The sequence below is a fragment of the Sebastes umbrosus genome, chromosome 16 (genome assembly GCF_015220745.1).
Source record: "Sebastes umbrosus isolate fSebUmb1 chromosome 16, fSebUmb1.pri, whole genome shotgun sequence".
NCBI classification, from domain to species: domain Eukaryota; kingdom Metazoa; phylum Chordata; class Actinopteri; order Perciformes; family Sebastidae; genus Sebastes; species Sebastes umbrosus.
The window spans coordinates 15,810,286-15,929,106 of NC_051284.1; the positions used below are offsets into that span (position 1 = coordinate 15,810,286).

At 41.7% G+C, this 118,821-nt stretch overlaps 6 protein-coding genes across 18 annotated transcripts; 3 read left to right on the forward strand and 3 right to left on the reverse strand.

Moving 5' to 3' along the window:
* Positions 1-1,788: 1,788 nt before the first annotated feature.
* Positions 1,789-6,531, reverse strand: LOC119474619 (homeobox protein six1b). The gene is made up of 2 exons (XM_037746740.1): positions 5,664-6,531; positions 1,789-2,478 (listed from the first exon to the last, which is right to left on the reverse strand). Exons 1-2 carry the CDS (start codon positions 6,221-6,223, stop codon positions 2,181-2,183), a joined length of 858 nt encoding a protein of 285 aa, XP_037602668.1. The 5' UTR covers positions 6,224-6,531; the 3' UTR covers positions 1,789-2,180.
* An 8,169-nt stretch (positions 6,532-14,700) lies between these two features.
* six4a (SIX homeobox 4a) lies at positions 14,701-21,045 on the reverse strand. Its single transcript, XM_037746726.1, has 3 exons — positions 20,159-21,045; positions 17,892-18,586; positions 14,701-16,952 (listed from the first exon to the last, which is right to left on the reverse strand). Exons 1-3 carry the CDS (start codon positions 20,881-20,883, stop codon positions 16,360-16,362), a joined length of 2,013 nt encoding a protein of 670 aa, XP_037602654.1. The 5' UTR covers positions 20,884-21,045; the 3' UTR covers positions 14,701-16,359.
* Positions 18,171-62,060, forward strand: mnat1 (MNAT1 component of CDK activating kinase). 10 transcript variants are annotated; one of them, XM_037746738.1, is made up of 12 exons: positions 21,074-21,221; positions 22,498-22,541; positions 22,741-22,810; positions 23,871-23,965; positions 25,410-25,414; positions 32,183-32,335; positions 32,727-32,800; positions 34,886-34,989; positions 35,825-35,965; positions 37,677-37,808; positions 49,252-49,373; positions 61,746-62,060. In XM_037746738.1, the coding sequence occupies exons 4-12, from the start codon at positions 23,900-23,902 to the stop codon at positions 61,864-61,866; spliced, it is 918 nt and encodes a 305-aa protein (XP_037602666.1). In that variant the 5' UTR covers positions 21,074-21,221; positions 22,498-22,541; positions 22,741-22,810; positions 23,871-23,899; the 3' UTR covers positions 61,867-62,060. The 10 variants fall into 10 exon arrangements, with proteins under 10 accessions (XP_037602661.1, XP_037602660.1, XP_037602667.1 ...); XM_037746731.1 differs by lacking the exon at positions 25,410-25,414; XM_037746736.1 differs by lacking the exon at positions 22,498-22,541.
* Positions 62,060-66,035, reverse strand: trmt5 (tRNA methyltransferase 5). 2 transcript variants are annotated; one of them, XM_037746727.1, is made up of 5 exons: positions 65,635-65,737; positions 64,828-65,414; positions 64,036-64,160; positions 63,286-63,925; positions 62,060-62,375 (listed from the first exon to the last, which is right to left on the reverse strand). In XM_037746727.1, exons 1-5 carry the CDS (start codon positions 65,691-65,693, stop codon positions 62,314-62,316), a joined length of 1,473 nt encoding a protein of 490 aa, XP_037602655.1. In that variant the 5' UTR covers positions 65,694-65,737; the 3' UTR covers positions 62,060-62,313. The 2 variants fall into 2 exon arrangements, with proteins under 2 accessions (XP_037602655.1, XP_037602656.1); XM_037746728.1 differs by lacking the exon at positions 65,635-65,737 and adding an exon at positions 65,932-66,035 and having other exon boundaries at positions 62,061-62,375.
* A 49-nt stretch (positions 66,036-66,084) lies between these two features.
* Positions 66,085-80,863, forward strand: slc38a6 (solute carrier family 38 member 6). Its single transcript, XM_037746729.1, has 16 exons — positions 66,085-66,358; positions 69,489-69,613; positions 69,728-69,801; positions 71,082-71,134; positions 71,255-71,294; positions 73,284-73,362; positions 75,284-75,369; positions 75,464-75,522; positions 75,599-75,670; positions 76,112-76,168; positions 77,840-77,919; positions 78,026-78,126; positions 78,241-78,365; positions 79,291-79,435; positions 79,771-79,865; positions 80,003-80,863. The coding sequence occupies exons 1-16, from the start codon at positions 66,278-66,280 to the stop codon at positions 80,084-80,086; spliced, it is 1,356 nt and encodes a 451-aa protein (XP_037602657.1). The 5' UTR covers positions 66,085-66,277; the 3' UTR covers positions 80,087-80,863.
* An 8,794-nt stretch (positions 80,864-89,657) lies between these two features.
* On the forward strand, positions 89,658-117,107 carry prkcha (protein kinase C, eta, a). 3 transcript variants are annotated; one of them, XM_037746790.1, is made up of 15 exons: positions 89,660-89,864; positions 90,002-90,396; positions 96,328-96,391; positions 100,394-100,541; positions 100,636-100,670; positions 100,756-100,838; positions 101,480-101,612; positions 101,705-101,838; positions 101,933-102,064; positions 103,073-103,246; positions 106,078-106,232; positions 111,195-111,333; positions 113,108-113,296; positions 116,276-116,422; positions 116,557-117,107. In XM_037746790.1, the coding sequence occupies exons 2-15, from the start codon at positions 90,046-90,048 to the stop codon at positions 116,704-116,706; spliced, it is 2,034 nt and encodes a 677-aa protein (XP_037602718.1). In that variant the 5' UTR covers positions 89,660-89,864; positions 90,002-90,045; the 3' UTR covers positions 116,707-117,107. The 3 variants fall into 3 exon arrangements, with proteins under 3 accessions (XP_037602722.1, XP_037602718.1, XP_037602721.1); XM_037746793.1 differs by having other exon boundaries at positions 89,660-89,856; XM_037746794.1 differs by having other exon boundaries at positions 89,658-90,396; positions 101,483-101,612.
* Positions 117,108-118,821: the final 1,714 nt, after the last annotated feature.

Here is a 118,821-nt window from a genome sequence, read left to right on the forward strand (position 1 = left end):
TGCTACATTTCTTTTTACTGCAATAAATGTATCTGACACTTTGCAGATAAAAATCAATGCATTGCATTCATGCAACAAACAGGATGCACTATTATATAGACTAAACAATCAAACAGCACATAAAATAGCTAGAATTAGCTTCACATCTGCATCTGTAATAATGATCTAATAGCATAGTAATACAGGACCAAAAGGGGCTTTTCTGTGTAGTATTTTAAAGACATTTTTGCTGCTACTTTTATACTTTTTTAGGTAAAATTCTGAATGCAGGTCTTTTACATGATACTACTTTAAAATGTGGCATTGCTAATTTTACTTAAATAATTGATCTGAATGCTTCTTCCACCACTGACTCTCACATATTAAATGTCAAAAGAAGAAACAAGTGATGATGGAAGGTCTGCTGAGGACATTCAGACAGACACATCACTCAAACACAACCATATGGATCTCTGTATAGGTGATAGATGTGGAGCACAGCCTGGTGTTTTTAGTAGACCTGAGAGGGAGGCCTCTGGGATGCAGAATACCTCAAGGTCCCTCCACTGAAGCCGGGCGTTGCAGCCCCTGCAGCCCTGCAATCTTAGCAATCAGGCAGTAATGCTGGCAGCGACTGTTTCAGATTATGCTCAGGAAATCCTCTGTGCTCTCTGCTCAAAACAATTTAGCCTGACATGAGCCCAAAAGAAGAGTGTAGGGGGGTGGGGGACCAGAGAGCTGTCTTCACCAGATTCCTCCTCTCAGACCACCAGATTCTCATAATCTGGCCAACAAAATAACTTATCTATTTGTATTATTATATCACATTGTTGTTGTTTATTATGGTAATTATTATGATGACCTCTATAAAAGTGTCTACTCTATTTTAGCAATCATATATAATTTGTTTTTTTTAATTTGTTTTGTTTATAGGGCACATTGTTGTTGTTTATTATGGTGATTATTATGATGAGCTCTATAAGAATGTCTACTCTATTTTAGCAATCATATATAATTTGTTTTTGTTTTTTTTAATTTGTTTTATTTATAGGGCAGCTATATAGATGACATCAGGCATGTGAAATTTAAACTTTTCTCATATGGGATGTTTGCCATTTTTTGCGTCAGAATATCCAGAGCTAGTATAAATAAAGGTTGAGTGGTGGCTCTTTCTCATGGCCCGGAACCGACAGAACAAACTCTCGGGGAGAGCAAAGAAAACACGGCAACAAGAAGCCAATGATCCGCAGCACTAGGGCTAAAAATGACGGAAAGGGAGAAGAAAAATTCCTCTTTCTCCTTCCTTCAGCCAAACCTGTATTATTATTATTATTATATATATATGGAGCAGACAACATAATCAAAGCAACCAAAGCTGCTTCATGCTTATATACACAACCAGCCTCCTGACAGACAGCTGCTCATGTTGACTCACATTTGGATAATTAAATTTCCCTTTATGACTCTGTGTTTGAATTTTTTGAATTACCATTATTATTGTTAAAAAAAAAAGAAAAACCCACAAAGAACCCGTAGAGCAGCTTTTAATCTTTACCACATAATTACTCATAATACGTTCCATAGAGATGCATATCTCACCAGTGTAAATCTGATTGCTTGCTTTGCATTTTTTTTTTTTGCATGTAATTTTGCAAAAAAATAAAATAATAATAATAATAATAAAAATAATAACGTCCTTTCCTCCAATTCACGATTAATTAATGGTAAATTGTCAGTGATTATAATTTGTGTTTGAAGGGCCAGAATCTATTTTTTTATTCTAAATACACAAATAACACAGAGACAAAATGTATTACTTTTGTTTTATTGGAAACTACCATGACTCTAATGGAAAACGTTACCTCTTAGTTTCCATCGCAGGACGTTTGCTATAATTCTTTTATCTCAACAAAATATCATAAATTAAGCACATATGGGCAGTCCAGTTAAGTGTTTCGTTGAGTTAAGAGTTTGTGTGTGTTCACAGGAGATGAGAAAAAAGCTCCTGTCATGTGGGGATATACAGGTTAAGAGCATAAAAGGAGTGTTTGTTCTATAACCAAATTTAACAAGTCAGTCTATATTATAAGGTATAGGCTACTATAGTGTTATTTCATACATGTACTCAATCTGATACACTTAATCAGTGTTCTTGGGTTCTTTTGTTGTTTGTAAAATAGAATGGAATTCTGGCATTCTCTTTAAGAGCCCAAATCCACGAGACTGGAGGTTAGAGGTCCCAGTAGTGAGTCCTGCAGTTGGTGCGGGTGTCCGTGCATGCTGTGCACCGGCTGAGGAGGCCCCAGGCCGGACATGGGGTAACTGGAGGCTCCGGGGTGGTTCATGGAGCCCTGCTGGAGCAAAAGCGATGAGTTCTGGTCTGGGCTCTGAGGGGGAGAAAACTCGTCCTCCGAGCTGGACATGAGCGACTTCCCTCCGTCCAGAGGAGACAGCTGGTTCTGTTTGTTGCCGCCTGCGTTGCTGTTTTCACTGTTTTCTCTGGAAAAGAGACAACAAGGAAGAGGAATGAGAGGTAAAATATAATATATTTTGGAGGATTAAAAACCGCATGTTGACAGAGAGGTATATCCTTGATGCAATATATAAATATATATATATAATTAAATCGTATCACAGCCTTGATAGTGCTACATATATCTATATGCTATATCCTTGAGCAATATACACCTCAAGTGCAACTACCTTTGTAAATGACAACAAAGGAGGAATGAGAGGAAAATACAACACATTTTGGAGGATTAAAATCCGCATGTTGACATGATATTTATAGGAGATATATCCTTGATGCAATATACACCTAAAGCAGGTGGTTAAGTCTTATTTTTAATAACTATTTCCACTCATGTTAAGCGTTATTTCCTCTCTTAAATCTTAACGGTTGACCGTTAAAAAGACGTTAGAATTCTTTTTTTAAATGAGCTTTTAGCTAACGGTTTGCTGTGCTCTCTGATAATGTGACTTCCTGTTGGATATAAACCCCATATTCTTATTACCAATGTAATATTAATACTGTTAAATATGACTATCATGTTAGAGAGACTAAACCTTATCACAGCCTTGATAGTGCTACATATATATGCTATATCCTTGAGCAATATACACCTCAAGTGCAACTACCTTTGTAAATGACAACAAAGGAGGAATGAGAGGAAAATACAACACATTTTGGAGGATTAAAATCCGCATGTTGACATGATATTTAGGCAGTGGCGGCTGGTGGAAATGTTTCTTGGTAGGGCTGTGCCACATCCAATCAATTTCAGCAAACATCCCAGTATGATTTAATGCAAAAAAAAGTGAAGGTATCAAAAACACATTACTACTTTGCAGTTAAATAATTAACAATTATTTTATTCCAACAGGAAGAGTAAATAATGCTTTGAAAAACACACCAGTATAAAATGTACTCAGTGGTGGAATGTAACTAAGTACTTAAATACAATTTTGAGGTACTACTACTTTACTAGAATATTTCCATGTTCTGCTACTTTCTACTCAACTACATCTCAGAGGGAAATATTAGACTTTTTACTCCACTGCATTTAAATGGAATGGAATGGAACTACATTTGGAATGGAATGGATGGAACTACATTTGGAATGGAATGGAACTACATTTATCTGACAACTTTAGTTACTTTACAGATTCAGATTATTAATACAAAATATAATCACATTACAATCAAATTACACATTACAATCAAATTACACATATTAATGGGTGCATTCCATATTCAAAACACACAAATATTGACAATTTGTATAATTTGTATTATTATTATTATTATTATTATTATTATTATTAGTAGTAGTAGTAGTAGTAGTAGTAATGTTTTTTTGTGTGTGACTCAGAATGACTGAGATATATCTCAGATATATCCTTGATGCAATATACACCTCAAGTGCAACTTTGTTTACATTTTATTTATTACATCTACTCTACCTATTTTACAAGTGCAATTACCTCTGTTTTACATTACATCTATTTTTATATTTTATAATTCTAGTGTAACACTTCTGTTTATATTTATTTATTACATCTACTTTACCTGTTTTATTTGCTATTGTATTTAATACAATAACAATAAAGCTTTCTATTCTATTCTATTCTATAAAAAAGGGCAGCATAAAAGGCAGCCATAATTATTAATAGATAGATAGATAGATAGATAGATAGATAGTAACTTTATTGATCCCGAGGGAAATTCAAGTTTCCAGCATCACAGTTCCATAGTGCAAAACATGTTAGTAAAAAGGCATAAAAAAAGTTAGTAGTGCAAAGTACAAAAAAATATATACCGGATATAAAAATACAAGGAGATGAAGAAAACTCTTAAAACTGAATATAGTGCAGGGTTACAGCTGTGATACACGAATATTAAAAAAATGAATATAGTGCAGAAGAGACTGTTAAAAATGAGTATAGTGCAGTAACACTAAAAATATACAGTGTAGGCCTGGGCCTTGAAGAAAAACTGATCAGAGGTTCAGTTTTTTTTCTTCCTATTTGTATAAAAACATGTTTCATATCTTTTTTATGTTGGATGATATTTCCCCGATAACTAAAATAGAAAACACCACGTGTTAATTTGACTCTACTGTAACCCAGTTTAACCTTTAACACGTAGCTCAAAACGTCTCCAAAAATGTCACCTTATTGTTGTTGTTGTTGTTTTTTTATTTTTCCAACATGTATGGTGGACATGTATTATCTTCATTGCTGAAGAGGGTGTCTTTTTAAGATTACGTGTAGTTTATGTTATAATTCAGGCTCAAGTCAAACAAGACAGACAGAAAGTCATTTGTCAACAACACGCTTCTGTTTACCACCATCACTGTTATCAGGAGCTGATTCTGGGAACTACTATAGCTGTATCCGAAACGACAAAAAAATCATTTCTAACTTCTACTTGAAATAAAAGTATTTCCATCAGAAATACAAGTTATTTGCCCACTTTGCAACTTTCTTAGTGTGAATATGAAGACTGTGATTCCTGCACTTTTTTTTTTTTTTTTAAACTTCGTCTGTTTAGCCACATTTTGACCATATTTCATTCTGACTTGAACCTTAATTTGCTCCTGAAACATGCATCAAAATGTGAATAAGATTACATGTAGTTTATGTTATAATTCAGGCTCAAGTCAAACGGGACAGAAGAAAGTCATTTGTCAACAACACCTCTTCTATTTACCACCATCACTGGAACTATATAGCTGTATCCAAAATGACAAAAATAATTTCAAACCTCGACTTGAAATAGAAGTATTTCCATCAGAAATACAATTTATTTTCCAACTTTTGCCACTTTCTTAGTGTGAATATGAAGACTGTCATTCCTGCACTTTTTGTTTTTAAACACAATCACTGTTATCAGGATCTGATTTGGGAACTACTATAGCTGTGTCCAAAATGACAAAATTATTTCAAACTTCTTCTTGAAATAAAAGTGTTTCCATCAGAAATACAAGTTATTTTCCCACTTTGCCACTCTCTTAGTGTGAATATAAAGAATGTGATTCCTGCACTTTTGTTTTTAAACTTTGGCTGCACAATTTTCACCATATTTCATTCTAGCTTGACCCTTAATTTGCTCCTGAAACATGCATCAAAAAGTGACTATTTGTGTGTATAAATGACAGGCTGTGTCAGGCAGCTGCACGTACCTCTCCTTGGCCTCCGCAGCTCTGTCCCTCTGCCGTCTGTTTTTGAACCAGTTGCTGACCTGCGTGGTGGTCAGTCCTGTGGCCTCGGCCAGCTCTCTCTTCTCCCTCGGAGACGGATAAGGGTTGTGCGTGTACCACTCTCTCAGCACACCCCTGGACTTCTCCTTAAAGCAGTAGCTGGTCTCCTCTCCGTCCCATATCGTGCGTGGCAGCGGGAATTTCCTCCTCACCCGGTACTTCCCCACGGCTCCGAGCGGCCGGCCGCGCAGCTTCTCCGCCTCCACGTAGTGCGCCTTCAGCCACAGCTGCTGCAGCTTCGGATGGTTGTGCGGAGAGAACTGGTGGCTCTCCAGGATCTTGTAAAGCTCTCTGAAGTTACCCCGGTGGAAAGCCACCACCGCCTTGGCTTTGAGGACGCTCTCGTTCTTGTGGAGGTGATCGCAAGCCGGTAGAGACCACAGGAAGCGGCCGAGCCTCTCCAGGTTTCCTCCCTGCTGCAGCACCTCGCAGACGCACGCAACTTGCTCCTGCGTAAACCCGAATGACGGTAGTATAGACATGATGTCCTCCGCCCAAAAGGTTGGTATCCAAACCTACAGCTGTCCGTTTATTTAGTGTTTTACTTTCTTGCAATCCAGCGCAATACCGTCCGCGCAACACAGGCCCTATAATAAACTATCCTATAATAAACTATCCACTCTCCACTCCAGCTCCTGATGCGCGCAGCAGATTGGGGATGTTGATTGTTGGGACAATTTGTTCCTGTTGGAGATATGTCAGGCTTAAAGGGAGCCTGTGCGTTTCGGTGATTGGCTCTCTCCCTCCTCTCTGCCCTGCACCGTGTACAGCAGAGCAGGACTGAGTTTGCAGCTCCGTTTCCTCCCCAGAGGCAGTGCGTCAGGGGCTGAAATAGGAGCGCTCCTCACCTCCCACCAACCCACCCCCACACAGTCCCTCTCTCCAGCTGCACCACCTAAACACTAATCAATTATTACAGACCTCTTAAGAAGAAGCCTTATTAACATGTTCTGAATGCACATCTTCTGTAATGGTGGAGACCACGTCTCATGCTGGACATGAAACAGACATTGCAGGACTACTATTTGCACTGACACTTCTATTTATCTATTTATTAGGTATTAAGAAAGCCTTATTAACATGTTCTGAATGCACATCTTCTTATCATTAACACTAGTAAGACAGAATAAATTACTTTTGGCCTTCCTCCTGACTGTCAGCTGCCTCCAGTTACAATTCATAATGTAGAAATTAAACAGGTCTCTTCATACAAATACCTGGGAGTTATGATGATAGACTCCACCCTATCATGGATCATTGAATTTACTTGCAGCGCATTTACTTTCTTTGCAGACTCAGATCATTTGGAGCCAGTAGCAAGATTATTATTTTTCTATTTTTCAGTTCAGTGATTCAGAGTGTTCCTGTTGTACTGCAGCACAGCCTGGCTCAGTAGTATATCTGTAAAACTTAAAACTAAACTTTATAGCCAAATCAAAATCTGCGCTAAAAAAGATCATTGTCCAACCTGTGACAGCCTCCTTTCAAGCAGCTCACAACAAGAGTATATGCTCAGACTTGCAAACAGCATCTCTTCTGATCACTTACATGTTTTCAATTGGGAATATCAACTTCTGCCCTCTAAGAGGCGATTCAGAGTCCCTACATTTAACCACATCAGGCTAAAGAATGCTTCTGTCCATCAGTCCATCTTGTTACTAAATAATAATTAATGTGCTGCTAAAGAATCCAGAGGACAGATGGGAATTTTGTAATGGGTTATGTATGAATAATGGTGATGTGTGTTGTTTTTTTGTCTGATGGGTCTTACTTGTCTGTCTGTCTATGGTAACAGTTTGTCTATTGTATGTGTACTTTTTCTCAAACTGAGCTGCCTATGGATGCAAAATGAATTTCGGTACAAACTGACAATAAAGTTGTATCGTATCGTATCATATGGTATTGTATCGTATCGAATGGTGGCGACTATATAGGCTTCCAGATTTCCCCACATGGGGGTCAAACCAACCACAGCATCTCCATATACGTTATCAGTAATCACAGCCAGTGGAGGGTGAACCCACAAAAACACAACGCTTTTTATCTGAAACAGACATCATGAAACAGACATTTCAGGTCTACTATTTGCACTGACACTTCTATTTATCTATTTATTAGGTATTTATACAAGGATAACTACTGGAGAGTCATTGGCTTTTTATATATATATATAGCACTTTTAAAGACCTGATTGCTTTTATACTGCTTTACTCTGTTAATCATCCTGTCATCCACTTTTTATTGTGCTGCACCATCACACTGTGTTATGTTCTATGTTTGTGACTATTTTTGTATGTCTGTGCTTGCACCTTGGTACGTGAGCAACGACATTTCGTTTTAACCATGTACTTTGTATGTGGAAAAAATGACAATAAAGTTGAACTTGAACTATAGAGGCTTCCAGATTTCCCACGTTGGGGGTCAAACCACACACTGCATCTCCATATACGTTATCTCCACTATATATAATATCCTTTAATTCTAATGTAACCTATGATTTTATGGACAAATAGGTTTAAGATAGTTTTCAAAATACACCAAAAAAAATCTCAACATTAGGGAATGTGAGCATATGTTTAGACTACTGATTTTATTTTTATTTTTTTTAATATATATATATATATAAATCAGGTAGAATGACTGCAGGATATCAGGTTTGGTCAGGCCGATGAATGGTGTAAAATCAAAACTTGGATCATATGTTCACTTGTTTGCATGGTTTAGTTGACTATTTATCAGAGACTATATAGGCTTCCAGATTTCCCACGTGGGGTCAAACCACACACTGCATCTCCATATCAGTAATCACAGCCAGTGGAGGGTGAACCCACAAAAACACAACACTTTTTATCTGTAGTTGAAAGTTTATCCACTTTTAAAGTTAAAGCACACCTAAAACAGCTCACATAATCAACCCATTGTTTTCCAGTTAATACATATAAAAAAAAAAAACCCGATATATAATTAAAAATCTTAATTCATTTTTTGGTTATTTTTTTATTTTTTATTTTTTTGGAGGTTTATTTACCATCTCAGCTGATCGTGGGTGACGCCCACCACCTTAATTACATGCAGATTGAACATTTTGTTGTGTCCTGCACCTTTCATAGTCTATTAATTACCAAGGCCGTTTATTTTATGAGGTGATATAATTTAATAAGTTCCTATGATTGTTGGGTGCCATTACGCACTTCTTTTATATGAGAAACCTATATACTACCTGCCAAACGTGTTATGGGACATAGACCACCAGTAGGAAACCAGCCACTTAAGGATGTGTGTGCGTGTGAGTGAGTGTGTGTGTGCGTGCGTGTGTGTGTGTGTGTGTGTGTGTTCCCACTCGTAGGCCTATACATTGGCAAAATATATTCTGCAATGTTGTTGATTATAGTGAAAGCTTTGTTTTTATACAGACAATTTCCTCCCTTTTTGTCTATAGATTTGAACATGAATATTAAATACTTCCTGGATAGATATAACAGACCCCTCACTCATTTAATTTGTTGTTTTTTTGCTTATTTTTCTGCTTATTGTTCCTACATCATCACGTGTTTTTGCAGAGGTCCTTCCAGCCTACATTTATATTTCAAGGATTAGACGGGCACCGCGCTGGCTCCAGTGTTTTCTGTGGGGTGAAACACTAAACCAATCCATTAGTAAATGAGTTCTCTGCCACACTGGTTCTTGGTGGTGCAGTCGTTGGTTTGAGCCGAATAGATCACATTTCTTTATCTGCACCAGAGTCTGAAACTAAACTCCTTTTTCAAAATGTTAAGAAACAAAGATTTGACCTAGAAAATAACATTTAACTTAAAAACAAATTCACACGAAACGTTTTGAGAAGATTTTGTCTTCCACTCTGGAATATCCTTTAATTCTAATAACCTATGATTTTATGGACAAATAAGTTTAAGATAGTTTTCAAAATACACCAAAAAAATCTCAAAATTAGGGAATGTGAGCATATGTGTACTGATTATATATATATATATATATATATATATATATATATATATAAATCAGGACTGCAGGATAATCAGTTTTTTTCAGGCCGATGAATGGTGTAAAATCAAAACTTGGATTATATGTTCACTTGTTTGCATGATTTAGTTGACTATTTATTAGAGACTAGACTGGACCTAAACAGCTATTTTTCCTCCTGAATGGATGACATTGAGGAAATATCAGATTATTTTCTGAATCACACTTGAATTCACTGTTATTTAACCATATCTGCAAGGTTTTGGAGTTAATTTTAATTGTTTTTAGCAATATAATTTTAGCAGTGTCATCAGCCTGCAGAGGAGCAATAGACACAGATCATTTTTATATTAATGAATATAAAAGTAAATTCTGTTACAATTTATATTAGGCTATATAAATGTAAAAAAAACAAAACAAAAAAAAAGCTTAATTTTCATGTGTTAGGGTGACAAGAAAAGAACATAGATTGTGTTTTTAAATAAATGTTCTCATGTCAATTTGTCCTAGAAATGTTTTTAAAAAAAGATGTGTGCAACTTATGTAAAAAAAGAAAAAAGAAAAGAAAAACACTCCTAATACATTTAAATTGCTCCAAAAATCAAAACGGTGCATCAAAATGTCAAAGAAAGTTCCTAGAAAGAGTTTTTATTTGTGTAAAAGTCTTCTGCTGCATGAAGTTTTTTGATGTGATTGGGTCAGGGTTAGGGCAGTGCTGTCTCAACAAGGCCATTCATGCCATATTGCATAAACCTAATTAAATGAGTATACTTTCTAATGCAAATGAAGTGTGTCTTTAGTGGACACACTGGACTCTATAGCAGCAGCAGCAGCAGCAGCAGAGAGCAGCAGCAAGCAGCAGCAGCAGCTTCAGCAGCAGCAGCTCTCGGGCTGTGTGCGTAAAACCTCAGTGCTTCAGTAAATGAGCTGTCTGATGAGCGCCTCTCGGGTTTCTCTAATATCTCTACCACATTGCGCCGCGCCTCCTCCTTTAACCCGAGCAGCCCGGGGGGCGAGATTATTTCAAGATGTTGGACTCTCTCCGCCTCTAACACAAGTAATGCAATACTTAGGTCGGCTATCACTCGTTACTCCTCTCAGAGTGCATGGGACTCACAGGATTCCTTATATTCTCCTTATTTTCTCTCTCCGTTAAACTCCTCTGTTACCTCCAGCATTAACTCAGCCTGGAGGCGTATATAGGGCTGCTAAATATGATGGATATTCCAGGTTTTAGTCATGGCCTTTTCCGGAAAAAACTCAAATGAGTCACAATGTTTTTCACCCCGAGAAAAAAATCAACTTTTGTGCCATTTCTCATTAAACTTATTTAAAGGTCCCATATTATAAAAAAGTGAGATTGTTTTTTTTTTATTATAAAGAAGGCTTCAGTCCTATATAAATACTGTGAAAGTATCGAAACACTCAATCCACAGGGAAATACACACAGCCCTGTATTCAGAAGCTCTGCATTTGAAACAAGCTGTCAGGATTTCTGCCCATTTGTGATGTCACGAATCTACAATATTTAGACCATTTACACAGTTTTAAACATAAATATTCTAAATGTGTCCCAGTTTATTTCCTGGTTGCAGTGTATGTGAATGTCATCAGCTGACAGGAAGTACACATGGACCCAAGCTGTTGCCTAGCAAAGCAATTCTGTTGCAATTCCGTTGCAATTCCGTCAAAATGCTCTAAAACGGAGCGTTTCAGACAGGGGGTAAATACAGACATATTCAGGCCGACAGTACGAGGAAAATAAAGCGTTTTTTTGAACATTACAGTATGTAAACATGTTCTAGTAGAAACACAAAATACAAGTATGAACCTGAAAATGAGCAGGATATGGGATCTTTAATGTGAGAAACATGAGCCCTTTCCTTTGTTGAATTATTCCACTTCATGACAGCTATTTGGAGGTGAAAACGACTTATTATTAATTATTGATAGATGCAGTAGCATATTAGAGAAATTCATTACACCATGCGTTACTGGGAAAACGAATGAAACGGTGACACTCCGGTCCATGTGGGAGAAAACGAGAGAAAGAAAACTCAAAAGCAACCCAGAAAACACTTCATAAAAATGTCATCATCAAAAAGCCCGGGTTTCCTATTGGAGAGTTTATTTTTTTGAGAAGGAAAAGTGAAACGAGCACTGGCTCTCTGAACAGATGGTTTTCACTCCATCTAAATCCAAAGTGCTATTTCAGCTGTATCGACTGGAACAAAGCCGATACTGTTTAAATTAAGTGAAAAATGTCTCATTTGGTCCCCAGGGTTTTTTTTTTTCTTTGCTTTATTTTTTGGGAGGGACATTCAAAGGTGTCCTCTTACTAATTAGAATTTATTTATTTATCTAAAACATCAACATAACCAACAACGAAGTTAATTTATATATGTCAAGCTTTCTCACACACACACTTGGCAATCTATTTATTTATTTTCTTATAATACAATATCACAAAAATACATACTAATTGACTTTACATTTGCACATTTATTGACACATTAATTAAATCTAATCAATAGAATATAATTGGTTTAATCCAAGAGGTCCTAAAATGTGTCTTTAATTAAGAGTTAAAGCGGTTTTATTCTGTGAGGTGAAAGGCAGTGAAAAAAAAAACTCCTCTCAAAACAAAACACAACTGTTGACATGAGTGAGTTAAATGAAATTGGAGCTGCAATTATCAGCTTAACAGAGTTTCCTGTCATGTTGGAAAATTAGACCTGGTACAAGTGCACTGGGGTTAGCCCCCCCATCAAAATCATTAGGCATTTCCTCAGAGGACCACCTCCACAAATATGCAATTACAGGCCTCGGCTTTTACAGTGCTCTGCTCGGTAAACACGCCCAGGGCATGTGGAGGATTTGTTTTAGGGAAATACTTTTTTTTTTTATTTTGCTACAGGGCTGGAGTAAGTAAACAAACCAGAGGGATAGATAAACACATAAACAAACAAAAGGAAGGATTTAAACGCCTTGCTACACCTTGTGTGCCTGCTGGCAGGGAGGGGGCGCCATGACAGTGACTATCATAGATTTAGCTCCTCAGAGGATGCATGTGTTTTAGCAAATGACAAGGTTTTAGAAGGCAGAGCAGCAGGTGATCATGTCAGGCCTCATCTGCTACTGCTCCTGTTACAAAGTGCTGTTTTTTTCTCTTTGGGGAACACTGTGGTGTTGCTGCCTCCCAGCTGCTGCCTTCTGTGTGTCACTTAAAACTTGTCCCTCTGACTTTCTGTTCCTCGCAGGCCATGAACAAACCAGTGAATCATGCTGGTTGCATCTACTGGATGATGAAGTGCTGCATACCTTCCGACCTGCCAAGCAACAACTCAATTATTTTAAGTGGAGGTAAGAGAAAAAGGGTTAAGGACATTTATTCCTACTGGTTCATAAACACCACCTACTTTCCACAAGCTTCGGAAGAGCCGAGAGTGGATTTAGTTTCTGCCAGGACAGGAGGGAGAAGTTCTTCTGGCATGCCTTGGCCCAGTAGTGGTGGGTCTGTAGGAGCAGGCTGGTACCCGCTGACCCCTGCCCTCTCATTAGTGGGACGTGGAGCAGTGGAGTACCGTGCTCCCCAGGTCATGTTACATATGGCTTGCAGTCTGCTGCGCCGCATTAAATGTCAGCTTTGAAACCATCTGAAAGATCAGAGGTCAGTGTTTTTAATAAGGCCAGAGTTCTGGGGGAGTTCCTTCTTTTTTTGTTTTTACTGCAAGTATGTTTTACGTTGCATGTATGAAAATTGTGGATAAAATGATCCACTACTATTGATATACTGATTTCCACACATAAAGGAAGCATTTTAAAATTCAGCAACTAGCTGTCCCCATGAAAAACTACACATCTTCTGTGAATGGGACAATCGTGCTCCTTTCCTCCTTTCCTGTCTAATTTATAGGCACAATACAAAAGGTGGAATTTGGAGTTTTCTGCGGCCCCCTCCCCGTGAGACCCACAGACCATGCTGCGAATGGGATATTGTTCTGGGCTCCAACAAAGCTGTTTTCACCCTCTTCAATATTACAGGAGGAGTTACCTGATACCTAACAATCAGCTAATCCACTGCCCATGGCGACGAGGTCACCTGTGCACAGGTAACTTTATCCCGGTGGCCTGCCTCTCCCTCCCTTTCCCGCTAGTCTCTCCCATTTTTTTCTTCTCTCTCTCTGTGCCTCAACAGTGAGCACAGACAAACAGCCTCTGTTTATTTAGGTCATCAGTTAGATCATATATAACTCCTCCAGCCAGAGAGGACAACTCCTATAATCCACCACAGACACGCTGTGAATCAAATAAAATCCCCCCGCTGTTCGTCCATTTGTCAGACTTTTGTCTCCCATCTTATCTCTCCTTGCTGGTTTGGTCGGGTGCCCACTGAGTGAACAAGCATTGGGTGGAAATGCATGAATTTAAGGAGAATCCCCTCAAGCCATGAGAGGAGTTCAGGCACTCTTCTGGACTCTGTGAGTGACAGCACCTCAGATTCATTCCTCCACATGCTGAAGTAGTGAGTAGTTGGGGTGGGGTGGGGGTGGGTGTTCGGCCTTCGCTCGGGGGAAAAGGCCATTGGATTGGACTGAGCTGCGGGGAGCTGCAGACCCCCCACCCAAAAGGAGCTTTACCTCTGGAAATCTCATTGCTGTTTATTTGAATTACAGGGGCTGAGATGAGAAAAGGAGGGCTAATGAACTCCAGGTTGCCCGGCATGTGCAAACGATCACTGCAGGTTTGCAGAGAGCAGCACCAGGCTCGCTGGATTACTGTGTGCCACTTTCCCCCCCTCCGACCCTCACAGTTTGGCTACATAGGACTCTTAAATGTTGGGAAGACACATGCTTTTTGTCTGGCATGAACTTACAGTACATTCATTATTGTGTGACTAAAATGTTGAAAAAAAAACTTAATTTTAAAGTCATCTCGAAGCTAAATTTGCCAGAAAGAATTAAAAATATCTGTTTTATGTTTTTATAAATATAAACTTTTATTGCAGTATGGAGATTTAGAAAAATACATTCACATAATTTCAGATAACAAACATATAATTCAAACTAAGATTTAAAAAACAAAACAAATGACCATCATTTTTACTATTTGCCCTCGACTCATTTTTGGTATATGACATTAAAGCACTGAGGATACTTTCACTGAAACGTCCATTCAAATTGATGGGATTGTGTCATAAATCCTGACAAAGAAAAGCATTACTAGTCCACTTGTATGAAGACGTGTGATGCACTGAGAGATGTGCATGGGTGAGAGTTGGCTGCTAGGCTGAAATGTGCTATTATGGTCACGTATGACGGCGAGGAATTAGGCTCCTGTTGTAAAAAGCACCGGACACACTCGACAAACGGGCTCCACATTCTCTTGTCTTTCCCTCAACTGACACCCAACAAATGTGCCAGTGACGGCGGCGGGCGGTAAATCTCTGAAGCTGCAATGTCACTGCCTGCACGCCAACGCAAGACTTTCTGAGCTTTCTTTCAGTGTTCTTCACAAAACAAAAGTAAAAAGGCACTAGTGTCCAACACATTATGACGCCATGCAAAAAGAGATCATTACAATCCCTTTATAGAAAAATATCATTCGTGATTACTGACATTTGGAGAGACACATCAAAATGAAACAGGATATAGTAGAGCATCATCACATCTAGTTAACATACTATGAGTTGCAGCGTTATAAACAAGGTATGATGAACAACGTGTGAGCCGACAGCGTTGACCTTTAGGTCATCGTTCATATCTCGGTCTCACAGGTTGACGATGAGGCTTGAAATATGAGTGAAATAGTGTGCATTTGTTGAGGTGTGTCAAACCCTCCAACGTGAAGGCTGTTTGAAACATCATCATGGTAGTGCAAATGCCAAAACAGACCAATGCCATTGTGTATTTTAAGTAGCAGAAAGGCACATTCGTCTTAGTCCAACACTCCTAGTTCATTTGGTATGATTTAAAGCACAGAAACAAGGTTTTGCAGTGACTTGAGAGGCATTCAAAGAGTTTAAGGTGATAACTGAAGGACACTTTTTTCCTAAATCAGCAGCGTTGTGTGTTTAATGACCTATTCTCTGTGTGTGTGCAGTCCTTTTAGTGAGGCTGTCGCTGTTTAACCGACTGAGGCTCTGTCCCTCTTCCCCCCTACCGAATGACCTTTTTGGTTTGACCCATATGACGCATTTAGTTTGGAGGAACATCCTGGTCACATGACTGGAGGCATTCCAGCACCTGCTTCTGCAGATCAAATCCACTCAACAGGAAGTAGCAGGTGTTGTCTATAAAAAATGCACATTTAAACACGGCTCGAACACACACAGCGACTTCTTCTGCTAGCAGTCGCAATGTTTCATCTCATGAACGGGGCTTTTAAAAAGTGTCATAGACTTTTTTTGGTTTATTTTTATGATAAACTGATAATGCCCGCCTACAGACAGGGCTCCCTTCTGACTAGAGTGCATCGTAAAAGTCAAATGAACACAAATAATTTAACATTTAAAGGAAATGAATGGTAAAAAAAACACACACACACACACACACGCTCACACAAAAGTAAAAAGATTCACCATATCACTGCTTGGGCGGACACGAGTGCTTCTGTGGGAGAGGAGAGAGGTTTGAGGTTAAAGGTCAGCCATGTCCTCCTCCATCTGCACTGTCTGTAGTTTGGCTAGCTCCTTCCCCTCCACAGCCTCCATCTCCCCGCACATCGCCCGTACCATCTCGCTCACGCCTCCTGAGCCCGAGCCGTCCGCCTTGTTCTCTGAAAGGTTCATGTAGTTGCTGTTCATGCCGGGCCCTATCAGGTGCGAGGGGGGCCCTCGGAGGTACTCCGCGGGCTGCATGTGGTGGCTGCTGGGGTTCGTTTGGGCCATCAGGGGCGTGCTGACGGTGAGGGTGGTGTAGACCTCTGGCTCGGGGCTGGACGAGCTGATGGCGGAGACCTCGGCGGTCGAGGCGGGACCTTGGCTGGAGGGAACCTCTTCTGAGTTGGGGCCGGTGTAGCTGAGGTGACCGTTGGGGTCCATGTGGAGCCCGTGGTGGTACGAGGCGTAGACGCCTCCCTCCAGAGGCTCCTTCTTGATGGACGGCTGGCCGGCGTTGCTCATGCTGTAGAGGACTGTGCTGTGGTGCAGGGACGACATGGTCAGCTTGTCCTGCTGCTGGAACGAGTCGTTGGAGGAACTCACTGCTACATTGTTCAGAGGCATGGTACCTGTGGTGACACAACAATGGGTCAATACATACAGTACCTCCAGTTTAGCTCCCATTCCCACTGCCGGACCCCCTACTCATTCTTCACAGTTTCATTTACAGCAGGCCTTGGCCCCCCGAAATCGCTGTTGTGTGTCTCACACACTTTGTGCTCTTTAAGCTCGACCCCGCGGCGCCCCAGGGAGCGAGTGCACAAGTCTGCCAGGACTCAACAGCAAGCTGCAGTTTTCTGTTTTTCCTTTATTATTCATCCTGGTGTAGATTCTCTGCTTTATGTCAAAGTAAGTGCTGTAACGGCTGATTCCCTGTTAGTGCGTTTCATGGCCTCTGATTGTCTGAAACATATTTCCCCTCCTCCCTGCTCTGCAGATCAAGAGTGCAATGATGATGAGTGATGGTGACTTCAGAGCTTGTTTTTATTCATCTCTGGGGTTTTCAAAGGACCACCTTCTTCTCTGTGTGTGAGTGTGTGTGAGTGTGTGTGTGGCCCTACTCTGTTGTTTCTGTCAACCTAGGAGATATAAGGATATAACATCTACATTTTGATATGAGAGTAGATTATGTCTGGATTTTGGTTATTCTAATACAGTGATGGATCTTAATTTTGTCTTTTGCTGGTCTTCAATGCTGCACTACATGCCAGCATTACATTATAGTAAAGTGAAACTTCTAATGGATTTACATGACTGCTTAAGAAGGGGAAATTAAAAGTGAAAGCCTCCAAATCCTTAAGCAATATATCCCAATTTTAGACAACATCACCAACGCCTAATCATGATTAAATGAACTGTGAGTTCAATGAGTCATAACCAAATTGTTTTGTCATTGTCAGCCATATCTGCCTCAGTATGTCAAAATATAACTCCCAAAAATAACAAAGTTATTACAACCACCCAAACATGAAGTAAGATGAAAAAATGGTGTAGTTTTCTGAACCCACCTTGTTGTGTGATTGTTGAGGCAGAAGAGAGCTGCAGAGGAGGAAGACCTACGTCGCTGTTGAGTAATGAGCTGCCATCGTTGTCGGAGACTCCACCTGGTAACTGGACCAGACTGTAGCCGCCCAGCTGCAGCGCACCTGACGAGGAGCTAAACGTGAGCACGGAGGAGCCTCCGTTCTGGGAGGCCATGGTAGGAACCCCCTCCAGCTTCACCTCTGCTCCATTCACACAACCCGAGTAGGAGGCGTACTGCAGGGCCGAGTCCTCAGCAGAACTGCCCAGTCCCTTCTCCTGTCCTGTCTGCATGTGCATGTCCATACCAGAGCCCCCCATTAACACCCCTCCAGACGGCCTCAGAGGGTTGAAGGCCAGCGGCTGGATGCCCAGATTGAGCCCATTGAAGAGGATGTTTCCAGGTGAGTGGAGGTAAGACGAGCCGCCGTTGTGAAACACAGTGGAGGAGTTGTTACTGGTCACTAGGTTTCCGTTGTAGAGACCGCCACTGCTGGATCCAGGGGGCAGCTTGATGTCCCCGATCTGCTGGATGACCACCCCACTGTCCATAGGCCCTGTTTGAATGGGAAGGGTCCCATGGGTGATCACCCCATCTGAGGAATTAGAGAGGGGCCGGGGAGACAACTCCTCGTGGCCTTTGCTAGACTCATCCTCTGTGCTGTGGTTTCCATCAGATTCACTGTGAAAAAAATGACAAATGGTGTGTCACAAAACAAAAAAAAAAGAATTCTTTGTGGTAAACCATTGCTATAAAGTGACTTAAAGCCACTTTTTGAATAACAAAATGAAATAAGATTAGATATAAAGTATTTTTCTTCCATTTCTGCACTTTTTTGGCAAAGAGGACACACTCTAAAACACCATTACAACACAAATTCAATAAAGTACAATTGGCATTTATTTCCTTTTCCACCTAACATGCTGCCAGTCACATTTGCTGCTGTATTATTATACAGCTTTGAAGAGCAGGCTGTGTTTGTGAATGTATTGCCCTCTCTTACCTCATGGAGAGCTTCACTGACAACAACCAACCAACGTCAACAACCGTGCAACCATTTGGCGCAATAAATTCTGGTGTGACAAACCGCCAGCACTGGTGGCGTGACAAAACAAATGGCTGAGGGGATTTATATGAATGTCTTTCTCAATTTAAAATGGTGCTGTCATTTAAAAACCTCTTATTTTCTGTTTCCATGAAGTCTTTAAACGATATAGAAGTAGCTGGTACAGCTTATTATGTAATGAACAAGTCTTTTTATAAAGATTGATCTAAGCAGCTGCACCACACACACACGCACACACACACACACACACACACACACACACACACACACACACACACACACACACACACTAAAACGTCTCACCACCACTTCCACAAAAAGATATAAGCAAAAACTAGTTGATACAAATATGAGAAGATCTGTTCAAGGTTATACAATTACTAAAAGTATAGTTTAGAAGCGACTTAAAGGAAATCTATAATGGTTTGTCTGTGTGTGTGTGTGTGTGTGTGTGTGTGTGTTTGTAAGTGAGAGAGAAAGAGAGAGAGGGGTCACCTCCACCAGGTGTGCGTCAGCTTTGTTCACAGAGAGAGAAACATGAAAGAAGCTACATGTCTGTCTGTGTGTGTGGAGGATTATGAAATGAAACGCAGGAGCTGATGGAAGTTCTGAGAGGAAAAAAGTGAAAAATGATTTATGTGCTGGGATGGGGACACGTGCACGCGCTAGTGTGTGTGTGTGTGTGTTCATCTCTGACACACAAACACACACTACAAATAGATAAGAATAAATGAAAGTTAATTGTTTCATCTAAACATATAATCTGGTGTCTGATAGTGAAGTCAGTGGAGTTGGTGGAAGTTAACCATGTTGTTTAGTTGCTTATGGTTTCCATGCCCCTTTAGCACCACCAACACACTTGAAACCGGATCTGAATGGCAACCAGCTTCATATTTCAAAACATTAAAAGCGTGCTCCAAACCCTTTTACGCACACTTTTTTTTTTTTTTTTTAATTGTCTCTTAATTATCAACATATAATGATTCACATTGTCAAGTCTTATACAGTGAGGAGGCCGACGGGAGATTATGAAATAAACTGCCAGGCAGAGTGAATGGTAGTGAACTACTTCCACGAAAAAAAGCTTTTGTTAAAAAAATGGTTTTGTCTTAGTGCGCCTTTTACGCACAGACGCACTCCAAATTCTAATAATGTGTTTTATATGGAGTTTGTCTCTATTTGCTCACCTTTTTGACTGTGCCTCGGACGGATTTCTGTCTCTCTGTCTCCTGTTCTTGAACCAGTTGCTGACCTGGGTCAAGGAGAGTCCCGTAATCTTGGCGAGGTTTCTCTTCTCGGCCGGAGACGGGTACCTATTCTGATTGTACAGATCCTTCAGCGCGTTTCTGGACCTCTCCTTGAAACAATACACAGTCTCCTCTCCGTCCCAGATAGTCCTGGGCAGAGGGTACTTTCTCCGGATCCGGTACTTGTCCACGGCACCCAGAGGTCTCCCCCTCGCCTTCTCCGCCTCGGAGTACCTCGCCTTGTACCACAGATCCTGCAGAAAGGTGTGGTTGGACGCGCTGAAACTGTGGTTCTCCAGAATACTGTACAGCTCCTGGTACCGAGCCTGGTGGTACGCGACGAGGGCTTGCGCTTTCAGGATGCTTTCATTACCTCGGAGCAGGTCGCTCTGTGGCAGGGACCACAGGAACCTGGCCAGCCGGTCCACATTACCTCCCTGCTGCAGAGCCTCGCAGACGCACGCCACTTGCTCCGGAGAGAAAGCCAGAGAGGAAGCGGCGCTCACCAGCAGCTCCGTGTTGCGCACCGCATCCACCGTGTTGTTGCGCTCCATGGACAACTCCACCGCGTCCACAAGCTTCATGCGCTTATCCGCCTCCTTCACATTTTCCCTCTTGATGTCATTTGCTGTTGTTGTGACTTCTCCGGCAGAAGAAGAAGACATTTTTTTTTTCTTTCAAACCTTTTCCCCACTGGTAAAGTCACTCCTCCTCCTCCTCCAGCTCGATCAGGTTACCTCCTCGCCATGCGAATAGCGATCGGATATCTGACAGCAGCTTGTAAGTAGATATCTCTCTCTCTCTCCTCTCTCTCTCCCCCTTTTCTTTCCTTCCAACGTGACTTTTACTCTGCAGGGGACTGGAGCTGGAAGGAGACTCACTGGGGTCTATCTGCAGGAGAGCCACGCTATTGGCCGCCGAGGGGCCTCATAAGAGGAGGAGCTGAGCACGAATGTTTGGTTTCCAGCTGTCAGTCATATAACAGTATATTCACCTGTGCAAGGTGAGTGGCTTTTTGGGATCGTGGGAACGGGATATCCGTGTTGTCTGGAGCTGACTGAAGCATTTTTTAATTCCAATATCATTTTTTCCTGTGCTTTTTGTGTAACTTTTTCATGATTTTATGATATGTTGTGTTTTTATTCCTGTTATTTCTTGATGTTAATGTTAAGCACTTTGGGTACCTTTTGGTTATTGTAAAGGGCTATACAAATACATTTTGATTGATTGAATATCGAGGAAATCCAGTCAATCATTGCCTTAATCTAAACTGTTTTTTTGTGTGCCAATTTTAAATGAACTCACAAAACATTAAATAAACTTTGACACTGAGACTGCACTCCAAAGGGATTTCTTTAAACTGCACTCCTCTTTTTCTTTTTATAACTTTCAGTACAGAACCATAAAATGCTGATTGTGATTGAGATAAGGTTTGAATATTGTTTGTCTGTCACAAGCCACTCACACACACACACTGGGTCATCACATCATATAATGATCCCAACATCAATGTCAGGTCAAATCTCACACATAAACACATAAACATAGAATATTTAGTAAACTAAATGTCTGCACCATAAAAATGCTGATTGTGATTGAGATAAAGTGTGAATATTGTTTGTCTGTCACAAGCCAGTCACACACTGGGTCATCACATCATATAATGATCCCAACAGCAATGTCAGGTCAAATCTCACACATAAACATAGAATATTGAATAAACTAAATTTCTGCATTAATGCAAATTCAGAGCATTTCCTCAATGACATTAAGTATGTCTGCTGTGATATTTATGTCCTACAAAAAGCACAGCTCTAAGTTTTAAACTAAAGCCAAACTATCTGTCTTTCATGAATATCATTTGAAATAACATGATTTTCATATTTTCCAAATTAAGGATTACCTAATAATCCACTGAAGGTCACAATTTAAGTATGTAAATGCATATATTTAGTCTTACATTATATTTATCCTGCTAACTTGAAAGCTGGGAAATTGATCATTTTTTGTCTTTTGCAAATAATAATTGCCAGTCTAATGTAGCACTGGAGTCTAAATTGGTGTCTGATCAATGACTGACATTTATACATAGTCAATAAATCAATATGACACATGGCTATGTCTGGGCTTTTAGTGATTGTGATATAACCTTTGAAAAGACCACCCTGTTAGTTACTATAATATCCCTTTTTCTGTCTTCATCATGCATTGTTTATTTAAGATAATACAACACATGATATATCCACCTAACTTTGAATGAATTATTTCCCCCTAAAAAGAAACTACATGATGTCAGAAGCCCTGGGGAGCAACATCTGGAGAGGTTTTTGGTTTTAATTATGTTCCAGTCCAGGCTTACATTAGATCATGGAATAGCCTATATGGCAGTAATCCATAGGGTACTGCACAGAGGAGACAGACAGTGAAACCTATAATCAAAACAGCCATTTTATGCATTCTCTCTAAATACAACCTTTGAGTGGATAATAAACCACTCAGCTTTTTTTTTTGTTTTACCTCAGACCCCCCTGGGACTCCTCGGGGACCCCTGGGTGTGCCTGCACCACAGTGTGACCACCGCTGCTGTTGGAGGTGATCATTAAATAGGAACTTAAAGGTCCCATATTGTGCTAATTTTCAGGTTCATACTTGTATTTTGTGTTTCTACTAGAACATGATTACATGCTGTAATATTTAAAAAAAACTTTTCCTCATACTGTCTGCCTGAATATATTTGTATTCACCCTCTGTCTGAAACGCTCCATTTTAGTGCATTTCAATGGAATTGCATCGGAATGGCGTTGCTCGGCAACAGTTTGGTCCATGTTTACTTCCTGTCAGCTGATGTATTTACATTCACTGCAACCAGGAAATAAACTGGGACACATTTAGAATGTTTATGTTTAAAACCGTGTAATGGTCTAAATATAGTATATTTGTGACATCACAAATAGACAGAAATCCTAACGGCTTGTTTCAAATGCAGAGTTGAATACAGGCTGTGTGTATTTCCCTGTTGATTGAGTGTTTTGATCCTTTCACATTATTTATATAGGACTAAAGCCGGCTTTATAATAAAAAAACGTGAAAATCTCACTTTATTATAATATGGGACCTTTAAATAAGTAGCAATAACTAATGCCAAAGCATTAAAATACGTTCCTCTGAAATACAGTGTTGTGGCAGAAAAAAAAGTAAATTTAACTTACCACCAGTGTCAAGGACAAAACACAAGGGTAAACATTCACACACTCAAAAAACATACTAGTCACATTTTGGAATATTATATAGAAAATATGTAATATAGCTAAAAAATATATATTTATTATTTTCTGGAATTGTTTTGAAGTTCCCTGTAGGACACCAGAACCAGTGTCGGTCTAATCCCCATTTTATTTTTCTTTAAGCGCAGTCTCAGACTAGGGCTTGGCAATATGGAGAAAAAAAAAGATCCCGAAAAAACTTAAACCTGCTTTATAATATAAAAGACCTGAAAATCTCACATTTTACAATATGGGACCTTTAACTCTTATTAATGGCGTTTCCCGTCGGACCGCATTCTGTGTAGCACAGCCGGGGAAAGTGAAAGGAGAGCTGCTAGCTGTTGACACACTGCTCTCAACCTTTTTATATTTATATTGTGTTGCTAGAGGCAGAAATGGACGACCAGGGCTGTCCACGATGCAAAACCACCAAATACAGGAACCCGTCTCTGAAGCTGATGGTGAACATCTGCGGTCACACGCTGTGAGTACTTAACCACATCTAATGAGCTGAAAGAAGCTAACTTCACCCTGTTATTCACTTCTAACTCTGCATTAAGACACCTACTAACACAATATACACCTAACGCAGGTGGTTAAGTCTTATTTTAATAACTATTTACACTCTTGTTAAGCGTTATATACTCTCTTTATATCCTATTTTTCTTTAAATGAGCTTTTAGCTAACGGTTTGCTGTGCTCTCTGATAATGTGACTTCCTGTTGGATATAAACCCCATATTCTTATTACCAATGTAATATTAATACTGTTAAATATGACTATCATGTTAGAGAGACTACATTTTTTTTTTAACTTTGATATTTATTTTGCATTTTCAGCTCTGGGTTGAACATCATGAGCATCCATACAGAATTCAACAAACAAAACAACACTTAACAAATACAAACATTTAACCTAAACCATTGTCAGGGGCAGTCAAACATGTATATATTCTCCAACAACACATGCATCATGTTTCATGTTCCATGGTCCATGTAAATGATCCATTTTCCCACTTCTTGTCAAAGGTATTGCTTTTAATTTTTAGTTGTTACGTCAGTTTTTTTCCATTGAAAAAATATCACGGACAATCTAAAACCAGTGATCTTTCCTGGAGGTTTCTGCTTTATACTAGTTTCTTGTTATAGCTTTTTGGCAGAATTTTTGCCAGATATCTATCTGCTCCATGCACAACCTCTTCAATGTTCCCTAGGTACATTAAAGCACAATTGTTTGGAATAGCATATCCCAAAATGTAGAAAGACTAAATCTGATCACAGCCTTGATAGTGATAACTACATGACAACTGTCAATTTTGCTAGACATTGCCAATTTATTTATTTATTTTATTTAAAAAGCTTCCCCATTAGCTGATACCAATGGCACCAGATGGTCTTCCTGGGGTCCCAAATCAAGTACATTACATTTATCACATACATATTATATACAACATCATATTTGTGTTACACTAATAACATTCAAATTTTCCAAACATATATAAATTTCACATTCATACACATCTTCCACAACCATTTAGCCTCAAGGCCCATCATCAGGGAAAAGGAACAAAAGAAAAACCATACATGACCAACACTGGACAATGGATCAGCTGCTTAAGTAATGTATTCTTAGATGGTATTTGAATGAGGATTTGTTAGAGGATTTACAGATGTAAAGAGGGCTGCTATTCCAATGATTGATGGCACGATAAATTACTGTCTTTTTTAAGGCATTAGATTTTGGTTGAGGTAACATGATTTGGCTGTCCGAAATCATGGGACAGTCCGAAATCAATTAGCCATGTTCTATTGCTAATAAACATGGCAGCCAGTTAGCTCTTAATAACACTGCATTGGTAAATTTTTTGCACCTGACCTTGCATTGCTTATTTGGTGCTTCAATGATACAGGGCTTTTTCCACTTGACAGGAGCGGTCAGTCCTTTTGAAATATGGCATTTTATGGAAAGTACACAGGATGGCAGAGAGAAGAGTGATTAAAGATGAGGGGGATAAACTTCATACCTAAACATTACCGTCTCAAGGCTGATCCCTAAACGTAAACCATTTTTTTAGACAGGAAGGCAATCCATGCACTCAAGGAAGGAAGTATATTATTGTTTATTTATATATTGTAGTAGTTCAATTATTAAAAAAGCCAACATGTTATGACCACTGTAGGTCTTCGTCAGGGCATTCAACAAACCTATATGGTATCGACAACCAATGGGAGGCAGTCACATGATCACCATACTACTACAAAACATTACAAAATATCATGAAGAAATAACACAGAAACAAGTAATTAATGTACATCATCAATGAAAAATACTCCTAGTTTTTAACATAGGCTGTAAAACAAACATGGGAGCCTATACAGAGAGAAGAGAAAATATATACATTTGACTTATTTACAGAAAGCATGTTACGTCTATATCCTCGTTAAGACCAGGATACTTTAAGGCATCCAATTGTTGGATCTAAAAAGTCTCTCTGGTAAAGTTTTTGTAACAAGCCATAGCCATTTTTTTTTTACATACTTACTAAACCCATGTGGTGGGTCAGTTACAACAGTTCTATTTCTTAATTTTGCATGAAACAGAAACAAAAAAATAGCTAAATGCCCATCAGAAGTTACCAATTTATAATGAAAAATGTAATATGAATTAGATTTAATTTACAATAACATAAAACAATGTAAGCAAGTCTTTGCTTTTGTCAAACTGTAACCAGTCAATATATAGTATTTTATGTTAAAAGTGTCTTGAACAATTAATCACAAGTGGAATCATTTATTTTTGATTGACCAGATTGCTTAATAAACTAGGTTAATTGTTCTAGCACTAGTTTACACTTATTCTATTACAGTTTTAATTGTGCGTTACCCTCATGTCACTATTCAGTAAAAATTGTTTGCTGTGCGTTTTCCAATATTTAACCTTGTCATCTGTTTGAAAACCTGGTCATTTAAATGAAGGGGACATGCTCTCTATGAGCACCATGCAGTGACGGTGGTTGCCTGATGAGAGCATCTTTTCGACCCTGTCTGTTTATTGACCGTACCATCAGGAAGTGGCCGTGCTTTGTCATCAGGTCAGCGAGCTCATAACTCACTGCCTCTGTCTGGATGCAGGGCTACACAAAGAAAATTAAAATGATTCTGCAATGAAGCAATTTGGAGAGAGATGTCCTAGCCCGGGTCACCTTGGATTCGTTCCTCAGAGCGGGTGCAACGGTGAATTAATGCACCGCTTGGAAACTGCTGTACTCTAAAACTCTATCAGTATTTCATCCCTGATTTGTTAGCAGCCGGGTTTCCTCAAGAGTTGATAGATATGGACCGTACTGTAGCGTGGTCAATGTGTTTCAATTTCATAGTTACTGATTTCCCATTTAGGTGTAGTCAACAACTCTATGCAGAAAAAGTGAATAAGAAAGAAAGGGAAATATGAAATTAGAAAGGCACATGTGTACATGCACATATTGTACAGTATACAGTAGTGAAATTCTTGGTTTCTGCATAGTGATGTTTACCCTACACGGCTGCTGGATTCTCACAAGATCGCATAAGAATCACAGGATAACCATCTGGCAGGTCAGGTTACAGTGATGTACATCTGTATACAATTGTTCATGTAGGCAGAAAAATCACATAATAGAATTTGTCCTTTTAAATTCTTAGTGTATTTTATTACCAAAGTTTGACATAACCTTTAACAGCGGGATATGAATGGCCGTCATCCTATCATCCGTCGTACTGAAGCAATTAGTCGAATATTTGAATATTAATCTACAACAATTTTGATAATCTATGAATTGTTCGTCATATACCAAGCAAAATTGCATTCTTTGGATCCAGCCCAAATGTTTTCTAATCACTGAAAAATAGATGGCATTGAGTTTTGGGCTGGTTTGGACGAAACAAAGCAATTTGAAGATGTCACCTCAGCAAAGATTATAGAAGCAAAAAGACAAAACTCTGGTGTTTTTTTGACAACAGATGCTGACGCCATTTTGTACTGAAAACACTTATTATGTGTATAATATTTTTTTCAACACGGGCCATTTCGGTAGAATATGACAATACTTACTTATTTTGTACGTCTCTTTATAGCAGGACGTTTTACTGGCGTCCGGTAGTCGCTTTCAATCCAAAATGACGGAAGCGTAACTTTACTGCTGGGCGCCGATATTGCAATGGAACGAACAGTTGACTTTCACTTCTTGGCAATATACCTTCTTTGACCTTGGGCTCTGTGAAACTGTGATGGGTATTTTCTTCTGTATTTTCTGAATATGGGCTAAATGATTAAATAGATTTTATTGAAAATAATCAGTGCTAAATGTAATCATTAGCTGCAGCCCTAGTTGGACTCTTTGCACTTGTTCATTCATTTAAATAACTGTAAGCCTCACTCATTCTACCTTGGTCTGGTTGAGTGGCCGTTCCAGTCTCTGGACTGACCAGGCGATGCGATGCAGTATTGAGCTTCTCCAACTCTAGCATACATCTAAATTTAAACCCCACCACAGCACATTTTCTATCCCTGTCAGCGGGGGCATTTGATGTGTGTTATTTATTACCTTTGCACAATGACACCGGACCAATGTCCTTTGGCATTTGACACTGGACACAGGCACAAACGGTAGTAGCTTAGGCAAACAGTGGTGATTATTAGAGCCTCTGTAGTGAAGTTGACACAACTCATTAGGTAGAAGCTAGTTTTCTGTACCTGGTAGTTGTATGTGAAAGTGTATGAAAAGTGTATGAAAAGTTTTTCAGGCAAGTTCCAGAAGTAAAAGCTGTGTTCATTTTCTCCATGAATACCTCCAAGACATGGATGGGCATAACATACTTTTGGCTGAGTAATCAGTAAAAACGACTGTGCACTTAAAAAATTGAAGGAATAGATCGACAATTTAGGAAATAAACATATTTGCTTTCTTGCTGATAGCTAGATTAGAAGATCAATACCACCATAGCTACAGCCAGGAGATGGTTAGTTTAGGATAAAGACTGGAAGCAGGGGCATCGGCTATCCTAGCTTTGTGTAAAGGTGAAAAAAAATACCTACAAGCACCTCTAACTCCCTTTAAATTATTGTTTTTCCACTTGAGTTGCTGCACGGATAAAAAATCAAATAAGATATAACGCAGGGTCTGAAATTAGCAACTGCCAAATGTGGTAAATGGTTGGTAGGGGTGGGTAAAATCGGAAGACCGTCCGCCACTTTCATGGACAGGGAAAACGCTAGGGATGGAATCGAGAATCGGTTCCCATCCCAGTAAATTCAGTAAAAATGAGTCTTGGGCAAAGGTAAATTATAATGTTATCATGATGTGTTCAAATGTAATCTTATAAAATGTATTTTATGGCGAGAAACTTGAATAAATCTGTTTTCATTTTTCTGAGTGGCAGATAAAAATATATATATATACCTGTATTTGCCTGCCACAGTGGCAGGCAGTGGAAACAAGTAAATAAATAGATACATAAATAAATGTAAATAAAAGTATATAAATAATGATTATCATATTAATTAGTGAGTTTTCGGGATGCTAGGAGGCAGATTTTTTTTAACCTTTTGACAGAGCCATGCTAGCTGTTAACCCCTGTTTCTAGTCTTTGTGCTAAGCTAAGTGAACCATCTCCTGGCTGTAGCTTTATGTTTAACAGACAGACACAAGAGTGGTATCGATCTTCTCTTCTTAGTCTCGGCAAGAATGCTTATAAGCATATTTCCCAAAATGTTGAACTATTAAGAGAGAAGTCAACTACAAGTTCCATGGGGCATTGCTGTGAAAGACAGCCAATTAGCGAGCTTACAATTTTGTTGGCTTTGAGCTGCTCATAGAGACGTTTTTCAGATCCCTGTTTTTATTTTGAGGAACATTGAAAATAATTATTTTAAAAAAACTGTTCAATTCAAATGTACTGTGGGAAAAATACTTTAGGAACCTGTGTCTGTGCCCACTTTGCTTCTCTATAAAGTACACCAAATCTAAGCTTTATTTTTTCAAAGATCAGACAAGCCTATGCTAGCTTCCTGTGTAAGCAATCATAGTCCTGGGCCTCAGCATTTTTTGACTCTGCTGCTGCAGGTACTGTAGGTCACAGGGCAGGACAGAGCGTCATAGCAGGTTTAAATTTGACACAAAGCCAGCCCTGTCTGGACTCTGAGAAGATCATGAGCTTTGTGGCAGAAACAAGTGAATCCAGCTCCTGTGTGTTTATAGTGCTGTTCTGTTTTTGCTCTTTCTTGCATAAGAAGGGGGCAAAAGATGCAGGCAATGTCACCAAGGGGCGGTGGTGGGGAGGCCTCTTTGCTGAGCCAGGACCCAGTTCACCCTCCCCTTACCACCCCCCTTCTTTGACCTGCTGACAGCTGCAGATGGGAAAGATAGGAGCCTGGAGCTGTGAGCAGGACAGGTGAGAGAGGGAGGAGTCAGGAGTACTCAGTCAGCGACAACAGCCCTGGGACACAGGGACGGCAAGCTGCTGGAGATCTGTCGGCTCACTTAAATGTCTGTTCAGTATGCCAAGCAGTACGGCGTAGCCTTGGCAAGAGATTTCTGGGTCCCCTTTTGATTACAAATTGCGACAGGCACACAATCTGAAAGCTGTCACTAAGAGGAGCCACATTTCAGAAGAAAGATGGCAAATCTCCTCCCTCCCTCTTAGACGTTCACCTCTTTGCTCTAGAGTTACACAGGATTTCCCCTTTGGAGAGTTCTGTTGTGTGGTCCATTTATGGGGCAGGGGGCAAGCTACGCCCCACTCCTCGCCCCGTGTTGATGAATGGGCTCTTTGTGGGCCTGTGGAAACAAGCTGAATCCCTCCATCTACCTCCATATGGCCAGGCCTATACATCTCCTGTAGCCCGGGGCCACAGTGAACATCTGCCTCTTCCAGGGTGCACTTGAGCAGGGGCTCCTCGCTCTCTGAAGCGCCAACTGGACAACGCAGATGTTTCTGTCTGTCGTTCAGCTTTCATTTTTACTTTGTGGCTTCATCTAAGCCAAGCTAAACTGCCATGCTTGTAAGAGAGTCCCCCACAATGCAAGTTATATCTGTTTGTTGTATGGCTGTGAAAGCTTGGTGTTGGCAGGTTGGGCTTGTTTGACCCATATCTGAGACGCTAAATGTAAACAGCCAAACTCCATGGCTCTGCAGTTTCTCCTATAACTGCATTTTTTTTGTGTGGAATCCTGCTGATGAAGCGAAATATCTTGCATGATGACTCTGTTATGAGTGTTCTAATAGGCTCCATCCATCCCCAGAAAGCTTTTCACTAGGCACCAGTGTCTCAAGCCCAGTGCTTGACTTTGGAAAGAAATGACTCAACCATACCGTCAATGACGTACGGTGAAAAAGTCTTTTTCCCATCAACTTTGCTTTTATTATGAAAACTGTCGGTGCTCGAAAGCAGATAGTGACATTTGGAAACCAGATGTTGTCCATTTTTGTGAAGGTGGTCACAAGCAGGAAGGTGAATTCCTGTGGAAATAAAGCTCCGCAGAGACTTAATTAAAAGAGCGTACTGTGCAAACGTTTATCCAGGCCCCTCCACCCCATCAGGGGAGATTTAGGAACATTCCCATTGTCCTCAGTGTCCACTCCTCACTCGAGTGTGAGTGATGGGTAAACGCCTACCTGCATAAAGGTGTGAGTGATGGCTAAGCTCAGGGTTGTGCCCTCAGCTAGATCTGACAGTTGCCATGGAGCCATCATGTCGTCATGGTGCATGAAGTAAACTTTCCTGTTTGAACCTGGGCTTCACCTGAAATTCCCCAACATTTCCTAAGAGACTCTCTTCCTTTTTCTTTTGAATTGGTTGAGGGTGGAGAGGATTTACTCAATAGAATTATATGAGGAACCAAAGGCCGCCTGAAAAACTCATCATGACTGTGCTTGGAAAGTAATCGTATCCATTAAAAATGATTTACTGTAGATACTTTGATCAATAACTGCCTAGATTTCCACAGTATTTAAAAATGTGGCTTAAACTTCTCCATAAGACAGCTTCCTTTCATTCAGGCACTGTGTCAGGAATAATAATGACATTTTTGCTGCCAGAAAAAAAGGGGAGAAAGGTTGGAATTGCATGTGAGAATATTGATGCTTCTTTTAGATGTTAAAGTTACATCTTCTGATAGATGAAAGCCTTAAGCACGCATGACAATTCATCGTAAAATACTTCCATTTACCAATGGAGTAAGGAACACACAAAACACTCTCCATCTGTATTTCTTTGCCCAAAATTACGACGTAGTCCATTCTTATAATGATAGACTACGCTGTGAATTACAGAGCTGGATTTTATCATATTATGCAACGTGGCATGACTGAGGTCTGTTGAAATAACAATAAAGTGTATGTTTTTCCAGTGCAGACAGACACACCACTGATGGGGTGTCAGACTAATTTCCTCTTGTCTGAGAGTAGGAGGCAGCCTAATCGACATTCCAATAATAATCCCGGCCATCTTTGAGCACTCAGAGGAAATATTCATATGCCCCATTATCACCCACTGCGCCTGATGATAACTTGCAGACATGAAAAAAAAAAACACAAATTTGCTTTATTGAGAGGAAAATTGTATTTCAGCAGCCACGTACGCCCACACATACTTACAACTGAGGCCTCCATTCAACTCAGCTTGATGGTGTTTTCTGTCTTGTTGACCCTATCCCCCCCCACAGATGCGAGAACTGTGTGGAGATGCTATTTGTGCGTGGCTCGGGTAACTGCGTGCAGTGCGACACGCCCCTGAGGAAGAGCAACTTCCGCGTGCAGCTCTTCGAAGACCCCACCGTAGATAAGGAGGTGGAGATTCGCAAGAAGGTGCTGAAGATGTGAGTGAGGGGGGGGACCAGGAGGGTGAGGGGTGTGGCCCTGCGTGTTTATGTGTCATCTCATGCCTCCTCCCACTTCTTAAGCCACCTTTGTCTTTCTCATTACACTGTTTGTTTTGTAGACAATGAGTCTCCCCGGGGGGGGGGCGGAGGAGGAGGCTCTTTCCCTGCCAGGTTTTTACTTCGCAGCCCCTCCCTGCCTTCCCTCTTTCCCTTCCCTCTCATCTGTTCTTTAATAGCCCCTTAATTGACATCTAATGTGTGTCTATTAGGCAGTATGCAGACATGGTATTTTAAAATGGTTGATTTAATGGATGCTATTAATGTTGGTGCATATTTCCTTTCACCGGGTTTTACTATTTGTCTCATCAGATCTCTTCTTCCTCTGCAGATACAACAAGAGAGATTTTGACTTCCCCAGCCTGAGAGAATATAACGACTTTCTGGAGAAAGTGGAGGACATAGGTAGGACATAATAATGAAACGGAGAGCAGAAGGGATGCTTATTAGTGTAAAGCTAACACATATTGTCTAGGGGTGTAAGAAAATATCGATACACATGAATATTGCAATATTTTGTTTTGGAATACTGTATCGATTCTCCAAAGCACTGTATCGATTTTTAATCAACCTCTTAAAAATCTGACGGCCCACTGTCGTGCCCGGCCGCTATTTGATTTTTTAGAGGTTGTAGTGGGCTCAGTTTTAAAGATAACTAATGAATCCATCGGTACCAACCATGTCATAGCTTGTCACGAAGGAGGCTAAATAACGCTCCAAAGATATGCTAAATTCTGGGGAAGAAAAACTGTCATGGCCATTTTCAAAGGGGTCCTTTTGACCTTTGACCTCAAGATATGAGTGAAAATGGGTTCTATGGGTACCCACGAGTCTCCTCTTTACTGACTAATCTTTATGATAATCTCATGCAGTTTTTGGTAGTTTTTTTGCATGCGGTAAAAATGTGTTATTTTGCCTATTCTAAAATGGTGTATTCCCGGTGTGTTCTTTATACTGTGACAGTTTTCCTAAAATTGGATTAAAAAAATTGCAATATATCACTTTACTTACAGTATCGCAATATATCTCAATGTATTGAGTCGTTACCCCTGTATCATTATATGTATCTCATTGCCAGATTCTTGCCAATACACAGCCCTAGTCTTGACTAGCAACCTACCATGGATGTATTAAGAGAGCTTGATATGATGCGGTCAGTCAGCCTCACTGCCACTTTGTCCCCGTGGCCAACCCTGCTGCTGCAACGAAACAAACCCTATGCTCCAAAAAGCATTTTCCTGATAGACCACTATTAGAGACGTCTGTAAAACTGTTGACAGGACACATCGAACTGCAAATAAGGCTTGGTGCTAGAATGTGCACCGGTGATATTATGTGTACACACTTTATAGTTGACTACCTCCTCTGTTTTTAGCCCTTTAAGGGGAGACACCCCAAGCAAACACATCATTTTAAATGCATTGGTCAATTTTGATATTTTGGGCTATTTTGCTTACATAACATGTCTTCTTTCAGACTACTGGAAATCTATATGTATCTACATTCTGAAGGTTTTTACATAGGGGTTTGTTCATGGATCATTCATAGCCTGATTTATAGAGCATTTTATTACTAAAAACATGGCAAAGTTTTGTTTTTTTTATGGCTGTTGACAGCCTTTTCTGATTTATGGAGTGATTTAAAAAAAAAAAAAAAAAGATATCCAAAATTTCCTCTGTAAAATTCTTTGACTCTAATATGTCAACAAAATGAAACAAGCATTTTGAACCTGGCTTTAACCAATGTTCAGGAAATTTTGTGCAAATTAGCACATATCTAATAAGATAATGCCTCCATTTCATATTTAAACAAGAAAACTTGTAATACAAAAAAATAATTGTCTTAATGTCAGTAATCATTTGGGGAAGTTTCATGGTGATATCTATTAGTTAAACTTTTTACCCTATTCACCTGTTGTCTCCCATTAAACCCTCAAAATTCTCCTTAAATGTCCTCTCAAGCAGCCTTGAAGTTTGATTTTTTTTCCCACAGTTTGAAGACAGCTTATGAGTATACATTCTGTATTCGCTCACTCCAGTGTGTCAATGAAAATCTACAGTATCTCCCTTAAGTTGAGAGAAATATTGAATTACCAGATGTCATATTTTAAGGCTGCACCATTCCATCAAATGGAAATGTCTTGAACATCATTTTACACACTTTTTCCCCAGTATTTCAGATGGCCATATATCTGGAACTCTTTGGATCTAGACTATAATTGTAAATAATAGTATTGTGGGTTTGAACAGTGCTTGGGAACAGGGGTATTATTTCAAAATGGGTATAACGGCGCATACTTTCAGACAGTCTGTCCTGAAAGAAGTTCATAGTGTTGCACTCAGTTGTTCACACGAAAAATGAGCTGAGAGAGAGGTTCAAACCGTGGCTCCTTTCTCACCTCCACACAGCTGACCAATCACTGTCTGCCATGTTGCATAACATGTACTGTATACTGTCCCCTGAACGCTGGTTTTTGTCTCCTCCATGTAGTGTTTAACCTGACAAACAACATTGATGTGGAGAACACCAAGCTGCGGATGGAGCAGTACCAGAAGGAGAACAGAGATACCATCCAGAGGAATAAGGTTAAACTGGTATGTACCGAGTGTTTTCCCACACATACATAATACCTTCATTAATAATGATAATTAAGTGCTAAAATTAACACTGGAGGGAACTTTTTTTTTTGCTTGCTCCCCGCCTTGGAAAGGTCAGAGTTTAGGGTCAGGCACAATATTGCATCAGCACAGACAGGAAGGCAATCCAGGCACTCCAAAATACTAAAACAAGTGGCAACGAGGAAGGAAATATATTAAAAAGCCTTTATTGTAGCGGTTAAATCATTAAAAAAGCCAACATGTTTCAACCATTGTAGGTCTTCGTCAGGGCTTAAAACAAACCGACAACCAACTGACCGATTGGTATCGACAACCAATGGGAGGCAATCACATGATCAACATAATACTACAAAAATGACAGAATATCATGAAGAAATAACACAGAAACAAGTAATTTATGTACATCATCAATGAAAAATACTCCTAGTTTTTAACGTAGGCTGTAAAACAAACATGGGAGCCTATACAGAGAGAAAAATATATATATACATTTTACAGAAAGCATGTAAAGTCTATATCCTCGTTAAGACCAGGATACTTTAAGGCATCCAATTGATGGATCTAAAAAGTCTCCCTCAGGTAAAGTTTTTGTGACCTGGCTGTCACACCGCCTGCCCAACGGTTTAATATGTTCAATGTCCTTTATGCGCAACAAGGAATCATTGGCACCCTGATACTCACTAAGCCACGGGGTAGTCGCGATTCCTGACTTTGATTTCATATTTACAATATGACCACTAGGGCTGGTGGGAATTCAGCCTTGTTGTCAAAGATGTGATGTGATTTTTTGCAACATCCCCGTTGTCCTCAGACGCGAGAGCAGGAGGAGCTGGAGGAGCTGCTGTTGCTGGAGCAGCAGGGCAATGAGCAGCGGAGATTGGACTTATTACAGGACGAGCAGAGGCAGCTGCAGGCCAAGAGAAAGAACAAGCAGGCTCTGCTGGACGAGCTGGTGAGATACACATATTTTGCATGTACATATGTCCACAGTCTGGTGAAGAGAAGCAGTCACATTATGACAGATGTTCCATATCTGATACACACACCCTCAGCCTGAGGGTTCATGGCTGTGAGATCATTAAGAGATTATTACCAGTCATTGTGCTGCTGGATGCATTGTTCTCATTCTGTGATTCCAAAGCCTTCTGACTCCATTGTGTTGAGCTGCGGGCTTTGGAAGTGATTGTTCCTGTAGAGCGGGCTGCTGAAGGACCATCGCAGATAGCAGGCTAAGCTGTGTGTTTGTTTGTTTAAGGCACAGGGCCTGTTGACTGTAGGCAGATGAGATCAGCTCCTACCCCTACCTCCCTGGGGGAACTGTCCTGAGCTCTGACATCTGTACATCCCTGTGGTCAGAGAGCTTCTCACACATACGCCAACACACACATTTAGCTTCCTTGTTGCCGTTTGCTGAGGCAGAGGTTAACTAATCAATAAAATACATCACTGGGAACTTGTAGCACAGCTCATGATATATTGACCTTATCTAATGCAAACATCAATTTTAAATTATTTTTCCGCAGGCTTATTTTATTTCTTGAATTTATTAACTTTTTACGTCTGGACCACAGAGGGCCAACCCTACAAACACAAAAGTCTGTCACTGAGTGATGAAGTTACACGATTGGTCGGCCGAGTGTTGGAGTTTCCTCATTGGCCGTTGCTCTTTCAAAATGAAAAAGGCGGGGAACAGTCCTTTATGCAAATGAGCTCGTCCAGCGCGTCCGGCTCAAGCTTTCAAACTAGGCGATCCGGTTAAAAAATGAAACGAGATTCAGCAGTGGCGTAGCCTATTTCTCGCTTGAAATGTTTTCAGAAGTTGATTTTGGTGGATTGTTTAGACGGAATAACAGAAAATTTACAAGCATTTTGAAATGGCAAGCAGAAAACCAGGAACCAATCAGGTGCATATGGATTTAATATTATAGACATGACCACTGACTATTTGTGTTACAATTTAGCCACAAATTCACCGACTGACCATACACGCTCCAGCCATATACTCGGTTTTGACCGAGTCTTGTTCCTCAATATCTTTGTGAAATGAAGAGCATATTAACCGTGTGATGTCATCCAAATAAAGAAGGTAAATTCACCTATCCAATGTAACTCGCATAAGTGAGAGTGTGAAATGTTTGCAGTCAGACGTGCTGGAAGCCATTAAATGGCTTTTTGGTTTATTGTTAAATGCTAAAACACCTCTAGACTGTCCTAGCATTGCTGTCCACCCCATCAAAAATGTCCTACCCTTTCAGTGAACAAAGTGTCCAAGCTTGTGTTCTTAGACCTCTGTGCTTGGCAACACTCCACTTGAGAAATTGAAATGTCCGACCTTGCATTTAATGGAGGTGAAGGCGGCACAGTGCACTTGAAATAGCGTCCCCTGCAGTGCCACATTTTTGTTGATATGGCTTGCATCAATAATGTGGCTGATAGCCTGAAAGGACCCCATGCTGATGGGAGGGGGTGGGGGTCTGCTTGTGTTTTCATCTCTTCTCAACATGCAACAGTTATAAAAGGAGAAGGCCTCAACAAATATATAAGTGTCAGCTGATTTTGCTGAGGTGTTCCTGATGAGGGCGCTTTGTTCTGTTACATGTATCACACACACCTACTGTAGATTAACATTCTCATTAAATCACAAATCCCATTTGTTTCTCCAGGAGCAGTCTCAACTCCCTGCCACCATCTTGCTGGCCCAACACAAGGTCCGTGCTGCCAAGCTGGAGACCCAGATAGAGCAGCAGAAACAGGCGGTCAAACCTACCAATCTATTTTCAACTGGAATCCATATGGTGAGTGCAACACTTTAGACTTATTAGCTCTTTAACCCCTGTTCATACATAGAAATTCAAAATGACAGACTCTTACCTGCGCTCAAAACATGCAAGGGGCTGCGGTGATGGGGGCGTGTCGTTTCAGGTACTTGTGAGACAGTGAATTACCTAGTTAGAAGGCTTATCAGATGCCAAAACACTGGACAGTGGTTTATGATAATATGAGGAAGCGTTTTACAATTCTTCAAGTTAACGCAATAGCAAATATTTTATTTTTTACAATCCAGAGGTAAACAGTCAAAATACAGATTTCATGTTACAAAGCAATCTACCAGGAATGTGCAAGAATTGGACCAGGTTTGATTCATTTGCCGGATCCCTCTGCATTGGCACCCCCACTGCAACAACAGAGTGGCTTCATTCAAATAAATGAGGGTCAGTGGGGTGGTGGTGGTGGTGGTGGGGGGGGGGGGGGGGGGGGGGGTAGATAACTCGTTAGTAACGCAAATGAATAAAAAAGTATGGTAACTTTTCACGTTCCTTTTTAAAAACTGTTCTTTTACTTTTTACTGGAGCATTTTTTGAGGGGGCCATCAAGCTGTGTGCGTTGCAGTTATGAAGGAGAGTTTTAACCGGTCCCCCCTTAGGTACAAAGAGACATGCGCTTTGTGACAGATATTAATAAGCTTGGCAAATTCAAAAATTTAGAATATTTGGCAAATACCTTTTTTAATTTAAGGTTTGGTTGTTCTACTAATGTAACTCAAATCCAGTAACAACACATTATGCCATTAGTGGCCGTGTTGGAAAGCAGCCTGCATCGCCCTTTCACAAGCCGGAAGAAATACTTTCACTTTCCATTAATGACGTATTAAAAGCGTATTTAGTCTATGTAGAAAAAAACGTAGGCTACACACAGTATAAACATCTAAGTCAGATGATCACTGGATTGATTCTGATATATTAACAGGATCCTCTCGTTGCACAGAGCATAGCTTTATTTTGATGGAAACTAGCTTTTTTCTCTAATTTGCATTGGTTGCTATTTGTTTTATAGGGATGCCCAGTGGTGAATTAATCAAATAGAATGTCGCTGGTGAAACTGATCTTGGCTTTTACTCAGTAGGCTACCAGTTGTTATTTTTGACGGTTAAAATGACTTGTGAAGATCTCTGGCCTACACACACTAAACAATACAAATCACAAAGTAACTTGTACTTTATAGTTCATTGACCATGTACTTTTATACTTTTACTTGAGTTAGTTGGTAAAATGTTCATTTTTCCTTTTACTTTAATCTTTTATGGGAGTAATTGTACTTTTACCTGAGTAAAGATTTTCAGTACTCTACCCACCACTGATGAGGGGGGTAATGTTAGTCTGAACACAACCGTGCCTGCATTTGTCAGTGGGCTTTGCAGCTTCAGGTGAAAGCAGGGTGAGCACAGTGAAACATGAGAGCTTGAAGAAGCTATACGTACCACAAATAACAAATGGCTACTATATTTACAATGAGCCCATGCAGGTTAAGGTCACGTGGTTGTTGTACCTCTATCCACTGGTGGGTCTGAACAGTTGAGGTCTTGGTGGGATTTTAGCTCGGTGCTAATTTAAACTTCATGTGGAGTGTTTGTTGACAGTAGAGCGGTGATAACAGTCCAGACCTTCAAAGGGAGGATGTTCCTCGGTGTCTGGTGCGTCTTCAGTGTGGGAACGGGGCCCTCACCCCTTCAGTCATGTCATCACATTCCTCTGTGGGCGACCCACAGAGAGAGCATGTGGGCTCACGGCTCCGGACGCTCTGAGCTCGCAGCTTTGTGCTCACCGTGTGTGGAGAGACCTTCCATTTGGCTATCGTTCAGGTTTTCAGTCGTTTATTTTCATTTTACTGTGATGAGATAGGCTGTGTCATCACCCCCACTCCCTCCCCGGCAACCCTCATGGGGCATGGTTGTCTTCCCACAGCTCAGTGATGCGTGGGAGAGATATCTGCTTAGTACTCACCTATAGGCTCAAGCTGGAGGAGCTAGGTTTTGACATACCCAGGTATAACCCTACTCTCTCTTAGTCTTTTACCATCTTTCTTTGCCTATCCTGCCCATTTTAATGTGTTTTCCACTAGCAAAGCTCTTGGTTAAATAATCTGATGCAGTAATAATCAGTGAGACTTTACAAAAACATGAATTAACTCATTAAAACCCAAAGAGACAACTGGCTCATCTACCACCAGTGGAAAAAGCACTGACTTGATCCAAATGGAGGATTTGGTACTCTGACTCTCACCCCCTTGATATACAGCATGAAGTTAAACTTGCTGATGGAGAGAGAAACAGCACGATTGTGTTGCTCTTGGCTCCGTCCGTGGCTGTTTTTCCTCGCTTCTTTCTTCCCATTTCTCTTCATCCTCCCGTCCCTGAGCTCCTGTTGGTGTAGCAGAGCTCTCACCATGCATCTGCTGTGTTGGACCGAGAGGCTTGAGTCAGGGGAACGTGTGGGTTTGGATTTCCCTTCACTTCAGAGTCCATAGGAATGACTTCTGTTTGACTTGGTGGGCTTTCAGCACAGAGCGGTGGATTCCTGCAGATTGCTGGAATTCATTTATCTGCTAGCTTGTGGTCCCTTGTTCCAAGCAAGGTTTCAGTTTTTCTTCAGCAGGAATTAGGAGAGGCAAATGTAAAAACACATTTTTTAAAGCTGAGCCACATTTCCACGATGTGCCTTTTTAACATTTAAGCTAGTTTGTGCTGCTTTCTTCACTGACAGGAATATCAATTAGTGCTGAAACGTTCAGTCATTAACTGATCAGTCATTCGATAGATTAGGTTCAGGTTACTTTATTTTTACCCGTAGGTACATTTGGTTTGCAGTCGACGAGGCATCCATCTTGACACACATTTTACAAACAACACAGACAATAGACGGACACAATAAAAGTCCTCAAGGCTCCAATAATCATTAAATCCTCTAAAATAGAATACATAAATAAGCGTTGCTTCTATAGTATCTGTGCACTGTTGCTATGACATGGCTGCTAAAACGAAGCTGTTTTTATACTAGAGCTGCAACGATCAATCTATTAGTTGTCAACTATTAAATTAATCAGCAACTGTTTTGATAATCGATTAATCAGTTTGAGAAATTTTCTAAGAAAAGAAAAGTCTAAATTCTATGATTCCAGCTTCTTAAATGTGAATCTTTTCTGGTTTCTTTACTCCTCTATGACAGTAAACTGAATATCTTTGAGTTGTGGACAAAACAAGTCATTTGAGAATGTCATCTTGGGCTTTGGGAAACACTGATTGACATTTTTCACATTGACATTTTATAGACCAAACAACTAATCGATAAGTAGAAATAATAAACAGATTAATCGACAATGAAAAGAATTGTTAGTTGCAGCCCTATTTTATACCGCTTTGTTCTACACCTTCGGACTATAAACCTCTGTCCTGAAGGAAGAAGCTGAAATTCAGGCAATCATTTTGATAATCTTTCACTTAAGTTGCGCATTCACTGGTACCAGCCTCTCAATTGTTTGTTTTTTATCATTGTAAACAGATCATCTTTGGATTTTCGACCGTTGTCAAAGAATATATATTGCCAAGATGTGAAAGTCAATCGTTCGTTCCATTGCAACGTCAGCGCCCAACAACAAGCAATGTTTCTGCCATTTTGGACTGAAAGTGACTACCGGATGCCAGTAAAACGTCCGACTAAAAAGTGCCGTAGAAAAGTAAAACTAAATTATTTCTATTCTATCATCATATCCTACTAAAATGGCCTGTGTTGAACAATAAAATATTATAAATATAATAAGCGTTTTTAGCCCAAAATGGCAGCAGCGACTGTACTGTGCTTCTATACTCTTTTCCGTTGTTCAGACAAAACAAACAATCTCACATTGTGTCACAGTGACTCTGGGAAATTGTGATGGACAGTTTTCACTAAACAAATACATTATTTGTTTGAAAAAAAAAGAATATAGAAAGATTAATAGACAATCAAACTAGTCTTTAGTAGAAGCTCCAGTATCAACACATTCTTGTGAGGCACGTACTCAAAGGAGGAACAGATTGTGACAGTGATGAATGGACACAGGGCTGACACATGATCCCTTGTTTTTTTCATCTGGACGTTTTTTTATGATGTGCAAGTTCACCAGTCAAGGAAGCAGAAATTTGTGGTTTACTTCAGCCAGCTGTTTCACCCCGGGCCAAGGTGAGCCGTCACTGGTGGGATGACATATCTGCCTGTCGTTGAGCCGTTATGGAACGTGAGGATGCCGATTCTTCCTCAGCTCCCCCAGACTTTATTTAAAGCGTGATCTAATATTGCATCTAGTTGTGTCATGTTGTTTACTGGGAACACGACGAGGGGACATCTCAGCTATTCTGGCACTACTCCTTGCCTGGGTGATATTCCAGGAGGTGGTGAAAGGGACTCCAACCCTGATCCTGATTATTCTGGTTGCATGTTCACATGTTGGTGAATGGATGCTCGATGAAGTTAGCCGATCCTGAGGGAAAATAGTGTCGGTCCAGGTGTGATGTGAGGTAGGATGGGCCTGGTCTTGCCTCAGGAATGGTCTAGAATCACTCACTAATCCCTCACTTTGTAGGCACTCTATTGAACCGAGACGCACATACATACCCTCGTGCGGGTGCATGCACACATAAAACGCACACTCCCCCCACCCAGTCTGAGTAAACATCCTTTGAAGAATAAAGTGTCTTTTTAAAATAGATGTCCGCTGATATCAAAAGAGACTCTCTGTGTGGGAGGGAGGCAACTATTCACTGTTTAAACAGGTTGCTTGTTGTTGTCTGACACATAAGACCAGCCTCAGCGCCAAGCACGATGACAGGAGTCAGGATGACAAGAGTCATCATCATGTTTGGCACCTGCTCAGAGCAAAACATGGACATGAGTTGAGAGTTATTAGCATATAAATGACATTTGTTTGAAGTATTGTATGAGGAATTGTCTCTTTGATATTTCTTAAGCATGCTGGCTTTGTTTGTTTACAGTGGTGGAAAGTAACTAAGTACATTTAATCAAGTACAATTTTGAGGTGCTTTTACTTTACTTGAGTATTTCAATTTTATGGTACTTTATACTTCTACTCCACTACATTTCAGAGGGAAATGTTGTACTTTTTACTTCACTACATTTATCTGACAGCTTTAGTTGCTAGTTATTTTTGCAGATTAATATTTTACCATGAGATCAGTTTATAAAATATGATACTGTGCTACAGATTAAACTATCCAACAGTACATTAAGTAGTTAAAATGTGCTCCACCTCCACAAGCCGTCACATTGAAATGCTGCTTACGTGTTAAAGCATCAGTAATAATATTCCAATAATGTGATAAATAATAATATAAACACTCTGAAAGGGACAATTCTGCCCAACAAGTACTTTTACTTTAAGTGTATTTTGATGCTAATACTTTTGTACTTTTACTCAAGTAAGATTTTGAATGTAGGACTGTTACTTGTAGTCATTCTACGCTGTAGTATTAGTATGTTTACTTCAGTAAAATATCTGAGTACTTCTTCCACCACTGTTTGTTTGTTTAGGGAAGTTCTTGTGTTTTCTCGTCTAAGCGTGTATGTGTGAGGTTGGGGATTGTCCTCAGCTGCTACAGTGTCCCATTCCTGAAAGCGGTGACCGATGGGGAATCTCTCCACCTTGGGGCAGCTTTCAGCGCCATCTTAGATGAAAGGTCCCAGGTTCCAGCACTGCTGGGCCCCAATCCACTCCTCACAGGCGGCAGAGCAGCTGACATACCTGACGAGGCCGGCATGGGCACCTAATGAAAGCAGAAGGCGCACACACACATAAACAAAGAGCAACTCGCACAACCAGTCAGCCAAATGTGGGTGGAAAGTTTATCCCTAAACATAGATGTGTAGCTGACTGAAATAACCCTGGGTTCTCTCTCTGGCTTTATTCCATTCTACACTTAGGCAGCGGTATTTGACTACCATAGAAAACACAAACACGAGTACACACACTCCCGCACACACGCTCATGGTGTGAGCTTGTTTGCTCAGGCCTGATTTACTTGGTTAAGTTGTCCTCTACAGTGACCTCTGCTCGGTAGACGTACTCGTCAGCGCAGGCCGAGCTCTGCTTTACTTTACTCTGGCAGACTGGCCTAACCTGTTTTACCTGCGAGGTTGTCGTTACATACTCCCCCCCCAACCCTCACCCACTCTTTTACTATCTTCAGTGTTATTTCCATTTCCCTTATTCATGCTCTTGAGACAAATAGTACCAGACAGATATTTTTGTTATATAAATATGGTATTGTTTATAAATGTTGACATATAAAACATTCACAAACCAGTGACTTTATGTGGGAAAGTGCATAACCTCTTGCCCTTTAGCCTTTTCCTTTTTATTGGATTGCTGGCATGTAGGTTGGTAGCTGCAGGGGCTTGGGGAGATGGGGTCAGCTCAGGGGGGTAAAGAGAACCGTCAGCCCTGATTGGCACTAGCACATGTGGGCATTCACACCTCTGCCCCTGCTCCTGCCTTGGCCCTGTTAGGTTGGCCTCAGCAACCCTTGCCCACACGGGCAGGCCTAGCCCAGCCCAGCGGAAAAAGGAGTTGTCAGCTTTAGGGGCTTTGCGCTGGGGCAGCTGCCACTGGACAGGCAGTTATATTTAAACCTGTAAGGCGAGGGGAGTCACTGTGTGGGCAGCAGCTTTTACACTTGCTACTTGCTGCTCTCTGGGCAGCACAAAGCTCTTTATCCATACAGAAGCACTGGCAGTGCCAGGGCAGAAGGTGGAAGTGAGGGCTGAGGATGGGATGGCACTAGTCTGGCCCCTAACTAGGCTTATTAATTTGATCCCCTATACAATGCTAGCCAACGTTTCCCTTCCCATTGTTCTCATTATCACTTTGTGCATTAGCGACGAGCGCCTCGCTGCCTCTGGAGCTCTGCTGGAGCCAGCTGTGGCTCCCCCCAAACACACGGGAACCTCGCAAGTGTATGTGGTTTGTGTAGATGTGGTGGGGAGGTGCTGATGGAGAGGTTAGTCTCTCAGCGACCTTGGTGTGTCCTGCTGAGCTGCAAAGTCAGAGGAGAGATGGGGGGGCCCGGAGAGTGCTGATGATCGTGCAGTGTGTGTGTGTGTGTGTAGCACGTGTTTCTGGTGGCATTCTTAGTGGTGACTCATGATTTGAGCTGTTGACCAGTGAGTTTTTGATCAAGATTGGCATGTTGGACATTGGATCCTTCACCGAGTATCACTTTCTATCTTTAACAAAATTTGAAAGTACAAATGGTAAAAGCATAGAAGTGGTAGTAGAAGTAATACTTCAAAACATTGGGGATCATCGGCAGGCAATAGAATAAACAATGTTGCATGAAAACATACTGTATGTAAGTGAGTTTTAAGAAGTGATTGAGAAAAATCTGGGAACACATCCGACCCCGTCCATTTCTTGTTTTTAATGTAGACTTTGGTGCTATGCTTTGGGGGCAGACCGCTCATACCTTAAAAGTAATGTGACTTTTATGAGACCCCTGTACCGTAAAAGTCACATGAATGTCTGCCGTATCATTCTGTCAGATAGGTTAACCCTGTTGCTTTCCCAGAAGACGCCATTAAGATGGACAGCAGAGTTAAGAAAGAGTAACGTGACGACACATCACAAGCCAAATTCAACCCCCTTTTCCCCCCCCGGAGGCGTAAAAACAGTTTCCCAAGCCAGCACACCTGTCCCCTCCACCGACATGAGGACAGGCCACAGTGACGGCTTCACTTGACCTTTTAAAACGATTCCGCTCCAAGAAACTGAAGCTGGTATTGCACAATCACTTTAACTCTATCTGGAACTGTAGGAGGATCACAAGACCAGCAGAAGCAGGACTACTCCCTCTGGCGCGATGGTGATTTCCTCAAATCATCCTCCCCTGTGGTTTTATTAAGATTGATGACCCCCAGAGTTTCATTTTAGTGTCACAGGGGCATTATAAGAGTCTTAAATACCAGTTATACATAAACTTGAAAGCATCACGAGGGCACACATAATGTTGTATAGGTAGTAAGGTGGGCCTCCATGATGTAAAAAGCAGATGTTTGTGTTGGCTGTTTCTGTGGTGTTGTTCCAGTGGCCCCTAGTCCCTTAACCATTTCTGCTCTGCTTGGCCTGAACGGAGGTCCCCCCCTCTCTCTCCCCTTCTGTTGCTTTCTTTCACCAGAGCATTTCGAAAACAACATTCATATGGCGTAATTCACACAGGCTTTTAATAGGACATGATGAGTTCATGATTGAAGGCTTCAGCAGTATTATTAGGTGGAGTGGAGCACGGAGCAGGTCTGCTTTAGATGGACTGTCAGACGGCTTGTCTTGCATCAAAGCAGCTTACCAAAAATCATTAATTTCCAATTTTTGTTTGTAAATGTATTCAGAAGAGCAAAGGCTGTTCTTGTGTATGCATGTCTTATGCTGCGTTTGTTCGGGATGATGTGTCTGCCAGTATTCAAGGTGCCCTTGCAGAGGAATGCAACAGAAATGTCTCTAGACCGGGGGTTGGCTCTGTTCTGTCTGTCGCTCAAAAATCTGATTTAATGCCCTTTAGCTATCTGCAACTCCCAATTTGCCCCCCCTCTCTTTCTCCACCACTCCAACATTGTAAACTTTGACTCTTCTGCTTCTCCCTCCGGCACGGCTTCGTCCCAGTGCGTCTCTTTGATTGGCGCAGTAGGGGAGTTAACCAGTGCTGAAAGTCTGAAAGAAGATGGATGGAGAGACTGAAGGAGGGCGAAAGTGAGGGAGAGTGACTGGGTTTTGGGTTGGTTGGTCTGGGTTTCATTAGCCTGTGGTGGGGCTCCACTGTGTTGGATGAATGGATGGGACAGCACAGGGGATCACTGGCACCTTGGGGTTAAAGGTTGAATGAAAACCATAGAGAAGTACGTGTCTAGCGTTTGTGTTTTAAAGGAAAAATCCAAAAATCTAAAGCATTTAAATAGTGTTTAAAACAGGGTATGCATATATGAGCAATAGGCTAAAATATCATCTGTTCTTGGGTCCGTTATTTGATTGGGTGCTGTGTTTTTTTTAATTATTATTTTGGATACAGTAGGTCACCCAACATGGATAACATGTTGGTATCCCTTACAGTAGAGGAGCAAGAGTTTGATGAATAAATCAATCATGGAAAAGAACAATACTTGTTATTTCAGCAACAGCAGTTTCAAGGTAATGCTGACAAAAGACATGTCGTGTTTTGAGTAGACGTTCTCTCTAGGGCTGCCCCCTCTCGGTTGTTTTGGTTTTAGTCGACTAGATTTCTTTAGTCAATTAGTCATTTTTTTTATCCTTTTTTTCATGCTGAATGACTTATTTTCAAGAAACTTATGAGCATATCTCTGGTAAACAACAGATTTAAAGTGGTGCTTTTGTGTGATTCTTTGTGGAGAAACTCATTCACACATCTGTCGATTAAATCAACTAATCGATTAGTTGACAAAATCGTGTGAGTGTTAGATAACTAAGAATTTCGTTGGTCGAGGACAGCCCTAGTTCTCTCAGTATTTCTTGCTTGAAACACTATCTCTGTTGCTGTTAATATAATGTGCCACTGTCGCTCCCCCTGCTGCTCCCCCCACCTGCATGTATAAACCACCGCTGAATGCAAACAGGTTCAGGCTTGCTTTGCTAAGATAGTTGAAAGTCATTCTGGGAAAAAGGATTGGATGATATGGATGAAATCCTGCATCACAGTATATGTCAATTTATATTGTGATATATATATATGTATAGATTGTGATATAGCACATTTCTCTCCTCAAATGTTTTCAGAAACATCTTGTAGTTTACTGTTTAGCTGTAAAATGATAAAGGTTGTGACCCGGCAGCCATGTTGCGATCAGTTGAGGAAATACCAAGCACCGCCCACCAGTCGGAGCAAACATTCTCATTTTACAGCTAAACAGTACACTACAAGATGTTTCTGAAAACATGTCAGGTGAGAAATAGGCACTACAGTAACAGAATATTGATTCATATTAGATCAGTGCCGCCTAGTTTGATCGGAGCCCAATGATGATGTATATCATAAGAGTATAGTATAAGCTTTGTGTGTGTGTGGTTATTGTTTTGTCTAACTATCCTGGTTAGAACAATCCCTGTCATGTTGTGTTTGGCTAAGAAACACTGCATCCATTGCTGTCTCTTAGTGTTCATCCCTCTGTGCTTTTGTAACTTCCAGCTCAGCTTTGGTTGCTTTATTTCCCCGTGTGTGCGCTCACATGGGCCAAAACTTGTGTGCGGGCGGGCAGTCTGAGGCCGCGGGGCACATGTTACTCGTTTAGTTTGGTTTTCATCAGCTCCCCTCTGTGTTCTGTTGTTTATACTCCCCCACTATTCTTTTCTTTGCTTCTCCTGTTATCTTTTTATCTCTCCTTTGTCTCTGAGTTCCTTTGCTACCCTCTAAAATAGTCAGTGTTTGTTTAGACATCATCTTCTTAATTCCAGGTTTGTTTCATGAGTCTGGCTCGTCTTCGTAGCCTCATTACTTTAATGCTGGAGAAAACAAAGTGGTCTGACGCTGTGTGGAAATTCCCCTCTGATGGCAGAGCCCCAAATCGAACAATTCTACAGTGTCCTTAAGAAGTATCATGTTTCTCACTCCATCACCCTGGTCAAGAGCATTAGGAACTGGAGTAGCCCGACTGAAATCTCAACTTTGAGTACTTATGGATTGAAGGGGTTTTTATGCACAGACTACAAACGGACCACAGTTTTCTGTACTTGACACTGCAGGTCTTATGACTTTAGGAGACCCAGCAGTGAAACATTTTTGTAAAACTGTTGTTGAACAATCCTGAGAATTTGACTGAATTCAGGTTGGAGCGACATTGTTTTAGTTGAATCTGTGGAAAAAAGATGCAAATTTCAAATAATCACAACTAAACCCACTAACACTAGCCTATCACATTTAAGTCTAATCATTAACTTTCTCGCCTACATTTATACATTATCAATTGATTTGTCTTTTGGTGATTTCATTGATATAGCCAAAGTACACTCTCTGTTAACAGGAATTACATTTCCTCATCAACCCCACCACAGATGTCCTGCATGATGTTTTGTTCGTTTCTTCTTGATCAGGAATAGTTGTTGGGTTGCCAACAGTGTGTTGACCACTAAAACATGCTCAGTCATTGTTTCTCCACCAAACCAGCAGTGCCTGGGGAAAGTGAAAATGTTGTCAGACAAAACTCCGTTTGCCAAACCAGTCAGTCTAGAACTGGTTAATGCTGCGGTTTGAATGACATTAAGCCTTTTCCACATTGTTGTTTTTTCTGTTTGAGTCATCCTGACTGCACTGTAGCCGTAGTTTCCAGTGTTGCACTGTGTACTAAACTGAGACAATGAGGATTATTGTCCTGTGTTGAATTTTGTCTCTCCTTTGTTGTTGTTTTTTTTCAGCGTCAGACAGTGTCTCTTCAGCCTCCTCCCAAGATAGAGGAAGTTCTGTACCAATACAAGCCTCTTCTAGTTGAAATCTACGGACCACCGGTGCCTGAACTGGAGCAACTGGGCCGACTCGGGTACAAACTTATTACACACTCACACACATCTGCCGCAGCCAGGGAGTGACTAACTATGAGTTTTAATTCCACCTTTAGATCAGCGACGGTTGTCAAGTTGAATGATAGAAGGAAAAACAATAAAGGGTCCATCATTTCCTCATACATTTTTGGGAAATTTCCTGGAAATAACTGTAATTTGGTGCCAAGTAGGCTATAGGGAAAAATAGAGACAAAGTTCTGGGACTGTTGAGATGAATTAGTTGGGTCTAATTTCTACTGTGAAATTTCCTTGAAAGAACTGCTCCATTTAAACCCAAGTAAATATTGAGTAAAAGTTTAGCTGACCTGCCACTGAGTTATAATAGCAGTTAATTGTAATTAAAAAAAACAAAAAACGTTTTATTTATTGACTCACTTAGGCCAAACATGTACTCAGTTCTCCAATATACAGAATCATCATACAGTGTCAGTGAATAAGCCAGAGAATATGCCATAACATAGTCATAGATCCAAAAGCAATATTTTTATGTGAGGGGAAAAAAAGAAGACAAATAAATAAAAGGAGGAAAGGAATGTTAATTAATGAATTAAAAACATACCAACTGAGTACTGTCTCAATATTCCTTGTAACTGATACCAAATTAAAAAAGTTATTTCCATATCAATTTACAGTTCCTCTCTAGGAAATTATAGGAAACTATGGGACAGGTAAAATGAAGTGTTACTGATTAAACTTAAATCATGGAGTTTTGTGATTCTCCACATAGCTACAGTAGTGTAGTATGAAGGTTTTTGGTGTAGAGAGCTACGAGAGAGTCGGTGTGCCTGGAAAGTCTGGCTCGTCTCACTTGACTCTCCTCTGATTAACTGGGAGAGTGAAAGCAAATGAGGAGGAGGAGGAGGGCTGGGAGAGAGAGAGAGAGAGGGAGGGAGTAACAACCATCACCCTGCCACAAGCCGCCACAGTGCCTCTGTAGGAGTGTCCATTAACACACACAGGAAGTGCTTTCCCCGACGGCCCCTTTGGGCCAATCAATCCACGACGCCATTGGTCCAGTCCTTGCCGAATGTAAGCTATCCATCAGACAGCCCAGCGCCCAGCCATCTGCACTGCAACTGGCTGGCACTGAAGCCTGCCCACACACTGAGAGCGGGCTGCTTTTATTGGGTGACAGGAGCAAAGCGGGGTCAGGTTCTTTTTGGACGAGCTCATTGACTTTCAGCGCTGCTTCACCCTGACGATAACCTTCATTTGGCTGAGATGTGCGGATTTGTACATAATGTCAGCATGTTTAGGATACAGGTTTTCTAGTTTATTCTTCTTTATTCTTTAGACAAAAGTTGCTATTGCTTTTGTTGCACAATCCCGTTCACCTAATTACCTTTTAAAATCACCTACTTAAGGTGAAAACGTTTTCCTTAAAGGATTGTGGGAGAGTTTAAGCAGAATAACTGGTACTTATTTACATTATGTATTCAGTGAAGTGCTGAGGTCCTACTTCTTTTGGCCAGGCTGATCAATATGCAGATGAAACACATCTCACAATTTTTGCCGCATGCTGGAGCTCAGAGGAGGGAGGAAGAGGAGGGGGGGCCCGGTGTCAGCAGTTCAGGGGTCCAGGAGGACCGATGCTGGAGAGGAAGGGCTCTGCCACAGAGATAAATGAGGTTCAGTTCAGTTAGGAACACCAGTCCCACTGGTGCAGGCCGCAGGCAACGACACAGACGGGCTCGTTCAGACAAACCACAACTCCCAGGATGCAACGTGCTGTTAAGTAAAAGCAAGGAATTGTGCTGACACTTCTGCACAGTTGGCAGTTTGTGATTCAGCTAGGTTTGAGGTTTTGTGCATGCAAGTTCAGATATACACGGACGATCGAGCTCGCACATACACATGCATGCAGACGGTGTCCCTTAAACCTGCTATACATTTTGTGTCATACACACTCACGATCACCCCTGTTATTGCAGTCCCAGCATTTTGGCAACAATGGACGTTGTGTGATGTGGTTGAACTTCACAAGTGTGTGTGCAGTGGAGAGAGAATGCAGACAGCGTTGAGAAGGTGAAAAGTGAGTCCCCTGTGTAGAGTGTTGGACTACAGGTCCGGTCCTATGACCTGTGAAGGGAATGTGCTTGAATGTGTGAGAAGATATGGATGTGCCTGAGCGTGGATGAGGTGAAAGGGGCTGTGAAGGGGGCAGGTACTTATTTTAAAACACGGTTGTTTGTCTTGGTCAAGGCCCACGGTGACAGCAGCGCCGCTGGTGATTTGTCTTGGACGCAGCCATCAAGAGAGGCTGGAGAGTTGAGCTCACACACCCCCTCCCTGGTGGCCCCAGGGCCTCTGGGGCCGGTCTCTTGCACAGGATGTCCAGTCAACACAGGACTCACTGGAGCCGTGCTTTTTTATTTCAACTCGCTCTTTTCTTTTACGCCGCTCTCTTTCTCCCTCTGTCTCAGTGTCTTTTTCGCCTTGTCCCTTTGCCCCCAAAAAACCGCAGGAGTGCTGCACGGCTGCCAGGAAAAAGAAGGGCCACGCCTCTTTCACTGTCTCTCCCTCTCTGTCAGCTGTACCTGAATAAATATGGGCTGAGCGGAGCGCTTATATTAAAGACAGCTGCCTCAATACTGGAGCAGAGTAAAGGCTGCATGTTCAGGCAACAGGGGCCTCCAAAAGTGCCCATTCAGCTTCTTCCTCAACATCTACCCCCCCTTCACACACTCATACATAACCAAACGCTCCTCCCCTGATGTGCATAGGTGCGTATGATTTGCCACAGAGGATGGGACCCCTACTGTGGGAGGTTACTATAATGGCGGTATAGTGCTGTCCATCTCGTTGACTGGCACGTACCCAGAACCCTGCGTGAGCCGTGAGAATTATGAGCAGACTATGAATGTAACATTACAGCCTGTACTCCAAATGTCCTGCCATGGCTCCTTGCTTTTATGTTGAACAGTAAAAGCCTCTAATAAACAAAATCAAAGTAGAAGTAAATACTGCTTTGGAGATACAAACGGAAACATATGATGTTTACATTGACATGGCTGTGATATGAATCCCAGCACGCAGCAGCCAGAGACTGAAGCGGTAGCTGTTTTAACTCACCCCGCCGACCCTGCGCCTGCTGACGGACATAACCCGAATGGAAGCGCTTGGATACGTCAAAATACACCAGGACCAACTAACAACTCACGCCTACATTATAGTTAAAATAAGTCAGTACTTGAGCTCATGTAGACGCTGACGACCTGAAAGAACATTTTAAGTTCTATTTTTGTTAGTGTGTGTAGATGAGCATCTGGGTCTGAGTTTGTTCTCTGCAAGAATACTTTTAAAGCTCCGACTGCGTAGGCGTTGAAAGACTGACTGGGATCTTGGACAAGGACAAATCATATGGGGGGGAAAAATAGGGGAAAGAGAAATTGGCTGCGGAGCGTTGAAAAATTCGACTCAAACCTCAAGTGCTGACAATGAAAGCTAGCCAGAACAGTTGTTTGTGTTGGCACAGGTCGCCCTGAAATTAGCCCATCTCTTTCTGACAGAAGTTGCTCAATGCGCTTCGCCAAATGCCAGTGTGTATAATATTATGAAGTTTTGCCTCCTCCCCCACATGCATTGCTTTCTATAATTGGTGGAAAAAGTGAGGTTTTCTGCTGGGAGCGCTTGTCAAGCATCCGTCTCTTGTCGGCGGGGTGAAGGGGAGCAGCTGAATGAGCGGAGTGTTTAGTCTGGAGCTGGTCTCCTGGGGATACACTTCTCCGCACGAGGAAGTAGTCCTCAGAGCACTTTCTCTCACCAAAACAGACAACGTGTGACTGGCTGAGGGGATAAATAGCGACGGATAGTTTTCTATGACCTTCGTTCATAAACACAGAGGACAACCAATTGTTTTCATCCTCTGGAAACTGCCCCCAAAATCTTCATTTAAAGTGACTCTTTTTATATGAACATACACATGGACACACAGAATAAATCACTTGTGCACACACGCATAGCCTAGCTATGTTTAACGTGTACTTAAAGGACGCCTGCTCACTGTTCTGGTTGGGAGCCAAGGGTTAATGGGACGCTGAGTGATGCTCTCCTCCTGCCTGTGTTCTTTAGCTTTCCAAGCATCCCTTGGCGTCTGCGTGTTTATGTGAATGGTGTGTGTGTGTCTGTTTGTTTGTTTGTTTGTGTGTTGGCTTATACTGCATGTTAAGTGCTTTGGTGGGAGGGAGATATCCAGAATAGTCGGTGGTGCCATCACAGCCCTCAGTTCCTGGCAGCCGGCTTCGCTAGCCTCTCCCTGCCTGGTTGGCCTGACTCCAGGTCTGAGCTCTCCATCTTTCCACCTCTGGCCAAGAGCACTACCAGTGACCCTGGATTTGGCTCACGCAGTTAACAGGACCACTAGACATGGTCCATAGAGTACTCTTGAATCCATTTCTGCCATCACTAAATTGGAGTGTATGAGGTTTAAATTGCATACAAATCATTCTTTCCTTCCCCTTCGTTCCCCTCTGACTCTGTGATGAAAGTGCAAGTCAGCCATGATATTCTTCTTTTTCACTCAATATGCGGTACTCCAGAGGAATTTCTAGAAACGGCTTTTCCACGTATCCCAGGTTCTCTGATCCCTGCAGGGCACATATCCATCTGATGGGCCTGACGGGCCTGGAAGGGCTGGTGGGGGGGCAGGGTCAGAGGTCACTGACCACGGGGGGACCTGAGGTGCAGCACCGGGACGTCAGAGTGCCGAGACTGATGGGAACAGAGTGATGGCACCTTGGAGAGACGGGTCTCGTATTCTTCTTGGCCTCAAATAGTCCTGCACTCACGCACCCTCTCTCACACAAACACAGCTTTGATGCTTAAGTTATGAGCTGGAAACTGAGGCGCCGGTTAGCATGACCTCAGATGAACTCCCTCAAGAGCAGCGTGCTTTGATCTACTTTTACTACTATTAGATAATGTCTCAAGGCAACTATTTTGCCCTCAATTAAAATATGCTGTGACGTTGCCAAATAGTACCATTTATGGGAAAAATTGTTTATTTGGCTCTTGTGCAACAGTAGGGCTTTCCCTCAAATACTTTGGGGTTGCCACCATAACCAAGACCTAACGCTGAACTTGGTTTCTCAGATATCTGATACCCTCCTTTCTTCCACACTACACACTCATCGCACATGCCATTGTCTTGTGTTACTGGATCCAGCATAGCCAGTAACTATAGACTTCAATGCAGTGCTTCTCTGGCCATATAAGTGTTTCCATAGCTTGGATCTAAAAGCTTGAGTGCAGCCGTGGGGCTCAGATTTTAAAATTTGCATAACCAAAAGAGAGTGCAGTAAAAGTGTGGAGGTTCAAGTCCGGCTATTTGACTTGCAAACCTGTCCCGTGTCAACACAATGCCTCGTCTTCGCTCACAGCATATAGCCGCCACCTTGCTTTGATACTCAGCTTCTTGTACTGTAGGTGCTTCCTCTCCTCGTTACTAACTAGATCAGAAGCAGAGTGGAGCGTGGCCGCCGTCCGACTCTACCCCAGCCCCCACCCAGCCCATTATCCCCGTCTGTCTCAGTAAACAGACCATTAACAGACAGAGCTTGTGGAGGCCAGATCACTATTGTTTTCCCTCCCATAGTTCTGTGCAAATATTGATCTTCTCTTGAAGTATGAGTCAAAATAAGCACGCGTTGTAGTTGACTGGAGGCTTTTTACTTGCGGGTGAGTCATTTCTGACCCAAAGAGTGGGCGGAAACAGAGGGGGCATTACCGAATGACGGAGCGGGAGAAACATTTGTCTGTGTGTGTGTATTCTGGTCATCTGAAAGAGGTCTGCTTTTAGTGTTATTGTTTCCCTCTGTGGGCTGTGTGCCAGACAGACCAGCAGTCTCCTCCCAAGATGAACCCAGGCCAGGCCAAACCAGGCCAGCGAAGGAGACACCAGCGGACAGGGAACTCCGAGTATAACACCGTCTCTTGCCTCCAGGTTTATTTGTGTCACAGCCTAGAGGCGACAGGGTCAACACCCAGCGGAGGGTGAGGTGATGTCTCCTGACTATTTTAACACACACTGATCTGTGTAGAGGTTTGCAAAGCTGCTGCACGCTTTCTAGAGTTGCATTTTGAGCATGATGGTGCTCATAACTCTGCGTCTGTATTTTCACACAAACACCAACAGACCTTGACTCTCCGCCCCTCCCCTGCTCTTCACCCCTGGGGCAAAGGGCCGGTAATGTACAGGGGGATTAGCTGGCTCATTTTCCCCTCTTAAGAGCTGGCAAAAGAAAACAAACTCCCGTCATGTGGGGCTTGGCTGTGGGGACTTGCCACGCACACCTCATGGTAGGAGGTACTTCTCCACTATGATGTATGAATTATCACCCTCCCACTGCTGTACCTTTCCCTGCCTTTTTCTGTTCCTTCACCCCCCCCACCCTTCTTTGCACTTTTCCCATCTTTCTCCCTAATTGAAATGCCTCTCCTCAGTGCTTGAGGTGCTTCAGTAACTGATACCTGTGGAGGCGACCCAACCCCTCGGGAAAACTCTATTCTTCCTCTCTGTATCGGCGCTCTATTCCCAGAATGTTACGCCTTACTGTCAAGGCTCCTTTGCTGTGTATGTATGGGTGCGCCTTGTGCTAGCAGCCATTCACTGAACAGCATATGTCCTTCCATTGTTTACGGCCCCATTTGGTTAACGATGACACTGATGTCATGTCATTATCCTCCCTCTCCTGTCTGGTTTACCCCCCCCAACCCCACCCCCACCCTCCACCTCCTTCCTCTCAGCTCTCCAGGGGGCAGAGTTATCAAGTGGTAGCTCAGGAGACGAAAGAAAGATGCTCTCTGTATCAAGTGGCTAGCGGGATGTGTGATGCCTCTCCAAGCCCCACGGCTGTTGCCGCGGTTAGGTGTGAGGCAATTGGCCCAGCTGGTCAGCCAGCCTCTACTGCCCCCATCAGGTCAGACAGAGGAGGTGCAAGGCCAGTAGGCAAGAGAGCTGGATGAGTAGTGACAGGTGACGCTTGGACCAGGAAGTGAAGTTTGGGCACAATAGGCCTTTATCGTGAGCACCTCCACAAGGCTGTCTTTCATAGACACAAAACAAGTGTACCTCTTAGTGTTTATCACTGATACCAACAAGCTGCCTTCTTGAAGACAACTTACAGATTGTCCGTCTCTAAAAGCGTTAATGTCAAGTGTCACCCAAAGCTTCTGTTAACACTCTAAACATGTTCTCCCCTTAACTAAGTGTTAGCTACACCCGCCTCCTTCTCCTCCTCTCTTTTGGGATGCAGAGACTCAGCCTGTCAGCGGTGATGATAAGACACAGGATAATGGATAAGGGGTCTGTAGGCCCGTGAGGATGTGATGTAACCGCACTGAGCCCCCCCTTAGACACACTCACAGAATACAACTTGAGATAATCTGGTGGACAGTGGGTCGGCTGATGGCTGAGGATCTGTCTCACACACTCGCACGTCCCAGAGGAAGCTGCATTCAATGGAAAAGAGTGTGACCTATGACCCGCGGTGATGAAAGACCGCTGTTGACAGATATAGTATACCTGTGAGAGTCCTCTGTGTTTGGCTTGTCTGCGGGGGTTTTGTTTCTGGACCGCAGCCTGGACCAATTCACACGTCCTCCTCTGGTAAAAATGTTGCTCCATCGGTTCGCCGTCGATATCGATACAAACAGCCCTGCCCTTAGAAAAACATGTATTCACACACATTTGAATTGTGTGGACACACACATGGGGGGCATAAGCACACATCGCACATCCACACAATGCGCTCAGTGTGTTATGTCTCTCACAGGGGTACATTTTCTCTCAGGGCAGAGTGTAGGAAGGAGGGGCAGATGGGGCAGCAGTGCTGCGAGTGAAACCGGAGCCGCCTGAGGAATGCAGGGGGTGTTTTTGGAGGACTGGAGTGGAGTTTGGGGGGTAAAGGGGGGTTGACTTAAGGGGTAGGATGGGTGATTAGGGGGTGACAGCTGAGTGCTGACCCCTCTATAATGACAAATCATCTGGCAGGTGTGTGGCTCTGCACCCCCCCCCACCGCCTTTCAGCCCAGGCCAGGAATCCTCAACCGCTGCCGGAGCAGAGCGCTAAAGGAAGACTTCCGGACATTCACGCTGCTATCCAGCAGCCTCATGACTGGCCTTTCAGAAGTATTGGGCAGCCTCTGTTCAGATATAGCCTGCCCTGTGTTTTTCAGCTGCCGTGTCTTTGTGCACTCAACGCACCAGTCTAAGCTCCTTCGCTTTAATAAACATAGCTAATGAGGCTTCAGTCCTTGGAGCGCTCTCAGGTAGGGTAGGTTTTATTGATTTATCTTTGCAGATGGCATTTTTGCTTTATTATCTCTCCAACTGCCTGAAAGTCAGCGTGCCCTGTTTGGGTCATGAATCATGCTGACGACAAGCTAAACTCAAAAAGCCTCTCTTGTTTTGTGAAGAAAAAACAAACGCTGAACCTTGATCAGTGAGGGTGCTGTGAAAGCGGACAGGTGCCAAGCTGAGGCCCGATAAGGGCGCCGGACTTTAGAATGTATGAAACTCTCTTTGAAAATCCCATTCATTCAGATATTGCATCAAGTTTTCTGTTGAAGGAGCCAGTTTAGCTTCTTTGAACTGTTAAAGCTTCAGCAGTATTTCAAGTGCTCTGAGAGAAAACTAGACTCCTGCACCTCCTCATGGCTCTGTTTTGAGGCTTTAAAGAATCTAACCCGTGACGGAAAACTTTGACCAATCACAGGTCATTTCAGAGAGAGAGCGTTCCTATTGGCTGTGCTCCGGCTGGTGGGCGGTGCTTGGTATTTCCTCAACTGATCTCAACATGGCTGATGAGTCAAAAACGTTCTAAATTTTTTTAGCTAAACAGTACACTACAGGATGTTTCTGAAACATTTGAGGAGAGAAATAAGCATTATAGTAACAGAATATTGATTCATATTTGATCAGCGCTGTCTAGTTTGATCGGAGTTCTCGAGTGATTGACAGCTGCTCAGAGACAGCAAGGCTTCAGCTCGGCTCTGATTGGTTGTTTTCCTCCGGTCTGTGAAATCTTGCAGATGCCATTAGGAGCACCGGAGGACACAGAGGCACATGATTTTTTTCAGATTACCTCTCTCATGCACTACTGTCAGGATACAGTGACCGTTTTATAAAAACATTTTTTTTGTATTCATATTTGCTCCATTTCTACCGACTTCAGCTTTAAGTCTTTATGTATGAAAGCAGCCAAACCACATACAGTAATTCTACAGTGAGCGTTGTTTAAGACTGATTCAGATTGCTCCATTGTCCTATGCGTCTGCTCTGTGGTTTGTATGTTGATTAAGTGTCTGCTTGCTGAAATAACCATTGTAGCATTACAGGCCTCTTTTCTTTTCCATCAAGCCCGGGCTTCCACAGCTCCTCTTAATCCAATTCAAGCCAGCACATGGAGTCTAGACAAGAGGCCCATCGCAGCCTGCGCCTCCGTCTGATATCGCCTGGAGTCCCGGGCCTCGCAGCCATTTCCCTGAAGAACCCCAAACACCCTCCGTTCTGCAGCAGCACCGTCGATCGGAACGCAAAGAGGAGCCACACATTCCCAGCTGGAAATCGCGCAGAACCCCGCCGGAACATTTCGCCACTTATCTTTTCACTTTGAATTACAGATGCGGCCTTGTTGCGTTTTCCAGGCAGCAGGAGTGGGGAATACTTTCGGGGTCCCGTCAGGAAAATCCCTGAGCGTTATTAGCATTAGCAGGAGACATTGCCCAGGTATTTAGAGTTCCAGACCCAAGTGGAAAAATGCTGTTGGCTCTGAACTGTTTTGATCCGCGTGGCTTTTTGAAAGAACAGCAGATGGTACGAGTAGAGTTTGAAAAATAATACAAGCACTTTATCTTCTATTATGCTTTTGAGAATACAAAAAAAATTACAATTTGACGCTCTGATCTGAGAAACAATCTGTCAAAATCATATATCACTCCTTTGAGTGTGTATACTAATGGAAAACCCCTGTCATATTCCCTTGTGGCGATTGCAGTCTGACACGCACACTGTCATACTGTGTCATTCAGTTGTCTTCATCACCTGCACTCGTCTTTTCCCACTCCTCCCCACCCCCCCCAAGCGACATAATGGGCCAGTCCAAAGTGACCCATATTTACCCAATAATACGAGGCTTTGAAAAGACCCATATCGAGTTGCAGCTAATGCTCCAGTGGGGCCCGGAGAGTGAAAGATGTTACCGGCCGACACGGCTTGGGTTTCAGGGCCCTGCGAACAAAAGGCAGTCCAGTCCTCAGAGAGAAAGGGAGAGAAGGGGGATGGGGGGGGGGGGGGTGGGAGGGCGTGGAGACTGTGAGTGCACACTGAAACAGTAGCGTCGGAGGGTCTCGAAGCGTCTGTTTCAGAGGGGTATAGTGTGTGTGTTGGATCTCGTTTTATGATTTAGGGGCCTGTTTTTGTAGGCAAATGCGCTGCACATTTTTTAATGCACTTCATGTCGTTGCACGTCTTGGGTGTTGTCAGTCCACTCTTAATGTTTCAGTATCGTCAAGTACAGTCATGTGAAAAGAGTTCAGCTTCCTCCATAGCCACTCATGTGTACGTACATGGCCTTTACAGGAAGATGCGGATACGGCCGCTGAGTTAATGGAGCAGAACTGAACTAACCTCGGGTGTTAGGGGTGAGCAGAGGGCAGACAGGGTTGGTTTAAGAGAAGAGGGTTTGTGATGATGATACCCAAAGGTGATTTCACCTCATATCCTCCCTCCTCCTTTTACTTCCCACCCCCACCACCACTCACCCTCCTCCTCCTCCTCCTCCTCCTCCTCCTCCTCCTCCCTCCTCCTCCTCCTCCTCCTCCTCCTCCTCCTCCTCCTCCTCCTCCCTCTCCTTCATGTTCTCTCTCTCTCTCCTTAGGGGCAGGCAGGTATAAAGTTACACAGAGCTCTCAGCTTTCTTGGAAGGAATGACCACATGAGTAGCTTGGGGATTAGATTAGCAGGAAGAGCAGACTTAGCCGGGCTGTAAATAGCCCACTTTTTTCACCATTAAAAAGGCCCAGTACAATATAATCAATAGATAGCACTCATCTGATGCAGGAAGCCATATGAGAAGACCTCCCTGAAGTGCTCTGAAGGACAGGCTACAGCAGCTTGGGCCTAATGAAGTTATTATTAATCACTGGGCCTCCTGTTTTGAACTTGTGTGTTGTTTCTCTAGTGGGTGATGAGTGGCCTTTGTGCGCGAGACCTGATTGACATCTCTCGCTGCTCTTCCTCTCACTTTCACCATCTGTTGTTAAGACGAGACAAGGTCATCACGTGTGAATGTTTGACTTTATGTCACAGTCATTCTAGCTTTTATTTTTCACCGAAGGCTTTAGTGTGTTACGAGCAAAGCACCTCGTACGATCATAAAACACAGAAGTTAAATATGATCTATTCAGCGTGTAGTCTCGCCAACACCTTTTTTCCTCCCTGTCCATCTCTCACACTCGTCTCAACTCTCTCAGTCTCTCCGAGCCTCCCCACAGGTGTTGGGTTACTCTGTAAAGCAGCTTGAATGGGCACAGAAATCACAGAGGGCTGTCTGTGCTCTTGATTCCCGTTTCACTTTGAAGTTTCTCCGGCTCACAGGAACAGGGGCCACAAAGCCAGACTCGTGTGAGGGCTTTAGCCAGGACTCTGATTTCTGCAGGGTGGGGGTGGGGGGAGACAGTATTGACAGGCAAGGCTACGTGTTGTCTCAGTTGCTGGAGGACTTTGCTTTTTTAGCTTTGTAGTCAAGATACTACAAGAAAGCGGTACAGAACATGTGTGCACGCTTCTCCCCCAATGACCACTTTTTGACGGCACAAAACAGTGGAGGAAGGATTAGAGTGAGTGGGGACACAGGTCAACCCCCCCTATACACACACAACTCATAAGTAGAGGGGCATCTATCACTGTGGGGACAAGACGTGGAGACTAAATTAACAGCTCGACTGTTTTTCTGTCTGTGCCCGAATGTGAAAATAAACAGTGACTTTTGGCTTTGCTTAAGAACTCGGCAAAAAAGGGGCTTTGGCAGGATACATCTGTAAGCACTTAAAAAATAAAAGACACCCATAATACTTTAATAGAGCCATGTTGGAGAGGCTTTTAGGCACAAGGTGTTCCAGTGTTAGTGTATGAGTATGTCTGTCTTCGTTGATCTCATCAAAGGGCCAAAGGGTCGCGGAGAGCCAGAAAAAATAACTTCAAGTGTGGATTTAATGAAGAATAAACTTACACTCAAGTTACACTCACAAGAAACTACTTTTTGAAAGCAGCTCTCGGGCTGCCAGTCAGTCACATTATTTACAAAATAGCTCACTGCTGTTACTGACCAGGGCTCTCTGTGTGTTCTCAGGTATCTGAACCACGTGCGGGCTGCCATGCCTCAGGACACAGCTGGAGGATACACCTCAACTTTGGCATGTCATCGAGCTATTCAGGATGCGTTCAGTGGGCTGTTCCCTCTGAAACGCTGATCCAGAACTCCAAAAGCCGGTGGATAGAAATGTGAGTGAAAGGACAATAAAAGCCACAGCGCTGCCACTACGGAGAGGGAGAAAGCTGCTGTGGTAGGTGGTACTCTGACTGATCTTTGGTCAAGGTGTAAAGGAGTTTTTTGTATTTTGTGTTAATTTTATATTTAAATAAATCACAATGAACATTGAAAAAACATTATTGTATAGATTTATTTGAAAATGAAACAACTTTGGACGTTTGATGTTAAGCTCTGAATAATAATAGTTCTAATACATTCTAGTATGAACAAAAGGAAGTCACCAATTGAAGTAAAGCTGGGTCAGGATTTCTTATTACAAGATGCAATATCATGTGTTCTAAAAGCATCAGTAAAACGTAGTTTGTAAAAAAACAAAAACGAATTCTCAACTCAAATGTTTCCTTACAGTGGCGGGTCGATATGCTGATTACGTTGAATCTGTGGCTTCTTCACACTTCTGTCTCTTTGGAGCAGGTTCTGCTGAAGGCTCTGTGGATAAACAAAATCAGATTAGAATTGAATAGTGTACAACTTTATTGTCCACCAAGTTAAAAAAAAGTCTTTGGCCCATCTGGCGGTACATTAAAACACACACATTAGGGATGACCCGAATGCTTCAAAGCTTCAACCGTTGCCATGGTAATCAACCTCCAAATCAGTATTCGAATGCTTCGTTTTTGTTTTTTATATATACGTTTGTAATAATATAAGTAATACGTATATGTATAACTACCCAAAAAATTAGCCCATAAAATAAGGAATAATCCCACAACATTATTCACATTCAACATTAATTATTATTAGTTATTTTCAGACAAATATCGCCGTTTGTTGTGTGTAGAGGTGTGTGTGTGTGTACAGTAGCGAAGCTTCGAATACCTTAGAATATTTCTCACCGAAGCTTTGAAGCCAAAAAAATGGTATTAAGGACAGCTCTAGTGCACACACAGCACATACAACAACAGTGACGGCATGAATACTTTAAGTTAGGGCTGCAAATAAAGATTATTTTCATCATTGATTAATATGCTGATTATTGTACATCAGAAACAGGATTATTGCCAAGTAGGTATATACAAGGAATTTGAAGAAAGATCTTCAGTTTGCTTTCATACAAGGTTAAAAAAGTCTATTGCTCACATTTGAGAAGCTTAAAACAGATCATTTTTGTCATTCTTGCTTGAAAAATGACTGATTAATCGATTAAACTGATTTAGTTTCAGCTCTTTTCGAAGTAGCAAAATAGAATACATGACAATTAAGCAAACGAAAAAATAAACTGATTAAAATTGAGTCTCTAAGAGCTGAGCAACGTTCACGTTTGACTACTTGTCTTTTCCCCTGAAGTCATCATCCATTTATCATTAAATTCCTCACTGTTTTATGAATGAACTCTCACCTGTCTGTTCATGATCACCGCTGAAGAGGACCTCTTTAGGGAGTGTGAAACTCACACACAGCATATCTTTGTTGGGCGCTACATTACGCACAAAATGCACCGAACAACGGTCCTTCAGGGGGAAGTCGAGGCTGCGGGAAGCCCTCTCCACCACGTCCGTCTCAGGCTGGTCAGGTTTAGAGAAGCCGTAGCAGTGCACTGTGGGTAAGTTCTCCTCACAGGAAGACTCCTGGTGCAACAGGCCTCTGAATGCGTCCAGGAAGTCCAGAGCCAAGGCGGGCAGGTTCATCACTACATGAACACTAGCTTCTCCCTTAAGCAGCGCGGGCAGCTCCTGCTTCACCGGCCCCTGGATGAACGCTCTGCCGTCCAGGTTAAAGGTTCGCACTTTCTTCTCCACCTTGTTGAGTTTGCAGTTGTGCTGCAGCCACCGGTGTGACTCTGGGTTGAGATCGTTGGCCAGGACGTTGGCACCTGAGCGGGCAGCCGGGAGGGCGAAGGGTCCAACTCCAGCGAACACATCGAACACGGTGTCGCCACGTTTCACGAGCTGCACCACGCGCTGGTGCTCTGTGCTCAGCCGGGAATTCCAGTATACACGAGAAAAATCAAACTCGTATGTCACCCCGTTTTCTTTCACCTGCAGCACAGACAAAGATTATGTCAATCAGTCAATGACCTGAATTTATCTTAGAATGACTGCACAGATGGATCATTAACATGAATTAACACATTTGTGCTTTAACTTACTTTTGCGACCATGTTCTCCTCTCCAGCCAGCACCTCCATCTTGAAGTTGCGATAAGTGGAGTCAATTATGTTTATCTTATTGACCACACAGGTAACGCCAGGGTTTTTGTCCATGATGACTTCACCTACAATAGAAGCAGCCACAAAGTTAACAATGAATATGACTTCCTAACTCTTTTTCTTTGTTAAACCATGGTCCTTTAATTTAATCAGAAAATTACACATTTACAAGAATTTAAAAAGGAAAATAAAAGCAAATCTTATACTCATCATCAGTAAGACCCTATCTTCTAAGAAAGCTGATTTAAAAAGTGTTGATGGCACTGATAAAATGTCAGCATTTCTTCCTCTTTAGAATTGATTGCTCACATGACAGTAAGTCACATTTTTAGAAGGAACTAGTTGCCTGGTTAAAGCAAAACACTGTCCATTTACAGAAGTGTGTGCTTGAAACATGACTTGCTAAACATCCACTAAGACGTATGTATTTTTCACTGTAACAATTTTGAGAGCACACGGTAACAAACGTGATTCAAACATATATGGACAGGTCAAAAATTAAAGGAAAACCCTCAATAAAGGAGTGGAAAAACTAAAAATACGGACACGTCCATTCAGTGAAATGGTTCGATCAGTATCAGAATGATGTGAAATACACAATTGAACAGCTATGGGAGATTTTGGAGCAACGTGTTAGACAGCGCTCTCATCAAAAGACACCTTATTATGCGTTTTTTCCTTTCATTTGTCACCCATCTGTACTGAAATCCTTCATCAACATCTGCCTCTCACCTATGAGGTTCTTATATGGGAGCTGGTGGTCCCTCAGGTTCATGTGTGCGATGTGTCCCACCCGGCTGAACCCAGAGGTCACGTCCTGACCCTGAGGGAGCACAGCCTCCAGCACCTCTTCACTCTTCAGGTTGTGATAGGTGAGCCGCAGCTCGTAGTGCTGCAGCTCTTCGGGGACACTGAATGACCTCAGAGCCTCGGCTTCAGCTTCACTGAAGGAGCTGGGAGAGGTCACTCTGTGGGGGTCCAACAGCAATAAACGAAAGTCACTACTCTCCTCTTTGTCCTGCACCACTCTGGGCACCCCTGGGCGCTGGATGGTCGCCTTCCTCAGGCTCTTGACCACTTTGTTTAACACGCCAGTGGGCACCCGTATAGCTGGGACAGTAATGGTCTGTGTGAAGGCCTCTTTGTCCAGGGAGGTCATACCCCTGACCTCTGGAGGGGGCCGGTACAGTTTAGGCTCCATTGTGGGCTTCAGAGCAAAGCCTGAAGCTGGCAGCGAGGCAGACCAGAGGCTCCGATACGCTAAGGCAGTTTTTAGGTTTCTTTCACTTTGTGCAGACGTAAAGACTCTGGAGAAGAGCCTGAAATGACAAAAACGTTGTGATTAAGGAGCAGAAATTTAAAAGAAACTCATCCTAACTGTGACTTGAGTTTCAAGTTTCAAGTTTATTTGTCATATGCATTTAAAAGTACAGTGTACAGTGAAATGCAATAAAATGCATTTGACCCTTTTGCTCTCTCTCAGCCCTTAAAATCTATAAATAGTACAGTTGATAAATACTATAATAAATAAGACAATACCTGAGAATAAAATTATAAAACAACCTAAAACATCCATAAAACAATCCACAGCTCTGCATTCATTTAGTGCTTCTGTTCAGTAGTCTGAACGCCTATGAGGGTATCTCATAGGCGTTCAGAAATACTCTGTATGAGAGCCTGAAATGACAAAAACGTTGCGATTAAGAAGCGGAAATAAAAAAAAAACACATCCCAACTGTGACATGAGAGTTCAATCTAACAAAACTGAGCAATTTCGTGTTAAATAGACAGTAATAACGCTGTTATTTTCGAGAAAAATCACATTCAAGAGCTCACCTCAACATCCTCCGCTCTCAGGCATGCTTGAAAATGCGTCATCGGCGTTCGACCAGAGCCGGCTGCTGATTGGTCGACCGAGCGGAGAGCCGCGTTCTGATTGGCCGGTCTCCCTTCCTGACGTGTTAAATGCGACGGAAATGACAGGCACCTGACCAACGTGAGTGATAAACAACAACAACAGTCAGCAGCTGATGAGTTAGTTGATAAGAGGGGAGTTTAAAAGTGATTTAAGAGGAAGATGTGACTGCCATAACTCCTCAGGACTTCACGCTGACTGGTGTGTGGAGTTTGGAGACAAGAGAGAGTTTGTTTCTTGTAGTTTGAGAGTTTTCTAGAGTAGAAAATGAGCATCAATAGAAGACTAAATAGTGGATCTGTCGGCGGGGACGTCGAGGAAAACGAGACTACACCTTTATTATTAGATGTAAGTACTAAAACAAGCACCACGTCTCTCTCAAATTGAGCTGAAACTAGTGTTTTAGTCTAAATATGTGAACTTCAGGACTAATAAGCTGCACTAGCTGCTCCATGCAGAGGTAAACTATCCTTAAATTGAGTTTAATGATTTGTTAAAATGTTATTTATGACAGACATCATGTGCTTCTTCCTGAAAACGTCTTCAGTTTCAAGTTTCCTTTCTGCCTCTGTCAGCACTTAACAGGGAAAGTCCACCATCAAACTGAAACTGCACCATAGCTATTTTAATGGTTATTTTCCTTCTGAGGATATCTTAAAAAATATTCTACATGTCATTTGTACCTTTTGCAATATACACCTAAAGTACAACTACCTGTTTACATTTATTTATTTATTACATCTACCCTACCTATTTTACAAGTGCAATTACCTCTGTTTACATTACATCTATTTTTATATTTTATACTTCTAGTGTAACACTTCTGTTTATATTTATTTATTACATCTACTTTACCTGTTTTATTTGCTTTATAACTGTGTGTGTGTGTTTTACCTGTTATATGTTGTATCTGCCTCGTTTAGTCTTGTCAAGTATTTGTTTTAAAGCACATGACCAGAAGTGGCAACTGTGCATCTTGTTGTATTTAATACAATGACAATAAAGCTTTCTATTCTATTCTATTCTATTTAAAGGGGAAGTCCACTGATTTTACACAAGACATTCAGTTTGCTCCTCATGATTAATACCATACAGACCATAAAACAGTTATCTAATATATTATGTGGCTCTGTGAGATTTCCAAAGTTTACATACTAAATCCCTTCATTTAATTTAGATTTAACTTAATTGTTTTGTCTAAAAACAGTCAGCATTTAAAGATATTGAGTCTAAAAACCACCAGAACCAGCCTTAAATAGCACACCATGAGTAATTTTTCTGAACTTGTAGTAATAATAATAATAATAATAATAATAAAGTTTATTTATGTAGCACTTATCAAATCCATGTCACAAAGTGTTTTACAACAAACACAACGATAATCAAAATCCATCAATGAGAAAGAGGGATAAACTTAAAACAATGAATGACTGCATGGCACCCTATTCTCAACATCAAGAACAAAGTACAGTCCAAATCAATAGTTAAGAAAATCCTTTAAAAAATGATAGCAAAGCCTTACGATATAGATAAGTGTTTAAGCGTGATTTAAAACAAGATACTGATGACCCAAACCGGAGCCAAGGAGCCCTAACAGCAAACGCTCGGTCCCCTTTAGTTTTTAAGTGTGAGGTGGGAACAGTCGGCAGGTTCTTGCCTGAGGATCTCAGGCTGTGCACTGGTTGGTAAGGGGACAACAGCTCAGATATATGTTCTGGGGCCATGAAGAGCTTTAAAAGTAATAAGTAAAATCTATCCTAAAACCAGGATAAGGCATTAAAGTTGGAGTGATGTAGAATGTAAACTCCTCCTCGGGTTGCTAAAAAAATATTAATTCTCAACAGAAATAGAGAGGACATAGCCCGAGTGTCCTAAGTGGTAGCTGCATCACACTCAAAACGTGTATTGATAGTGTCATCACCACTGATTGTGTGCACCAACAGTCCATCAGTGGAGTAGCTTCAGCATTTGACTGTGAAAGATATTGGCATTTAGTTTGTCTCTCTGATGTTGAACAAAAGAGTAAATGCTTCAGATTTACAAAGCAGTATTAGGTTGTTTTTAAGTTCGGAACAATGTGCAAATTGTATTTTGGGTCAATTTTCTCTTGAATATCTTTAACAGTACATATTCAGAAGAAATGCAGATAGAGAAGAGTTTTTGCAGGGTTCATCAGTAGTAGTGAGTAATCTGTCATAGTGTACACTGATCAGTGTCGTTCATTTACTGTTTTCATGTGACCAGAAGCCCTCACTCAAAGGAAGAGAGTGGTGAGAGGGGAAACACATTAGCACTTAATTTGGTGACTCTTTGTCATGTTAGGTTAATTAACGACACCACCCATGGTAAAACATGTCTCTCAAATGACTTTACAGTGAACATGTTATCTAGATTAATCCCATCACCAATCTGAAACCCAGCACAAAACATAAATTGAAAAGGAACCAGGTGAGATGGGATTTGTCTGTTATACTGATGGGTTTGTTGTTTCACTCAGCACTGTGCTGAGATGTGTTTTACCCAACTGTGACCCTGAACAGGATAAACTGGTGATGAATACATCTGTATGGAATACATTAATTTGTTTATGTTAACACATTATTTTTGCCATTGCATATTCAATCTAAAAGTCTCATTTTTAGCATCTTCAAATCCGTGTAATTCTGCATTATAATTTTGCATGGCAACCAGTAGGGGCATAAATCACAAGTTTCATCACAATATGATACGATTCTTTGGAAATCAGGGACCTGCGTTCCATATGAGACAATATCATATGTCCATTTAACACAATCAGTGACATTTCTGTCAACTCACAAACAACAACTAGAATATGATTTGGTTTATTACTGGGCTTTTCCAGACATTTAAATGAAAAACACTTTTAATAAATATAAAGTGGGAATTTCAAAATAATCGTTTCTTAAAGATGACGATGTGTATCGATATTTTCACTTTACATCGCTGATATTGGATCGTTGATCATTGCATCGATCCAGATCGATGTATCGTTACACCCCTAGCAACCAGTCTACATTTCCATCTGGTGTTGTTGTTAACTTCCTGTCTTTCAGTACTGTAACTCAGGGTGAATCTGATTTAGCGGCCCGCAGGTCAATCCGAGCTTGTTGTGACACTGACACCAGAGTTGCCACTCGTTCTCTCCAGGATATCCCCTATTAGAGAGGTCAAGCAGTTTGGGCAGCTCCCCTTATCCTGAGCTCAGGCAGCTGTCCCACAGCTAGCAGCTCAAATCCCACCCCATCCATTCCCATTTCCATTCCCTGATCCTGCATGCCATTGCAGTGTTGTTTCATGACATCCATCATCAGGGCCGGCCAGTTGTTCTTAAACTGTCAGGAGCAATTCTCTTAAAGCTCTTGCAAAAATAATCAGATTTCTTCTACTCCGTTGTCTTCACACTCATTGTTCTACCTCTTTATCTTGTATCCACATGTTATCTCTGCTATGTGTGCAGGGATCAGCGTCGACCAAAGGAGCCTCCTTCGCCTCCTCTGTGTTTAACCTGATGAATGCCATCATGGGCAGCGGCATACTGGGTCTAGCTTATGCTATGGCTCACACTGGAATAGTTGGTTTTTGGTAGGAATGCTCTTAATACACCTTTTACATTTAAATATCTGACTGCTTTTTAAATAAATCAGACATAAAACTACATGTATGCTAACTTCTACTCTATGTACCCTTCCTCTCTAGTATCCTGTTAGTAGTAGTGTCCAGCCTGGCAGCGTACTCTATACACCTCCTTCTGAAGATATGTGACCAAACAGGTGAGAGACTAACAATGCATACACAGTCTAACTTTAGATTATCACTTCCCTTTGCGTTTATCCAGGGGGTTTCTTCCAGATTTTTTCATCCTGGACTGTCCCCCTTCACTTCACTCATGATTACATCACTATTCAGGGAAGCAGCTGACATGTTGTGGCTCTTCTTTATTCACTTCCTACTTGTGATTGAATCAGGTGATGTGTAAAGAATGTTTAAAAGGGTCCAAGGAGCCATGAGACGAGATAAGAAGAGATAACAGTGGGATGTTGTTTAGTAGTTATCACTCAAATACTGTTTTCTGAGAGTTATTTGAGGGAAGGGACATCCTATCCTGATTTTTGATCATCTTTGAAAGGGAACTCCACCAATTTTACACATTAAAGTGTATTTTCAGGTATTGGGGATGACCACAGCATACGTGATAGAGCTGTCTGATAAATTGCTTCAGGTTCAGTTGGGTCTGAAGACTACGAGTTTGAAATGAAAAAAATCTGGAAATGTGGAGTTAGGATGAAGTGAGTTTACGTAGCAGACCCCTGTAGCCCGCTCCTCATCTCTGCCAGAGGCTAGCAGCTCAAGAATATATTAGCCACTACAAGCATAGCACACCCAAATGTACGACTGAACTTTCAGTAGGCACGTTGCATTGTGGGTAATGTATGCACCAGGTTTTGAAATGTTAGAAGAAGAATGCCTGGACTAAAAAAGACAATATATCTGGTTCTGCTGCATCTAGGGCTGTTCCGAATACCATTTTTTGGGCTTTGAAGCTTTGGTGGGAAATATTCAAAGGTATTCGAAGCTTCGCGGCACAGCAGGATGACATGTTCTTCTGTCTGTCGGCCTCAATCCCCCCCGTTTCAGTGCCCGAGACTGTGTCGCTGCCGCACTACTGTCCACACACGCACCTCTACACACAACAAACAGCGATATGCCTCTGAGAATAACTAAAAATAATTAATGTTGAATATGAATGATGATTAAGGTTGTGGGATAATTCCTTATTTTATGGGCTATTTTGGGGATTTGTACTTAATTAATTATATACTTGGATATAAAAAAAAAGCCGAAGCATTCGAATAGTGATTTGGAGGTTGAATAATACCGTGGCAACGGTCGAAGCTTCGAAGCATTCGGGTCGGCCCTAGCTGCATCAGTTTTGATCATTTCTGTTTTAAACTGTCCATCGTGGATCCAACTGTGTTTATAGGAGAGCACTGCTGAGTCGGTTGAACACTCTTTTAAGTAGTTGTGACTGTTTTTTATTTGACTCTCATAGGTATCAATTCATATGAAGACCTCGGAGGAAAAGCCTTGCAAAAAACAGGAAAAGTAAGTCTTTTGGATTAGTGTGAATCTCCGTCAAAAAAAAATAATTAATTCACTAATTTCTATTTTCCCCATGACCAGAGGAAATGTTTACACTAACCACCTTTTCAAACTTCTTTTTAGGTTCTGGTTGGAATTTCTATTATCATCCAAAATATTGGTGGTAAGTCAGCTCCCATTTCACTGCACAGTTGCATACATTTCTTTGACATGTTGAACATAAACCAATTTTGTGTTTTTTTTTTTGAAGTGTTGAAGAGGGTGCACAGTGCTGCAGGGTCAGACTGTGGCCAGTGTATTTTGGAGGCAGATAGTGCCTCCTACTGGTGATCAGAAGCCTCTGTTTACTCCCTTCTTCCTGTGAGGCTATTATACAGATTCTGTGATAACCTTTGACTCTGTAGCCGCTGTCCTCCCGGCCCCCTCCCCTGGGCCTGAAACCTGACTTCTCGTCTAATTGATCACTGATGGTAAACCCACCCAGTGTTGAGTAACCTAATGGGACCCCTCCCTTTATCCCCACACTTCTCTCTCTCTCTCTCTCTCCTACTACCATCTACCCACCCGTCCCTCAGCCACAAACTGCTCTTCTCAGACAGTGGAGAGCTGAGGTGATCGCTCCTCTGCAGTCATTAGTGGCACGGCTGAGTGGATTATTGCCGTGCCCTCTGGTATGTTTGTGGTTTTCCCAGCATGGGGCAGTATGTGTGAGAGTGTGAGAGCCTGCACTGCAGCCTGCATCTGTCTGCACCTCGGGCCCCTTTTATAAGAGTGCAATTAGCCTCACTCTGGGTAAACATTCATCTGTACTGCCAAAGGCTGATGGGCCAATTGACCTTAATTACTGACCAGCTCAGGGCTCTCACAGCCCGCCCGTCCCCTCACTCTTAATGAAATGAAAGTGGCTCTGTCTTGTGTTGAACACACTCTCCCACTGTTCGCTGACCACACACAGAAGGTTTGCATCAATTTTCCCAAACGTTTTACATACATGCTTATTATTAGAATATGTTTTCCTACCACTTGGCCAATAACAATCTTTTTCCTTCACTCAAGGGCCTTTTTTTCTGTTTAGAGATGTGAGTATTATCCCACCAGGAATTCTCATCAAAGTGTTGTTGTGCTTCCCGCAACCCTACTGCATGAAATTCAACCATTGCATCATGCCTGTTGTGTGAGCCCTGTCAGTGTGCCTTTGTGTGGTGGAAAAGATTTTTTGTTTTTTGTGGTTCGCTTAAATTGTTGGATGAAAGTTTTTTTTGCGGAAAAACTTTTTTTGGCTAAATCACTAAAGCAACTGCTGCCTCAAAATAACCGTATTGACAGATTTTAGTGCTTATAAATGGCATTCGTTATTCACAGTGTGAGTGTCCTTGTGTCTGTGTGGGCTGGAGGGTTATTGGAGGAATTTTCTTTTATAAACAAATACAGGATCTGAGGGATTATGGTCTAGGCTTATTTAACGGCGAGTGCAAGACCTGCCTCGGGGGGCAGTGAGGTCCCAGCTAACTCCGGCTCCGCCTGGCTTCACAAATATAAATCCCTTAACATTATCTCCCTTTATGACTGACCACACACTGCATCTGAGTCCCGTTTCAGCCACAAACGTCCTCTCCATCTCCCCTTTCCCATTTTCCTCCTGGTGTTTTTGGGGGCTGATATGACCCTCAGGAAGTGACCCCCATCCCCTCTCTGATTGGCTGTCCGTTGGAAGGATGTTGGAGCCCGTCGGAGGCTGATAATATCCTGTTTCCTAGTGAGGTGGAGCAGTGGGAGAAATACCTGGATTAGCGTCAGAGATCGTTATTGTTAGCATTCCTCCCCCCACCTCCTCGCACTTCTCCATCCTGGCTGCTACTCCTGGTTTCCAGCAGTTGGAAGATCTGCATAATGTCTGCTCCTCTGCACCGAGGGCTTTGCTGGTGATCCCCTTGAGCTGCTTGCCCCACCCATCTGCATTAACTCAGAGCCGCAGTTCCCCCTCCACCCTGCCTTCCATTTCCTCGCGCTGGGAAACACACACCGCCCTCACACAGCGATTCGGGATTGCTTGTTGCCACATACAGTCATCTGATTTAGTCGTTTTGGTATCATTGTGTGCTTTTATTTTATTTAGACATTTTCTGAACCTGTTTTCCTCTCCCCCCCTCAGCCATGGCATCCTATTTGTTCATCCTGAAGACGGAGCTGCCTGCAGCCATCGACAGCCTCTTGGACCCAGGCAACACAGGGTGGGTATACGTACAGCACCACGTTCTCCGCCAATAAGAAAATGTGGTTCAAAATGTGTCACAGCTGCGGGTGAAACCAAGCCATTCTTTTAGATTAACTCCACTAAGATAACGCATGAGTCATTCCTGTTCCCATGATGTTGTAGATTATACCTTTGGCCTTCCAATAAGTCAAATTTGACACTCGTGCACCACAAAGCTAAACAAACTGGAATTAGTCGGGCAGTGAGAAATGTATGATATGGTAGAAGAAGATCTCTCATCAAACCACAGTACACTACTAATACATTGTCTGTGAGCATGCTCTGTGCTGTCTGGCCTGAATCACGCCCAGAGGAAATGCATTTACGATGCAGAGCCATACATCACCCATCATGAGCAGCCTGTAGTCTTTCATTGGCCTACGTGGACGAGCCTGCAGCCCCTCGTCCCAGGCCAAGAATGTAACTTCTATCACTTTATTATTGGCCACACTGGTTTAAGCAAGAGTCGTAGCTGCTCTCTCAGCCCGATCCGTCAACATCTGAATCTTCCGCACACAGCTGCTTTGTATTAGTGCTCTCATTTCACCCCCCCCAAATCTCTCACACATGTTCCCCGGAATCAGACTGATACAAGGGGATATCAGTTTTGCCATTCTAATTACAGCTCACTGCTGAGGGAAACAAAACATTTCTGTTAATGAGTGGCTTTGGGATGTTAACAGACACATACTCAATTCCATCAAAGCCTAAATGAGCGAGTTGTTTTATATTAAAACGTCTGGCTCATTTATCATAATCTGACAGAGCGCAAACACAGTTGTGCTCAATCTTTTAGTCTTGCGCTAATGGACTGTATGTCCTGTTCAAGTTTCTCTCTAAGGCCAAAAGACGTGGACAGCTGTTGATTTGGGTTTGTGCTGCACTGGCCAGATTTATGCTGATCTTCAACACTATGTGCAGATTGACTCATTGGCATTCATACTCTAACTTCATACCTTGCAGCTATCCTGCATCTTATCATAGCGTGAAATGTTCCACATTTCATGGGTCTTCTAGGTATCCTGCGCCTTTACAGTAAGCCTCGAGCCTCCTGAGAGTGGATCCTAGTGGTGGTGGGGATTTTTTATACATCCCTGTGTGTGCATAATGTTCTGTAAAAGTGGAGAAGGGGGTTAGCTAAGCTGCGGTCGAGCGGTTCGGCTAAACTTAGAGTTGGAGTAGAGGTGATTGGACAAGAGAGAGTCAGGGTCAGAGCAGGGGTCTCCGTAACATCCAGTCACAGGGCAGAAACAGCGTAGACGCACAGACAAATCCATCAGCGCCTATGGTAACGCCACAGCTGTGAAACTGCCAAACAGGGGTCAGTGGGTGTTGATGTGGTCGGAGCAGGTGCTGCTGACTGTGGGAGCCCCATAAAGAGTGGTGGAGCCAGTCCCTCATGACCCCACGCTGCGGTCCAACATACAGCAGCGCCTGGCAGCACCCTTCCCCACCCGACCCCGACCCCAGCGGAGCCGGCATGCCTTCCACATGTGTCACCTCGAGCGCTGCCCCTCTTCCTCCTCCTCCTCCTCCTCCTCCTCCTCGTCTAGCTCCCCAATCCCGAATAAACCGCCAAGGCTATCCCTCAGCAAAGGAAAATATTATTCCCCCTCTCCGAAAAACCCGGCAAGTGAAATGTGGTCTCATCTGACGGAGCGACACAACGTTTGCATGTGAATTACATAATTGTTATGGTTCGCAAGAACTAAAGCCCTTAATTCGTACCACATGATGAATCTGTCGTTCCGTATTTGAACACGAAATGGAGACAAATTTCCAGAGTTGGTCCATTTTTTAAAGCTCTGAAGCTTCATCCCTGTCGTCCCTGACGCTGCAGGACCGAGGAGATGATGATGATCATTCAATAATTCATGTCCTTCATTCTTGTTTTCCAGACATGCCTGGTATGAAGATGGCAGGTTGCTTTTGACCCTAGTTACAATTTGTATTGTTCTACCTCTGTCAATATTGCCTAAAATTGGTAAGTATGTAGATCAAATGTGATCATCTTGATTTGCTGCCCTGACTGGTTTTTAATTCTTGTTTCTCACCACATCTTTTTCTCACCATTACAGGCTTCCTGGGCTACACCAGTGGCATCGCCTTTATCTTTATGCTGTACTTTGCAGTTGTGGTGAGTTTAGATATAAAAAAAAAAAGTTTTTTGCCAACTTTTCTGTTGTTGACATGTTGTCTCGCCTCCTCTCCAGGTTGTGGTGAAGAAATGGTCCATCCCCTGCCCCCTGCCTCACAATATAACCACACTCCCAGGTGACATCAAGGTAACAACAACAACCCACATTTCCTTCTATTCTTGTCCACGTGCACACAAACACGCATACATAAGATACTGCAGGTCTGAGGTAGGTAGTCTGGGCCAGACGGTCACGGCCACAGGATTATGAGGAGACTGAGTTTACTGATTACTCTGGCTGATGAGGACCAGAGGAGGCTGCAGCAGAGAGCTGCGTATGGTGAATGGTGCCAGTCCTGAGGGGAAGGAAGTTCAGGTGACCTTGCATCAGTCTGGAAATGACCTCTGGCCTTTTTGAATTATACAGCCCAGAGTATAGCTGCAGACCTGGCATGGTTTAATTCGATGGTTGTTTTTCCTTTTAGCTCCAAAGCCAGGCAATGGAAACATAAAGCTCTATGTTGCAGCACTGCAGAAGTCGTCTCCTCTCCGCAATAACACGCTCCCTCTTCTCTCCTTGTTTCTCCAGATATCAAATTCCTCTGACTCAGATTGTACACCCAAACTCTTTGTCATCTCCAGTAAGGTACGTGTATGAAACCAGCCTTTTTTTCTCTCTATGCTGCCCACGCAGAATCTGTGAGGTGGCACTGAGCAGTTGTTGAAAGTAGGTCTGCTGCATTTCTTTGACTCTGGTGGTGAGAAGTCTCACTCTCTTCCTAAGTTTGGGCTGCATATACTGTATGTAAGGAACTCAGGTGCACTATTCAGCTGCCACTCACATTTATGTTACATGTAAAGGCCATATGTACATGCAGAATTACACGAAGCACATGTTTGGTCCAGATGTTTAAACACAACTTGACAATGTTTTGCGAGAAGATCCGAAAAAAGTCACACATAGGCTGCGTTCACAGCAGATCCGGCGGTGCGGTGAAAACACAAGTCCTCCCATTTTCATTTTGAATAGGGGTATCAATCAATCAATCAATCTTTATTTATATAGCACCTTTCGAACACATAAAATGCTCTTCAAAGTGCTTTACAAGCGATTGTCAAATGTCATAATTAACAGTTACTCAAAGTAGTAAAGTTTTGATAAAACAAAATGAGTAAAATAGAGTATAAAATAGTACAAATAATAAAATCTAAATTGTAAAACACTACATGAAAGCCAGACTGAAAGGATGGGTTTTTAGTTTACCTTTAAAAAAAAATATCTATTTTCAGCTCTTCTCAGATCCTGTTGAAGGCTGTTCCAGCGGCGTGGAGCATAATGGCTGAAGGCAGCATCGCCAAATGTTTTTGTTCTGCTAAAAGAGAAGAACCAGAGATTCAGAGGGGTCTTCCTGGTTCATAAAGCAAAAGCATTTCTGAGAGGTAGTCTGGTGCACGGCCTTGCAGTGCCTTATAAACTAATAAACTAATTTAAAAATCAACAGGTAACCACTGTAAAGACTTTAAAATAGGTGTAATGTGTGCTCTCCTTTTGGTCTTGGTACTGCGGCAGCCGCAGGGTATGCCATTTTAAAAAAAAAAAAAGGGCAACAGCATGCGGTGGAAAAGTAGAAACAGAATCAACTTCAACGCAACCCGACGTCATGCTGCGGTGGCCAATCACGTAAGCGGCAATCCAGAGCTGTACAACCGTGCCATAAGGGATCAAAAGACGTTAATCGTTGCTGTCACCGCTGCATAATCCTGCAGCGAACCGCTGAAACGCCTGATCTGGTGTGAATGCAGCCTTACACAGTCATTGGTAATATACTGTATATTTCCATCCACTGAATACATTTACTCAGGAAAGGTCACACCTGAACTTTGCGTCTCTACACGGATGCAGCCCAGATGGTAGTTACTACTTAACCATACCTTGATGGTCAAGTATACCTCGCTTTGGTGCTTCACGTCGTCTGCTCTCTCCAGGCTCTTCCCCTGTTCCCCTCCAGATACAAAAACACACGCCGCATACACACATCCATGCTCATACGCCACAGACACACTCACCCAGGAGAGTGTGTCTGTGAGAGGGAGAGAACTGCAGTAAAAGTGAAACGCCAGAGCGAGTCTCATGCCGGCGGCTTAAAGAAATAACATGACAACTAATATTTGTACTCAATGTTGGCGATATCATCATTTACTACATCCCACGTAGAACAAGATGCAATACATCAAGTATATTCAATATATCAGCCACCCCTACCTTGACCCACCTGTCCCCTCACTCCTGTGTAACGCTGACTGAAATGTGTTGCAGAGCGGCTACGCCATCCCCACCATGGCCTTCTCCTTCCTGTGCCACACGGCTATCCTGCCAATCTACTGCGAACTAGACCGGTCAGCACTGCAGCTTTACTTTTACTGTGTAACTTAAGTCATTGAGTCTATTGTTCACCAGCCAAGTAAACATTGCGCTCAATGAATGCATTCTTGTGTCTTTCAGACCTACTAAAGCCAAGATGCAGAAGATTACAAATGTCAGTATTAGCCTCAGCTTCCTGGTTTACCTCATTTCTGCTCTGTTTGGCTACCTCACCTTCTACGGTAAGCCTGCAGTGACACACTTTACCGCAACTACTTAACTCTAGCTGCTTTTTCCGAGCCCTGTCATATTGGTTCGCATCGTACCCTCACTTTATTCTTGTCTCCTGCTCGTAGATCAAGTGGACTCGGAGCTGTTGCTTGGCTACGATATGTACATGCCTCGGGACATCATGGTGATGGTGGTTCGACTTGCCATCCTGTTCTCGGTGTTGCTGACTGTACCCCTTATTCAGTTCCCTGTGAGTACACCGACCCCGGAATATTCTTTTAAAGGACCAGTGTGTAACATTTCAGGGGATCTATTAGCAGAAATGGAATATAATATTGATAACTCACTCACGCGGCTCACACTGTATCTTTAACACAACCCAAAAGTACCAAAGAGTGTCCCAATGTCCTCATTTTGGATTCTTTTCTTTTCAATTCTATGAAATTACTTAAAAGCAAGAAAGGGCTGAAGTTGTTGGACTCATACAGCTGCATTTCTTTCACAAGCCTCTGATGTAAAATTAAGTTTTATTTGAGTCTTTGTTTATATGTTTGTATTATTGGTAGGACTGTCAATCAATTAAAATAGTTAATCGCAAATTAATCACACATTTCTTATCTGTTCAACATGTACCTTTAAAGGGAGATTTGTCAAGTATTTAATACTCTTATCAACATGGGAGTGGACAAAGATACGTGCTTTATACAAATGTGTGTATATATTTATTATTAGAAATCAATTAACAACACAAAACAATGACAGATATTGTCCAGAAACCCTCACAGGTACTGCATTTAGCATTAAAATATACTCAAACCATAAAATGGCAAACTGCAGCCCAACAGGCAACAACAGCTGTCAGTGTGTCAGTGTGCTGACTTGACTATGACTTGCTCCAAACTGCATGTGATTATCATAAAGTGGGCATGTCTGTAAAGGGGAGACTCGTGGGTACCCAGAGAACCCATTTTCATTCACATATCTTGAGGTCAGAGGTCAAGGGGACACCTTTTGAAAATGCCCATGTCAGTTTTTCTTCGCCAAAATTTAACGCAAGTTTGGAGTGTTTTTTAGCCTCCTTCTTGACAAGCTAGTATGACATGATTGGATACCTATGGATTCCTTAGGTTTTTTCTAGTTTCATATGATAAGCTTTGTTTGTGTGTGCGCTTCAGGCCCGAAAGGCTGCTGTCTTGCTGATGTATGGAAGACGTCCCTTCTCCTGGCCGATCCACATCATTTTGACTCTCATCATCCTGAGTGTGGTGCTGCTGCTGGCCATCTTTGTGCCTGATATCAAAAATGTCTTTGGAGTTGTGGGTATGTGAAATGTTTTTTTTGCTGTATTCTGGTCTTTTATAAATCCTATAATTATTATTATTATTATTTTTAAGGACACAGTCATTTTGCATTAACAGTGACCTTGAAATACTCTGATCTGTTTTCAACTACAGCAGACATTAAACGCAGCCAAGCTCTCAGCCAAGATGTCAATATTCCACAGTTATTGATCGTGGTGGCTAAAATCACAGTACCTGCTTATACATAATTAATGGTGCAGTCCTGCTCAAACAGTTTATGAAGCTGCTATTGTCGGACATATATACAGTATGTTGTCTGTGCAATTCATGTGACGTTCCTGTTTCTTTCCCCAGGAGCGACAACATCCACCTGCCTGTTGTTTATTTTCCCCGGCATTTTCTACCTCAAGATCAACAGAGGACCCCTCAAATCCTTCGACTCCATTGGGGTAACTAAACACTGATATAATCTATCGATCTAATCTATATAGATATAATGAATGCTCACCGACTACAGCTTCTGCGTACATTTTTATTTATTTTGACCTTGTTCTGACTGTGTTGTTTTTGCTCTTTGTGTCTCCAGGCTGGACTTCTGGTGGTCTTTGGTTTCATTATGGGAATCATCAGCTTCTCTGTCATTGTCATCGAATGGGTACATGACTCATAATCCCGCCTGGCCCCTCTTTCAGGGCAAAGCGTGCCAAAGAAACTGAATAGTGGATAAAGAAAGGGAATAGACACCTCAGGGAGATTATTTATGGAAACGTTGTTCTCAACTCTAGACTTGTGTTTGTTTCTATCCTTCTAAATTACAAACAAAGACCAAACTCATAAGAACTTCTCATATTACACTCACCTTATTTTTACACGCTGACTTTTAAATTTATACCCAATTCAGAGCAAATCTTTATTTTTTTTTTTTTAAATCTTCATAGAACAAAAGATAGGTGAAGTTTACTGTGTCAGAGCGATACAAGAAAGCAAGTTGACCATTATCTTTAAGTTCATTTTATGAACTTGATTTTCATTTTTACTTTCCGACAGCCTTTGTATTGTCTGTGTGCATGATAATCACCGTATGTAAACCAATCTGACTGTATTTGAAAATGCTGTTAGTCCAAGACTGAACCATATATGTGTCAAAAAATGTGTTGTGCAACATTTATACATACACAATCACTTATACTCAGTCCCTTGATTATTTAAATGTTATTTTATTCACATTTGTTGTTTTGGATTTTCTTTTAAACTTGTTTTATATCATTTAAAGCATGTATTGATTTTCCAAACAGTTCTGCTTCTACTTGTATTCTCTACCTTTTTAAATGAATGGGACCAGATAATTCCAATGTATTGTATGTGGTTATAATATACAGTAGAATAATATAATAATGTTCTTCAAATTATTTGGATTTAATAAAAAGGGAAATTGTTTATGTAGTGACATGTCACTTTGCTCATTTAACCACTAACCCGTCTTCATTAGTGTTGTGGGAGGCTCATCAGTCTAACATGTCACATTCATGGCTGTGTGTATTTGATTGGCAGGCGTAGCATTGACGCTGAGACCTGCTCCTCAGCGCTGTGCTGTGGGTTCAGCCTGCAGCTAATGAAAGCCACATGCTCGGTACGTTTCTAATCATGATGCTGTTTAGATTGTCTCCATGCTGCCTCTGGAACCTACAGCCATCCGACTGCTGCTTTTAATCTAAGGAATTAGGCAGTGCGGCCCCGCCGTCCCTGCAGAAAGCAGTGGCTGCCCGCTCTTCACGCCCCCTTAAAGAGGTCCCCCAGTCCAGGAAATACCCCATACCTCCATCCTCCACTCTGAAGGACACTCCCATAAAGTCAGCGCACCACTATCAACTCTGAACATACAGTATATTTGATAGTTGATGGTGGAAAAAGCACTCAGACCCTTTACTTAAGAACCGATAGGACAATGTAAATTATACTCCATTACTTGAGTAAAAGGACTCGTTCTGCAGAAAAATGCCCCCTGTGACTGCTATATTTATTATATATGGCATTATTAGATTGTTAATACTAATGCATCAATGTATAAGTAGCATGTTCCTCTTGTAGCTGTTCAAAAGTGTAGTTACTGTAGGTAGTTCAGTGGTTCCCAACCTAGACATAGATATATGAAAGTGACAAGGGCTCACGAGCCAAAAAAGATTGAAAACCACTTACAGTGTATTTTATAAGCTTATCATATGTTTTTTTTATGTAAAACCTAAACCTGAAAAGTAATTACAGCTGTCAGATAAATGCAGCCGAGGAAAAAGTAAAATATTACCCTCTGAAATGTAGTACAGTAGAAGTATAATTCTTCAGCGACCATCATCGCCAGCCGTCTGTCACCAAATCTGTGGAAACTCTCAAGCTCTTTCAGAAATGAAACCAACCTCTGACTACATGGTTCCTATGGGAACCTCTGAGCTAAACCCATTTGCAAAACAAGATTACCACCTAGTGTCAGACTGTGATCACAGCAGTCCAGTTCCTCCTCAATTCACTGACATTCCTCTCTTGGTTTATGAACGCCTAACTAGGAAGAGATAACCAGATGCTCCAGTTCTCTCCCGGTTTTATCATGTGTTGGAAACATGCACGTTAACAGAGACCAGAGCTGTTTTTATGGAGGTCTGACTGGGGCATGAGTCCTCATCCCAGGGTGGGAGTGTTTTTGTTTAGTTAAACTCACTCACACCCTGGGCTCATGTCCAGCAGTATGACAACACCATCTCCCAGGGTTAAAGGATGGAAGGAGGCGGAGGAACGATGGTGGGCTGAAATGAATCCCCTGTTGGCAGCCTCCGCTCTCGTATTGTTTCAAGAGGAGTCGGCTGTGTTCTTTGAAAATTATTTTCTGTTGTTGTAAATCAGGATTTTTGGGTAACAGCTGTGTCTGATCCCATTTTGACCTTTAACACAGTTTGACATCTTATTGTTTGATAGCCTTCATGGATGAGATCATCGATTCCCAACTGGGGGTAGCCTACTACTAATTAACTCAACTAAACTAATTCAACTAAAGAATTGCCATTATATATTTGTGTGAAGGATGAAAATAAACAGCCATAATATTACAAATTGGTGCGATGATGAGCTTTAATAAATGTACAATTACAACCCAAGTCAGTTGGCTACACAATGTTGCAACTAAGAGTGTGTAAAGTGAACAAAAGTTGAAATAGTTGCTAAAAGTAATGGATAAACAGTTGAAATAGTTTGATTAACGTTACCTAAAAGTAAAGGATAAACTGTTCGGTTAAAGCTGCAGTAGGCAGTATATTTTTTGGCATCATTGTGCAAAAATTCCATAATAACCTTTCAGCATATTGTAATTAAAGTGTTCTGAGAGAAAACTAGACTTCTGCTCCTCCTCATGGCTCTGCTTTCAGGCTTTAGAAAATGTAGCCCCTGACGGGAGACTTTGACCAATCACAGGTCAATTCAGAGAGAGAGCGTTCCTATTGGCTGTGCTCCGGTCATGTGACCAGAACTTGCCGTTCCTCCACCAGATTTCACAATGGCGGCGGCGTCACAAACTTTCTCATTTTACAGCTAAACCGTGCACTACAAGATGATTCTGAGAACATTTGAGGCGAGAAATAGGCATTAATGTAACATAATATTGATTCATATTAGATCACCGCTGCCTAGTTTGACCGTTTGGTCGGAGTTTGCGAGTGATTGACAGCCGGCTCTCATAGACAGCAGACCTCAGATCAGCTCTTACTGCTTGTTTTCCTCCGGTCTGTTTCATGTACTACTGTCAGGATATAGCTACCGTTTTATAAAACTAACTTTTTTAAGTCATATTTGCTCCGATCTCGCCTACTTCAGCTTTAACGTTACCTAAAAGTAAAGGATAAACACTTGATACTGTTTGGTTAACGTTTACTAAAAGTAAATAATTAAATATTTAACTAAAAGTAATTGATAAACAGTTGAAATTGTTAGGTTAAGGTAGGCTAAAATTTTAAAATAGCTGGCTAAAAGCAATAAACCGTAGTTAGCTGAAGTAATGAAGAAACAGTGGAATTAGCTGAAAGTATTGGATGGGGTAGCCGGCTACTTGAGCTCATCTGACAGGACTGTGGTGGTACATACTGTAAGTCTGACAATAAAAGGTTGTGAACCTCTGGATTAGAACATCTGCACAAAGCACTCAACAGCCTGTTCAGTTAGACTTCACAGTGAAGCCATCGCAGCCCTCTACAAATTAGTAGGCTATTGGCAGAAAGCAGAACCAATGCAGAAAAATCCACTTCCTCTTCCTGTTTGTGTTTCAACAACATCTGATCAACATGCCTTCATAGAGGATGTCAGAAACTGCAGCAGAGCTGAGAAACGCGCACATCTGCTTTCTGTTTACCCGCGTAATCTTGTTCAACAGGCATTCCTGGCTGAAAGGTGCTTCAAGGGTCTTTTCACATGAGCCTCTTAATGCTGGTTGGCATGATGAGTGGTTTTCCTTGTTAGTCATGGTGGCGGACTGCAACTCAGCAAATGCCATCGATATGCAAGTGTCATCACTGAAGAAGTGCTCTCCTGCTCTCCTTCTATTCTCTCCGTTCTCTCCATCCACCGTCGCTCCATGTCGATTTTCTGCTTTTAATCGATTTCCACGCTCTATCAGTAAACATGCTTTTTGGGTCACAGTAAGAGCATTCCTTGCTCTGAGGACTCTTTTTTTTGAGACAGCAGATGCCATAGTAGAATTTATTTGTTTTATGCTTTTTGTGTAATTGTATTGATAAAAGGCCCACAAATTAGAAAACTATAGACTTCCTGACAGTATCAGCTAACAAGGCGTGAGGCAAATGGAGCGGTCTCTCAAACAACAAAAGCTCACCAGGCTGTGCTTGTCTTCAGTGGTTTTTACGTATAACATTGTGAGTCTACATTATCATCTGCTTCTGCTCTTTATCCACAGACGCTTCGTGCTAGACGTGTTATGTCCTTCACCTTACCCCTATTGTGGATGTCAGAACACCACGGGCTGCACAAAACACTGAAAACTGTGTGCTTAACCACTGTGTGCAACAAACATCTTGCTGTCTTGAATAGAGCGTCTTGAAACAGCGTTCAAGGGAAGAATTGCCTGACACACTCGGGGTACCAACATAATAGCAGCAACACAATGAAATCAAATAGACTCCCAAGATTGCTGTCACCATAGTCACCGAGACATGATGAGCCTCGGAGAGAGAATGACAGATTTCATATTGTCAGCACAGAAATTAAGGTCGAGGGGTGAAATAACTCTTTGGTAAATAAACAAGTGGGGGGTTTACGATGTTTTAAGAAGTATTGCAGTGCTTAGTTGTTTTGGCAGATGATGAGCAGGGGTTGAGAGGTAGGAAGGGTACTGATGGAGGCCCAGTGGTCAGCAGCACAGTATGGGGGTTCAGTCTGTGTTTTTGGGTGGGGGGTGGGGGTGAGTGGGGGTGAGCTTGTCTCTCTGCGATCCCATCAGCCCTGGGCTGAGCTCTTAATGCAGCCCTGACGCCTTGCTGGCGCAGGGGCCACGCTGCCTCACATCTGGAGCCAATTACCCTGGAGGGGCTGTGACAGAGCCCCCAACCCACCACACCACCACCACACCACCACAGCACCACCCTCTACGCTCTGCTCCGCTGGCCAACGCTGCTACGACCACTCTCACTGTTACATTCCTCCACTTTTCACAACACCACTCTCTCTGTTTTTGTCAGTCCCTCTTTCCTCTTCTTCCTCTTCATTGATCAGGATTTCTTTTTAGCTAATCAGTTGTTAAAGGAAGAGTATCGGGGCGTAATGGTGACCTCATGTAATCACAGTGTTGTTGTATGTCATCCCCTCTCTCTCTCCACTCATTTCTTAATAAAGGCTCTACAATTACCAAAAAATACTGCTTTAAAGAAAGAGTTTGATCAGTTTAATAATCAGAATCAGTTTTTATTCGCCAAGTACATAAATACAAGTAATTTGACTCTGGTTTTATGCAGCTCTCTAAGCGTACTTACACAGAAATAGACATAACAGCTAAGGACAAGGATGTCAAAGCTGGACAAATAAAGGTGAGAAATACTACTACTACTAATAATAATAATAACTTTATTTCTATAGCACCTTTCAAAATCAAAGTTACAAAGTGCTGTACAATAAAAGCATGATAAAAGTAATTAACATCCAGACAATTACCAAAATGAAGTTAATTTAAGTGTGCTGTTAGTATACTTCTTTTGAACTTAAAATCAGAGAGTATACTTTCAGTTTACTTTTTATGTACTTATCAGAGATATACTTAACAAAAATATACTTAAGTATACTTGGCTTTTACTGACAAGTATACAGAGACGTCTAACTATTTTTGGCTTATAGGCCTACTTACTTCATCTTTTGATCAAAATATACAGTACTTAAGAAAAAGTATAATTAAGTATTCTTGCCTTATAGGCCTACAGAAAGAATACTTAGCTTGTTAATTTTTGATAGAGTACCTCATTAAAGTGTGTGAGCAAATCATCAAGTCAAATAGCAAAATACATAACACATAAATCATTGGCTAAGCACTAAAATTTATAATATACAAAGTATACTTTCATGAACTAAAAAGCAGAAATGCCCACAAGTCATTTTTTGCAAGTCCAAGTCAAGTTTCAAGTCTTTGAACTAACGATCTAAACAAGATCAAATCATATAAATAGGTGAATACTCATTCCTCACTACATCGTATAGTAGGCTTTCTGCAGAATAGCACCATCTTAAGTCGTGTGTTCCTGTGGTAGAGCACTGGCAGTAAACACCACTTGTGAATATAGCACATTTAGTACCAAATCAGCTTTTACAGGTGTGATTTATGTGGTGCCTCTGCTTCCACGCTGCAGAGCCCCAGGGGTGCATGTGTGTGTGGTTCAGCGTGTAGGTTTCTACGCAGCCCTACCTGAGGAGAGGCTGGGGTCTTGTGACTGTAGGATGGGGGTTAGTTCACCCAGTGACTGATGGATGTAATTGAGTTTGTGGTGGTTGCAGGAGGCGTGGTGGGGGTGTATACTGGCCCCGCTGGATTACTCTCACCGGGGTCAAAAGAGTAGGGAACGGGCTTCGCCATATCTGGGCCGCACTCTCCTCTCCCCGCTGCCCCGTTTGGCACCAATGCTATGGTTCATTAGCTGCAGCTATAGGGTGTACCTGGGCAGGGAGCCAGAGGATTGAGCTGTCCTGGGTTACACGGACATAAATTGGAGCGTAGACTGTGAAGTGAATGTGGAAACTCTACAGGTGGCTGAAATTAAGTCGTATACAGAGAATCACTCTGAAATATGGGGAGGCTTTTGGTCGCTGGCTTTGTGCGCAATAAAAATGTTGGCATCTTGAGGAGATACATCAGAAGTATGTATTCATGCCTGTGAATGTGTGTGAGGCATGCACGTGTCCGTGTGTGTACATGTACACATGAAGCCCTCAAGTCTTGGTTAGGTGTCTATAGAGTCATGGGAAGTTGTTGCAGACTTTCTCCCATGGGTGCATAATTCAAGATTTGGCCATGACAACCACTTACAGGGAGAAAGTTAGACTGGAATGAGGAGGAAGGGAGGAAAGAAAGAGGGGGGACTGCAGGTAGAACAAAGAAACAAAGCAAATCATCCTGGACCGTAAAAACGCCAGCTCTGGCTCCGGGGTAAAACAAGGAAGAGAGGAAGTAAAATATACAGATTTTTAAAAGTTGTTTCATCATAAGAGAGAGAGGGAGGAAGAGGGGGGTGGAGAAATAATTTAGCAGTCTTATTCTGCCCTCTGCTGGACAATATGAAATGTAATAAAATATCTTCCCAACTTATGACCTCAGCACAAAAATACCATTAAAATACCTTCATTCTAAGGTCACAAATGTAGGCAGTGAGAGTGAATATATACTAGCATGTTTACTCTTGTTAGTCGAGGTGATCTGCAGCGTATAGGTATAAAATGTTTCACTTTAACCCATCAGGTCCCACAGAGGTCCCTTCAAGCCTTTGCCGCTGATAGCTGTGAGTGTATTCACACTGTTCTGCACCGAGGCGATCCGCTATCTGCTTTATCATTACGACCTTCTCTGCTCAGTAAGGTCATGTCTGAGACGCTGTTTACAAGACAGTCTGTATCCCAGAGATGTGTAAGGTTCTGGGACCCAGGCTCTTTATTTATAACAGCTGGAGCAGAGAGATGTGGAGCGCTGACATTATGGCAGAGTGGGGTGAGAGGTCAAGTCTAACACCAATAAAGTGGAGACTTTGATCGTGGCATTTATGGATGGAGCCGGCACAGCACCCTCAGAGAGAGAAACAGAGAGAGAGAGAGAGAGAGAGAGAATGGCATTTAAAGAAGACAAGAGAAAGGGATAGCACTGGGAAGAAAAGAAACAAGGGGATTAATTCATTTCAGATTTATTTTCCATTAGCAATCGGAATTTTCTTTTACTACATTTTCTTTTTTCCAATAAATCAGTTAAACTTTTGGTTAATAAAATGTTAGGAAAAAAGGTGATAAATGCCCATAACAAGAATCTTACCAAAAACAACAAAATATTTAAGTTACAATGACAAAACAGACAAAAGCAGCACATCCTCACATCTGGAACTCATTTATATTCAGCATTTTTGCTTGATAAATAACTTAAACAATTAATTTTATGATGATTGACTAAATGATTAATTTGACAAATCATGTCAGCACAAATCAAAACCATCGAGGGTTGTTCCAAATTTGTGATTGCCCAATCTGAGCCATAGCCAAATCCTCCCTTTGCCACCCACAGCTGCTCCAATTTTAACAATTGTTTTTTTTCCATCTGTCTTTTTCGAGTCCCACAACAGTATTATTATTATAGTTTTTCTCATTCGCTTTGGCTCAATTCTTGAATGAGAATAAATATTTTTTTCAAAACAATAATCTCTGAACAGTTAGTTTGTTGTTCACAACAGATTATCATTTTCCATTCATTCAAGCAAATTGCACGTGTTCTGGCACATGTGTGCAAAAGAGTAAGTACAATAACCACTTGCACATGTCTTGCTGATCAAAACTGAAGAGTTGATTCTCAGTGAAATTGTCATCCTCTTCACAACTTCTAAACATTATTCATCATTTGAGCCATCACATGCAAAACGATCCATACAATTATCAAAATCTGTCAGACATACATGGTTACTCCATAAATATCTATAACGAGGAGGTACAATCTGTTGTGTTTGAACTGAACTACTGCAGGTTTTTTCATTGTTGGGGAAAGAAAGAAGGAAGGAAAGAAAGAAAGAAAGAAAGAAAGACAGACAGACAAAAAGAAAACAATAAAGAAAGAAAGAAAGAAATACAGACAGAAGGAAAGAAATACAGAAAGACAGACAGAACGAAAGAAACAAAGAAAACAATAAGGAAACAAAAGAAAGAAAGAAAGAAAGAAATACAGACAGAAGGAAAGAAAGAAAGAAAGAAATACAGAAAGAATGAAAGAAAGAAATACAGAGAGAAAGAAAGAAAGAAAGAAAGAAATACAGAAAGAAAGAAAGAAATACAAAAAGAAAGAAAGAAAGAATGAAAGAAAGAAAAAAAGAAAGAAAGAAATACAGAAATACAGAAAGAAGGAAAGAAAGAAAGAAATACAGAAAGAAGGAATGAAAGAAAGAAATACAGAAAGAAAGAAAGAAAGAAAGAAGGAAAGAAGGAAAGAAAGAAAGAAAGAAAGAAAGAAATACAGAAAGAAACAATGAAAGAAAGAAATACAGAAAGAAAGAAAGAAAGAAAGAAAGAAAGAAGGAAAGAAATACAGAAAGAAACAATGAAAGAAAGAAAGAAAGAAAGAAAGAAAACAATAAAGAAAGAAAGGAAAGAATGAAAGAAAAAAAGAAAGAAATACAGAAAGAAACAATGAAAGAAAGAAAGAAAGAAAGAACGAAAGAAAGAAAACAATAAAGAAAGAAAGAAAGAAAACAATAAAGAAATAATGAAAGAAAACAATAAAGAAAAAAGAAAGAAAGAACGAAAACAATAAAGAAAACAATAAAGAAAGAAAGAAAGAAAACAATAAAGAAAACAATAAAGAAAGAAAGTAGTCCTTCCATCATGTAGTTCATTATAAGAGCCACTAGAGGGCGTCATTTCCCCTCTCAGCACACAGAGGACAGGTGAGCTACATCAGCGAGCAGAGAAGTGATGCATCATGGTCAGCGTAGTTCCAAACTCCTCTTTCTAAAACAAGAACTACAAACTCAACCATGTGACACACCAAACCAACAGTGACAGGCTGTGTGTGTGTGTTAGTGTGTGTTTGTGGCAAGTTATGCGGAACTTGTGCCTCCTCCTCGGCGTGTCTGTCTCTGTGTCTCTGTCTCTGTTAGTGTCTTCCTCTGCAGCTGGACCTTCTCAAACACACCGAGACACACCGGGTAAAGGTGTGTGCTGCAGGTGAGCAGGTAACACGGAGGAGGAGTGTTCACATAGAACTGGATTTATGACAGCATTGTTTTCATCAGTCAGTGTTGGTATGAAGAAGTCGGCGTGAGTTGTTTTTTTTGTTTTTTGTAATTCTTGTTTTTTTTCGCATCTCGAGGTTTCTTGTTTTATTCTAAAGGCTATAAACAAGCTGATTAAAACATGAAGTTTAACGGGTTCGTGAAGCTGCGGATCGGTGAGGCGGTGGACCTGAAGCCGACCAAATACTCCCTCCGACACTCAGTCATCTTCCACAAAGCCCCCCAGACCCTGGACCCCTACATGGTGCTGAAGGTGGACGACGTGAAGATCGGACAGACTGTCACCAAGCAGAAGACCAACACGCCGACGTTCAACGAGGAGTTCAGCCTCAACGTGAACGACGGTAAACACATCGAGATGGCGGTGTTCAACGACACCCCCATCGGCTATGATGACTTTGTGGCCAACTGCATCATCCAGTTTGAGGACCTCATCAAGACCTCCAACACAGGAGAGACTTTCGAGGGATGGGTGAGTGAAAAGCAAACCTATAAAGAGCACAAACAATTAAGTTTTTCAACCCTTATTACTCTAATCATGGCTGTATTAACCTTTTTAGGGTGCCCTGGGGAGCACATTTAGCCTAGGGGCCCCCCTTGACCCACCCCACTATCTATATCTATATCTATAGCACCTATAGGGAGTAATAGTGAGGCGAAGTCCGTCCCCTTCCGGTGGAAGGACCGCCAAGGGATCTTATTTCGGAAAAAATATGAACAACGGCGAAAGTAGGGATGTCCATAATTAACCATTTAACCGGCATTAAGCATTTTAAGCGATTTAACACAATCGGTTAAAACGGTTAAAAGAAATGTTAATAATTAAAGGGACTGTTTGTAACTTTTTACACGTATAAATCACCCGGGATCGGTGTCCCATGCGTGCTCGCATATGCTGTTCAGACAAGACTCCAACACAAACTACAGGGAAGCACCAAAACCGTGAAGTTATATCTAGTAAAGTCCGTCTGTTAAACAGTGTTGGCCGCGGTCGTAGTATGCAGGGGAGACCGTAGCTTTGGTCTCCAGGGCCGGAGTCTCTGCTGTACTCTGCTCCTCTGCCTGCTTGCCTTCACTCACACACCGCGCTCGTTCTCACTATTTCACTCCACTTTCAAGTGCATGCACGCGCACTACACACTGCAGAAGAGTTAGTTTAGCTCTGAGAATATCTAGTGAATGTACAGTGGACGTTTGTGCAGAAATAAATGCTGCAGCTCCTCCAGACCAACAGAGGTTTCCCGTGTCTTGTGAAGTGACGGGGCTCCGTAGCGAGAAACGTTATCGTCTCCGACCGGGTGCCGGTGTCTCCCTCAGGCCGCGGTCAGGAGGCTGAGGCAGGAAAAGCCAACACTAGGATCAGCATTGATTCATGGAGAGACCTTCGTCTGGTCAGCTAACATTACTGCCAAGCAGGTGAAATATAGAGTGATATTGTGGTTTTAGCTGACGTGTGTCCCGTTTGAATTGCGCCATGAATCCCACATATGATGTTTGTCAATTTAAAAAGATAATTGTGCAAGTCAAGCAAGTCAAATCGATCAAAAAATACAAATATTATGGCATGGAGTTACTTTTTTCTTTACAGGGATCTATTGTCTCAAAATCCAGCCATTAATATTATAATAGTATTTCCCCATTTACATCTAGATGAATACTATAAAACTGATTTTTAAAAAATAATTTAGATTGTAGATGTAATTTAGATTACAAAATCAACATAAAAAAGTCTGAAAAAGTTACGTAAACTCCTTGTGGAACTGTCTACACAGAAATATTGTAGTTTGTTTTTTTCCCAATAAGAGCTATGACATATTGCTGAACAATATCAGAGAGCAGGTTCAGGAAACAAAACATGCTATTTAGCTCAAAGCGATGTTCACTACACGTGTCACTGTCACTTTGAGTAACATTGCCTGCTTGTCTGCCTGAAAACATCAACACTCCCTAATATTCATGTGCAGGCTTTCTGAAAGAAAACACCCATGTCTTAGTTTGGGGCAGTATGCAATGCACCGGACGGGAGCCACGGTCTTTCATGCACTAGAAGCTTTTACTGTGATCATTGGCAAATGTGGTCTGAACCCACACACGCCCCTACTGTGGCGGGAAGTTAGTTCTGCTTATGAAGACTTGTTATACCACAAATAGATTCGCATCATGCCTGCCCGGCACAGCATTTGACCACAAACATATAAGGTGATAAAAGCCCTACACTTTGCCTTCCTATTGCACACTTGAAGGAAATGGAACTCATCAAAGTTCAGATTAAATGCCGGCTTATGTTGAGTATCACATTAGTGTCACCAGCAACAAAAACTGCTCCTTCAAACTGGAGTTTCCCTCTTCTTAATTATTCTCATCCCTTCAGGACAATAAGCCACTGCAGGTGTTGATGAATGTAACCTGAGCCCGTCTGGGCCCGGAGCAGACTGAGGTGGTATCGACTACGTACCACAACACGCTCATCACACGCAGAATTGTCTCTCTTCTTCTGCAGACATATTCTCCTTCAGTTCAGCCAACACAGTTTTTCGAAAAATTAAGCACATTTTTAAAGAAATGAAGTGAATTAAATCACCCAGTGGGTTTATGCTGTGCAGCAAAACACCTCATTTCACCAGTGAAAGAACTTTACAAAGAGATGTGTGTTTCAGAAGTAAATTATTCCAGTAGCCTGCGTCAAAAAGGACCTTACAGTAACTGCAATGCAAAACAGATCAAAACAAAGCTCATACATCACTGTGCATCAGAGACAAATGCTTTAATGCCACAACTTTATTTGTACATAACAATGTAGAAATTGTTTACAAAATGTAACTTCCCACACCTCACTGACCACCCAAACACTTCTGTATTTCATCACGTCACACCAGATATTTATAATACAGTGTGTGAGAAGCGAAGCATACTGTACATACTGTTTGACACGAAACTCCACAAGTACGCCGACAAACAAACAAGTAAGGTCACTTAAGAACATTCACGACAAAGCCTTATAATTATATGTTGCGTTGACAGGGCAGAGCAATAAAACACTTCCATCTATGAAAGAAATAAAAAAGATTTATAAGCAAAACAATAAAAAGATAATGTGTGTATGATATCAGCAAATATTCAAGGAAAACAGGCTTCTGCAAATGTCTCCCCTTCTAGCATTTATATACATTTAAAATGTGTGTAAAAGAGAAATGCATATCCTTAAGTGAGAGAAATGAGTGACAAATCAGTTAAGAATCAAAAAACAGTCTACAGTAACATCTTTGCAGACACCCTCAACAAGACCCCCAAACGTTGAGGGGAAGTGGAACGGTGTGAAAGTGGAGTGCATCTCGTAGTCTCTTAGAAGAAGTAATTACTTGGCTTTTCTCACTTCAAGACATGAGTTGTTATCCGCCAGATCTGAACTGCGAAGGTTTTTTTTTGTGCTGGGCTGGTTTGTTTCACATGTGAGACGGCAGAGACTGCGGCACAAGCCTCCACACGCCCACACTGCTGTTTATCACGGCGTTCCCACCGTCTCATCGGCACTCCAGGGCTCACTGTGAAAATACTCACTGACTCTTATCCACATTTCTCTCTTCTCCCCCTTTCTGTGCACTCAATCCAGTTTTGATGCCCTTAAACTTTGATCAACATCCTTCCTTTAACTTAGAGTGACGTTATTGTCAGAGCTGACATCATCCGTCTGAGACATTCACCATATGACATTTAGACACATGAGGCCAGTTTCCTTTGCCTCCCACCTGTTTGCACCACACTGTGACATCTTTGACTCGTTCCCTTGAGCTCTTTAATGTCACAATATGTTGGCTATAATCAATTGGAGTTGTTGCTCAGGCTTGAAGTAATCAACTCCTTCTGAGGAACTTTGAAACAGAAAGTGGGTTAAATATGGCCCCTCGAGCACATTGTACTGCTCGCTCGCTTGCCTGAAACGGGCCCCATCCCCTGTTTAAAAGAAAAAGAGACTTCCTCCTCAGTGATACAGCACTAAGTGTTCTGCTTTTAAACTACAGCATCAAGCTGCCTTCAACCACTTCTATCATCTGCTCCACTTTAATGGATAAGTTCATATCAAAACAATGCTCCTATGCCTGAATGTACATTGAAAGAGTTGTTGGTTGCTGTAATTGTTCCTCCTGTCCCTTTATAAATCAACCTATCCTCATACAACGGTTCGTATGATATACTATGAAAAGTTATTCCTCATTTTTCGTGCGTTTTCCTACAAATGTCCAGCAACACATGATGCCCGTGTCAATTTGTCGCTCCAGTCTTTTCAAAATAAACTTCTGACTTGGTTAGGTTTAGGCAACAAAACTACACTTTCACAAGCCGTTGTCCGTTTGGCTAGTCCGAATCCGAGTGAAATTGATACTTTTGGTTCGTTTTCTATTTAGCCTGGTTCGGTTTCACAGTGCACAAATCAAAACGGACCAAATCAAAATAATAAGTTGCTGAGGGGCGTATAGGAAGGACCGAATCTATCTTTTTCGTCTCGAGAGCAGCCACTTCTATGCAGGGAATCGCGGACTTTGATATAGGCCTATTGCTGTGGAAGTTTTTTCACTTTGACTCGGCACTGACTGATCTACTGTGAGCACGAATCTCTTCTCTTCCAGTTAATCTCGAATGACTTTATAAAGTCACCATTTTTGTCGACTTTATTTTGCATATTTTGTTTATTCTCTCTTCGGTCCAGATGTCAAGTAAACATCAGACTTCTACAGAAGTCCAGTTCAGTCCTCTACCACTCATGTCGTTTACCTGTGTCCATCTCAAAAAATGCCCGCGCAGGCAGCCTGCGTTGTGGTTCGCTTAGGAAACGGTCCGAGACCACTTCTCGCAAGCGGCCTCGGTCAGGTTATTTTGGTCCGCACCAGAGTACGATTACTGCGTTAACAACCGCCCAAACAAACCGAACCAGAGTTTGATTAAAATTGACTGAATGTTGGCTTGTGGAAGTTCCCTTAGTTAGGTTTAGGAAAAGGTCGACTTGGTTAGATTTAGGCAACAAAACTACTTGGTTAGGTTTAAGAAAATATGGTGGTTTTGGTTACCATAACACCGGAAGTGGCGTAACTTAAGTACAAAAGTTACGTGACAAAAACGACTTAGTTAGGTTTAGGAAAAGATCATGGTTTGTGTAAAGTCCGGTGTTTTTTGCTCTTCATACTTCATGGTAAACAATTACGTGGATTACATACGAATTGATTTTGTGAGATATATATACGAATTACAGTACATTACTTTTCGTAGGTGTAGCTACGAACGGTGTATGAGGACAGCCTGTCTAAAGTAATTAGAAATGTAAGTGATGGGGGACAAAATTCACAGTCCTTGTTCTGTGTTATAATACATTCTTAAGTCAATCCAAAGCCAATAGCTAATATGAGGCTTCACAAACAACGACTCTTTCTAGGTACATATGGACATGTAAATGTTGTTTTAAGACAGCCTGGAGAATCTATCCTTTAATCCCACTCCTTTTGTACAGCAAAGCTGTTTCACTGGAGGAGAGCGACATTTCAGAAATGCGTTGCAGCTCCCAGAGCGTGGCCAGAGTAAGCAAAGGTGAAAATACCAAAGACAGCAAACACACAGAGAGGAAGTCTCCACACTGGACAAGTCAAACTTGCTGTCTAGACTGTAGATTGAGAGATACAGGATATGAGCAGGTAAACAAAACAGTTTGAGCTGAAGTGAAACGGACTCTTACATGAAATGAAAGTTTTACTCTAATTGTGCTGAGTTACCACATTTGACACTTAATGTGTCACTGTTTTGTGGGTAAGCAACATTTTCCAGGCGGGGGTGTATGTGTAGTAAAAATAGATCCTTATTTAAATGTACACTGACCTAAATTTCCACTCGGTGGTTGCAGCAGGAAGTTTCTCGTTCTGTCTACCCGTGGCCGTCCGTCTCTAAGAAGACCTTCTTCTGCATGCAGGGCTTTTTAATGCGTATTTCGGACACATGTGTAAGTCATCACTCTGCGCTGAGCATTAGATCACCACAACCTCTGCAACCAGCCCAACCTGCCAGACGTGCTTTGTTGTCTTGCTGACACTGTGTCCAAATTCCTCCGACATTACGTACACACTGAAGAATGCAAAAGTGAGCAGTGACGTAGCTCCATTCTTCCTGTACGGGAGCTGAAGGACTGATGCCCAAATGTCACATACCATCTCCTGTGTAACTAAAGCACCACAAACTCTTAGTTATGTGATTTCAAAAGCATCAAATGTGCCATATTTCTGATTTCCTATTTTGTTAATAGTTTTAGGTACCATATGTTTTTTATAATGCATTGGTCTTGTATAATCTGTCTGTACTGTTTGTGTTTAGCTATTTGAGTATGCAGAAATGTAACTGTGTGTTTGTGTTTGTGTGTCTGCAGATGGACTTGGAGCCAGAGGGCAAAGTTTACGTTCATATTTCTCTCACTGGATCCTTCACTGATGGTAAGGCTGCTACTGTAGATTGATATGTAGCCCAGTGTTTCTCCCCATGCAGAAACATCACTCTCACACTTCTCCTCCTCTGTTCCTTTTTCACACAATCTGCAACAACCACGCTAACCATTTTTACCAACTCAGTTAGCCACACTCTTGTCTTTTCTAGTTTGTGAAACACTGCCTGCTGTTTTGAATAGTTATCTGTGAGCCATTAAATACCCAAAGTGCAACTGTGTAATAACAGAGTCTCTGAGAGTAGGCGTGCATGCATGTTTGTGTGCGATTCTAGTAGTTCAGTGTGCGTCAGGTAGGTATGCTCCATCTCGTCAATCTCCTGTGACGAGAGGAAAGTTTGCTTTCTTCAGACGTCAGAGGACGTCATCATCTGTAGCTTAGATATGTATGTTATATTTTAAACAATACGAAGTAGGCATTGAAAATAACACGAGTGGGAAGTGGAAATAGAAGTCTGGTTAGCGGGTGACTACTTGGCCTCTGTTAAGTTCCTCTTTTATCTGCTGCCATCATGCCTCACTGCCTGCCAAACCTCATGAAACACTAACGTTTTCATTTACCTAAAAATGCATCAAACATTAAAGGTTGTTTCAGTTTCTTTCCCACTGTGGGAAACTAGCGGAACACCTACACAGATTCATCTTTTTAAATACTGGCTGTTTTTATGATTGGAGTTGTTTATGTTTTATATGTATAATATTTGTATGTGATTAATTTACAGCTTGAACAAAGGTCGTCCAGCTGTTTTCCACTGATTTTTTTTAAAATTTCATCAGCATTTTCTTAAAAGCGCAGGTTCAAACCCGGCTTGGGAACCTTCTTTGTGAAGTTTGCATATTCTCCCCGTGTTAGCGTGAGTTTTCTCCAGGTTTTCCGGTTTCCTCCCACAGTCCAAAGACATGCAGGTTAGGTTAATTGTTGACTCTAAATTGCCCGTAGGTGTGAATGTGAGTGTCTGTCTCTATGTGTCAGCGCTGTGATAGTCTGGCGACCTGAAATTCTCTTTTTACCCCTCTTGCCCTCCGCAGAGTCCACTGGAATGTTTGTTTTCCAGAAAAGCACAATACTGTCACAGTCCTACTAGCAAACATCTTAATTTACTCACCAAACTTTGGAGATAAGCTCAGCTTTTTATACGGATATTTTCAGAGAGTGTACATACCGTATCAGTCACGTGATTTGAAAGGTCACTTTGAGATACAGGTGACCTGAAAGGCAAAAAAAAAGTTCAGAAATGTTCACATTATCTGTGTGCAGGTCAACCTCAAGGGTGACATGAGTGGCTGCAGACAGCACTGAGCAATGAGAACCAGCTGGGAAATATATACAAGGAATTACAAGCTCACACTGATTGTCAGTGAATGCACCATTCTGGCCATTTTTCAGAATATTTTCTGATATTGATAAAATGAATAATAAATATTAAAATAATGTTTAATGCAATGAACTGATAAGGGCTGCAACTAACAATTATTTTAATTGTTGATTAATCTGTCGATTATTTTCTTGATGAATCAATTAGTTGTTTGGTCTATAAAATGTCAGGAAATGGTGAACAATGTCGATCAGTGTTTTCCAAAGCCCAAGATGACGTCCTCAAATCTCTTGTTTTGTCCACAACTCAAAGATATTCAGTTTACTGTCATAGAGGAGAAAAGAAACCAGAAAATATTCACATTTAAGAAGCTGGAATCAGAGAACCGTCTTACTTAAAATACTCAAACCGATCAATCGATTATCAAAATAGTTGGCGATTAATTAAATAGTTGACAACTAATCGATTAATTGTTGAAGCTCTAAGACAGATTTTGCAAAACACAGTATGGTCACATCATTACGATACAATTTCACTAAAGGTTGATAAATAATATATAATTATTGCCCTGCTTCTATATGTCAATATGGACTTTAAAATCCATTTTTATGCAAACATTTGAAGAAAACAAAACAAAAATCTTTCTGGTCGGGGCAAATCTTTTTGGTGGGACGCAACAAATTAATCTGTTTATCAGATAGACTATTGACCTTTAACAGAGAAAAACTAAGTAGTTGTGCATAATGATGGAGATTTTCAGTGTACAAAAACACTGTGTAAAGAACGTAGAGCCCCTCTTCACACCTTTACCACAGATAGATTTGTTGTTTGCAGGGGGATGGTGGGGGCTCAGCAGATAGGTTTCCGTAATGCATGTGTGGTTTTCATCTCACATATAGCTCCACCATTACACTGAACTCGAACTAGAACACAGAGAGCCAAACCATGCAGATGTGCACAAATGTAAAACGATATGCACATTAATTTACTCAATAAAATGTCTGAAGGATTAATTGTTCATCCTGTTTTAAATCCTTATCTTATATTCCATCTATCTTCTGTTGCATCCTTCCACATCCTGTCTGTTCTGTCTGTCAGGTTGTCATGCCACAATTAAGGTTGGATGATATGAAGAAAGATAACCTGATGATATTCTTCTGATAATGATATCACAATATTTGTTCTGGTTTGGAAAATGATTTGTTAAATGGTGGTAACATCAAGTCAAACAGGGAATGTTGCATCTGGCATTGGCAAATATTTAAAACATCCTTCTGGGGAACATTGGACTAGCACTGAAACAATAGATTAAATTGATATATCGCTTAAATGAAAATTCACCAGCAATAATTTCTATCATCGATTTGTTGTTTAAGTCATTTATCATGCCAAACATTTGCTTGTTCCAGCTTCTGAAATGTGAAGATTTCTGCTTTTCAAGGTCTTATGTTATTTTAAATTGAACTCCTTTGAGATTTAGACCCCTTGACATTAATTTGATGTAAATTTAACATGTTAGCGCCCGAGTCACTTTTATGCAAAAACCACAAAAAACTAAATAGTTTTTCTGGATTTACAATATTTTAAATTGAAATTAGGAATGCACAATTAACCAAAATTGTATTAAAATTGCAATATGGCCTACTACAATTTTCAAATCACAGTATTTGTTAAAATCGCAATATATGTTAAAGGCAAAATGTGTGTCAAAATACCATTTGAAATTAAATATTGTGGTGCTGCAGAGATGTCCTGGCCTACACATCATATTCTACAGACTTAAGAAAAAACATCTTTGTTTGGTACAGATCTCCACATAATGATGTAAAACGATCAAAGGATTCCCTCTAATATCGCAAATCATATTGCAATTGCAATATCAGTCAAAATAATCACAATTACGTATTTTTTCATTATTGTGCAGCCCTAGTTGAAATGGCCAACAGTTGTGTATTTACACCTCCAGCAAATATGGAACAAATGGAAGTAGTTGTCATTCAGAGCTCTAGTCTAGACCAATGCCTGAGGGAACTATCAGGCCCTTTAGCTGCTAAATGCTCCACGGCATTCACCAGCTAGTTGCGAAATGCGTCTGTCTACTGTTCAGTGCTGTGCAGCAGGTAGTGTACAGTGGGTGTTTTTTTAGCTGAAAAAGCAGCCGCCTCTTGTGGCTGAAAACGTCGCTATGAGACGGTAAAGTTCTGGGTCGCGAAACCAAAACGATGACCTGAAAGATGTTATAGAGCTCTGTAGAGTGAGGTGATAATTATTCTTTGTGGGTGACCCCTTTCACACACAAGTAGTGGTGTGATCCATCGTTAATATAGAGATGTTGATTATTTGACAAATTACCCGTAGGTGTGAATGTGAGTGTGAATGGTTGTCTCTCTCTATGCGTCAGCTCTGTGATAGTCTGGCGACCTGTCCAGGGTGTACCCCGCCTTCGCCCAATGTCAGCTGGGATCAACTCAAGCCACCCCGCGACCCTGAATAGGATAAGCGGTTACAGATAATGGATGGATGATTATTATTTAAAGAAACCTTTGATACAACATGATAACCGTGATCCATTCTGTATTTGTATGTTTTTAAACCGTAGCTCTTGTGGTATTGGGTCTAGGAATTGTCCTACTGTTTTTGTTTGAGCACTAACTTTTGCTCTCATTTTTTTCTGTCAGACGACGCCATAGTGAAGACCTACAAGCAGTTCACGAGGCAGCGACACGGGGCCGTGAGACGGAGGATCCACCAGGTCAACGGACACAAGTTCATGTCCACTTTCCTCCGTCAACCCACCTTCTGTTTCCACTGCAGAGAGTTCATCTGGTGAGAAAGTCGAGCAAAGACGAATCACTGCCGCCCTGCACGTGTCTGTGCGGACTGTAAACTGGACCTGATTGTGTCTCTTTCTGTTTTATAGGGGTGTCTTTGGAAAGCAGGGATACCAGTGCCAACGTGAGCAGACCTTATTTTCTCCTCCTGACTTGATTACTTTAACATGCAGACACAAGTTTGACACTGAGCGATTGTTTTTGTCCAGTATGTACCTGTGTGGTTCACAAGCGATGCCATCAGCACGTCGTCACCGTGTGTCCACGCATGAAGAAGCCGACAAAAGAACAGGTAAGAACAGTTTGACTGTCCGATAAGACACAACACTCTTCTTGTACGCAGCATCAGTATGCTGTCAGGATTTCTTGTCACTACAGATCATCAGGTCAATAACAAAGTGTGTCAGAAGGTTTCAGGCACTCAAGCATGTTGCTGCTGTTATATTTTACATCTCTAGGAGTTTCTGTGTGATACAGGATGTGCAAAAGAGAACAGACCTGTTACAGCCCCCTCCCACACACACACACACACACACACACACACACCTCTGATTAACACCTGCAGTGATCAACAGACTGTACAGCTTCCTGTTTTCTGTGTTGCGCTGGTCACTGAGCTAGAACACTACACTTTTCCACCCATGCTTGTTGTAGCATTTCCACGTTTCCATAAATACATCTGTGCTTGTTTTAGCATTTGATCATGCCGTTTTTTGCTCTGTATTGCTATATTTTGCTTAGCATTACAAGTTTCCCTTCCTGTGAGAGAAGCAAATGCAGCAATGAACTCCCACTATGACAAAAATAGGAACTAAACATTTTTCACAATGCGCTCTGTGTGGCGTTTATGATTATTTTGAATATATACACGCGTGGTTGAACATGCCGTTGCAACACACAGTGGTTAGTTTACAGTGTGTCTTCTTCTCTCAGCAGCCCGTAACCCAAGGCTTCAGCATCAACGTCCCTCACATGTTCAACATCCACAACTTCAAGTCGCCCACCTTCTGTGACCACTGTGGCTCGCTGCTGTGGGGGATAGTCAGGCAGGGGCTGCACTGCAAAAGTAAGACCCGGGTCAACATTTAACTCTCAAAGCCAGGATCTCAAATTGTCTTTTTATTGAGTGGCTCCTGCCTGTGTGGTTTCTCTCTTCAGTCTGTAAAATGAACGTTCACATCCGCTGCAAAGGCAACGTCGCTCCCAACTGTGGGGTCAACAGCGTGGAACTGGCCAATAAGCTTGCAGAGATGGGTCTGCAGGCCGGAGGCATCCCGAAACGCAACTCACTGGTACACAATTTTACAGAATGAGTCAAATCAGCGTTACTTAAATGTGGCTTTCAATAAGGCTGATCTAAGTGGTGTTTTGTTTTTGCACTGACAGGGCAATAGTGCAAGTCAGATGAGAGCGCCCGCTGAAAGGAGAGATAGTATGGACACCCAGCTGGAGACCCTTCGACTGGGCATCTCCGACTTCACGTTCCTTCAAGTCCTTGGCAAGGGCAGTTTTGGCAAGGTGGGAATGACAAGAGAGGATAATGAGAAATGCTCTGTGTAATGAAGTGATGATGATCTAGGTGAATAATGAGGAAGACGGTAGAATGTGGGAATATCAGAATTCCAATGCATCCTGGAAAACCTGGAAAACACATGGAAAATGAGAGAGAAAAAGTCAAATGTTCTGGAAAATCTTGTGTTGTCCTGGAAAATGATTTCAACATTTTCCTATTTTCCTTTACCTGAGAATGAACTACAAGGCTTTCTATCAGAGCTCCCCAAAACAGATAACATTGCAATCTGATAGGGCTTATGTTCAGGATCATATTAATGTTCAACTGGTAGTTTATGGCCGAGAGTATTTTGAATAGGCTACTCTCGGTTATGTTGTGGAAACACTGTGAACACACCACCAAGTCACGTCACATGGTAGCACATGCAGGTAGGACGACATTACAACCAAAGTGGTCAAAACTCTGTATAATGTAAGTTAAATTATCCTTCAGTTCAAATGTAAATATTAGTCACTGCTGGCTGCTGTTGTTTTTATATTATTCTATAATCAATTTGTCATAATAATAATAATACATTTTATTTATATAGCGCTTTTCTGGATACTCAAAGACACTTTACACAAATAAAATGATATATAAAACAAGGACATCCTAAAAATATAAAACACGCAATATTAATAACACATTAAAAGCAGTTCTAAAAAGGTAATTTCTAAGCATATATGAGAAGATTTCATAGATAAGTTATAGCCATAGACTACACGTCTTTTATATCAGACTTCCACAGAGAGGAACATATGAGTGTATGGCGCGATCCCCGTCTGTCACACCAGCTAGATCATCACTGAAAATGTCCTGGAAAATGATCTCTAGAAAAGAGTGGGAACCCTGAATATGGTCTTTAAATAGATAAACCTCTTCTGTTCTGATGGGATTTGTATCAAGGTGATGCTGAATTTGGAAAAAAACTGTTAATTCTCATCTATCGTACTCTGTGTATATTGTATCTGCAGGTGATGCTGGCGAGACTCAACGACAAAGATCGTGTTTTTGCGGTCAAGGTGTTGAAAAAGGACATCATTTTGCAAGACGACGATGTGGAGTGTACCATGACGGAGAAGAGGGTGCTGTCACTGGCCTGCTGTCACCCCTACCTCACGCAGTTGTACTGCTGCTTCCAGACGCCGGTCAGTACAGATTACACACACACACATATGCACTTGTATCACAATTCCATAAGCTTTTATTGTGGGGACAATCTTTGGTAATGGGGTAATGTTTTCATCTCAGACCAAATACCTTCTCGCTTGCCTTTCTGAAGAAATGTTTTCAGATCAAGTTGAGGCATGTATAGATGCTGTTACCTGGAAAGAGCACCGTTCAAACAAAGATTGTGAAACCCCCTAAAACACCCTTTATACTGTATTTTGAATATTCTTGGATGTAAGGATCTCTGATACTTTCCCATCCTGAATTGCTATGGATGAGGCTGCGTCTTTGCAGTAATATACAGTATTTTTTGTCTTTCAGTTATTTTGGTTGTTATTAACTTGCACACTAGCACCTTGCAAAGATTAAAACAATAGTCATTACCCAGTGTAAATACGTTGTAGGCCAGTTTATAGGTTACTTTTCAATATACCACTTTTCTAATACAACTTTTGTTATTTTTCAGAATCACATAACAATTAAAAAAAACCTGTATTCACAGTTCCCTCCTATGTTTTACATTCATGCCTTTCACAAGCCAACATTTAGTTTGTTTTAATCAAACTCTGGTGCGGTTCGTTTGGGCAGTTGTGAACACAGTAATCGTTTTCTGGTGCGGACCAAAATAACCGGCCCAAGACCACTTGCGAGAGTTGATGAATCAGAACGCAGGCTGCCTGTGCGGGCATTCATTGAGATGGACACCGGTAAACGACAGGTTAACATGAGTGGGAGAGGACTGACCTGGACCTCTACAGAAGTCCGAAGTTAGCTTGACCTCTGGGCTGAAGAGAACACACAGAATGTGCTAAATAAAGTCCACAAAAATAGTGACGTTTATAAAGTCATTTGAGATAAACTGGAGGAGAAGGGATTTCGTGCTCACAGTAGATCAGCGCCGAGTCAAAGTGAAAACACTTCGACAGCAATATATCAAAATCTGCGATTCCCTGCATAGAAGTGGCAGCTCTCGAGACAAAAAAGATAAATTTGCTCCTTCGTACACGCCCCTCAGCAAATATTTTTTTTTTTATTTGGTCCGCTTTCATTTGTGCACCGTGAAACTGAACCAGAATAAATAGAAAACAAACCAAAAGTATCAATTTCACTCTGATTCGGACTAGCCAAACTTACTACGGCTTGTGAAGGCACCCTTATACTGTCTTAATATCCTTAATATATCTCTTCTAAGCGTTACAGTATTTTAGTGGTCTTCATGCGGCAGGGTTTCTATTCTTCCATTCTTGCCCAGTGAAATATCATGTTACTCCCCACACTGTTATCAGGTCCTGCACATATTGCTTTCGTTTCCTCTTAGCAAAAAAATGGCTACGTTGATTATTTTTTGTGACCACTAACCACAAAAACGGTTACAGTTCGACACATTGTAGTGTTTACAGTTAGTATATAGTGTTGAATTAGGACACAGCATTGTAATGCCTACATTGGTCAGCAGGTGGCAGCAGTTTTTTATTAGTGTTAGGAAGTGAATGAGGCTCGGCTGGCTGAGCTGTTCTTTCTACAGTTCTTTGCACAGACAGGATAACACTCCTAATCTGCTTTGGTTGTTTGAAACCTCCACAGACCTACTTCACCTTGGATCAAAATAGAGCAGCTTGAAGTGAAGAGTTGACTCCGTGTCACTGCTCCCCTGACCCATTCAAAACCACACACAACCACAGAATAGCCTTTGTTCCACCACTGCACCTCATCATTAATTTTTTTAGGTGTTTCGTCACCCTTTTTTTATTAAAAGGGTAATTTTGCATCCATCTTTAACTTTTCTCCAGTTTGATATTTGTGAGTAGGTAATGAAAGAGTGGGAGGTGAGATGAGGTGAGATGATGAGTAGGGGGGATGTGTTGTGCCTGTGGTGAGGTAGATGGTAGGTAGTCGGCACCAAATGATGTGTCTTTGGAAAATCCTACTTCAGCACAGCGATGTATCATCAGTTACTCATCTTGACCATTAAAAAGCGAATTAAATCTAATCTCGCATGGCTAGACATCTAACTCATGGTGACCGAGGTTTTAGAGAACGTCTTGCAAAAAATTAGTATTTGTAAACTTTGGAAATCCCAGAGGCCGTTCATTGGCTGTGGATTTAAAATGACGCAAAAGAAAAGGCATCAGTGGTTACTTTAATGTTCAAGTAGAATTTAATTGACGTAAAACAGTGAACCAGGTTTTTGAGATAAACTGGTTCTTGCACCTTGGAGCTCAAATGTCAGCGTGACTAACATTTAAAAAAATGTACAACTCAATAAGACACATGAGAGATGTACAACCAAGAAACTGTTCTAATGTGGATTTAAAGATTCCCTTTACAGTTTTACAGCCTGACCACACACAGTGCTGCCTGCTTCACTTGTGCAGCACATTATTATTAAACATCTCAGACCACTCTAAACCACAGAGCAGTTAAACGGAGTCAGCTGTGGCTGGATGTCCTGATCACTTCAGGAAGCTTTATGAGCAGATCTGTACATCTCATTCTCCTGCAGTCTGCTTTTTTTTCCTCCAGGCTCTCATTTCCTAGATCACATATCGACCATATCCTGTAATGAGAGAGAAAGATTTATGGGTTTGATCAGTATTTCTTTTGCCCCGCTGACTTTCAACTTCGGTCAGTTGCACAGGAATCCATTAAAGAGACATGTGAAATTTATGAGAAGCAGACATGTATCACCCTTGAAGCAATCTCAGCATGTCCTTGGTCATGGGTTCCTGGACAGTATAATAACACGGGAGCCGTCTGTGAGGCGCACATGGTTTGTGTGCACATGTGTAAATGTGCTTCCTTTTTGCAGGACCGTCTCTTCTTTGTGATGGAGTTTGTGAACGGTGGCGATCTAATGTTCCACATCCAGAAGTCCAGGAAGTTTGAAGAGCCCAGAGCACGTTTCTACACAGCAGAGATCACCTCCGCTCTCATGTTCCTGCACGACAAAGGCATCATCTACAGGTCTGAAGCAGGGGACACAAATAACAATGGGCTTTGCTGTGCCAAATAGAGTAGAACATATTGGTGCACAGAAAGGTCTCCAAAGCTTTACGTAATAGTCTACTGGAGTAAGGATCCATCTCAAGTAGATAGTTTGTCTTTTAATGAGACCTAAAATAGTATTTTGAAGAATGTAATATTATTAAGATTTCATATTCTTTAACTACAAAAATCCTTGTCTCAAAATATTGGCGCAACAGAAAATTCATGAAAATAGGGAAACTGCAATGGAAACATATAAAACTGTCTCACCCAGATGGTTGAATTGTTTTCTTCTTTTAAAGGTGCAGTATGTAGGATTTGGCGACATCTAGTGGTGAAGTTGGAGATTGCTACCAACTCCCATCCGCTCACTCCTCCCTTTCCAAGACTGCGGTAACGTGAGCCGCCGAGTGCAAAACCGTGGTAACGCTGTTCGCCTCACTCAGAGGCCATCCTTACCATAATAACACTACTTTAAGAGCAACTGAAGTCAGTCAGCGGCTGGCAGTAACACGGTTTTGCGCTCTGCGACTCACGTTACCACAGTTTCACAAACTTGTCGAAGAACTACGGTGGCCTTCAGGTAACGTAAAAACGCGAAAGGCTCTCTCTAGAGCCAGTGTTTGGTTTGTCCGTTCTGGGCTACTGTAGAAACATGACAGAGCAACATGGCGGACTCCGTGAAGAGGACCCGCTCCCTTTGTAGATATGAAGGGCTCATTCTAAGCTAACGAAAACACAACGATTCTTAGTTTCAGGGGATTATACACTAATGAAAACATAGTTGTGAGTATTATATTCCATTTCTGCTAATAGGTCCACCGAAATGTTTCACACTGCTCCTTTGTGTAATCACCTGAAACTAAGAATCGTTGTGTTTTCGTTTCCTTAGAATGAGTCGTTTATATATCTACATATGGAGCGGGTCCTCTTCAGGGAGCCGGCTGACATGTTTCTACAGTAGCCCAGAACGGACAAACCAAAACTGGCTCTAGAGAGAGACTTTCACGTCTTTGCGTCGGCCACCGCAGTTCTCCTACATACTTGGTACACGGGAGAAGTTCAGGTGGTTGCATTCGGCAACCTCACTGCTAGATGCCACCAGATCCTACACACTGCACCTTTAAGAAAAAATAAGTTGTGATGGCTGAATATCATAATAAATTCTTTTTTAAAGGAGAACACCACACACTACAGACTACAAATTTATAACAGAAAACCTGCATTACAAACTCGTGGCATGAAAAAGATGAGGGCATTTATCAAACAGGGACAGTCTAACTTAAGGACACTCTGAAGTTGCATTAGGGAAAATTTTGTATCCAGCATTTTTGGATCTTGGCCCATATGAGGGACTAAAAACTTGTCCTCTGTTGCATCAATTTTGACCATTTGCCTAATCTGTCTCTGGCGAATTGTCCAAATACTCCTTTAAGATGAATGTGTTCAATGTGTTTATTCATCCATTGTTTCCTCATTTCCCATTTCACTTGAAACATCAGTTCAGTTTATTATGCCATCAATCATCTTCATCATTTGCCCTTTTGTTTTCATCTCAGCCTCCTCTAAAACTATTGTTATCCCTTAATGAATTTTTTTTTCCCATTAAAATTCTCCAAGTAGCTCTTGTAGCGCAGCGTGTTGCAACCAAACGCTTGGACTGTGAATCCAAATGTTCAGTTTTAAGCTCATTATCACCTGTATTTTCCTCAAGGCTCTATAATAGCAATCATTGTGTAACAGCAGATGGCCAGAGTGCACGCTACAGCAGCATGGTTACAATTTTCATTTTGTGTGAACACTGATTTTTGTATGGTTATCGCTCCTATTCCAGCATCAGAGTATATTCTTTGAGATCTCTTTAGGATGCTGTTGTCTACTTGCAGGGAGTAGCTGGGTGGCAGAGCAGCGGGCTCCCTGCCAGTGCGTGATGACAAGGAAGGGGGCATCATGTGAGCTCAATCCTGAGTTATATTTAGTGGTCCTCAGTGTTCTGTGTCAGCCTGCACCACATAGCATGACTGTGGCTTAAGAGGCCACACGCAGTTTGCATGCTACAACTAAAATAACAATCCAAAGAGCAGCTTGCACATCAGGCCGGTGTAAGAAGAGCAGACCTCATGCTACCTCCTTTAAATAAGACTATAAACCTCTCTCTCACTGTGTTGTGTAATATGCACGTCTTCTTGTGGCTCAACTAGATATCGCTCTAGATATAATCTCTTTTAGCTTGATGTGAAGTTGTGCTTTGAAGCTTCTACACAGCATGTTCACCGTTGCCGTCCTCCTCTAGAAGAAGTTTAGAGATGTTGTTGGTTGCTGTGGTTATTCATGATATAAAATACATCTAGTTTTGTTGATGACTTCATTTCAAACAGTCTGAGCCCAGGCTGGCTGTCTTGTACTAACCGACTAGTGAGGAGAGTGTGCAGGGGGTTAACACCGTATCACGAACAGTTGCTCAGCGTCATGCAATCCTGCAACAAACGCTGCCTTTGTGAAGCTGATACAGTTTGGTTGGGACTGTGCCAGAGAGGTGTTGTGTTGTGGTGTCTAATGTTTTTGTCCCCACCAGCATGTTAGAGAACAAACTATATTACGAGGGCACAACATATAAAAAAGAATGGATTTAAACAATGCCATAACTTTATCCAAAATCTCATTTAAACAGTGTTTTAATTGATCTTCATGTTGTGTATCAAGACACTGCTAAATTGAGACTAGTATCATAGTCATATAACCTTAAATTGATGTGTATTTCTATAGATTTCAGAAGATAATGGTTGTTTGCCCAGATGCACTCTTACCCTCTAACCACAGTTGAAAAAAAAATCTTACAGTATGTGCGTCACAGTCTTTGTCAGCACTTCCTCTTCTCTTCTTTGGAAATTTTCATATTGGTACAACTCTTTCTCGTACCCAGTTAGTTGTCTTTACAGTGTGTTGAGTTTTGTGGATGAAGGGAGTACAGGAGCATTAGTTGCAGTGGATTATTTGCATAGTGATGAGAGCATGATAGTAAAACACACAGGGTTAGGGATTCATTTCTCAGTGGAGACATTCATACTAAAATATATATACATCAAAAGTACTGGAAAGTGCTTTGGAGCATGAAAATGTTTGCGAAATAGCAGAACTGGCCACAGACACCTACTTAAACAGAAATCAATTTACTGGCCTTCACAGCTTTGTTATTCTTGTTGTATTCTTCCCTTACATGCTGTTTGTAAGGCTGCGAGTGTCAGTCACCATGAACATCTGACTCACTGTTACACAATCGGCTTACGTTGGGGAAGAGCAAACCGGATTAATCCAACCAAATCAGTGTTGCTTGACCAGCAGTCTGCCTGGCTCTTTTTCATTCAGAATTTTCTGTATTTGTCATCCTGTTTGAGGAAATTACTCAGGATCCTTTTAACGTTTTTTTTGCTTGAAGAAACGGGAAATATTAAAAAGCAGTTCAGTTGTATGCATCTCCTAATTCTCAAAGTTATCGTGATAAAAGTGCATTAACGCAAATTCATTTTAACGCTAATCATTTTTTTAATGATTTAATGCAACTTAGAGGGCTCAGTCTTAAAGCTAGAGTGAAGATACAGGAATCATATGAAACTAGAAAACTTAATGAATCCATTAGTACCAACCATACTAGCTTGTCGCTAGGCTCCAAACTATTGGCGAGGAAAAACTGTCATGGCCATTTTCGAAGGGGTCCCTTGACCTCTGACCTCAAGATGTGTGAATGAAAATGGGTTCTATGGGTACCCACGAGTCTCCCCTTTACAGACATGCCCACTTTATGATAATCACATGCAGTTTGGGGCAAGTCATAGTCAAGTCAGCACACTGACACACTGACAGCTGTTGTTGCCTGTTGGGCTGCAGTTTGCCATGTCATGATTTCCATAAAGCAAGCATATTTGTCCACTCCCATGTTGATAAGAGTATTAAATACTTGAGAAATCTCCCTTTAAGGTACATTTTGAACAGATAAAAAAGTTTGATTAATTTGCGATTAATCGTGATTAAATCTTTGAATGGATTGACAGCCCTAGTTGTTATTTATCCTCAGCATCAGCCTGTTCTATAACATAGTATCTTTTATCCAGCTTCTGTCAATCTCTGTACAATGACTTTGGTCTATAGTCGGGTCACCTGATCGCAGATAAGAGCTCAACTCCAGAGCCCACACACAGAAGGTTTAATCTCTCTGTCAGATGACAAAGCACTGGTTGACATGAACACAAAGGACGAGATCTTTTCCATCGTCTGGTTGGGGACAGACAGCACTGGGGAGGATACTTCCACTGATATTACAATACCTTTTTTTCAATTCAATTCATATTGAGACATGATAATGATACTTGTAAAAAATGTAATAATAAAAACAAAATGATTAATTTCAGCAGTTAATTTACATCAGTTTTATTGATACACCCCAAAATCACAAATCACACACCTTAGCTGTAGAGGAAAAAGATGTTCCAAATTGCATAATTAAATCATTAAACATAATATCACACTAACTTCATTTACCTCCAGTACTTGTGATCACATCTGATTTACTGTGCTGTAAGAATCTGTTCCACAAAAAAAAACAATAGTGCAGATTTTACTTCTCCTGGATTCAGAATAAATACATCTGAGCACTTTTTCCCCTCTTCCCAGCCTAAGTGGTCATCTGACTCTTCCTGGCTGCCATTTAAGTTAGTCATGTTAGTGTCACAGGAGCTTCACTGTTCTCAGGAGACCTTCTCTTTTTGACTCATGGGAACAAATTTCTACCTCTGCCAGATACAATTTGAAACAACACCAACAGGGTCGACTGTAGACTGATCACAACAATTGGATTGTGGTGGCTGATTTATGTCTGCTGGATAACAATGCCCCAAAACAAATATCTAATTCTTTGTTTCTTTCTGTGTTCGTCTTGTCTTTCAGGGATCTAAAACTGGACAATGTTCTTCTTGACAAAGACGGTCACTGTAAGCTGGCGGACTTTGGCATGTGCAAAGAGGGCATATCTGGAGGCGCGCTCACAGGAACTTTCTGTGGGACCCCGGATTACATTGCCCCCGAGGTCAGTCTCTACACTACGCTGAACAAACAAACAGGAACGTTATACACATACAGTTTAAGATCCATAACTACTAATAACGACCAGAGGTGGGATCAAGCCATTGTTTTGCAATTCACAAGTAAGTCTCAAGTCTTTGTACTCAAGTCCTAAGTCGACACAGGCAAGTTCTGAGTCCTAAACTTTGAGTTTCGAGTCCTACACAAGTCATAATGCGCTCTTCACCAAATGTAAAACCATTTTAACAACAGAGTAACTGGCGCCCAGTAACGTAACCTTAGTTTTTCATGGTTTTCTCCTGCAACTTGATTGGATGCTGTCCGATTGGTTCAAACAAGGTGGATCTGGGGAATTAATTGTAATGTAATCACATATAAGTCCAAATAATATTCACCAAATATAGAGCTCAGAGTTCAACAAAAAACTGCACTTTTCAGGGATTCAGCAATAAACTACAAAAGACAGAAATTCAGTTTGTTCAGTTCAGTTCAGTCATTTCTAGGGCTTTCCCGAGTACCATTTTTTTTGGGCTTCGAAGCTTCGGTGAGAAATATTTCAAGGTATTCGAAGCTTCAAGCTTTGCGCAGCTTCTGTCTGTCTGTCTGTCTTCATCTCACAACAAACACCGATAATGAATGTTGAATATGAATAAATGAATAATGATGTGGGATTATTCCTTATTTCATGGGCTATTTTGGAATTTTACTTAATTATTACATAGTTATATAAAAACAAAACAAAAAATCAAAGCATTCGAATACTGATTTGAAGGTTGATTATCATGGCAATGGTCGAAGGTTTGAAGTTTCGAAGCTTCGAAGCATTCCGGTCAGCCGGTTAGTTTTTTCCACCACGAGTGAATCCTCTTCCCAAACAAATCAATAAAGGATCTCTCAAAAAGTAAATAAACATCTCTGATGCTGTCTGAGTTACCTTCAGTACCGGGCAGTTGACCGTCTTTGTGCAAATACTTTTTAAATAACATACTTTTTAATCTTTGGGCTCGGGAAAGGTATCAAGTATTTTCGAGTCAAAAAGCTCAAGTCCAAGTGAAGTCACGAGTCACTGGTATTAAAGTCCCAAGTCGAGTTGCAATTCTTTTTTTTATTTTGTCAAGTCGAGTCTAAAGTCATAAAATTTGTGACTCGAGTCCACACCTGTGATAATGACGGACATTTGGATCCTTTATCCACCACACCTGTGATACAGGACATTTTCATATATTTTGATGCTGTTTTATATATTTCAGTTTCTAAACATTAACAGATCGTATCAAAGAATAAATTCAAACCATTTAGCTTCCTGCAGCCCAGGTCTTCTGAGTTCATATGGTGCCGTTCCCAGTCCCATCCTCTCTCCGTCACACCACCTCGTTATAAACAAACACTGTGGTTACTGCCCGTCACTCCAAACTCCCTCCTGACTTACTGGAAGTCCACGTGGCTGTGAGGTCAGCCTGTGAAGGGCTCTGTTGACAGGCTCTGATCCCCTCATCAGAATGCACCTTTACAGACGTGCTCGGTTTTTATAATGAGGGATTAAGATGTGTGTGAAGTCTGTGTCCTCATGCTTTAGATTTTTCTCTGACTGAAGCTGTGTCTGGATTTATGAAAGGCTTCTTTGCTGTCCTCAACACTTGCTCCTCAGTGTAGCCTCACTGGCAGCACACTAATCCACTAACTGAACCTCATGGAGTGGTTATAAGTTTGCTGTAATACTCTGTGTGTGCTGTGATTTTTAACTATAACGGTATGCTGTCTGTGACATGTTTCCATAGATCCTGCAGGAGATGCTGTACGGGCCCTCTGTGGACTGGTGGGCTCTCGGGGTGCTCCTGTACGAGATGCTGTCGGGACATGCTCCCTTTGAGGCCGAAAATGAAGATGACCTCTTTGAATCCATCCTCAATGAAGAGATTGTTTATGCGTCTTGGCTCAGCGCAGAGGCAGTGAATATACTCAAAGCTGTGAGTCTGCCTCTTTAGATATGATGGATAAAGCTGAATGAAATGTCTTAGATTTCCTCTGTCTTACTTTTATTATGTTTTTGGGTTGTCAGTTCATCCAGTACATTCTCGTAAATGCGTTATCTCAGGAATGCCTGGAGGGAATTTCTTCAAATTTGGCACAAACGTCCACTTGGATTCAAGGATGACCTGGTGGTGAAAGGTCACTGTGACCTCACATAAACACATTTTTGGCAATAACTCAAGAATTCATGTGCTAATTATGATTTACACAAATGTCTAACAGGATAAAATGATGAAGTGATGTTTTGGACAAACAAGGAACTGCAACTTGTCTGGTTGGCGGAGGTGTACAACCACCAGGCAGTAATTTTAGTTTCATATTATACAATTGCAGGAAATGTCTGTGAAGCTTTTTTTTTTTTTTAAACTGAACTAACAATAGAGTAAATCAATTTCTCACTGGACTTGTGACCAGCATTGTGGAGAAAAAAACAAAAAGTTTACTGAAAGACCAATTCCCTGCATTCGTGCACAGTGAATGAGCGTGCCGTGTGATATATTAAGATATCAAAGGTTGGAACAGCTTTGCTCTGTATCTCTGTGATTTGTTATTTGTTGTCCTTCAGAGTGACTGGCAGCCCTATGGAGCTCAGCCAGCCAGCTGTTTGGCCCGGGTCTCTTACATAACTATATTAAGGCATGGTCCACTGCCCAGTCACAGCACCCAAGCTATAAATACGACTACGACACCCCCTCCCTCCACTCCTCCCCTCTCTGTACCCTGCTCTCCTCCTCTTATCCTTGTTGTTCTTCCAACATGCTTGAGGAAGCACCAGGCCCATCTCCCCTGGTGATCTGTGTCACTGCTGCCGCTGTCACGCGTTATGTAAAGATGCTTGTCGTGTGAGTGGATTTGAACACGGCTGCACTATTTATACTGAAGGTTGATCCGCTGCGAGGTTCTCCTCGTTCCTATAAGCAAGTTCATGGAGTTCAGTTGGGTTTGTTGAGAATAATTACTGTTTTAATTATAACTGAAGTTTATTTTAGTGGTTTGTGTGAAGATGTAGTAGAGAGTGGCTTCTTCATGTAGTAATGCTGACATGGCAGGTCTGGTGCTGAGGATGGCACAGCTGACGTGCAGACATGGAAAGATTGAATCAAATTCAGTGCAATAGTTTTTCTTAGGTTTTGTGGTCTGCAAGCTCCTGAACTGATTGACCCCTCCTGGTCTGTCTAACTCTCGGTTATTTCCACTTCAAAGGCCATACTGGTGTACTGGTGTGTTTTTTAGAATATGTTTTAACCCATTAACTACAAATGACGTCATCAAAGTCATGCTTACGGCTGCAAATCCCTGCACACGATTGCATAAGTATTAAAGGGATAGTTCGGGTGTTTTGAAGTGGGGTTATATAAGGTACTTATCCATAGTCAGTGTATTATCTACAGTAGATGACGGCCGGCACGCTCCCAGTTTGGAGAAACTGACAGGAGTTACCGCACAGAAGCAAAGCAATGTACTGCTGTGGACACAATAGTCTAAACAAACTAATCATCGAGGCAGCGGTAGACCAGCAACCCCTGTGTTCTGCGAGGTAAAATTACAGGTTTCTTCAGTGGAGCCTGGTGGCTTTGGTGAGAGCATAGATGGATACAACGGCTTCAGTTCCCTGTTAGAAAGGGCTTTCTGACGGCAAGGTAAAGCGGTGAAAATATACTAAATATAGCGCACACTTAAACGGATATTGATTTTTTTAGCTGAGCCTTTCTTTTAGGTGGCTAAAATATGTTTTGCTGCCGGCCTCGTCCACAGCAGTATGTTACTTTGCTTATGTGTGTTAACTCCTGTCTGCTTTAACAAACTGGTGGTGTGCCGACCTTCATCTACTGTAGGTAATACACTGACTATGGATAAGACCCTCATACATCTCCACTTCAAAACACCCAAACTATCCCTTTAAACTATGATGTTTCTTCCCCAAAAAAGAAGTCTTGATGTTAACAGTGATGTAACCTGTTGATGCAGCATTCAAGTCTCTGCAAGTTGCTTATTATGATGTTCTTGCATCATTTGAGAACGAAAGCTGCCTGGAAGCTGTTGTATGCTTCTGAAAATGATCAAATGTGTGTGAGTTAAAGGAAGTAACTACGCAAAACCAACAGGAGGGTCTTAAGTTCAACCCCTCCTCTTTATCTTTTCATCTCCACTTTAATGGTGTTCTTCTGTGTCTCTATTGACGTCTCTCTAATCTCCCCTCTCTTTCTCTGTGAACTTGCTGAGGCATGTGGTGTTGTTTAGGCCGTTGGTAGTTAATAGTGTTTGGACATATCAATCTTTCCAATGACTTTGGGCTCATCTGGCCACTGTCACTGAGGAGATGGAGGCCCATCAGTTTGTTGTGGCCTAGTCTGAATGTCACTGCTAGCCCGGAGGTGTGCACAGACTCCTCGGCCAAGAGAGAGCTTTCCAAAACACATTTGTTTTTTTCAATTTCCTCCCAGAGGCACGTTAAAACAAAGTTTTTCAATTTTGAGTTTGTTTTGTTTGGACCTCTCCCGCTGGCCTCTACACCCACCACTGCTTTGGTGGCTGAGAAACAGAACACTGCTCCATTGTTTTATTGTGTACAACACCAGGAAGTTGAGACACCTTGGATTGTACTACATTCAACCAGGCTGAACTCTTTATGAGAGAGTTGAGTTACAATCCAGGGTGTGTTTTTCTTTTGTGAGTTGGGAGGCGGGGATCGACTGGATGTCATCTGGCTCCAGTCCAGTTTGGCATTACTCCCAAACAACTCTGGTCTGATCTAGTTGAATAACATGCGTCATCATTCCTCACAATGCACAGATCATAAATACACAATCCGCTGAAATTCACTGATTCCAAACAGTTTGATCCTACTTTGCTGTTGTTGCTCTCATGTGTTATCTTTTCTTGATAATTAACTGATTTCTTATTGTTTTTCACAGTTCTTGACCAAAAACCCGGCCCGACGTCTGGGCTGTGTGGCCTCAGAAGGTGGAGAGAGCGCAGTGACCAGCCACACCTTCTTCACTGGCATCGATTGGGAGAAGCTGGAGCGTAGAGAAATAGAGCCACCCTTCAAGCCCAGGATCGTAAGTCTTTTTGATGGCATGATAATGGAGACACTCAGCAGGACATTACGTCATGTTTGACTTTGTCTCACCTTGTGGATGTGCTTTGCTAAAATGTTGCTGCTGATCAATTATTCTTAATTATTCCCCTCCAGAAAACACCAGAAGACGTCAACAACTTTGACCCAGACTTTACTCAGGAAGAGCCCACCCTCACGCCCATCGATGACCCTATGATCCCTTCCATCAACCAGGACGAATTTCGTGACTTCTCCTTCACCTCGACTGAACTGCAGGAGAGCTAAGAGTCTCCTCATTGATCCTCCAGTCATCCTGCACTCTCACTCCTCTCAGTGTTTGTGTGTTTGTCTAAGACAGTTCCAGGTGGTACGTGCAGTGTGATGCTGCCACATTCCCCAGAGACATGAGGGTGCAAAGTGCCGAGGAGTCAGCCAAACTCATGCTGCACCTCTTGAGCACTCCTGTAATTCCCGAAAAAGTGATCATCTTTTGAAATGACATTAAGTTTTGACAATGTTTCCGTTCGATTTGGACACATTCATGCAAGTGTCTGTGTGGAAATGGTGTATTTGATGTGGTGGTGTGTTTGACAAAAGTGTCCAACCTCAGAATATTATTGTACATTTTGCTCTGGATGAGTTCGCTTCCAGTTACTTCAAATGAAAAAACACTTTTTGGAGCACAACTGCATGGTTTGTTTTTCATTTTTGCTCTAGCACTGTCCAGAGAAACCAAGAAGTTAAGGGTTTAACTAGCCTGCCAGAGATTCCCAGAAAACTCAAGCTGACAGTTAAGATCCTGGAAAGACTGAGTGAGCAGATGAAATAGTTTCTCAGTGATGTGACCCTTCTCTGGGAAAAAAAACAAATTCTCACAGAGCCACACATACTGGCTACTTAGGCTGATTTTTTCAGTCAGTCTCAGATAATAGGTGATGTGTATTTATCGGTCACACCCTGCAACAAAAACTTGGCATCCGTCTCAATGATTCTCCACCTGAATTATCAGCAAGGCATGTTGAGGATGTCGCAATGTTTCATCTGAGGAGAAAGCTGTGTGATTCACGCTGACTGTGAAATACATAAAAGTTTGAGATTAGCCCACACAGTTGTCTGAGCCAAGAGAAGAATACTAGTATGTTGTTTGGCAATTGTCAGATTTAATTGACTCTTGGTGCGTCTGAAGGTCTCTCAAGAGTAACAGTAATCACTCAGTCTGCTGCTCTCTGCTTACACACACACGCACGCACGCACGCACGCACACACACACACACACACACACACACACACACACACACACACTCTTTCTCTCAACAAACACAGAGCCTTTGAAAGCTTCCAGGTCCGTGGGCAGACTGCCTGGTAATAAGAGCTCACACGGGGGCATTTTCAAACATGAAAATCCGAGAAAGTTATTGAATATCCTCCCTGCTGAACACTTAAACCACCCTCACTGTGAGAACTTAAATTCAGGAGGAGGTCGACACAGAGAGAGAACTTCAAACATTAACCCTGCAGTACAGTAACATTGGCAAATCATAGTGGTGGGGGCCTTCGGCCGTTCATTTTAACATCGCAAACCAACAGAGAATAAACAGGAAACCACAAACAGCGTCACTACTGTCGCTTTTGATCGAAACAGGAAGATACAAGAAGACACGAATCATGCATTTTGGGAGACTTTGAGAAGCATGAATACAGAACAGTATGTGCTGCTGGTAACAACAACAGAGGGAAAATAGAAACCTGCATTGAGAGTAATCTTGTGTTGAACCTGCCCAAACATGAACAGACTCGACCTTACAGAACGGAGACGAACTCTTCCTGTTAGTTTGAGGGAGGAAGTCGTCAGGCTCCAAATCACATCTGTTTATCTTTTCAGCCCCCTATCCTGTGGAGGATTGTGTGGCTAAATACTGTAAATTGGTGACTTCAGAAACCAAAAAACCTGTGTATAATGCAAGCGAGTGCAAGCTAATACTGCAGCTAAGCTTCTCCTATCACTTCAATCCCTGTTAAACATCATTTTAAATCAAGATTTAAAAGTGCATTGATCTCAGGGACTGAACTGCAGCCAACTAATCTACTGTAAGCGTTCCCTAACAACGATGGGCATGTGTGTTATACAAAGAATGGGACATTGGATTAAATGACTTGACTTTTTGTTTACCCATTAATGTGGCCCCGTTTGGCAGCTTTCCTCGGGTGATGTCTGAATGAGAGGAAAAGATTGAGGAGCCTTGTCTCAGCTTTCATTACTGAGACGTACTGATGGCTGCCAGCAGCGTCTCCGCACTGCTTGACTGAATCAGTGTTTGACCCTGCTGCCCTGCCTGTATGATGGATACCCATGAAAGTAACAACAGATAATGAGAAAGACTCCCTGTAGAAATCTTAATT

Bases quoted from the DNA above. Each gene is read 5' to 3' on its own strand.
- trmt5 (XM_037746727.1), bottom strand. From the start codon at position 65,693: ATGCAGAGCTGTGGATTGTTTTATGGATGTTTTAGGTTGTTTTATAAT. The intron at 64,161-64,827 runs GTGAGAGGCAGA...CTTCTATTGTAG, and splicing joins CCCATATAAGAACCTCATAG to GTGAAGTCATCATGGACAAA. The intron at 63,926-64,035 runs GTAAGTTAAAGC...TCTGTGCTGCAG, and splicing joins AGGAGAACATGGTCGCAAAA to GTGAAAGAAAACGGGGTGAC.
- six4a (XM_037746726.1), bottom strand. From the start codon at position 20,883: ATGTCTTCTTCTTCTGCCGGAGAAGTCACAACAACAGCAAATGACATC. The intron at 18,587-20,158 runs GTGAGCAAATAG...TTTTTTTCACAG, and splicing joins TCCGAGGCACAGTCAAAAAG to TGAATCTGATGGAAACCACA. The intron at 16,953-17,891 runs GTGGGTTCAGAA...GTGTCACCACAG, and splicing joins CTCAACAATCACACAACAAG to GTACCATGCCTCTGAACAAT.
- LOC119474619 (XM_037746740.1), bottom strand. From the start codon at position 6,223: ATGTCTATACTACCGTCATTCGGGTTTACGCAGGAGCAAGTTGCGTGC. The intron at 2,479-5,663 runs GTACGTGCAGCT...TCTCTTTTCCAG, and splicing joins GCTGCGGAGGCCAAGGAGAG to AGAAAACAGTGAAAACAGCA.
- prkcha (XM_037746790.1), top strand. From the start codon at position 90,046: ATGAAGTTTAACGGGTTCGTGAAGCTGCGGATCGGTGAGGCGGTGGAC. The intron at 106,233-111,194 runs GTCTGAAGCAGG...CTTGTCTTTCAG, and splicing joins GACAAAGGCATCATCTACAG to GGATCTAAAACTGGACAATG. The intron at 113,297-116,275 runs GTGAGTCTGCCT...TGTTTTTCACAG, and splicing joins CAGTGAATATACTCAAAGCT to TTCTTGACCAAAAACCCGGC.
- slc38a6 (XM_037746729.1), top strand. From the start codon at position 66,278: ATGAGCATCAATAGAAGACTAAATAGTGGATCTGTCGGCGGGGACGTC. The intron at 73,363-75,283 runs GTGGGTATACGT...CTTGTTTTCCAG, and splicing joins TTGGACCCAGGCAACACAGG to ACATGCCTGGTATGAAGATG. The intron at 75,370-75,463 runs GTAAGTATGTAG...TCACCATTACAG, and splicing joins GTCAATATTGCCTAAAATTG to GCTTCCTGGGCTACACCAGT.
- mnat1 (XM_037746739.1), top strand. From the start codon at position 18,272: ATGCCCAGATTGAGCCCATTGAAGAGGATGTTTCCAG. The intron at 32,801-34,885 runs GTAGGACATAAT...TCCTCCATGTAG, and splicing joins GGAGAAAGTGGAGGACATAG to TGTTTAACCTGACAAACAAC. The intron at 34,990-35,824 runs GTATGTACCGAG...CGTTGTCCTCAG, and splicing joins AGAGGAATAAGGTTAAACTG to ACGCGAGAGCAGGAGGAGCT.